Below are 121,896 nucleotides of genomic sequence, written 5' to 3'. Positions count from 1 at the left end.
TGTCTGGCAGGGTTCATCTTACCCTTGTCCTCATTTTCATGGTTCATTGGTCAACATCAATTTTTCATGGTCTTTTCAGTGTATCAGGTACACTAAGCCAGAGGTCAACTAAATTTGGTGTATCGAATTATTGCAAGGTAGACGTATCTGTCTGGCAGATTTCATTTGACCTTGAACTAATCATTATTTTTCAATATGACTTTTTTTTAACAATTTTCAGCATGTGCACTCTTGTGGGATGATTGTAATGTATACATGTCTTTCTCCCATGGTTGATCTGAATGTCAAGGTTTGTGAATTGTCTACACATCACATGGATCATTGGTAATGTTAAGTTTATGGGATATTTTACATGTATAAGAACCTTCATATTACAGACTTTTAAGTGTCCAATACTGTACCATGGAAGACAATTATAGTACTAGTGGAGAAATATCAGACATACTATTATTTTTTTCTAATGATGATGAATTTCTGTTTAACATCAAGTGGAAAATTTAAAGAGAACACTTTAATGAGATTTGAATATGAACCCTGCTTTGTACTAGATCAACACCCTGAGCCAGGTTTTCAATATGCTTGTAACAGTCTGTGGAAAGACAGGTAACCCTACCAAAACACATTAACCTGGCTAGTCTGCAATATTAATAAAAAGGATTTGGAAATGGATTGAGTATAAACACTAGATCAGCATCACATTAGTTTCCAGAAGGAAGGCATAAGCAAGAAGACCAAAAAATACATGGAGACATACTGTAGAAGGAGAACTGAAGACCATAAATAACACATTAGCAACAGTAGAAAAGATGGCTAAAGACAGACAGAAATGGAGAAAAGTTGTTGCTGCGCTACATGCCAATGGCATTCCAGGAAAATAAGTATGTAAGTAGCTCCTAAATACTGCATGCTTAGTTGAGTCTTTGGTTTGGCTGGGGAACGACCCAAAGACATCCCACATTAGCAGACCCACACTCAAGTCAAGGCCAACACCCTACCATGTGACCATCCAGGCAGTTCATTTGTTTCACTCGATAATTTGGATAAGTAGACACAAGATTTAAAACATTACATGTTAAAATGTTTAAACCTGCTGCACTAAGTCAGGAGCCTTTTGTTCAGTTGTTGTTTGTAAGTTTGTTTCTCGTTTCTCAATTTTTATATACCAGGTTGATTAGACGGTTGGTTTGCGTGTTTGAATTGTTTTACACTAGTCACTTTTTGGGCCTTTATAGCTTGCTTTTAGATGTGAGCCAAGGCTCTGTGGTGAAGGCTATACTTTGACCTATAACTGTTTGCTTTTCATATATTGTGACTTTGGTGGAGAGTTGTCTCATTAGCACTCATACCACATATCATTTATATGACATACAATATATGAAAACCTTGCCAAGTGAAAACACAAAACAAAGTGAATGTAACAAATGTTTAAAAATGATATTTTAACATGATATATAAGGCTTATTTCATAAGCACTGTTTTTAAATCTGTTATAAAAATGAAATTCCAATTCCATACTGAAAACCTCTGTCAACACTGAAAAAGAAATAAAATAATGTTATTACATACTTAACTTTATGCTGAAATTATCTAAAAAGATAAATAACCTAAATATTGAACTCCAATAAATATCAAATCGGAAAGTCCCTTATAATCAAATGGTAAAATCAAAAGCTCAAACACATAAAATGAAAAGAATACAACTGTCATATTCCTGACTTGGTACAGGCATTTCCTGAAGTAGAAAATGAAAGATTAAACCAGGTTTTATAGCTGGCTTGTTCTCTCACTTAATTTCACCATGCCTCTCATTTATTCATATAAATAATTTTCAGTGAAATTGATGTTTTAACTAGGATACATATACTGTTTATAAACTTAAATAGTTTTTGGGTTGCTATCATGTTTTCATATAGATACAAAAATGAAAACAGAAAACTATCTTGTTGTTCTCTTAATTTTTAATTAATAAGGATCGAAAGGCCTCTTTTTGTACATATACATGAAGAACTAAGTAAATTGTTATTACATTGTAAAAAAGTAAAAAGAAAGAAAATATATACATACTTATCTCCATTTTGAGATCGCACTGGTATCACATAATTTATTTCTAATCTAGCTATTCCACCTAATCGCAACACAACACCAAGTCCATATGATAAACGAAATGTTTCTGTGAGATTTTTAAAATTTTCTTTTGCAGTTTCCACTGAAAATTAAAAAAACATGAATAAACTTAAATAGTTTAGCAATGTTTGAATAAAATAAAATAATTAATACTTAAATCTCTATTATCTGAGAATATTGTAGAAATTGTACTGATATATGTTACTAAGTCACAAAAAAATTATCATTGAATATCAGTGCTAAAGAATTGCAGATTCAAGTAATTTCCACATTTGTTCCCCCTAAGTTCATGCTGTTTTAAAATGTAACAGAAAACATGTATAAATACACTAATTTATTACGCATCTACATATGTTTTTTTTTTTTTTTTTATCAAATTTATATTCACAACAGTGCAACTGCTAATGGCTTCCCTAATGTCTTGCAGGCAAGGTAAAGACTTATACATTTGATTTTAACTTCTTTTTAAAAAGTTTTTTTTTCTTTCACATATCAATTTTATCCATTTTTTTAAATAATAAATTTAATTGCTATTTTGTGCATTTCTCCTTTTTGTGATAATTTTTCATATCATGCAACTTGCTCATAAAGTTATCGCTAGAAACAAAGAGAGCAAGTGCTTTTGTCAATGTAAGAATCAACAAAGTCATATATAGTTAAAATAGAAGAGGGGAATTAATTATTGATTTCTTCTTGCAATTATAGGAAAACAATCTCAAAGCAGTACAGAACAGATTGTAAAAGAAAACAAGACCAACCATGATCTGGACTATATAAAAAAGAAGATGTGGTTTGATTGCCAATGAGACAACTATCCACAAAAGACCAAAATTACACAGACATTAACAACTATAGGTCACCGTATGGCCTTCAACAATGAGCAAAGTCCATACTGCATAGTGAGCTATAAAAGGCATAGCATTACTACATGCAATTGATTGAGGTAACAAGTGTACTGAAACATAACTGATGAAAATGATTTCTAAAAATTCACTTCCATAAAAGCCAAGAAACAATTTTCAAGGTAGAAAGATTTCATAAAATTAAATAACTAGAGGCTCTAAAGAGCCTGTGTTGCTCACCTTGGTCTATGTGCATATCACAAACGAATAAAAATTTACAAAATTTACAAAATTTATGAAAATTGTTAAAAATTTACTATATAGGGCAATAACTCCTTAAGGGGTTAATTGAACATTTTGATCATGTTGACTTCTTTGTAGGTCTTACTTTGCTGTACATTATTGCTGTTTACAATTTATCTCTATCTATAATAATATTCAAGATAATAACCAAAAGCTGCAAAATTTTCTGAAAATTACTAATTCCAGGGCAGCAACCCAACAACAGGTTGCCTGATTGGTCTTAAAAATTCAGGGCAGATAGACTTTGACCTAACAAACAAATTTATCTGCGTCAAATTTGCTTTAAATGCTTTGGTTTCTGAGATTATAGCCAAAAACTGCACTTTACCCTATGTACTATTTTTAGCCATGTCAGCCATCTTTGTTTGCAGGCAGGGTCATCGGACATGATACCATCATGATGATTGTGGACAAGTTCGGTTAAATTTGTCTTAGTAGTTTCAGAGGGGAATTTTTTTGTACAAGATAATAAAAATTTACGAAAAATTTACTATAAAGTACAATAACTCCTTAAGGGGTCAACTGACCATTTTGGTCATGTTGGTTTTTTTGTAGATCTTTCTTTGATGAACATTATTGCTGTTTACAGTTTATCTCTATCAATAATAATATTCAAGATAATAACCAAAAACGGCAAATTTCCTTAAAATTACCAATTCTGGGGATTCATCTGAATTTTCAGGGCAGATAGATTTTGACCTGATAAACAATTTTACCTCCTCGTCAGATTTGCTCTAAATGCTTTGGTTTCAGAGATATTATAAGCCAAAATCTACATTTAACCCCTACGTTCTATTTTTAGCCATGGCGGCCATCTTGATTGGTTGGTCGGGTCACCGGCACATTTTTAAAAATAGATAACCAAATGATGATTGTGGCCAAGTTTAGTTAAATTTGGCTTAGTAGTTTCAGAGGAGAAGATTTAGAAAAGTTAAAGACAATGACGTCGGACGCCGGACGCCAAGTGATGAGAAAAGCTCACTTAAGCCAAAAATCTATTTGCAAAAAAAAGTGGCTACATGGCAGATGTAAAAATTGCTTACATGTACAACTCAACATTATCAAGCTGCAATTCAAATATAAAATCATTTACTTTTATAAAACCCAGGAAAACTTTGATGAGATTTTTTTTACTCAATTTGAATTTCAGGACATTTGGAGACACCTTTGATTAATTTATTATCTTGTGATCTCAAGTCTTGGAAACCTGATTTATTTATCAATTGTTATTAGTTTTAAGTAATTGCGAGTACAATACGTCTTTAGTTTGTTATTTCTGCTTTGAGCTGATCTGATAAGTAAAACCATTGTCCAATGTTGGGAGCAGGTTGAGCACACACACCTGTCCTAATACATGAGTCAGTAATTCAGTGATTGTCATGGGTTGCGGTCTATCATAAGTTTTTTTTTTATAATGGTTTTGTAAAGAAGGCAGGATGTTAGTTTTCTCATTTCGGGACCTTTTATAACTTTCTATACTGTATGACTTTCGGTCATTGTTAAAGGCCTCACAGTGACCAATAGTTGCTTTCCTCTAAATCATTCTGTCTATAGTGTAGAGTTGTCTTAATGAAAATCATACCACATCTTTTTATAAAAAGTATGAAAGATTAAATATTATATACATCATTTAACACACACTTAATCTATCACATGACATGCTTTAAAAACAGTGATTTGAACCTATTAACTTACTTAGATTTACATTCCCTAAGTTGCCTGCTGTAACAAAAAAGTGAGATCTAAACATTTCCCCAAATCCTCCTTTTCCTGGTCTGAATGGTAATGGAGTATATAGATGTAGACCACTCAACCAGTAGGCATCTGCTCCTAAGGCATTACCTGAAATAAAAAAATTATATAAGAGAAAATAATATGGAAAAAAAATCAGTTATCATAGCAAGGCATTGACCACAAAAGTTACAGAGATCAAACAACACCACCATTTCTCCTCATAACTGTTAAGGAGGCTCGAGGGTATAAAAAATTCAGAAAAAAATCAAACATTTGTTTTTCATTACAAATTTTATTTATTTTCTTTTGTAGTTGTTACTTTATCATATGGTACAAAAATCATTCAAAACAATCAGTTCGTGTTGGCCCCAGATGACTTTCAAAATGTATACATCATTGAAAAAGTTCCAAATTATCTCCCTTTGGTGGAAAAATGACATTTTTTGGCTTTAAAATTGAAATATCTTTTTCAACTCATCGGTGACCTATCTTTTTTAATATAATTTCCATATAAGCTGTACTTAAGCTAAATTAATGTAAAATTTTAGCGATTTCTGTAATAAATTTCTTTTTTTTCTTTCGATATTACCTTTATTTCTCCTATTTCTTCAACAGAAAAAAACCGCCTTTACACAAATGTATGCTTCTTTCGAAGGCAGATTGTGAGCGCAAATGAACGGTGACGCTACTTTTTTATTTTATTTTTCTATTAACTATAAGATAAAGTTAATTTATAGAAAAATATAGAGAAATCCTATATAAATGATTTAGACCCGCGAACCCCCTTAAGGATTTTATTTGAATGTTAGTCTGAAAAATAGACTTTTTTTTTTCAAATGATTTATAATTTTATTTGAATTTTACATTAACAAAACCCAGACTTTCATAAATAATAATATGTTAAACTAAAATGAAAAAAAAAAACAATAAAACATTTAAAACCTGTCATTGTCTTATCCCAAATGTCAGGTTTAAGACCTCATTCAGCTCTTAAAAATGCTCATTTATTACATTTTTATCATTAAAGTTTAAAGCACCAAACAAAACCAAAGTGACAGAATTGTTTGTTTTAAGAAAGGCAAATTTGAAATCACATCTAAAACTTTTATCAGATATTTTTTCCCCATAACAGGGATCTCCATGGATGAAAATTGAACGATGGAGGAACTTTCACCATTACAAACCGTGTCTACGCTGTACAGTGTAGCGCGATCGGAAGTATTTTATCCCTCCATACAAGGAATGGTGAACATGCTAATTCATTGCTTATTTAAATTATATTTATTTGAATTTTCATTATAGAATTAGAAGTATCAATATTTTCATTTATTGCCGTTTTTAACCATTCAAATGGCAAGTCTTCATGGTCACCCCTTAGTCGAGAATGACCAAAAGCTGTCATGAAGGTCCCCATGTAGATTTCTTGTATTTTTGGTAATTGTTATGGGGGTTAAAAATCATATGATGTGGAGCTTTTTTTTCATGGACACTGTCAAATTCAGGTATGGCTGATTTGCAGCAACAACAAAACGATTCGTACGGGTTATGTAAAAGGTTAAAGAGATTTGTAAAGCAAACGTTGACAAATGAAAAGGTTTTTAATGACTTTATCTGGCAAATTGATACTGTGCAACATGCATCTTTCGAGTCTGAATAGAAACCGGAAACGCGGATGTATCAATTTGATTGTAATATACGAAATGAATTCGGAATTACGATACGATATTTCTTTACAGGAAATATTTAAGTTTTTAAACTTTTAAAGTAATTCTAAATTATCGTTACAGCAGTAATCGAGTTATTTGCGATGAAATAATATTTACTGTTTTGCGTCTTATTTTGTACTTCTTAAAAAAGGGGGATGCTGATTGCGGAAGTCAAAATAAAGCACGTGTTCGACTTGTTAAACTGTTTTCTTTGTAACTGGATTATTAATTTATTTATTTAATCTAAATTATCATAATCATTTGCTGAAACTTAGTTGATTAATTCGACAAATGGATCGTCTATCCTCAGATAGTATTCTCCTGTCTGGTTTGTTGATCTACCTGTACAAGCTCATGCAGGTACAAGTGATTAATTAGCGATCTTAATCCAGATATCCCTCAGGCGTTAGAACTGTATTGGATTATAACATAAAAAGCCTAAGGGTTATGCAATTACATGCATTTGATTATAATTAATAAAAAAAATGGCGTTGGGCTACAAAAAACGATGAAGTTTTGAACGATGGCGGAAGACAATTTAACGATGGCGCAAGACAATTTAACGATGGCGCGAGTCATTTTACGATGGCGCAAGACATTTGAACGATGGCGGGCCGCCATCGTTAAACAGGCCATGGAGATCCCTGCATAATATGCATAATCTAACATTTAATGAATATATAAAACTTACCATCAGAATGGGGACCAACACCATTTACAGTGAAGCCTCTCAGTGTCAGGGGGCCTCCAAGGAAGTATCTATCATTAATTTTGATGTCTTTGTTTTGATCTATTTTTGTTAAAATTCCACCGGCTAATGATAACTGTATAATCTGTAATTAAAAATATCTTCATGAATAAATCTTAAAACTGTGTAACTCTTTATTCTGTGATTTGAATTTTGAAGAAAGTATGTTGTACTGTTCCACCACTGTCCCAGGATAGGGGGAAGTGTGCCATCACAAACATCTTAAACCCTGCCACATTCTTTATGTGCCTGTCCAATCAGGAGCCTGTAGTTCGGTTTTTGTTGTAGGTTCATGTGTCATATTTGTTTATCATAAATTATTTGTTATAAATTAGGCTGTTAGGTTTTTCAATTGAATCGTTTCATATTTTTCAAGTAGAGGCCTTTCATAGCTATCTATAATCTATGCAGCATAGGTTTTTCTCATTGTTAAAAGACTGTGCAGTAGTTCACCTTATTCTTTTATATTATGGTGGTAATAAGTACTATATGAATCATACAATAAAGAACAATCAACTATAAATGACCTACGACCCATGTCTAAATTTCAAACTTTGCTTCCTACTCTTCCACTTTCATTTTAATGGACAATGATTCGTGTTCTGAGTAAATATTCAATTTAACATAAATTATCCATATCTGTGTATATAAGTCAAAAGGTGAGTATCACTGGTTTCCTGTAATGCATTGTTATAGTTGTGTATTATTGAGATTGTACTGCAGTAAATTATTGCTATCTTAATGAAGAAAATAACATGATACATTCAGTACTACATGTAATCTCAATATTTTCATAAATCTTGAAAACTTCAGAAAAAGAGCTATACTTAAAGTATAAAGTAGTAAAAATTTGATCATTAGATGAAACAAAGGCCTAAAAGTTAAGTTCTGTACATATAATGTGAATTTTCCTTCTCAAGAGGAATAAAAACACTTATTTACTTACTGAATCGAACACTAATGGTAAATTATACTGAAGTTCAACATCGTTCTTGACAAATTCTACATTTCCACCAAGACCAGCATACTCCTGAAATATAGAAAAAGTATACACATAACCAGATTTTTTTTTTATCAACTCACTCTGTACAACTATTTTAAAATAACCTATATTTATTTCTAACATTATACTGTTGTCTTTACATCAGTTAGGCATTGAAACTAAGTACTGTTCAAATATAAAGTCCATAAAACATCAGTCAGAAATGTAATTCATTTTTTTATGACACCTGATCCATGAAAGTAGTACCCTGCCATTAGAAGAGCAGTAAATTGCAAACATTTTGGACACAACGCCACTGAATGCAAGTTTTTAAACTTCAAATGTTTATTTTCACAGGGTTCTCACTAAGGATTTTTGAAGGCGAGTCCAGGGACTCATCATTTTTAGGTATGATGAGTCCAACAGCAAGAAGAAAATATTTTATTGCAATATAAAGTAATATTTTAGTCTCCATTTCCTAACAGAGCAATGAAATGAAATCAAATCCAGATCACTTTTAAACTTTGCTATAAAATGATGATATTTGTGTTTAACTGTGTTTAGTTTATACAAAATATTTCAATCTTGATGCATCTGTGGACTCATCAGTTTTGAAAATGGTGAGTCCAGACAGATTTTGATGAGTCCAGGACTCATGGACTGGCCTTAGTGAGAACCCAGTGTTATATCATTTATTGTAGCATAACGCTTCCTGTGTGATACTGAAATATCCCAATCAAGAAAAGGGCAACTACTGCAATTCATATTAGACTCATTTAAAGTCAGTTTGCTGGGGTTGATTTCTAAAGTATAATAAGAGAACTCTGGAATATTTAAAGCAAAACATGATCAAGTTAAAGGTAAGTGTTATTGAGTTTTGTCTGAAATGGATTATAGATTGATCTGTTTGGTCATAAATTGTGATTCAAAAGTATCCAAAGGGGTATAAGTGTTGCCCATTGGAATATCTACCTATGTTGGTTTAACTGATGAATAACCACTGTGTCAACAGAAACATTTCTTAATATTCAATCAAAAATATTCTTACCTGTGTTAACTTGACTAAATATCCTTTGGTAGGTAATATCTTATCATCTCTTCTATCTCTCATTAATACATGCTAAAACAATAAACATAATATAGTCATCTCTTTTTAATTCCATTTTGTTTTGCAAACAATTCCTTTAACAATGGACAACTACTGGGAGAATGAGGCAAAACTTACAGAAAAATTTCAGCTGTTGCAACATCAGATGTATCAATGCTAATGCAACTAAATACCAAATGTCCACATCTTAATTAACAAATACAAATCAAGTTTATCTGACCGTATCACAACTTGCTCTATTTCTTGTATCTTGTCCCGCTGATTATTTTTGCCATTTACAATTTCTCATTTTTTGCTACAGGTTTAAATTCAATAACCAAATCAGAAAAAAAATGGAAAAATCGTCAGAATAGGGCTTAAACTCCTATAAGGAATCATCTGTCAGTGTTGGTCCTTAAGATATCAATAATTTAAGAAACATAAACTAAAATACCTGTATACTTGACTTTAATGTATGTCCTGATTGCTCCCTGACAGCAAATGATGTGTTTCTGTTGAGAGCTCTCATTTCTCTCCACACTCCTTCCCACTTTAAACAATGGGAACCTAATATAGTTGGAAACTGTAATATAAATTAGAAAAACATATTTTTTTATTTTTGGCCATTTCTGATATGTTCATTTACAACTTGTATGATTTAGAACATGATATAAGGTTTAGGGAAGGATCAATGTCGAGGACAGCAGGTTTCATCTGTCTTTTTTATTTTTGTTTACCTTATGTTTTTTTCTCATTTAAACATATATCATATAGAGATATTTTTTCCAATATCAGTGAGTTATTTATAATGAAAGATCACATCGAAGAATGTGTTTTGTTTTTAAATAGTTTTTTCGTAAAAACATGTAGCTGTAGATCATAACTGACAAATTAATTAGGTGTTATGTGTGTGGTTTTTTACCTTTTCTAAACTTTTCTTTTCAGTACATTTGGAAAGTTTTATCCATTGATCATCTGATATATGTTACAATATTTTTAAATGACATAAAATTGAGAATGGAAATGGGGAATGTGTCCAAGAGACAACAACCCGACCATAGAACAGACAACAGCAGAAGGTCACCAATAGGTCTTCACTGCAGCCAGAAACTCCCGCACCAGGAGGCGTCCTTCAGCTGGCCCCTAAACAAATATCTATACTAGTACAGTGATAATGGACGCCATACTTAACTCGGAATTATACACAAGAAACTAAATTTAAAAATACATGTATAACAGCAATAGAGATTAATTTACCATTAAATGTAAGGCAGTTCCTCTGCTGATTTCTTTAAAACTACTCCATGGAAATTCTGCATAGCCTTTATATACATTAGCACCAATTCTAAAAATAATCAAATATAATATAAGTATTTATATTGGAAATCATATATCTCTTTCACTTTACATATAATGATTTATACCTCCATATTTTATTCGTGGGTATCAAATTTCATGGTTTGAGCAAAAGTTGCCTGTTCATGGGTTCTTAAATTTGTGGATTTCAGTTTTTGAAAGAATTTTTGTTTAAATGTTTAATGAATTACAATTTTTTTAATATTTCCTTGTACGGGTATGCCGACTTTGGCAATACCATAAAATTAAATATTTACAAAAATGTAACTTTTCCTCATGCAATCCATGAATATTAGTATCTACAAAAATAAATAAGTCCACAGTAACATGTTTCCATTTGGGATTTCAAAAAATTGTGTGTGTGTGTCTGTTTAGTGGTTGGGCTTCATGTTGTATACTTCACTGTGACTTTGAGATGAAGAACAGCAATAACAGCACTATTCCTTGGCTTTTTGTGTGTTTTTCGTTGTGCATGTACTGATTGTGTGTCATGGATGGATATGCCATATACTTTGTATTTCTATAATATAGTGTGTTTAAGTTTTTATCTTGGAAAAATTAAAATAATTACCTTATATCAGGATCCCCATTGATGGGTTTTGAAAACTGAAAGCCATACCCTCCATCATCTTTGAAAACTCTGCTGTAATCCAGAGTACATAATTCACCACGCCCAAACAAATTGGGAGATTTCATTCTGACCACCTAAAAATATATTTTAATAACTTATCAGGACATACCAAATCCATGTTAATGTTTTTTGCACAAACATTTTATGGTTGAGAGTGCTAATCATTAAATTTTGTAAATAATAAATATTTCAAACGGGTATACGGCTTTTGAAAATAGTTCATTGGCACTGATTTTCAAACTTGTTCAACCATTGTTTATAAAACTCTCTGATATAAAACTGATAAAAATCTAGGAAGAATGATACCAGTGAGAGGGCTGACAGAAAGATGGGATTTTATGTCCCCTCTAAACGTCTTGTGGGGAACAAATAAGTTTAATAGAACCTATGTGACATTAAATGATTACAGACATTTCACTCCCTGCATATTTAAATATTTTTTATAAGAAAACAAGCCAGTGACATTTTATCTTACCACATCACTTTCATTGGCTGAATGAGCTCCTAATTCCATTTTTACATTTAAAATAGGATATTTCCTTTCCTCAACATGATATTGCACTTCATATCCATTGGTTGATGCATTTTTTCCTATAAAAAATAGAATCTTATATAAATTTTGTGCCTTGTGCAGTTTACTTATTATTTAACATATCAAAACAATATAAAGGTTAATTGCATTAAGATAAAATTCAATAATTTCACCTCTCTGACATCATACAGCGATGGGTACTACCCCGGTATTCTTAAGACATTTTCTTTGAAGTTTAATAAAAAATAATTGAGAATGCTAAAAAAAGATATAGTTCCTTGTATTTTCTATTTTATTACCATAAAGGAAGTTCATGCTTAATGTAATAAATAGAATAACTAATCCATAAATTCAAATATCTAAATCAAATATCAAGAAAAATATATATGTTGATTGAACACAGATAATTAAGGCAAGCACTCATGTATGTGCAATCATGAATTAATGTTAATTTCCATCAAATATTGAGTATTTTTCTATGTTTGAATTCTTAGATTTTCAGTCATTTATATCTTTATATATTGTTTATATTCTGCAAAAGTACAAGTAGTGTGGTATCAATTACCATCTTTACCATGGCTCAATAGCTATTGAGACAGAGTCAGAGCCCAATACTACTCTTACTTTATACCTGTTGCAACCAGTCCAACCAATTTTGCTTAATATAGTTTTTATACAGCATAATTTGTATGTTCAAAAGGCATCTGATGCTTACAGGGCAAATCTGTTCACAGAACATGTCAATTTTCCTTTTTAATCCACCAATAAAAATCTCAATGACAATTAAATCTTTGATAATTGTTTAATGTAAAAGATATAAAACTTGAGCACAAAAATCAACCCATAAATAAATGAACTGTTCAAAACATGTATATATATATATATATATATATATAAGAGTTAGTCTAATTTCATTTGCAGGCATAATACTAACCTTTACTTGTATCTATTAAAATATCAACTTTTTTAAACAATTCTAATTTTTCCAATACTATTTTGGCCTGTGTACTTTTTTCAACCATCTGCAATGAAAATTATATTGAATATATTAAAGGAGGGGGTAGGAGGGGTCCTGATCCCAAAATCCCGGGCTTAAAAACATGAAATCCCGAGGTCCAGAATTTAAAGAAATCAAAATCCAGACATCCTGAAATTTGAAAAAAAGAATTCCAGATCCCAAAAGGAACAATCCCAAAATCCTGAGCTTAAAAACACCCGAACTCGGAGTCCCGATAAAGTTCCAACCCCCTCATTAAACTCTATACATGCTATATGGCCTAGGATATAACATAATTCTAGAGAAATTTTATGTTAATAAAATACATGGTACATAAGTACAAAATAAATTTGTTAATAATTAGAGAATCATAGCAACTTCATCTTAATAATATATAAGTAGGAATGTCAAACTCTCTTAAATAAATGTTACCAAATTAAAACATTTAGATAGTCTAGCATAAATATAAAGACCAAGTTGTTTGATACACTACCTCTTTGAAATTTGTTGCTAACAAAACTGGCTTAAGTGTCTTTTCCAGGATATCATTTTTGGTTTTCCCTACTCCATCAATTACAACTCTGTCAACCTTCACCTGAAAGCAAAAAGATTTTAAGTTTTTTCTCATTCATTTGTATATTATATCTAATAGTTTTCTATAGATTTTAGAAACATGAATAAGAAGATGTGGTGTGAGTGCCAATGAGACAACTCTCCATCAAAATAACAATTTATAAAAATAAACCATTATAGGTCAAGGTATTAACTGTTTTATCCATACATTTTTTTTCTTTGGGATTTTCATTTATCTCATGCCAAACTTCAGTAAATAAAAAAACTCTTCTGGACCCTGCTTGCAATGTTTTACCAACGCCAATTTCATTCCAGAATCTTTTTTCAGCTTCATGTCTTTTAAGATTTTCCAAATATTCAAATTGGTACTAAAATTAAGAAATAGGTCCATAGCATGAATGTTAAAAGGAATGAATGAACCCTCATTCCGACAAAAAAAAACCAACTTACTGGCACTGTTCTGATGTCAAAATTAAAATTTGGATCTGTGTCATTTGATGGTCCCTCAAACTGTGTTCTGTGTGATTCCATTGTGGTCTCAGGGGCCTGAAATAATACAGAAAATAACTTGACTCTTAGTTAAACAAACCATATATTCTTTCCATTTTCATTAATTATATTCAAGTTACTACTAGTAATATATATGTCATGTATGTAGTTCTCTATTGAACAATCTTAGATGTATTTCTATTTGTATCCATTTAATGAGTTAAACCTTTATCCACTGATTTTCATAGTTTGTTCTTATGTTGTACTGTTACACCACAGTCCCAGGAGGGTTTGGCACCAGCTAACATGTTTAACCCTGCCGCATTCTGAATGTGCCTGTTCTAAGTCAGGGGCCTGTAATTCAGTAGTTTTCTTTTGTTGCTGTTTTACATATTTGTTTTCATTCATTATTTTGAACATAAATTAGGCCATTTAATATTTTCTAGTTTGAATGGTTTTACATTTGTCATTTTAGGGCCTTACATGTATATAGCTCACTATCCAGTATGTGTTTGGCTCATTGTTGAAGGCCATACAGCAGTCTTCACGACGAACTGCTAAATCTACAGGCCCAGAGCTCAATTTTTGAAGTTTTTTAGTTAGATTCTGTTGGCCTGTAGATATGATTTTTACAGACCCGAGAGCAATTTTACAAGCCTGGGCTGCCACACGGCGTGAAGACTGCATACAGTGACCTATAGTTGTTAATTTCTGTGACATTTCGTCTTTTCTGAAGATTTGTCTCAATGGCAATCATGCCACATCTTTTTTTATATATATTTTAGCTAGAATCTAATTGACACAAGATTAAAAAAGCAACCTTGGTCTGCTATTTTCACCCAGGCAAAACTTCCCTCTTTGAAAGATGTACCATATCATTCAACTTAAAATGATTATCACATTCCTTTTTGCCATAATCAATAGGTGGCCTTGAATTTTGAGTACACATTTATAAAAAATAAGTTGGAATTTTCCTGACGAAATCTTTTTTGAAGGTCAGTGCAGTCATTAGGACTTGTCTACAGGACATGCAGGACATATTGTTAGATATTTAGATACATATGTATTATATATATATACAATGTATGTGTCATTCAGTTTATTTTAATATGTTTACTATACAGAAAGTGTACAAGTGATGTCCAGAAACACCTTTTGTTTATTTCTCTCTGGCTTTAAAGTGTTGTTAACATAAGACTTGTGTTTATTCATGAGCTAAATGTAGTTCCCAAACCAAAATAAGTTAAAAAGACAAAGCCCATGTTGTCACAAAGGTCCATAGGCATAGCCCATTATCATTCATGTGTGTTTCAAAAAAGTAAGTGTACCCATAATATGAGGTTGGATAGTGGCATGTACACATCGAGTTGAAATGTCTATTAACATTTCAACTCGATGTGTACTGGACTATATAGCTGCCAAATCCATATGATCACAGTCCTAGATATAAACATTTCAACTCAATGTGTACATGACTGTATAGCTGCCAATTCCATATGATCGCAGTCCTAGATAAAAAAATAAATATTCAGGCACATGCTCACATCGACACATGGCATGCATGGATGAAACACTTCTCATAGTAAATAGTAAAATGATTTTTGCAGTGCTCTGCTACAAATCAGATAACAGTCTTCAGGCTAAGTGGCAGCCCAGGCTTGTAAAATTGCTCTTGGGCCTGTAAAAATCATATCTACAGGCCAACAGAATCTAACTAAAAAATTTCAAAAATTGAGCTCTGGGCCTGTAGATTTAACAGTTCATCGTAAAGACTGGATAACCATTTTATATAATTCTAATAAGTAAATAATATGGGGACAAAGTCCCCAATTATGGTAGAAAAATTCAAAAAAATTAAAAAATCGGGAAAATTTCCTGAATTCTTCATTCTACTAATGAACTCAAAATCGTTAACTTTTTTTTCAGATCTACTTCCTGTTCAGGTCTTCCCCGCATACACGCAGAAAACTTCTTCCTTTTCCGGTCTTGTTTGCATGAGACTTTGAATAAAATATATATTTATCAGTTTAGTAAAATATAAGATTGGAACTCAATACAAATTCATTTTTAATAATTGTTTGATATGAAAAAAACGTTACCTGATGAAAGCGTTTCTTTTGTTTACATTGAATATGACGTCATAACTTATTAAAAAGAACGTCACAGCTAAATCCCTTACAACAGAACCAAAATCGGGAACGTTACGGTATTTCTGTTTCTTTTATCAATATGTTTGAATTAAAAAAAAAAATGCATACAGACTTTGTCCCCATTCACAGGTTATACCTGCCTTATATTAAGTACTAAAAATCAAGTCTACTTAATGATTATGAAACATTGTCATTGAAAATTAGTAAATTAGTGAGATTAAGTGACCCCCCCCCCCTTTTTTTTAATCGTTCATCAGTCACGGAACGACACTTTGTAGTGCCAATAGACCTTATCTTTTCTTGAGGGGGAATATTGTAGCTACCTTTGCGTGAACTGTTCCCATGAAAGCACGCTATGTTGTAAACAGACGTCAAAATTTCTGTGAAAGTCAAACCGGCATTCCAACCGGAAATATCAATAGGAATACTAAATGCTTGGCCGTTCTCGGAACTAAACTCGCACAGTGCACTTGAGTCAGCTGGTCTTCTTCTTCTTTATATACAGAAAAACATCAACTGGTTGATGATTACTTTCCGGCGCATGCCTGGTTTAACAATATTGTTAATGATTAAAAATATATATTTTTGGTTTCTTAATAATTTTTCAATTTTTATGATACAAATGTATATGTAAGTAATATTTTTCAATTTTTATTTTTTAATTTTTGGTATAAGATAAAAACAAGATACATATTATACATGTAGGTGTTTGTAAGTGTCAAGGAGCATCTCTCTAGTGAGTTTCTCCTTGAAGCACTCAGTAGTGGTGCTGCAGGCTATTGGTTCTGGTAATTTGTTCCAGTCTTTTATAGTTTGGCAGAAAAATGAAAATTTGTAACTGTCTTTGCTGCATCGAATTTGTCGGTATGTTTGTTCGTGGCTAGACCTGGTGTTTGATTGGCTTTTAATTAATATGTCAGTATGTGGTATGGCAATTTTGTTGTTTGTTATTCTATGGAACATATTTAATCTGCTTTTGAGTCTCCTTTCTTGTAATGTTGGCCAGTGGAGTGTGTTAATCATGTTTGTTACACTTTCAGTATATTTGTAGTTTGAGCATACATATCTCGCTGCACGTCTTTGAACCTTTTCTATGGAGTTAATGTTCTCTGTTGTGTAGGGGTCCCAGACAGTGCAGCAGTATTCAAGTTTTGGTCTAATAAGGGCTTGGTATGCTCGGTCTTTGATGGTTACTGAGTTTATTTTTAAGTTTCTTCTGATGAATCCAAGGGTCTTATTTGCTTTAGATGTCATGTTCTGAATGTGTTTGTTCCATTTTAAATTTGATGAAATAGTTATACCTAAATATTTTGCATTTTCAACTGACTCAAGAATGTGACCGTGCATGTTGTAATAAAAATGGATAGGTGTTTTCTTTGTGGTCACTCTAAGTATGTTGCATTTATCAGGGTGGAACTGCATTAGCCAGTCTTGTTCCCATTTGATTGCTCCTTCTAGGTCTTCCTGGAGTTTAAGGCAATCTGATGGTGATTTTATCTGTCGGTAAATGATGCTATCGTCAGCAAAGAGCCTGATTTGACTATGATGTAAGTAGTCAGGTAAGTCATTGATATATATAAAAAATAGTATTGGACCTAATACAGTGCCCTGAGGAACACCTGATGTAACTGGTATTCTTAAACTCAGCTACATTCAGTAATTCGCATCACATGCGTTTTGGTATGGATACCCTAGACATTTCTGTGTTTTGTGTTTATTAAATAATATTTTTATAAAAGTCTTGACTTATTTATTTAGATTACAATAAGCAATATTACATCAGAAAGGGGAAGGGGGGCAATAGGAGGGAATTTTCAAAATGAAACGCAGGTTTCTTGCAAAAAGCAGGAAATACTAGCTTTTAATGCAAAAAGTTTACTCAAGTTTGGTATTTTAATGAATCATTCACGGTGAAATCCTATCCCAGCACACAAGTCAGTGGCGGATCCAAAGGGGGGTTCCGGGGGTTGGACCCCCCTTTTTTTTTGGACGATTAATGCATTTGAATGGGGACATATAGTTGGAACCCCCCCCCTTTTATCCTTGGTTGGGAACACCCCTTTTTAAAATGGCTTGATCCGCCCCTGCAAGCTCCATATAGACACTGAGCAAGGCGTTTTAAACACCTATTTAGCGGACCAATTAGAAGAGCTATGTCCACCGTCAGGGGTATCATACCAGTCATTGCGTGGTGACACTTTATCTTAAAATAGTGTATTTTTTTAATGGGCCTCGACACCATACGATCTGCTTGACTAATTTTCAAGGCGTTTCCATAATTATTGAAAATTTAAATGATTTTAACAATTGCAAATCTACATATATAACTGCAAATGGTAACTGAATTAGTGCAAATGGTATTTTAATTAGTGCAAATGCTTTATTAAATAGTGCAAATGCTATAACTATAAGTCCGAATGCTACATTTATGATGGCAAATGCACCATTATATACTTTTGAGTCTTTTGATACGTAAGTATACAGCATTTGCTACAAATAAAGGTAAAATACCTTTTATTATAACAATTACAGCATTTGCAGTATTTATTATAGCATTTGCACTAATATAGCATTTGCAGTATTTAATATAGCATTTGCACTAATTATATATATAGCATTTACAATTGAAGATATAGCATTTGCAACAAAATATAATTTTGACCCTTATAATACGCCATAACTGCAACAATACAATCAGATATTTGGATGATCACCATAGTGTTCTCTTTGTTGATATTTTTCACTATAAAATATACAAATAATTTGTATCAACCAGAGACCTCAATCTTTACAATTTTAGAATACAGATAGTATTACATGAAAATCTCCATACCGAAATTAAAATAATGATAAAAGAGTCAACTTGTCGTTCCTATTAATTGTTAGTATTATTTTTTCTTGGTGATCAGACGATATCTTGGTTCCACAGTGTAGATACTATTCTGTACGCTATCCGGAAGTCGCGATTTTCGAAGCGATGACTACCAACTGGCTAACAGGACGGTTTTGCCTACGGTGACTTTTCTCACCATTTGTTTACACCTATACTTATAAAGTGCTTTGAACATCTTCAAGGTATGTAAAGCATCATAAATATGTGTAACTTTAACAAAAACATGCATTAGAATATAAAATATACGTGTGCATCATACCAACTTGATAGAAAAAAGAGAAATCGATGGACAATTTTGCTCTCGTAGTACAAAACAAATAACCTTTTATTGCAAATATTTGCATCAGTTTAAAGTTCAATATATACTGTTTCAATATTCGTTTCGTATTTAAGTAGAACATTCGTATTTCCCATAAAAAATATGTTTTCCTTGAGGATCCCAAAATAAATTACTGTACGATCAGTCCATAACTGACTGTATTCTAGTAGCGATTTCAAATTTTTTTACTGTATGACCAGTCGTGATTTTGAAGAAAAAACAAAGGCAATTTGAAGGTATCTACGTATTTATATGATATTATGAACTGTCAAGGGAACTTTACAGTGTAATATCGTTCATCAGACAATATAAATATAGATATGATGATTTTTGTAGACTGCAAAATAATTGTATTTTTGTTCCGTCAGTCTTGTTTAAAATCAAACGCCTAAAAAGCAATACTTGATTTGATTGTGGACTTTGTAATAGTGTATAGTTACAATTATCTATTTAACTATAACATTTTAAAAAAAACTATTTACATCGTCCGCCGAAACATTCAGATTAAAAGTTGATATTAGTCGACCCTGAGAATAACTTTGGGATGGGGTGAAAAGGAGGCACATTATAAATATCTACTGACTTTGTTATTTGAAAATTGTTAATGAAATGAACATGTTAAATTCAAATCAATATAGAATCATATTCAAAACAGTGTGGTCCTGGCCATTGATTGACGACCTAAATTATCCCATTGACTGGGACAGATTAAGTGAACGTTTGTCGGTAACGACCATTGCTCACTTCTTACTTATTATAGAATTTAAACTGTGGGGTCACCATAGGTTCTTAACGCCTTTAATAATAAAATAATTCGAAAAATTATTCAGGAATAACCTTTATGTTTTGATTTATGTTATTGATATAAATCAACACATCGTATTATTCCGGATTAGTTTTTCGAATTACTTTATTTAGGTGTTGAGAACCTTATGTGACCCCACAGATTCAGTGTCTTTAACAAGTACATAGTGAGCAGTGATTGATACCGACAAACGTTCACCTAATCTGTCCCAGTCAATGGGATAATTTAGGTCGTCAATCAATGGCCAGGACCACACTGTTTTGAATATGATTCTAAATGCTGTAATGCATTCAAGTATACGAAAGATATATTTCTTTTTCATGATAATCCAATGACAGAGTTTCGCTGTTTTTATTCATCTTTTTACGGTCAAGAGATTTTGCAGAACTGGTAGATCATTGCATAATTCGTCATGATTCAGAAGAATTAAAGTTGAAAGTGGCAATGCATAGTCCGTATCTTATACAAAGAACCCCCATAAAAGATGTTTACTTAAATTCGAAATAGACGGTGCACAATACAGTCATTATAATTTATGATAAGGAATCCGGAGAGATTAATTAAGTCATATAAGTAACGGATAAAAAAGGAGATCCGGCGGATTGAAACCCTTTTTAACTATCAATGCATTTGTATGGGAACATATATTTGGAATCCCCTTTTATCCTGGATTGGACCCTCTCTCCATTTAAAAATGGCTGGAAACCCCATTGTATATTAAGTGGTAAATGAGGAGATGCACTTACAAAACCGGCCAAACATAGTATAACTGTCCAACGAACGAACGGAAAGACGGCCTTCATTATCATTATAAACCCCCGCAAAGTGTTGTACAATTGGGTGTCACAGAAATAGCTCTACTCCCAAAACAAAGTGAAGTAACTGTGATCAATTATAGGCTACAGTGCGGCCTCGAATGTGTGTAAATACATGCATTTTTGTATTACAATTAAATCTGTGCGTTTGTACAATTTAAGTATAACGGAGGACAATTCTGAAACTTATACATACAACAAACCTTCCTCTTGTTTTAACAACATTTAAACATCCTTATACTGAATGTAGTAAGTCGAGTACACCCTATTAAGCTAAACATGTTTCATATAAGTTTTCAGGATGTTAATTTATTGAAATATATTTGTGTTATTTCGAAAAATGACACCTTCTAAATGTATCGTAAATAACTTTGCAATCACTACTAGAATACAGTGAAATAAAGATTTTAACAACATTTAACATCCTTATACTGAATGTAGTAAGTCGAGTACACCCTATTAAGCTAAACATGTTTCATATAAGTTTTCAGGATGTGAATTTATTGAAATATATTTGTGTTATTTAGAAAAATGACACCTTCTAAATGTATCGTAAATAACTTTGAAATCACTACTAGAATACAGTGAAATAACGACTGATCATACAGTTTCAAAATATACAAGCGAGACTGATCGTACAGTGAGAAATTCAAACAAGTGTTATTTTCTTATTTCTGACTTCAAAGATCTGGTTGAAACTTTGACCACCACTTGAAATATATTTCATTTAGTTAATTAAGTCTGGTATTTACGTTAATTTGTACACTAAGAGGGTAAAAAGATTGTTTTTAGGTTCACAGACTGATTGTCCTTAGTGATGCACTTGAAAATCTATTGATTAAGACAGAGATACGAATAATGAATGTGCTAAATTTAATTCTAAACCATTTGAGAATATCGATGTCAGCTGAATTAATCATTCAGCAATGTACAGATGATCCACTTACCGTTTAATTCAGTATATCCATCAAATTTCACATGCTATCCAAAAAGTTCTCGCTTCGAAAATCGCGACTTCCGGATAGCGTACAGAATAGTATCTACACTGTGGGTTCCATCTTACCTAGTGAATATTTTTGTATTTGATTAACTCGGCGCGGTGAGGTCTCAATTCAACATGTTTTTTTTCTTTACTAACATTTACAACAGGGAGATCGCATGTTTGTTAAAACCATTTCTAGATTTTATCACAACTATATATAGAGAGAGTACTTAGAGATTTATTAAGGACGTGAGACTCGAACTGCATAAATTTAATAAAAAATCAGTGATATTTTGCATTTAGCTTTTACTTAAGTATTTTTTTTAAGTTACAAATTTTGTAAATGCTTTTCAAATAATTATGTGTCCCTTTAGAATCGTTTTTGTGGTGTGTTGCTGTTTATAAACCTACCGAAACTAATGTCTGAAAGGGACTTGTGTGGTGCATGGTACAATATATCGCTATCTTTGTATATTTTTTCAACAGTATTCAACATTCGTAGGCCCATGCAGCATTTGAGTAGGGAATCTGTAGGGTGCTTTTAGTTTACGAAAAAATCGACAGCACGCATTCTGCTCAATACCGTACATGTATAGATGTCTTCTAGGAGTTAGCATATGTATATATGTTTGCATCCAAAAGCTGCGATAATAGGAGATATGGGTTGGATACTAGTTTTTTATGTTCCCAATTATGAAATTTTGACTGAATGCCGATAATGTATGTATATATAGCACGTACAATTTACTCTGTCGATGAACCTGGTCTTGTCTCTTTTGTAATTAATGCAATTCTTTTAGTATATATTTGTATGTTACCTTGACTTGTATCTTCTTGGCAATTTAGTGAGAATTTGACAAACTATTGTTGTCTATAAATTTCATACCAAGCGGATATAATGTGAGATGAAATTCTTGTTATATACTGGTGTAGACCGTCGCAATTAAGTTACGACAGAATAAAAAGTAAAGTGTTGATATAATTGTATACCTATAGTTTTTATAGACTTTGGTAATAAAGATATATAGATAGTCTGAGACCATGAACCAGGAACACAAGTGCAACAAAAGGGATTTTGAGGTGAAGCAAATAGTTTGCTGAGTTCCAATTGAACTTTTGTTTAGGGTATACACTTAGGTTTGGAATCTGACGTTTAGAAAAAAGTAAATGCTAACACATTTTGAAGTAAAGCAACAAATAACAAAGAGATATTCAAACTAAGCCACTGGTCTTTGTTAGTCTTGTATGATTTGGAATTTTTAGTTAATTTCTTGTGTATAATTCAAGTATGACGTCCATTATCACTGAACTAGTAATGTATTTGTTGAGGGGCCAGATGAAGGACTCCTATGGGTGCGGGAGTTTATCGCTGCATTGAAGACCCATTGGTGGCCTTCGGCTGTTGTCTGTTCTAATATGGTCGGGTTGTTGTCTCTATGGCACATTCCCCATTTCCATTCTCAATTTTATTAATAAGTTAAAAATAATCTGACAATGCAATGACAAGTAATGAAAAATGACGAAAAGAAAAACAACAGTACACAAAATATAAAACTAAAGACTGCATGAGCAACACTAATCCACCAAAAAACGGGTTTGATCTCAGGTTTGAAAATCCTGTTCCACATGTCGCACCCGTCGTGTCTGTCATGTTAGTACAAACCTGGTTATAAGTCTACTTCGGGTCTTCGGTATGTCACATTCAAGGAAACGAGGACGGAATTGTGCATGGTTATACAAATTTGAACTTATCCGTCGTCTGTTAAACAATTATTTCATAACAGTAAAAAAAAAAACTGATTGTGAACATAAAATTCTTGCAGGGATGATTTCAACTTCACCACTTGGAATTCTTGGTTCAATAGTTTCCTCATAAGTAGCAACCCTCAACCAAGATCAAGGAGATCTTAATAGGAAATACAATCTCCGAAATATGCAGGTGCTGTTGGAATGTTGTTACATAAAAATGGAAAGTTCACAATCGGGAAGCGGAAATCATCTCTTTTGTAGTCAAGTTTGCACCCAAACTACCATTTAATATTGTTAATTTCAAGATGTAATTCAAGATATGAGACAGACTTAACTGTATCTATTATTACAGTTAAGTTCGATTGGAAAGATGCATTCAGAGTTTAGTATGACGTCCATTATCACTGTTCAACTAGTATACATTATTGTTTAGGGGCCACTGAGCTGAAGCACGCCTCCGAGTGCGAGAGTTTCTTGCTGCATTGAAGACCCATTCGATTGGTGGTCTTCGGCTGTTTTCTGCTCTTAAGTCGGGTTGTTTTCTCTTTGACACATTCCTCATTTCCATTCTCAATTTTATTCAACATAGTCACGGCCTAACTTTGAATAATCTAGTGATAGTTCTAAGCGGAACCATTTAATTAAACTAAAAATCTCTGATTTCTATATTTTAATTAGATTGGAAGCGGAACGTCGAGTTAACGGATAACGCTTGTTCCTTTTCATTCTTCATATACGAAGCTCTTGTATAAGTAAAGAAACAAATCAGCAAGAAGAGGAGCACTATTTGTTGCCATTGGAAGAGATAGGTTGTCAATCAAGAAATCAAGTGTCTTGATATTGACAGTTTAATAGAATTTTCAATTTTTTAATTAATCAGAGTTTATATACAAAGTACGAATTATCCCTAGAGCTTGACTCTCGAAATAGAAAAACTAGTGTCAACAAAACTTCTTCCAGTACTACTATAGAGGAGAAAAATAAGCTGCGTACATCGTCTCTTTTATCGAGAGACTTTTGTATAAATCGTTTCTGTATTAGGTTAGAAGTCCATTACTAGTAATGGCCTGCTACTAATGTATACTGTATTTTTAAAACACAAAGTGAGAAGCCACGATCATTCATTAAATATTTAGGCAGTGACTACTATGCCGGTGCCGGCAAAATAGAAAAAATATATATTTTATCGTGCGATCGGCTCCGACTAAAATATATAAATTAAAGCAAGCAAACATTTAAAGGGCACATTTCTATTGAAATCGCTATTTGCCTGCGCCACCAACAATCAAATTATTACTCAAATAGTAAAATAAGATAACAGTTTCGTGTCGGTCAGTGCATATTGACGGAGCAAGCCGAAGTGCCCATAGAGAACCATGCAACGACTGGTTTTAGGTAGGAAAGCTGCCAATTCGGCCTAGTCAATAAAGATTGCATTCTAGTGCACCTGATTCATGCGGAATCCGAACCCACAACATCAATATTAACAGGCTACAAATGTAGTAGTTCGACTACTGTGACCAAGGAGGCACCGAGCACTGTTTAATGCAAATAAAAAAATTCTCAAATGTTGTATAAAAATAAGAGTTCAAAATCGCATTGCATATAAATTTGATAAAACCGTTATACAATCTAACAAAATCCATCACATATTTTAGTAGCTTCAAAATAATAATAAAAAAAAACTATCATCAGCTTGAATTGATTCGATTTGTACTTTATTTTCTTCTACTCTTAGCATTCTCTTAATTTGCCACTTTGACTCTATTATCTATAATGTATTAGTCCCAGGTCCCAGTTTTTATGATTTAAACGTTTTTTGATTGTCTATGACACCAATAGATAGTACAGTTTAACACTAAACAGCTAAAGGAGGGCCTTAAAACATATCTATGCAGTCACAATAGTTTCTGGCTATGTGGCCCAGTTACCTAGCTAGCTCAGGCTATTTATGTTAGTATAAGATATTTTCGAGATCTGGCTGCCTTACCGCATTTTAATTTGGGTAAATCGAAGGGAACAAGGATATTTTAAAATGGTAATGCGATAATAGACCGGGAATTTATCAAATGCGCGTAACATCTCGTTATCATTTTTTTTTTTTTTGCACCCAGGTAATAGTTCAAGAGTTGATATTTTATATATAAATCTTTAATGAATGTGCACACAAATCAAGTTAATTTAGAAAATTATTGAAGAAAGAAAAAGACCTGCGCAATGATGCCGAAGTCAAAAGGCGTCTTTGACCAGTATGTGAAACAAAAATCTTTATATAGTACGTTTTCCCCCTCTAAACTGCTAAAATAAGTGTATAGCTTTCTTTTTATTCAAGGTGTCTGTTATCGGCTTCATAAATTTATAAACGGCTGTTGTTTAATAATAAATTTCTAATTAGTTGATACTATCCCGACGCTTAATTACATAATTCGTGACTCATTAATAAAGATTTTTATTAAAAACAATAAACAGTAGGCAACTGGCTATTATTCACAATCAAGGTCACTCCTTTCCTTTTATGGAATGCCTCTTGTTTCAAGGGCTCAAATTACGGAAATGAATTTAAATCATTCAATACTTGTCATATTGTTGAGAGAATAAAGAAAAGGCTTTATAAAAGCTTAAATTTAAAGCTAAAGTGGAAAAGCACACTTTAGAAAAAAGTAAATGGGTTTTTTCCACGTAAAGGAATACGAAACTACCGTAAAAATTTTACTGCTGACTTCCGGAAACAACTTCGGAGCAGAACAGATTTGTCATCAATATCGGACCAAGAATATTGTTGATTATTACAGGAGGAACAGCGTAAATAAGTGAAACAGGCAAAATGCCGGTGTTTCACACAAAGACAATTGAAAGCATTCTTGAACCAGTTGCACAACAGGTAATTACAAGAAAATAACCGGCTGAAATATGAGGCGTCCGTATCTGGTTGCAGACGCAAAAATATTATTTGAGAAATCAGCTACCGGGATCTCAAGAAGTTTTAATTGGGGACTTATGTTTCATCTCAAGTATATACTTGTATACAAATACAAACATTATTATTTTTCTCTTTTTTAATGTTCTTCTTTTCTAAAAACTAGATCGGATTTTCCAGTGTGAAAAGTAACGTAGTAATCCTTAACATTATTCAACTGTCTGCTGCCAGTTGGATATAGGACTGTCTGTTTCTAGTGTTGAATGGGGGTCTTATCCGGAAATCAATTTGTTGTTTTTATCAGATTACCCTATCCCATTTATTATTGTTATGCTAACGCTTGTAATTTCATGTGTCCCGCCCAACTTCATTACCCATTTTCATTCACAATAATTTGATTTTCATAAGTCACACAAACTAAAAAAAGACTAATCCCACATCACGCTTATAGACCTAAATGAGACCCACTTGGACAAATCCTCTTGGAATATTTTCAATTCCCCCTTCATTACAAGATGAATGCATTTATTGAGATTAAAAAATATCAAATTTTTAAGTAAACTTTAGTCTTTAGTCTTTAGTATGCATCATCTTGACACTGATTTTCTCATATGTACTTTGGTCACTTGCGCGTTTGAATACATTAATCACGTTTGTATTTTCTCTTTGTACTTTCACTTTAATTTAGGTAGGCGCTGTTGATACTGATTTATAAAAACAAATGATCAAATCTTCTAGTATCGTCTATAAACTCGGAAACTGCATATTGTATGTCTGCACTGGCTTCTGTGTTAAGTAATTCTTCTAGATCTAGATTAAGTGTTCCTGTTTTGAAATATATTGACTGGCGGAGTTTTTCTCTATCCAAACTGTAATTGTCACAAGATAATAAAAAATGTTCTACAGATTCTATTTCTCCGCAAGTACATTTGTTGTCTTCTACATGTCTGTTAATGAAATGTTGATACCCCTTTAGTTTGGAGTATCCTGATCTGAGACTGTTTAGTATATTGAAGTGTTTTTTTGATGGGAAGTCGAGTTTGATTCTTTTTGATGCATCTGGGTGATGATTAAAAAATCTTCTCCCAACCTCACTAGATTCCCCTTGTGTCTTCCATTTTTTAATGACTGATGTTCTCGCCGCTTGTTTGATGTCTTGTTTTGTCGTGATTGAAGACATTTCCTCCCTATTATCTGCCTCTTTTGCCGCTGCTTTTGCCAGACGGTCAGCCTGTTCATTTCCCTCTATATCAGAGTGCCCCGGTGTCCAAATGATGTTGATACTAAAACCCTTTTGTTCCAATTTTATTTTCCTGTTTTTGATTTCTTGTATGGTTTTGTGATAGTTTTCTGATTTCCCATTTAAGGTTATAATGCCTATGGCGGATTGGCTGTCAGAGTATATGTTAAGTTGTTTAACATTGCGGTAATTATAATTGTCTATTTTTTCCACCACAAGTTTAATGGCTACTAGCTCTGCTAGTAGTATTGATCCTCTGTTTGATACAGGGTACTGTATTGTTTCCTCCTCTTCATTATTGTATATAATGGCTGCTGCACCACAAGGCCCAGGATTTCCCATGCATGAGCCATCTGTGAATGCCACTGTTGTATTTGGAGGAAGTTCTTCTAATTGTTGTTTTATAAGTCTTTGTCCTTCAATGGCTTGTTCACTGGTTCTTGTTTTGGAACTTCCCAATGTGGTCCAGTACTCCGGTGCCCTTCTAATTGCACACATGCCACGACATTCATATTGCTGTTCAATATTATTTACTTCAATTGATTTTTCCTTCTTCATATCATCTGCCTGTAGTATCATTTTTCCAATTGGAGAGATGTAAGTTTCCGGATTAGATTCTGTTTTCCAGTTTTCTAGCTTTTTCTTAATTGGGACTGTTGTAAAAGATGAGGTAATTTTTGCCAATTCTCTAATTGCTATTTCTTCTCTTCTCAGTTCTAAAGGTAAGACTCCACCAATTATCTGAAGAACTTCAAGGCTGGAAGTTGAAGGCATATTAAGGCATAAGGCAAGGCCATGTCTTTGAACCTCATCCAACTTGTGTAGGTTTGTTGAATTTCCAATCTGCCAAACACAGCTTGCATATGTGATGGTTGAACAAACAAGACTTTGGTAAATTTCTATTAGTCTTTTTGTTGGAATATTAGCTATACCCTTAATTTCTCTAATTATTCCTAATGATCTTTTTGCTGTTTTCAGTACATTATCTATATGAGTATTGAAAGTCAGTTTTTGGTCAAGTGTAACTCCAAGTAAACTAAATTGGCTGGTTTGTTCAGAAGTCTTCATTTACTTTGGGTACCCAAAACCGTATAGACCAATCTTGTGGGTTTTTGTTATGATTGAGTTGCACCAGTTTACACTAGGTAAATGAGCATTAATGACGTCATAGTTCCTTCTGTGACATTATAACAGAAAATTTATGGGAAAATGCACACAACTTTGAAAGCTGTTTATATAAATAGTTATTATGAATTTAGGCTAACACTAGCATTTTAAAGTGATGGAAAGAAATTTAGTGATCAATCCTCATTTATACGCAATCAAATAAAAAATGATTAATAATTTGCACAATGTGCATGATGTTGGAAAACTCGTCCTCATGTTTTGACAAATGTTTGAAGATTATATGATTATTGGTTTTTATGCCCCATTTATAGACATTATGTTTTCTGTTCTGAACGTCCATTCGTGTGTCTGTTTGTCATGCTGTTTTTCTGTCTACATGTCCGTCAGTCTGTCCTGCTTCAGGTTAAAGATTTTGGTCAAGGTAGTTTTTGATGAAGTTGAAGTCCAATTAACTTGAAACTTTGTTCACATGTTCCTTATGATATGATCTTTCTTATTTTAATGCCAAATAAGAGTTTTGAATGACCCCAATTTCACAGTCAACTGAAAATAGAAAATGAATTGTGCGAGTGGGGCATTCGTGAACTAAGGACACATTCTTGTTCATATTATGTTTGAATTAATTTTCCTATGGCAGGTATCAATATATAGGGTCCAAACTTCTAAATATTATCATGATTATCTTGCAATTGGTGGCAAATGATAATTGTTAAAGTGATTTAAATACATTAGTTAAAAATGTAAGACTATGCATGATATTCAGTTGGAGAGTTTTTTTATTTTCAAAATTAAAGCCTGTCTTTTAGACATGGTATTCGGTTTTGTCTAAAGACTTAAAGGCAAATGATGCATGTCAAACATTATATTACAGGCTAGTTCTGAGCAGCAAGTAAAATAATTTATGATTAGTTTTGAGCAGTTTTGATGATATTTGGGATTTACCTACTTTTGCTTGGAGTTTTTGAAGAATTCCAAATCTGCTGAAGTACTTCTGTGCTCCTAAAAGTGCAAGAAGCAGCTTGAAGTATAAAGTGTTTTTCTTTCGGTTCATTTACATTGTACCCTATTTGAAGTTAGAACTCCATGATATTTTACTTATTTTCTTTAGTGTTTAAAGTAGTGTGTAGGTTTTTCATGATACAGTGCAGTTGATTTGGCGAATGAATGCTACATTATGTATCTCATGTTGATTTATATGCCTGTATATTGACCTTTGATGAAGAATTAAAAAGATGAATTTTCATCCAAAAAATAAATTAAGAATTATATGCAACGGATAATATGCTGAGTTAATTTGCCCCTCTACCTTCTCACAGCCTTCACATTATCACAATCACTTGCCTCTTGAGATTACTTTTATAATACATGTAACCCACCCCAATCCCATGAAACTGGTCCATCAACCCTCTTTTGCAATTTAATTTGGCTAGGTTTTCCCATTTGAAAAAACAAAACACAGTAATGTATTTAAGAAAAACTTAATAAATGTAGAGTTATTTTGAAAAACAACTGTTGTAATGATGAACCAATAGATCCTCAAGGTTGAACTACATGTATGATATATAATAAATGGACATTGTATTTTTGCTGTTGAAATTTAGATTAAGTCTTGGATAAATATTTTAGACATCAATAGTTTATACTGTGGCAAACTTTTATGGAGTGTAATGAAACTTGACAGATGGTTCTTCAACAATGATCATCAAGAAATAACATTGAAGAACAAAGATTGAATTTCATTTATTTATTAATGTAACAGTATTTTACTGGTAAATGACCTTAGTTTTTGGTGGGAAACAATACACTTTTAGTCAGCTGACAGCATCAATAGCAGGTTAGATGCAGGGTTCCATGGATCTTTTAAAAAAGTTAAAATTTAGACGGTCAAGCCTAGAAATTATAAATTCAAAAAAAAATTGAATGTTACATACATGTATATTTTTAAAGTTTTTTCTACTTTTTGTATATCAGATTTGCTTCTGTTCATGCAGCTCCAAAGTTCATGCATACAATTACACATGTATACATGCCATGTAATTGTATGCATGAACTTTGGAATGATGATGCATGTATAGTTGTTCTGAAATATTTCTGAAGGCAGTTTACCAAGAATTTTGTTGAAAGTCATTTTATTGCCCCAAAATTATAAATACAAAAAAAGTAATTGTTAAATCATTGACTGTATCCCTTCATGGAGTGTTACACTGTGAATTAGGTCAGGATGATGTTTATACTGTTAAATAACCACTGACATTTGATCCTAATATTATTTTATTTGTCATTTACAAAAATAACAGATTAGAATTGTGTATGATCAAACAAACCAGTCATTAAAAAGATTTCTTATTGTCAATTTCAAAAGAAGTTTAAAAGATTAGGAACTTTTTACTCTTAAAGAATTTAAATTTATTGCTGTGTAACAGTGTTTAATATTAATTCAGGATGCATAATGATCAAATAATTGTTGGTTTTAAACATGTGTTTTTCTCACCTTATATTTTCTATTAGTGAAAGTTACGAATTAATCTTTGTAATAGAAGTACACATTTGTAACATACTAGGTCAGTCAGAAATAATGATATGGGAATTACTCCTGAGGCTATTATCCAGACTTGTTTATTTTTTTGAATAAGTTTATTGTACAGTTAAACTTGTGATATCCCCAACAGAGTTTTTTTTTTCACTAAATCTGTAGGAGACTTTCTTTATGAATAGGAAATCTGGTTATTTTACATATTTATATATATTGTATATTGATCCAAAATAGATGATAAAATAGTTTTTAAATAACTTCTTACTCCAGCTTGACCAACCTTTTTTTTAGCCAAATAAAGCTTTACTCAGTTCTTAAATGTGTTATAGATAATTTTTTGTATGTGTTTGTATATATAACATTTAGATCTTTACATATACCTATATATATAGTCATTAACTTGAATAGACTAGGACCAATACATGCAATATAGATACATATACATGTACTCGTGAACATTAGAAAACGTTTTAAAAACTCTTAGGTATAGAGATATACATCACATGGTTTCTTCTTTTTAAACTCTGAATAAAACAAGATTTAGATAAAAAAATTAAATAGTTAGATTTAATTAAAAAATATATATTTGAATTTAAAACTCCAAATAAAACAAATAAATGTATATTCATCCATCCAATTCTTGCAATTAATTGAGTGAAAATAGAAAATTATTATAAACATAAAGTTCCATGGCAGGATTTTTTGTGTATAAATAGAACAATTGTTCTTGTGCTGAATGTTAAATAATACAACAAAATATTTCTTTTTAGAATATATAAGAAAATATTTTTTTGTTCTTCTTGACTATTCATGCTAAGAATTTTGGTGGTATACAGATAAATATTTCAGAAGGAAACACTTAGGAAGTCTACTTTCAACATTTTAAAAAACCACTAAATAATTTATATTTTTGTGGTGTGCCTGTACTATGTGCATCCTATTCATAATTAGTCCACACGCAAAATGGAAAAGATAAATACATAAATAATATCCTTGTAGCTTACATGTTAATATAAATAAGAAGGTGGGGCCAATAAAACAGCTCTGCATTCAAGTCACACTAAAACTTATTTATCTATTTTTTTGTTTGCATTTAAACCTGCTTATATATGAATTTTTATGGTAATTGTACAATGTAGTATTTTTTTATTATTTTTTGTATTTTGAAAATGAACTGTTTATATAAAAATCAGTATACATGTATGTAGTGTGTAAAATATACTGGAAACTAGAAAATACAACATTTTTTTAATTTCAATACTTAGATTATGAAGCTGATGATGTACATGTAGGACAATTCATTTTTATATAAGATTAAAGATTATATAACTGTAAATATTGAGGTAATTTTGAAAAAAAAGTAATGCTATTTCAAGTAGCTTCTTATACAAGACTCCTTCCTCTTTTATATATATAACCTCATATATGTACCATGTAGTAGTACAAATTTAGCATATTCAAAATTTACTAAAATTTTAAAGGAGGTAGTTTGATAGGAGTAAATTATTTGACCCCTTGATACTGTAAAGAATTAACCTTTTGTAGGTTCTTGGATTAGTCCCTATAATAGATAATGAATAATTCAACATTGTTTGGTAACCTTAAGCACAGTTGTCATTAGAACTGTCACTGTGAAATCCTTATAATGTTGTTTCCAAATATTCAACTAAAATTGTTGTGCCCTATGTGAAGCAGGATCTGCTTACCCTTCTTTCTCTTGAAGTTCTATTGCAACTAAGATCACTCCCTGTTTTTTTTGTAATCTGACTCTGTTTTTCTCAATCTTTATTTTTTTCTGCTTTTGTAACTGTTGTCTTTTTCTTCTCTTTTTTATGCCCCACCTACGATAGTAGAGGGGCATTATGTTTTCTGGTCTGTACCTCCGTTCGTCCGTCGGTCCGTCTGTGCCTCCGTTCGTCCATCTGGTTAAAGTTTTTGGTCAAGGTAGTTTTAGATGAAGCTGAAGTCCAATCAACTTGAAACTTTATACACATGTTCCCCATAAGATGATCTTTCTAATTTTAATGCCAAATTATAGTTTTGACCCCAATTTCATGGTCCTCTGAACATAGAAAATGATAGTGCAAAGTTCAGGTTAAAGATTTTGGTCAAGGTAGTTTTTGATGAAGTTAAGGTTACATCAACTTGAAACTTAGTACACATGTTCCCTATGATATGATCTTTCTAATTTTAATTCCAAATTAAAGTTTTGACCACGGTCCACTGATCATAGAAAATGATAGTGGGAGTGGGGCATCCATGTACTATGGACACATTCTTGTTTTAATATTTTTTTGCCATGATGTTTTATTTATGCATTTGAATATCTCTTTGGTATCATCTGCCTCTCTCCTTCAGAAAATGAGGAGTTCCAACAGTTTCTAAACGTCAGGCATGGTCTTAAGGAAAACACTGGAAAAAAGTTTAACATCTTTTAACTTGTTTAACTCAAATTTGTGTTACCAATATTCAAGTTTTAAGAACCATAAATAAACATGGTAACTACTGTGGATTCAGTATTATTATTTGTTCAATACTAATTTTCGTGGATTTCGGGGGTAAGGAGAAACATGAAATTACATGTAAAATGAATAACAAATTTCCTATAGGCTTGTATTTAGACTTCGGCAAAACCAGGAAATCAAATATCAACAAATACATAAGTTTTCCTTAATCCATGAACATTGGTACCCACCAAAATAAATCCAAAGTATAATACATTTGTAAACAACTTATTAGTCAGTCTGTTTCATCATATCTTTATTTATAGGTTTCAAGACTGGTTATTTTACATGAGGAAGCAGAAGATGGGAATGCCATGCCAGACCTCGGTCAGCCTGTTATGACAGTAAAGACTGCAGTAGAAAATCTAGTTCGAGTAAGTTGGATATTTTATATAGAAAAACATATGAACCTACGCTGCTGAAGGAAAACATGAAAATTTAGCAGTGCAAGAAGGTCAATTTATTGGCTTTAATAAACAGAAAAGAAATTCTTTACATATATATTATTCTGAAGTAACTTCAGTGGAACGTTTTAAAGTTTACTGAACTACAATTGGTAATGCTTATTCAATTTATGCTTATAGACATTCAGTGGTTGTATTTTCAGGTACCGGTATGCAACATTCAAAATACAATTAAAACTAACTAGTGATTTTGTAGTTCTTCTGCACAATTTTGTAATGTAGTTAAATGTAGGACTATAATATCAGTGTAATATTTTACATCTACGCTCAATTAAACTGTTTAAAAAAAGTTTGCATTTCACATGTTCTATTGACAGGTTGGTTATGATACATGTAATAGCAGTGATGACCAGATTCTCAAACAAGACATGCCACCATGCCTCAATCGTGTGGATGAAGCCTCCTTGTTTTTACTTCAAGCTTCAGATATGCTTAGGTCAGACCCTTTCTCTGCTGCTGCCAGGAAAAAGCTGATTGAAGGATCAAGAGGTCAGTATTATTATATACATTTGATAGGTTAAGAAACTCTTTTCAAAATTGCTAGAAGGTATGAGAAAGTTTTCGGCTGTTTTCGGATCTTTGGTCGAGTTGTCTCTTTGACACATTCCCCATTTCCATTCTCAATTTTATCTTAACTGTCAAGAAAACAGGCAGCTTCTAAGGAATCACAAATTTAAAATATTTTTTAAATGTTTTAGATTCGATAGAGATATTGGATTTTGTAAAGAATACTAGACTAATGTTCCATGATATCCTTCAAATAACTTATTATTTTAACATTTATCTGCCTGGTTATATAGATGTAAATATTTTTGTAATTATAGAAGGCACACATTGGTAATAATGAGTACTTTAAAATTTAAACATAAGAAAAAGTTATTTACAATAAAAGGTATCCAAACAAAAAGGGGGCTTTATGTTTTGATGAATGCTGTATCTGTGGTTTAGCAGATAGGAATAGAGAGTTGGAATTGGTACCATAAATGATGGAACAAACTTGTGGTTTCGAAACCGGGTATGAATAAATGTTTCTACCAAAAAAGTTCTGTTTCTGAATAATGATAATACAAAGCTCAAAGATTAATTATACACACGCTGACTAAGAATAAGTTTCAGTTTATATAATAAAATAAAGCGTTACATGTACTACAAGAGATATTGTGTGGAAACAATTGGAGAGGAACAAATATATAAGAAAAAGAAAATGGAACAAGAGTTTGAAAGTATCTTTAACAGTTCAAAAAGGCTCTAGAATTAGGTATTTTACAAAAATATACTTCATTTTAATAACATTTAATATTATTTTTGTTGTATGAATTACAGGTATATTACAAGGTACTTCTCAGCTTTTATTTTGTTTTGATGAATCTGAAGTAAGGAAGATAATTCGTACTTGTAAAGGTGTACTGGAATACCTGGCTATTACAGAAGTCGTGGATAGTATGGAGGACTTAGTTACATTTGTAAAGGTATACTTCAGTTATGTACAATTTGAAATGGTGATGAGATAAGTTAAAAATAATTGAATGATCTAAACAGATTTAAATATGATGGTAGTAATGTAAGTTTGTTACTGAATTAACTTAGGGTGGTGCTGTTAATTTTATAAATCAAGCAAGTGATTAAAATATGGCATAATGGCACACACATGGGGTTTGTATAAAAAATCACTTTTGCTGTTGTTTATTGAACCACTGTGAAACTGGAGGTTTGCTGGTGATTGAGTGTAAAAACACTCTAATTTACATCTTTAGTTTTAAATTTAAATGTATAATATTATAACAGAGATACAAAATTTTCTTCAAAGTGAATCGCTAACAATAACCAGTATCTTTGTGAAGAGTTACCAGCACATTATTTTTTACTGAATAACCATGTTTGGATATTTTATCAATTGTTTAAGATAATACATAGAGTCATAGACTCAGAATGCCTTTATCATGTTTATTGGTAAGGTCAAAATTGAAATTATGTTGAATAGAAAAGTACCCTATTCTTTTTTACAATTTTCGTTTAGTATGTTTAGGCAGTAGATATGAAAGTGACTATGTTTTCCCAATTCATGTAAAGTCATGTAGACTTGAGGTAAAAAAAAATCCTGATTCATGTACCCTGATTTTTCCATCACTAAACAAATTTGTTGTTTTTAGGCCTAAACTTTACTATTTGGTAATCTATAACTGCATTTTTCCCCACTGTTGTTGATATTGTGTTATTTTTGTTTTTTTCAGAATTTAAGTCCAGTCTTAACTAACATGACAAAACTTGTGGATGGTAGAGAAAAGGAACTAACACATCAAGTCCATCGTATGATGCTGATCCGTTCTTTGGATGAAGTCAAGAATCTAACACCAGTCCTAATCAGTGCTGTTAAGATGTTTATTACTGCCAAACACACAAGTAAGTTTAAATATGATACAGATTAGGAACCTGTTTTAAATAAATCTAGTGCAGACCTTTCTGAACTTGACATAGAAAAACATTTTATACTTTTAGTTTTCATAGATGAACTCCATTCAGGATGCCAATCCTAAATTTCCTTATTTCAGTAGTTTATTTCACAGTACAGTTTTATAAATCTTAAGAAAATCTCTATACTTTTACATGTGAAAGCAGTTCAACTTGAAAATAAATGAACTATCATGGTTATTTATTTTTGTTTTTAAATATTTTATCATTATAACAATATTGATAGTGCCAGTCATTGATGAATTTTCTCTTGGTAAGTAGCATGGAGTTAATAAGCATAAAACATCTGGTCCATCTTTTAGAATAGCCCATACAAGTGGTCAAATTGCCCCCAACTTAGGCTCATATATGATAAGGCAACTAGTACATTGTATATAAATAATATAAAATTAGTATCAAATAATGTTAGTTTGAATAATATGTTCTGACTCTTGAGTAGTTCCCTGTATTAAGAAAATGGACATTCCTTGATAGATATGAATAAATATATTAATATTTGTTCATCTGGTACAACAAGTTTAAAAAAAAAATTATACTAAGTATTATGTCTAAATAATACATTCAATTTTATAAGCTGCAAAGCATTCAGGAAGACTTTAAAGTAAGAAAGTGGGATTTGTGGAAGTATTTGAAATTTAATATCTTGCAAGTTTTACTCAGCTCAGATTGAGTTGTCCCTCTTTGTTTAGAGATTAATGAATTTGATTTCATATTCCTTAAGATAAGATACATATTTCTCTTCATTATGATTTGATATGTATTTACTGAATTAACGTTAAGCTTGCCTTATAAAAGAAGAAAAATATAAGTCTTCAAATCTTTAAATCATCTGACAGCCTAACTACAGACCACTTTCATATTCATGCATTTTCCTGTTCATTTCCTTTGTCACAATGCTTATGTTATTACATCAAATTAAAAATTATTTGTTTACAGCTGCCATCATTTATGCTGATTGTCCTTGACCCACCCTGTGTACCTTAAGTTAATCATAAAAAGAACTTGAAATTTATAAAATTTTGTGAATTATGATGTGTTCTACACCATCAACATTATGATCTTATGTTGATATGAACAATGTGTCATACTGCCATAGCTAATATGCCAAGATAGACTAATGACTTGGGGTATAGAACATATAATTCAACAAATGATCAAAATCCTTTAATACCCTTAAGTAAGAATTTATCCCTTCTAATGGAGATTGATGAAGTATATTCCTTTATTGAAGTCGTACAAAAACAAGTCATTCTCATGTAAAATTTGCTAATTTCAATTAGAATCTTTACAGAATCATATAAAGCATGAATGAATTTTTAGTAGCCAGATTTAGTTGTTTTCTTTATAGATGAACCTTGTTTTGTTAATCAGAAAATGATATTTTAAAGTTTTAAATAGTTTTTGACCCTTCTTAATAAACAAGAGTATTTTTAGTTAATCTTCTTTCTATTATCTTGTTAATAAAAATTGGAGGTGCTGAACCTAGCCTGTTTGTATTATGTAAACCACACATCAAAATGTTTCAATACACAAAATGAGCTTAAGTTTTTGAATGGCTGTTTTAATGTTAAACTAACAATATTTACAAGAAAACATGAACTAAGTTTATAAAATATCTTCCAGAAAATATCTGATCTAATTTTGTACATAATTTTCATACTGAACAGTTAACACTGCTAATTGTTTTTTTCTAAATCAATAATTAGCAGCACAAGTCTGATATAGATATGTGTCATTTAAAATGAACAAAATAAGGAACATAAATATTTTAGATGCATATGAGTGTTTATCTGTTTGATTTGTTTGATTTAGTTAATTTTGTTACACATCCTATTTATAGTTTTTTTATTATTTTTTTGTTTTTATTGTTTCATTTATCTATTTCTTCTATTCTTATTTTATTCATATATTATTTATACACTTATTTACCTAAGTTTCAGTCAGTAGTGATTACTGTATCTTCTTTTGTTTAAATTAAAATGCATTTTTTTGTTACTTTCGGTAGCATTGTTGATCAGTCTTATGTTTTAAGAAGCATAATTTTTATTTTCAATTTTTGATAATAGATGCTGGTGCCCCAGAAGCTCAGTCGAACAGAGATTACATTGTCCGTAAGATGTCGGATGAGGTACAGGAGATAATCCGTGTCCTACAGCTGACAACGTACGATGAAGATGAATGGGATGCTGATGATGTCACTGTCATGAAGAAATCAGTGGTTAGTATAATGTCTTGTTCATTTCCTTTCCCAGTCCATGATTTAAATTTTTTTTTTTTTAAACATACAAGTAATTGGATTTGAAGTCAATGATAAAAGACTGCCTCTTTTGTGAAATCTTAATTGTGAAGACATGCCTAAATACAAAAATAACACATATCTTGTTCAAAAAGTGAAACATTTTAAGCATTTAAAAAGGATGCAACATTTTGAACAAGCAATGCCATATCATCAACCATTAATATGTGACAATTACTGGTCTAATATTTGTATTTCAGTGATTTGCTAGCGCTCATCATTTTCGCAATTTACAAAACAGTTTTAAAAAAAGACGAAAGTATTTCAAACCAGTTTCGTCAATTTCATCACTAAAATTTTCAAAATACAGTATTTCATTGTGAAAAGTTATTTCCAGTACCATACTTTGATAAAAGCTTGTCAAGGTTTTTCAGATATTTTGCTTAAAACTCTTGGATCTTGCAAATATGTCTTACTGTGACATTTTTCTAATATTGGAAATTCTGCTAAAAGAAGTTACCATTCATGAATATGACCTTATAGATTGTGGAATATATGCTCCATTGATAAAAAATTTTAAGGGTTCCGTGGAACCCAGTGTCTCACCTACTTTATGAATTTTATAAATGTTTAAAGAAATTTAACTGCAGACTGTATGTAATTTTTACTGGAAGTCCATATATAAGTAACATACCGAAAAACAGGAAATAATATTTTCACAAAATTTTCTTCTAGACTAGCTTTTGATCATAAACAAGTTTGGTAGAAATCCAGAATAGTTTAAGAAAGTTATTCTAATTTTAAAACTTTAACCACAAAGTGAATGTAATGTTAACTGGCAGAAAGTCCATTTATAAGTAAAATACAGTTAAACTTTAACCACAGAGTGAATATTTTTGGACACCGTCAACAACTATGACAATGCTGACGACAGAATGAAGCATCGCTTAGTCTCGCTTTTTTTTTTACAAAAGTGGAAGGCTCTACAACAGTCGCATAAGTTTTTAGGTCTTATCTAGGATTATTTCTTATGAATGCTTGAGTGTATTTGATATTTCATCTTTTTAAAAGATTCAAATATAAATCAAAGATTGTTATAATTAATGAATATTTATATTTAGAATGCAATAGAACAAAAGATGAAGCCAGCATTTGATTGGTTAGCTGATCCAGCAGCTTTAGTTGGTAGCTCAGGTATGGAAAAAATATATGCTTAGGTTTCTTCTTACTCTTAGGGTTATTTTAGTGGGTGGTGTTTATTAAAAGTGTCGTTCCCTACCATACTTTTTCCCCTGGAATAGCGCTATCAGAAATGATTCTACTTTTGGTGCATAGTGCAAGTTTAATATGACCATTGTTTATTAAGCACTGTATAAGTTGAGATTGATAAAGTGTAGGGACTTTGATAATAATAAGAAATAAACTAAAAAACTAACTACCTATCTGCCTGTCATCTCAATTATTTCAAACATGGCAGTGGAAACACATTTTTTTTTAGCTGATTAATAAATATAGAAATTTGTTTTGTTATCTTGCCTAAGAAATTATTAAACATCTGTTCAGACCTTTTTGAAAACCTGAACATTTTAATCTTTTGAAATAGGTGACAAAGCTCTGAGTCAGATTTTGGAAGATGCTCGTAAAGTTGCAGAGAGATGTACAGACCCTGCTGATAGGGATCGAATTCTCAAAACTGTAGGAGACATTGATTCTATGAAAAATGCCTTGTCAGAACTCAGAGTTCAAGGAAAGGTAAGAGAATATATTAGTGCAATTTCAAGTTGTCATATATTCTTTCCACAAGGTACAGTTTTAATGATATGACAATAAAGTCATGTGTATTCCTTTTATATATATTTCAAAATTAGGCAGACATTTAAAAAAAATATTTTCTTGTGTCTTTATTTTGAAAAATGAAAAAAGTAAGATGTGGGGTTATAGTTAATTACTGGTAGACATCAACGCAACAACATAAGTGGTCAATGTATGGTCTTTAACAATAAACAAGTTTCTATACAAATATATAAAAGGTAGTTTCAAATCTCATTTCATATCCATATTTTTTATAATTTTATTTATTTTAAACAACCCAGTACATTGACAGTTAACATTGCTTATATTTTCTTTCTCTTTTGCATATAACTTTAAACTTGCTATGTGACTTCTATCAATAAATTTGCATAGTATGAAGTTTATAATTTTTCAAAATTTATTTTGCTTATAGGGAAGTAGTCCTCAAGCCATGTCTCTTGCCAGAGAAATACAGAACAAATTGAAGGATCTTCAGAATCTAACACAAGCAGGAACCATGAAAACAGAAAGGTCTGGCATTCGTAAACCTGCACCAACAGTAGAAGGCAAGGTAGAACAGGCAAGGCAATGGTTGGCAAATCCTGCCTTGGATGATAGAGGTCTAGGTTAGTTTACTTCTTTAATATTGGCCAATTACTGGTCAATTATCATATGGGTCACCAAGATAAGACTAGGAGCTTTATTAAAAAACCTCTATCAAAACAAAGTCATTATTAAATGCCAATAAGGAATTTGGTTCAGGTCTTAAATCAATTTTAGAATTAAATGTTGAAAATGATTACTTTTATAAAACGGTTTCATGGGTTGTAAAGCAATAAATGACAATAAAAACATTGAAATAATATTTTATTCCACAGGTGAACAAGCAACTAAACTAGTTGTAGCTGAAGGTCGCAAGGTTGCAGACTCCTGTACTGGGCCCCAGAGATCTGAATTATTGAGACTTTGTGATGAGACAGAGATACTGACTAATCAGTTATCAGATTTAATCAGAAGAGGACAGGTATTTTCCTGATGAGCGTTGCGGCTTACAACTATTAGAGATATACATGTAGCTCTTGTCTAGATAAAACCTTTCTGCACAAAGCAATCATCAGTAAAGTCAGTGTTTATTGACCCAAACCTTCCATTGATTGATTTTAAAGTTTGTCATTTTTTGTTTATCAAAAATTTTCCAGAAAAGTTCAATCCATAGAGTATTTCCCAAAAACATAGAATTTAAACCATTCATCTTCAGTGGTATCCTTTATGACTGTAATTCATTGGTAAGATGTAGAGAAGGTAAATTGAGGTTGGAGTGTCAACTTTCAAGGCACTTGCTGTCATAATTTTTCATTAACTAATTACATGCATACTATTTTCCTGCATGCATATTAGCAAGGATAATGTACCTTTCTTAAAGTTTCTTCTTCAGTATTGTGAAACACCTTTAAATCAAAACTTTTCTTTGAAATATGTAACACACCTTATTACTATTCTCGTATCATTTATAATTATGTATATAAGTAATAGTATGCTTACATTATAAAGTGTTGAAAGATAATATCTTTAAATAGAAATGTTTCATGTAATAAGTAATGTATAATTGTTTTCAGGGTGACTCTCCTCAAGCTAAAGCCATAGCTAGACAACTTACTGAGAAACTTCACAACCTACAGGCTAAAATACAGGAGGCACTTGTTAATCAGGTATGGCAAATTTTTTTTCCAATGTAAATTTGAATTGACAGAAACATTGTGAAAAAAAGCAAAGCAGAATAATTTTTTGATATTTAAGGTCCAAACTGTTGCAGTATTTTACTATTGCTATTTTCATGCCCCATCTTTGATAGTAGAGGGGCATTATGGTCAGTGGGTTTGTTCGTCCATTTGTCTGTCTGTCCCTCTTCAGGTTAAAGAGTTTGGTCAAGGTAGTTTTTGTATGAAATTGAAGTCCAAGCAACTTGAAACTTAGTACAGATATTCCCTATGATAGGATCTTTCTAATTTTGATGCCATATTAGAGTTTTGAACATAATTTCACGTCCACTGAACATAGAAAATATTTGACTTAAAGTTCTTTAAAATAATTTATAAATATAAGACTTTTTACACAGAAACATATAATGATACAGCCTGTATTTATCCTGACAGGTTGCAGAAGACTTTATAGATATAACAGGACCACTGAAACAACTTCATGATGCTTCTCTGACACCACTAGGTAAGATAGAGCGATAAATGTATGCTTGGACAAAGACTTTAGACTTGTTTAGGGCTATTCATTGAATAAATATGTAAGAGGGTTGAACATCAAATGATTTTTTTTTGTTGAGGAAAAAAGGATGGAAGCAAATGAAATTCTGTTACAATTTACAAATGAAAATAAGAATTATGGACAATAGTTTATACAAAAAAATGTTTCCTTGTACTTTTTTCCAGGGAAAGGCCTTGTTTAGTATATATATTTAAAGAAATAACCAAGCTGGGATTTCTTAACCAAATAATATTTCTTTGTTGCATTCTTTATATTCAGGCTTAATGTAAGTGGAGACTTTCAAACAAATATCAAGTATAACAAAAAAAGTAGACATTTTACTAATCACAAAAACTGCCAACACTTGATTCCACAAAGAATATAGAGGCCATACAAACAGAAAAACAACAAGAACCATCACATTGTCCAGATACACTACAGCTCGGGTGGATTTTGCTTTGTCCACTCCCCCACAGTGGGAGTGGGCACTGGGTGGGCAAAATTTCTAGCTTGTCCACCCTGCCCACCCATAGAAGTGGGCATGCAATTTTTATCGATGAATCAAAAGACTTGCAAGTACAATCAATTGAAAAAAAGGGGATAAACATTTGTTATCAATTTAAAAAAGAGAGAGTTTATAGCTAGGTTTGGCATGGTTAGGCTGCCCACAGTGGGCATGTGGAAAAATCAAAGTCCACATGGGCTGTTGTGTAGTCTGACTTTGTAAAGGTACATAATGAGGCAAGGTTAATGCCAAACAAATGCTATGTCGCTTTAATTAGTTACATACAAATTGAACCAACCAGTGTAAGGACTATGGTTGACAGTTGTTAGATTTTGGAATGTAATAAACAAATTTGCTTGTGTTTTCAGGTGTTCCAGGAAGGGAGGAGAAATTTGATGATAGAGCCAGGAACTTTGAATCTCATGCTTCTAAACTGGCTGACACTGCCAACATGGTTGCCACAGCGGGTGGTTGTAATAACAAGCATACAGTTCAGGAAATCTTCAAAACTTCTAATCAGGTAGAGTAAACTGGTTCAAATTGTCTTTGCTGTAGTTTATTATTTTTAACATGGCCATTAAATGTAAAAAAAAATCGAAATGATTTAAGTAAGCATACTTAGAATAATAAAGTTAAAAATTATCTTTCAGTTGATAAATATTTACTTGACAAGCTTGTGAAATAAGTTTGAAATACATATTTTTATGATATCTATAAGTTTGAAATACATATTTTTATGATATCTACAGACACATCATTCAAACAAAGTACTATAGAGTTTTACAAGTTCCAACAGCTGTTTGAGCCTTAGAATTATCTATCAAAACGGATGATTTTGTTTCAACCAAAGTTAAAAGCATGTTTTATAACAATAATTCCAAACTTGAATTTTGAATTTTATATTTCTTATGATAATAGGTAAATGATCTGACACCACAAGTAATCACTGCAGCCAGAGTACTATTTGCTAATCCTAACAATCAGGCTGCTATAGAACATTTTGATCAGATGAAGAATCGCTGGGCTGGTAATGTTGAGAGACTCAGAGCACTTGTTGATGAGGCTGTGGATACTCCTGCCCTCATTAAGGCTGAAGGTAAGTTATATATACCTTATGGTATTTATTGTTGTGTTTAATTTATTTGAAAGATCTCTTTGTGTTGCTGACAGATTATTTTTTTGTCTTGGATAAGAATTGAAATGATGGTGACATTGGGTCATATCTTTGTTTATTTTTGATCTTTGAAAGAAGTCAAAGTGTTATTGTTATTACAAACCATTCAATAATGTGGTTTAATTTAAATTAGTTGATATCCATTTTTGTGGATTGATGATAAATTGTATTTTTGTGGATTTTAATTTCATTGATTTACAAGGTGTACTTCATTATACATATAAATTTTCATGACTAATAATGAATACGGCCATATGTTTTTAATATCATCTTAATTTTAAAACATAAATTATATTCAAAATGAAAACATTTTATCTGTTATAATAGCATTGTATACTTTTGTTTTACAGAGGAAGGTATATTAAGAGACACTGATCGGGTTGAAGAAGGTATCAGAGGAAAAGATCCACCAAAGATTGTGGCAAATGCTTCAAACATTGCACGACGAGCTTACAGAGTATTACAAGTAGGAGAAAAGGAAGTAGAAAACAGTGAAGATCCTGCCTACATTGACAGGGTCAGAGACTCTGCAAATACACTGAGAGATAGTAAGTTTTATCACATTATTTTCAAACATTAAGGTTGAGGGGATATGACTAAGCTAACTTGGCACAGTTAAATATTAATGCTTGTAAAAGATAGCTTTTTATGAACAGGTTTTGTTACCTGAACAGTTGGATTTCATGCTAAATACAGGTCTGTTACTATAACAGTTAAATGTCATGCTAATTAAGGTCCAGTTACCTGATCAGTTGGATTTTATGTTAAGTTACCTGATTCCATGTTTAAGACTGGTGAAATAAGTAATTGTCTTTGCAGTAGGATTACAACACTCCTACACATGTTTAAATCACTGTTGAATAGTATAAAAAATGAGGTTTTTAAAATGTTTTCAGCCATAACACCAATGGTACAACATGCAAAGAACTTGTCCATGAACCCTGGTGATAGTAATGCAGCCACAAACTGGAGGAAAGCTAACCAAGCTGTGAGTATTGCTTATCATATGGTATGGTAATCAAAAAGAGGAAGTGGAGAAATATAAAAACTTATTATATTCAAAACAATGGTTGTTATTTTCTGCTTTTTTTAAATTCCATATTCCTATTGATTAGTTAGAATTCTGCACCTTTGAAAAGTAAATCATATGTAAAGTTATCCATGAATGAATTGTAACATCTACATTTCATTGATCAAATTGATAAGATTTTTCTCAAAAGTTATTATCAGCTATTCATCAGACAGGTTGGAAAGTCATCACTGTTTGATTGTATTTGAAAAAGTTGTTACCATTTAAAGTACTCTAGTATGTTCTTTTCTTGTTGTAGTTTAATATACAGTCGACTCTCGTTATGTCGAAGTCAGCCGGACCAGAGAAATATTTCGAGATACACGTAGTTCGACTCAAACGAACACCGGAAGTTCGACAATCTAAGGGACACAACTCTTGCTTAGCTTTGTAAAGCTAAAATAAATCCGGGTGAATATGACAAGGGGATCGATATTCTAGTATCAGATCGATGTATTTGTATGTCACAGTCTTTTATTATATTATTATAATGACTGTTATTTTTACTTATTCAATTGTTTCAATTAAAAAAAAAATCCTATGGCTTTTCCAAGAGAGTAATTTCCAATCGACAGTTTCGTAATTCAGGTCGCTAATAGCTGGCAAAATTGTTTATTCTCGGATACAAGAGATTTAAGAAAATTTTGATTTCTATTCATTTTGTTTTATCTCACTCTTTGTTTTCAAAAGAACATATAATAAGATTAAAGACGCCGTTTGAGTAGTTTTTAGGTGATCATCAACGGAAGCCATAATCCTCACTTTATACACACCCAAGCTCATTAGTGTAAATCACAAATTAATTGTTTTGTAAACAATTTAAATACTTGTTCATGAACATTAACAATTTATCACTAATTATTTATAAAAATTCTATAAAAGATAATCTTAGGTAAACACTCATGGAAATAGCATGTCATAAATCAATACAGTGGTCAGTGACCGGAAATTTAATTACACGTGTATTGTCAGATTAACTCTGCAATCCATTTAAATCCCGGAGGTCATGTTTTGACATATGTGTATTAGTTCGAGATAAAAAATGAATTTTGAATGCTTTTGTTAACGTTGGGACCGTAAATTTAGTTCGACTCAACCGAAATTTCGACTCATCCAATTTCGACTCATCAGGAGTCGAATTACATACTTTTGTATGGAATAAAGTTCGGGACCACGTGAAAACTTCGACTCACCCGAAATTTCGAGTCAACCGAGTTCGAGACAACGAGAGTTAACTGTAATTAAACTGATTAAAATAAATTTAGGATTAAAGCTTTGCATCAGGAATATCTCAAATAATTTAAAATTAGGGATTATGAATTTGTTTTTGAGAGTAATATCCCAACAAATCTGATGGCAAATTCCATTATATAGACAGGGAACATTGGCTTATGTGTAACTATCTTGTTAATGAGAAATATCAGAAAGACAACTTTTCAGAAATCATGTGACACACAGTTAAATAATATTGAATGATTGAAAGGCTAGCAAGTTTGAAAATTTTCATAAGGTCAGCAAAATTTCTTGTTTGTTTGACACCCAGTGAAACTTTGAATTGATAATATCATGAATATGTTAATAGTCATATTTACACTTGTATGCAAATTTGTCCGCCATTACATATAATCACACAGGTTCCCGTAAACTTTGACATCATAATTCAAAACATTTGACGTCATAACTAAAAGTGATTGTTGCTTGACGTCAAAAGGTTATTCGGAGGTGATATAAGGTCATTCAGAGGCAAAATACATCTAAATACCAAAATTGTAAATATGTTTACTCAACCCATGATATCTTGACACCAAAATCTTTGTAACTGTCAAAATAAAATTTTTAGTTTGGAAAATGAGATAATTGATATACAATGGAAAGTACTTAGTACTTTAAAAGTAATAAGAACAGAAAATAAACATCTGGCAGATTGATTAGAATAAGGTGTTAAGGATTTGAACTAAATTATTCTGATATTTTTGAAAATAGTCCCACTCCTTATTAATACCTTTATTAAAGTTCCTTGTATAAGAAGAAATGACTTTCCCTTATCCTTGTGCAACACAACATAGTATATATAATGACTATTGTACATCCTTTATAGATCAGACATATTATAATATACCATTTTACTGTCCATTGGTCTGTTCACAAGTTTTATACATGATAAAGAATGCACGTAATGAAATTTGTAAAGAATATTGGTTGAAGAAAGATTCCTTTTGATATGGAAATTTTATTTAAGGTGGTCATTCCAGAGTTATGTGACTTTAACTGTTAGAAAATAATTTTTTTTATGCCCCATTTATTATGCCCCAGTTATGGGCATTATGTTGTCCGGTCTGTGTGTCATTTATGCCAAATTAGAGTTTTGACCCCAATTTCAAGGTCCACTGATCATAGAAAATGATAGTGTGATTGGGGCATCTGTGTACTATGGACACATTCTTGTTGCAGTTAAATTTATTTGTATTTGTTATGTGCATAGCATGTATGGAATATCTTGCTAGTCAATACAGGAAGATGTAAGAATTAAACAAAGAGTTTTGGAAATGTATAATTAATTTTTCCTTTCAGTTAATAAATGGTGTTGCAGGTGTAAGGGATGCAGTGACTGTGAGTAGGGGAGAAGATATGTTCCCTCCACCTCCCCCTCCAGACATGTCTCAACTCAATATCAATGGTAAGTCTAAATTAAGTATAACCAATCCCTTCTCTCAACTCAATACTAATGGTGTAAGTCTGAATTAAGTATAACAGATCCCTTCCTGAACTCAATATCAATGGTAAGTCTAAATTAAGTATAACAAATCCCTTCTCTCAATTCAATTTCAATGGTAAGTCTAAATTAAGTATAACAAATCCCTTCTCTTCATCATATCTCCTTATATCAAGTGTTCTCTCAACTCCATATATCTGTATCTTATATAATTTCAACTCAATCTCAATAGCAAGTCTAAATTCCATATTAGAAATTCCCTTTCTTCTTCCAGACTTTTCTTAACACATTCAGTCAGGTATGTCTATATCTTCTATAATTTCCAACTCAATTTCAATGGCAAGTCTAAATTCAGTATTTGAAATCCTTTTTCTTCTTCCATCCTTCTCTCAACCTGTTTAGTGTTTTGTGGCTGAATCTTCAATAATCTATCAACTCAATAGCAGTGTTAAGTCTAGATAGTAAGATCTTTTTGTAGCATAATGTAAAACAAATATGGTAAGTCAAAAATATCAGTCAGACATTGTAATTAAATACATCGCTTTATGGGTAAATATGGAGTGTTACAAATATTAGCGGAATTTGATGTTGTAAAAAGTTGAAACATTTCAATTATGTATGGAAAGTAAAATTCACCTTAAACACATTACCTATTAACTTCTTTTACAATCATAAATTAATTGATGTATTCCAAATCAACTAAAATGTATCTGATGTTTACAAAGAAAGCTTTTTTTGTCTAAAATTTGTCATCTATATTTAAATGTGAATACCATCCTTATCACTGAAAAACTAGATAATAACTAAAAATGGCAATACTGTGAAATGGACACATGAATTTTAGATATTTTAATACTTGGGAATTTTCATTCCATTTAGCTGCTTCAAACTTTTATGTTTCCCTGTAACAATAATTGAATGTTGTCATCCTGTTTAAGTAATGGATTTAAAATTGTTGTGAAACATGTTCAGAAAGCTTGACAAAATGTACAGTCTTATGTTGTAAATCTGTTTGTATTCATATTAATATTATTGCTCATAGATGGCTTTACAGGAGCAGCAAGGATGACAATTTCTCCAATTTCTATTTCTGGTAACAATACTATAACTTTTTTATTGCACAAATTACCTATTGGGCAGCTATATAAATCCTGCTGAAATATTTGATATTTTGCCTTCCCAGAAGTCTTTGCAATTTTCAGCCATTGATGTATATTTTTATGTATTTAAATATTTTAGTTTATGTATAGTTTATGTTTATTATATATTTAATGTATAAATGTAGATAGTTATTTTGTTTTGATGTTGTAAACGTAGACTTGCAAGAATTTGGTGACATATGGAACCGCCAGAAACCAGTACAAGCTTCAGCAGTGCCTAGCACAGCATATAGTCCAAAACCCCCACCGGTAGCCCCCAAATCACCGAGGGTGATAGCTAGAGGTAGAATCCAAGCATGTGTACACTGAGTGCCACACCCCTTTTTTGTCTTAACAAACCCACATTGTGTTTTTTAATTTATGTGTTGTTCACAGTATAAGACATATTGTCCACATTGTAATTTTCTGTACATTCATGTATATATATGTTAGAGTCAAATCTATGTCTGGTCTCAAAATGATTTCCTTTCCTTAGATCTGTGTCATGTGACTTTATGACACTCAAATCTATAGCCTTTTGTTTTTTAAAATCCTTTTCCTTTATAAAGAAGATTTTTTGTAATATGACTTGACCTTGAACAGGCAAAATAGAATGTCTTAGGGTTAAAAAGCTCAATTTTACTATAATCTGGCACTGTTGTTTAACAACACATTATTACAAACTGTTAAAAACCAATTGGAAAGAGCTAAACTCATCAAAAATGAAGGACAAAACTATTTTTACTGTTCGGCCTTGAAGATGTTATTGACAAAATTCATTTCCTGGAAGATACAAGACTGCATGACTTGATGAAATGGACACAGATTTTAGAAAAGAAAGGACATAGATTTTGGATATCTATGATGCAATGTAGACTAGAAAGAAAAGAAAAAGACAAATGTTACTTTTACTGTTTGGCCTTCAAGATGTTATTGACAAATCATATTTCCTGTTAGATGGTTTGAAAATTGTGACCTCATCAAAAAATACAGAGCAAGACTTGTTGAAGAGGATATATATAGTTTTGTGACGTCTTTAACACAAAATAGAAATGAAAAAAAATAAATAAACCAGACAAATTTATTTCACTGTTTGACCTTGAAGATGTTATTGAAAAAAAATATTTTGGGAGAGGTTTTGAACATTGTGACCTCAACACATACTACAGTTCATAACTTTTTGAAAAGGATATAGATTTGAGAAAATAAAGGACATAGATTTGTGACGTCTATGACGTAATAAAATAAGACACAGATTTAAGACTACATTGGCTAGAGGTATAGGGGGAGGGTTGAGATCTCACAAAAATGTTTAACCCCACCGCATTTTTGCGCCTGTCCCAAGTCAGGAGCCTCTGGCCTATGTTAGTCTTGTATTATTTTAATTTTAGTTTCTTGTGTACAATTTGGAAATTAGTATGGCGTTCATTATCACTGAACTAGTATATATTTGTTTAGGGGCCAGTTGAAGGACGACTCCGGGTGCGGGAATTTCTCGCTACATTGAAGACCTGTTGGTGACCTTCTGCTGTTGTTTTTTTCTATGGTCAGGTTGTTGTCTCTTTGGCACATTCCCCATTTCCATTCTCAATTCTAACATAGATCTGAGGCTAACATATACATGTGAAGTGTATTACTTTGTCATTTCATATAAATATTCATGAATGACAAATTGATTTGCAAAGAAAACTTGAAAAAAAAAGATATTTGTTTAAAACTCATTTTAAGAAACATGAATTTCATTTCTTTTCTTTTTTTTTACATATAAAGAAATTGATGGTAAATTTTCAACAACCAGTCAATATTGCAACAATATGAATTCTGTTTTCTATCAAAATGAAAATCAGTTAACCTATCCCATTTCAACCAGCAAATGATATTCTACATTAAAGCATTGTTTGATGGCATGCCTTTATTTTTCATTAGGTGTTTTTGCATGTTTAGGTTTTGTTACCATTTTAATTTTAAAAGACAGAAAATTATCACTGTTTCTGTCTAAAGGTGTAAACAATATCAATATTATGATTATATATTTATTGATTATCGCTATTTTGTGCATTTTTCTTTTGATCTTTTTTTGTGATAATTTTCATATCATGCTTCTCGCTCGAGATGGAAAAATTATCGCTAGAAACTAAGGAGGCCACGTGGCGTTGCTAACGAAATTGACAATGTCGTCATAGGAAAAATAGCGATAAACAGATTATCATTGGTCATCTCAACTCGATTGCTTTTCTCACTTTCGCTGTACCAGCTCAAGCGAGAAAATCAATCTTGTTGAGATGATCAACGATAATCTATAATTATTGTTGTTCATATTAACGAGATCAATTTTCTCCCTTGAGCCGAATCATCGAAAGTGAGAAAAGCAATAGAGTTGAGATGATCAATGATAATCTGTTTATTGCTATTTTACATATGACGATGTTGATAATTGGATTGACAACAGGGCATGTGCTTCATTACTTTCTAGCAATAATGTTTCATATCCCTCTACTGAGCTGAGAAAGGAAATTATCAGTCAGTAAGATCAAAGGAAAGTTTTGTAAAATAGCGATAATAAGCTACACATTCTATTATATGTTGTAAACTTATATCCTAGTACATAAAATTCTATTACATTTTATTTTGTTGAATTTCTCTCACAAAGATTGAGTGATTTTTCAAACCTTTCTTTACAAATTTGATTATTAAATACTTTGTAATTGTCATATATCTTAAAATATATAGGTTTATTTCAGTATAATATCCTTTTTTGCATGTGTATTTTACAGAATTCTATTTTCACATATCTGGGAAATAAAGCTTACCAAAGCTTCATGTTTGCCAAAGGATGTGATAATCATCTTCTCAGACAGGAGTAGTATCAGTTTGCCATAAACATTGTTAAACTATTTAAGACTCAATCACAAATAATCTTACAACACAAGGTCTCACAACAGAAGCAGCTTGAACCTGAGTTTATATTTTTGTAGACAGTTTTTGATCAAGATAAAAATAAATTGGACTGGTCGCGAAATTTTTTTTATCAGATGATTGCTTTATAATGAAACAAGTTTTGAACTGAAATATTCTACCTGACCCATTCCATATTTCCATATTCATAACAGATTTTGATATGCAAAAGTGTTGCAGAACTTTTTATTTTACATTTTAAACCTTAAATTCCATGCAGAATTAGACTCATTAAGTTTTGATGATTATACACAATCTTTCTTGGCTACGCAAAAAGATAGATGCAAGATTTGATAAAAGTACCGGACATAGTGTGGATCAAGATAGCCTTAAGGATGTACCTAAGTGAAATTAAATAAATAAAGAATCTAAAATTCAGTCAAAATATTTCACCCTGTATCGTATGGAAAAACACCAAGGAGTACGAATATCCGACATAAATTTGTAAAACCTCACCATAGTACATCCTTAAACTTGAAAATTTATTTTAGTTGATAAATATTAAAGTTTTTATATAAACAATAGGGAATGATCAACTTGATTTGAAAAATATGCATGTGTCAGTTCCTTCTTGGTTCAATGCAGTGTAAATGTTTTTTGTTTTTTATGGCTGTCAAATAACCAATCACATTTGACAAAGACAATTGTAATTTGTTTGTAAATGCACATTGAGAATTCAGTATTGTTAGTTGTTGTGTTTTATTGTATAATCATTTCAACTTTACATCATACAGTTCCAGATCAGTTTGCTGATAGCCATTACACCATGGTTCCTCCAGAAGGTATTACCTCCCTTTATAGACACCCATTTATTTTACTTAGGTTCAGCTTCTTGATACAATTTATATTAAGTTACACTTATATTTTCCATATTTTAGTTTCACATTATTTTAGTTTATAACATTTAGGTTTATTTATATGTAACATCAGCATGAAACTTATTTTAAATTTATTTTAATTTATTTAAAAAAAAAGTAAAAGATTTTTGTTTAGTTCGCCAAATCCAGTTTAACTTTTTTTTTATTTCAAAAGTTTTGCATGTCAGATTATTAACAAATCAATAACAGCAACAGAGTAATTAATTTAGCCATTTTAGAAATGAAATACTCAAGGAAATTAATTGAATTTTAATGACTAAAGGACACTTAATAACAGCTGAGCACATAAATATTGTATCGTAAAACATGTACAAAAAGTGAATTGTCTTAGTACATAAATAGATTATTATAGTTCAGCTTTATATATGGAATCATTTATTTATATTGTAACTTGTCCAAATTTTTGTAGAGCATTGTATTTGTTTTAAAATGCACAACTCCATGTAATTATATGTTCAATAATATTGAAATGTTTCTAGGCAACTTATACTGCTTTCAATGTAAAGATTAGCACAATGTAATTGTATGTGTGTATTGTCAATTTTTTGCAGCTACAATGAGGCAAGAGAAGGGATATCAGGGGCAACATGCTGCCCCTCCTGTCCCCCCACCACCAGTTCCCCCACCCCCAAGGGATCCATATTATGGCTATTATGATGGTAGATATGGTTTTAGAGTAGGACATCTTGTGCATCTTGACCTTTTAACATTTCCATGTTCAAGAATTGTTTGTTATTCCACTAATAATAAAATTTCTTTTGAATTCAATTATAGAATATGTTAAGTATATAAGTAGTCAGTTGGAAAAAAAAGTTGCTACCAACTGAACACAATTTTAAAAATGATACGTTTTTGTTATTTTTGTCATTTATAATTTCTTTGATATTTGAGTGACCTTTAAAAGTGCAATTACAAAAGTAAACTCGTTATTTATCTAAAGGTTATAAAGAGTTTTACGGTGAGAGTATGTGGGATGTTTTATATAATACTGAAGGCGACAAAAAAATAGGTTAGCTTGTTAAATCTTTTTATAAACAATGTCATTTAAAGAAAAAAGAAGAGCTAGCAAATCCTTTTTTAGCTCACCTGGCCCAAAGGGCCAAGTGAGCTTTTCTCATCACTTGGTGTCCGTCGTCCGTCGTCATCATCGTCCGTCGTTAGCTTTTACAAAAATCTTCTCCTCTGAAACTACTGGGCCAACTTTAATCAAACTTGGCCACAATCATTATTAGGATATCTAGTTTAAAAACTGTGTCTGGTGACCCGGCCAACCAACCAAGATGGCCACCATGGCTAAAAATAGAACATAGGGGTAAAATGCAGTTTTTGGCTTATAACTCAAAAACCAAAGCATTTAGAGTAAATCTGACAGGGGTAAAAATGTTAATCAGGTCAAGATCTATTTGCCCTGAAATTTTGAGATGAATCGGACAACCCGTTGATAGGTTGCTGCCCCTGAATTGGTAATTTTAAGTAATTTTTGCTGTTTTTGGTTATTATCTTGAATATTATCATAGACAGATTTAAACTGTAAACAGCAAAAATGTTCAGTAAAGTAAGATCTACAAATAAGTCAACAGGACCAAAATGGTCTGTTGACCCCTTTAGGAGTTATTGCCCTTTATAGTCAATTTTTAACCATTTTTTGTAAATCTTAGTCATCGTTTAGAAAAACCTGGCCAACCAACCAAGATGGCCGCCATGGCTTAAAATAGAACATAGGGGTAAAATGCAGTTTTTGGCCTATCACTCAAAAACCAAAGCATTTAGAGCAAATCTGACATCGGGTAAAATTGTTTATCAGGTCAAGATCTATCTGCCCTGAAATTTTGAGATGAATTGGACAACCCGTTGATAGGTTGCTGCCCCTGAATTGGTAATTTTAAGGACATTTTGCTGTTTTTGGTGATTATCTTGAATATTATTATAGATAGAGATAAACTGTAAACAGCAAAAATGTTCAGCAAAGTAAGATCTACATATAAGTCAACAAGACCAAAATGGTCTCTTGATTTCTTTAGGAGTTATTGCCCTTTATAGTCAATTTTTAACCATTTTTCGTAAATCTTAGTTATCTTTTACAAAAATCTTCTCCTCTGAAACTACTGGGACAAATTAAACCAAACTTGGCCACAATCATCATTAGGGAATGTAGTTTAAAAATTGTGTCCCGTGACCTGGCCAACCAACCAAGATGGCCACCATGGCTAAAAATAGAACATAGGGGGTGAAATGTAGATTTTGGCTTATAACTCTGAAACCACAGCCTTTCGAGCAATCTGACATGGGGTAAAATTGTTTATCAGGTCAAGATCTATCTGCACTGAAATTTTCAGATGAATTGGACTACCTGTTGTTGGGTTACTGCCCCTAAATTGGTAATTTTAAGGAAATTTTGCTGTTTTTGGTTATTATCTTGAATATTATTATAGATAGAGATAAACTGTAAACATCAATAATGTTAAGCAAAGTAAGATTTACAAATAAGTCAACATGACGGAAATGGTCAATTGACCCCTAAGGAGTTATTGTCCTTTATAGTCAATTTTTAACAATTTTCATAAAATTTGTAAATTTCAACTAACATTTTCCACTGAAACTACTGGGCCAAGTTCATTATAGATAGAGATAATTGTAAGTAGCAAGAATGTTCAGTAAAGTAAGATGTACAAACACATCACCATCACCAAAACACAATTTTGTCATGAATCCATCTGCTTCCTTTGTTTAATATTCACATAGACCAAGGTGAGCGACACAGGCTCTTTAGAGCCTCTAGTTGGTAGATAGAACGCTCTGATTTGATTTTTTTACCTGATTTAATCATTATCCAGGGACCTCAATGGTTTAATAAAGTTGAATCAATATTTATTTTGATGAAAAGATACTAATTGTATAACTATAGATATTATATAACAGTAGTTGGTCAATAGACTAATAAGTTATAAATGGCCAAAACACGAACTACAATAAAAAAAAAAAAAAAGGGATTCTATAAGTCGAGGAACAAAAAGGTAAACATATGTTTAAATTTGATCTACTATTGTAAATGGTTAAGGGTTAGGACCTGATACTGTACTGTCTTAAAAGCAAATTCTAGGCTACCTATACAATAGTTAAGCACGTAAATTCTAGCTACAACTAGTCAATTATTATTTTTACATGAGCAGGTACTGACCAATTGTTGATCCCACGAATATAACTTAAACATGTTTATACTTTAACCTCATGTGCTGTTACTCAGTTAGTAAAAAAATGCATGTTTTTCTGAGTTCCATTCATAAATATATTTATAAATTGTGCAGGTGGTTGAACATTTTTGTTTTTCTACCAGTGTTAATTTATAGGCGTTGAAAATCTTTGACATTTTATAAATTGGCTAATTATGTGTGAAATTGTAGGTGATGTGACAATTGATTTATTTTGAAAGTGTTCAATAATACTGTTGCTGAGATTGCAGAAAACTTACATTGCACTTGAAACATTCAGCAAACTTGAAAAATTGATTTGACTGAGATTTACAGTATATGAAATATTTTTGAGTTAAAGTTGAATTAATGAAGCACAATAATTTCTACTTTTAAATGATTTAATAAGGATAATTTAGCATGCTGATGATTTTTACTTTACTGTTGTTTGTTTTTTGAGAGAAACTTCTTGAAAATATTTATGTTATATATTGGGTTTGAAGATTTTAAGTTAAAGGCATATATTTTAATGAATGATGCATTTAATTCTTCTGAAACCTCATGGTATCTTTTGTAATTTTATCTACTACCTTGTCCTGAATATAGACAATAACTGTTTAGTGCCTGTAAATATCAACTATTTGTGTATGAGGCTACGAAATAAGTGTAGCTACCAAATAAGTGTAATCACTAATGTTAGCTTCAGTGAGCTATTATGCCTGTTTCAAGCCTAGTACAAAGACCGCTAATATTTAAAGACACTTAAAATTTATTGTCTCTATCCTGCAATTAAATTTGTCCTTTTTTGTCGAGCCTTCCACTTTAATCGAAAAAGCCAGACTAAGCGATCCTACATTCCGTTGTCATCGGTGGCGGCGTCCACAAATATTCACTCAGCTGACTCTGTGGTTATAAGTTTTTGAAATTTTAATAACTTTCTTAAACCATACTGGATTTCTACCAATCTAATACACAAGCTTGTTGATGATCATAAGATAGTACCCAGAAGTAAATTTTGTAAAAATAAAATTCCATTTTTTCCATATTTAATTTATAAATGGACTTAGTTTTTCTGCAGGGAAACATTACATTCATTCTGTGGTTAAAGTTTATAGAATTTTAAATACTTTCATAAACTATCCTGGATTTCTACCAAACTTGAACAGAAGCTTGTTTACGATCATAAGATAATATCCAGAAGTAAATTTTGTAAAATTAAAATTCCATTTTTTCCGTATTTTACTTATAAATGGACTTAGATTTTCTGCGTGAAAACATTACATTCACTCTGTGGTTAAAGTTTTTAAAATTTTAATAACTATCTTTAACTATCCTGGATTTCTACCAAACTTGAACAGAAGCTTGTTTACTATCATAAGATAATATCCGGAAGTAAATTTTGTAAAAGGAAAATTCCATTTTTTCCGTATTTTACTTTAAATGGACTTAGATTTTCTGCCAGGAATCAACACATCCACTCTGTGGTTACATTTTTAAAAAATTTGATTATTTTCTTATACTATTTATTTAATTTGTACCAAACTTGGACAGAAGCTTGTTTATGATCAAAAGCTAGTATCTAGAAGAAAATTTTGTTAATACTTTGTACCTGTGTATCTGTATTTTACTTTTAAATGGACTTCGTTTTTCTTCCAGTTAACATTACATCCAGTCTGCATTTAATTATTAAATTATTTATTAGATTCATAAACTATCATGGATTTTTACCAAACTTGGACAGAAGCTTCTTACAATCAAAAGATAGTATCAAGCGGAATATTTTTATTGATTTTTTCCCTCATTTTAGTTGCCTGCAATTATTGGGAACCCTATCGTAGTTTTCCATAGATTCACCTGCAAGTTACCTGTCCATTTAAACTTTTGGCAGTTCTATTGTCCCATCTAACAAATACAACAGGTATTGTTCTCTGTGTAGTTTATTCACTCAGACCTTTAAATTTCTTCTAGGAGAAATATATCACTCATTGATTAATCTACCTGAGTAAAAAATTGAACTGTCAATGAAGAAAAAATACTTATACCAATACTAAGTAACGACTCACAAAACTGCATGTGGTGTTGTATTTATTCGATACCTGGAGTAACTCGTTTTTAATGTGTTCAATATTACATTTGTAATACTGATTCAAAAATTAAAAGTTGATTTCTGATCAAATATTCAATATTTTTGTGTGTTTGATAAATAAAAAATTGAATATAATATTATTTTTAAATTAAGGTCTTCATAAACATAAGTCTACAAATGAACAACAACAAAAACATGTAAATTCATTGGAAAATACTAAAAAATGTGTCTGAAATAAACTTTTTAGTATTAAACCAGATTTTATATTGAACAGATTGAAAATATATTAATGATAATATTGAATAAATACAATATTGCATACAGTTTATGTGAGTTATTAGAAGTATTTCAATAAAAAAGAAGATAATTTTTTGGTCAGGTAAATTAATCAATGAGTGATATATTTCTCCTAGAAGAAATTTAAAGGTCCCAGTGAATAAACTACACAGAGAACAATACCTGTTGTATTTGCTAGATGGGATAATAGAACTTACAAAAGTTTAAATGGACAGGTAACTTGCAGGTGAATCTATGGAAAACTAAGATAGGGTTCGCAATAACAGCAAAAGTAGGCGAGACACTGGGTTCCTCAACCCTTACAATTTTTTTCCCCATTGATCCCAATCGTTGAATTTCTATTTGAAAGAAATCGACATGACTTAAAGGTGGACCCCAATGAGGACCCCAAATTGAAATGTGACTTTAACAGTAATTTGACATATCCGTTCACTCCCAACAAAAATAGGATTCCAGGAGACTTTAGTAGAGTATAGTAGAAAGGTCCATTGAAGTATAAATGTGTAAACTACAAGAAATTTTTGTTAAAAGCATGTCATGTTATTTGGGCTTTTTAATGTAAACATAAGTGGGACCAAGGGGAAAAATTGTGCAGGTTGTTCAACCATAATAGCAATTCCTTATCAATAATGAAGTGAAGTTAGAAATACACATGATTTTGTTGTTTTGCCAAAGTCTGCGTACAAGCCTGTAAAAAAATTGCCATTAGTTGAACATTTAAATTTGTGGTTAACCTGTATTCATGAAACTCACGAAAATTGGTATCTAACAAATAATATCTTATGTTTTATTTACACCAATATCAACAAACTATAGTGGTTTTTTTTTTTTTACATAAATAAGGCTGTTAGTTTTCTCGTTTGAATTGTTTTACATTATCTTATTGGAGCCTTTTATAGCTGACTATGCGGTATGGGCTTTGCTCATTGTTGAAGGCCGTATGGTGACCTATAGTTGTTAATGTCTGTGTCATTTTGGTCTTTTGTGGATAGTTGTCTCATTGGCAATCATACCACATCTTCTTTTTTATATGATAGTAGAATGCAATTTAGTATGGGATGTCCTGGGTTTAAACTCAGGCTCAGTAAACTAAAGACTTTAAATTTGCTGCTTCTTGATATATATGTTGTTCATAACAACTTTGCATGATGTTAAAAGAAGGTGTTTGGTTGAAATTAATTTTTGTTTAAATTTTGTGAATGTTTTGTTTTATACTTGAAGGCAAATATTGACACTTACTTATTATTTTTAACAGTAGAACATGTTGTAGTGCATATAATGAATTCTTCCTATCTCCCTCCCATATCGTAATGCTTCCATATTGCTAACCTTTCAGTTTAATGTAGTATTAATTTTGTTTGTTGATACAGAAGAGTCAAATACATCATATTATAATGAAAATGCCTGGATCATATTCATGATGGAGCATTACATTATATAGTATGAGATATAACATTACCTTCGTTACAGTTGAAGGTTCAGCACATGTGTTTCTGCTATTCTTTTCAAGAAAGATTAAATCATGAATGATTCTAATATGTTGTATGTTATAGGGTATTAAAGAAAACTTAGTCCTCATGTAATTATCTGAAATCTTTTACTTAGCCTAGTGGATCAGTTTTTAAATGTAATTTTTTACTGATTATTTAAAAAGTATTTTAGCCATTGATATTCTGAAAAGGCATAAATTCTGGATAAGCACAGTAATACCCATGTTTTTATGGTTATCCTAGACTCACTGTTTTAGATAAGCACATTGAAGGGACAACAGCTGCCAAATTCACGCCCACCTAATCAATCAAAACTCAATCCAAACTCAAATTTTATTTATTCAGAATAGCAAATGTTCCATAGAAAACAATACCACAATGTATGGTAACCTATAAACAATATGTATGTATATCTGGCTAAATGTTTTCTAATAACAACCAACATTACCCATCAAAACTGTTGATGTACATTTCTGATTATAAATATATACAAACAGGTAAGTCTGGTAAATAAAGAAATACAGACAAACATGTCCATCAGTATAAGGTAAATTTTCTTAGTTCTGTTTGATCTTATTACAGAAAAAAAAATAACAGTGTTTAACTTAAATGTAAACATTTCCTCAAAATTGTATAATGGTAAGATAAATTAAAAAAAATGATCAAATCAACAAAAATGGTTGTCCTGCTGCTACATTCCCTTGGCTTTTTGTTTAACTTTTGTTAGTTGACCTTTGTTTCTGTCATTGGATGTGCTGAACAAATGTGCAACCAGTTTCAGTGAAGGTTGCATGAATACAGATCCAAATGAGGTTGAATTATTGTCTTGTGATGTCTCAGTGATGTTTTTAAGCATACATCTTCAAAATAAAACCAAAGCGGCTGAAAATAGCGAATCATTATTTTCAAATAAATATATATTATTTATTTTCATGTTAAATTTTATTTGTTGTAAATTTTTGTGATTTTGAAATATAAAATTTAACAAATATATGTGATAGAATTGTTGTCAGTATTGCCAAAAAAATGCTTATAGGAATTACTTATGTTTTTGATTATAATGTTTTGTCTTTATTTTTTATTATGATTGGGGATAAGTCGTGACTTCATATACCCCATCAGCCAGTGTATACTTTTTACAATTTCATTATTTGATTAATCAGCATTTAATTGAAATATGATTGTTTATTTAATGTTAATTCCAGATGGGGATATACCACCTCGTCCACCACTGCCTCATGAGACTGCTCCTGCCAGACCCCCACCCCCTGATACAGATGATGAAGAAGATTTCCCTGTCCCACAGGCTAATCAACCCATCATGGTGAGTATTGCAATATATCTTACCTCTTTTTGAAAATAAAACAGCAACAATCTAATAATGGCTGCTTTGATGTGATTTTATCCAAATTTGAACGGCAAAAGTAACAAATTTACCTTCAGTTTGTAAGTTGTATGACATCATGTTTAGCAATGACGTCTATGCCCCAAACTCATTCATGAGGTTTCACAGAATTTGTTTTATTTCAAATTTATACATTTTCTCAAACTCTAAGGTATTATTTCTTTTTTTAATGCATTAAAATCCGAATAATAATACTGTAGTTGAAGAGTTGCCACAGTTAATTTTGATTTGACGGTCGTAAATTTTCGTTTAACGGTTCCGCTACCCGTCGCCATTAAAACTGTATTTGCGACCATTGACGGTGGCAGCTCTTCAACAACAATACTGTTTTTCAATAATTGTTTCTTTACAGAAACTACATTTACTAATTTGCAAGTGTGAAAGGAACACATTTATTTCACAAATTCTAAAATTTTAGATTGAAAAAAAAAACAGAAAAATCATGAAGCTTCTTTAATCATTATGTAATGATCATATATTGTTTTATGTTGTAGATGGCAGCACATGCCCTCCATATGGAGACAAAGCAGTGGTCAAGTAAAGATAATGAGATAATAGCTGCAGCCAAAAGAATGGCTCTCCTTATGGCCAAACTTAGTCAGTTGGTCAGGTAATACTTTATAGATCATGATTCAGGGATGAAGGGTTAAGGGTGTACCTTGGGATATTCAAAATCATTGCCTTTCATCATTATACTGTATGTACATATTGATTTTATCAAATCTATAGCAAAAAAAAAAGTTTATGTTATAAAAGTTAAGGTTAAAAATAGATTTACTTCCAAAAATGTGTATTATAAAGTGAAGAAGATTTAGTTTGAGGTGATTAACGACCTACACAATAACTTGTAATGCTCTAAGTAGTACAGGATCAAAGAAGTTTCCACTGAAGCATACTAATGTATATGCTCAGATGACATTGGAAAATCATGTTCAGTACAAATCCAAGTAAACGAGGAGAAATTGGGGCTCTCACATTCAAAAACAATTGCTAGATTGATATTTAATGATTCTCTATGATATATATCACACCATTTTAGTATGTACATGTACTTATAGTCAATTATATATGTATATATGTCTTTCAGTTGGGAAAGGTAAAGGTTAAATTAATAATCTTTTGCCTTCTTTAGTTCAGGCATTTGTCTTTCATTAACATTTCTATTTGAAATGTCTCATTTAACATATATGCATTGAAACATCATAATTTCTTTGTTTCTTAGCTGTGGCACACATATCTTCTTCACTCAGATGAAAAATCATGATGCTTATCAAAGCCTGTTGTACTTCTATCGGTAAAACAAGAGTTTAAACCCAGACTGTTTGATCCTTCCAGACAAAAATCCAACAGATTTTCTACAAATTTAGCATTCACTAGGTGCCATTTCTTCTGATAAAATCAATATGCAGTGATTTGTTTACTTTTATATTCAAGAATCAATAGTTTTTATGAGTCATCTCAGAATATTGCATAAAATTAAAAAAAAAATTCCATTTAAATACCGCTTTATTTATGTTGTAAGAAAATTTAAAATTCTATTTTACTATTAGTAGATAGTAAATCCAGAAAAGAGCTTTTTTTTATCAAAGTGTTAATATAATTTTTTCAATAAGAAATTAGCAAATGCATATATTGATGATAACAATACATGTCCATTGATTCATTATTGGTTAAATATTTTTTGTTCAACCCTGCTAAGGTGATCTATAAATACATTTTGTAATATTCTGTGGTGGTTTAAGGAATTAAAAATCCACCACCTTTCACATTTCAGCTAGACAGAAGTTTAAAAAATTAGATTATTAAAAAAAGTGTTTTCTCTTAGTCTTTCCCTTTGATTCTGATTTTCCTTCCAGTCACAAACATTTTTCCAGGAAACAGCACAAGTTGATACTCCTTATGAGCATGAAAACAAATACCCTGTAATTTACATTTTCTGAAGGCAATATTTTAGACAGTATATGTCTTGATTAGTGTAAACAATGTATAAAAGGCACACAACAATAGCATCGTGTAAAATCAGGTGCACATTCAGTATGTATATCTTACATGATAATGTCTGATTACTCAACCAATAATGGTAGACACCAGTCAACAGTTCTGGACAACAAATCTGAAAATTATTTCATCAACTATTAAATAATGCAGCAAAAATAACAAGTCATTGCAAAATTCTATCATCTTACTTATGCATGAAACACAATACTTGTTAAAACCCTAAATCAGTTGATCTGAGGATCTGTAAATAACTAAATACATGAAAAATGTAAACAAAATCTTTGCATGCTTGAGATGCAGAAAAAGTTTGTCAAATCTTAAAAATAATCAAATATAGTCTTGTTCATAATGTTAAGACATTTTACATGCTTTAAAATGAATGGCATAATGAAAATCTTTCATCTTAATATGTTGTATCGATTATTACATGATTGGCTATTTTCTTGAAATGTACATTAAACTTTCATTCTGTCATAGTCTGTTCTCAACTCTGGCTTTGCATACAATAAAAATACAGTTAAAACATGCTAAAACATAAAGGCTATAAATATGAAATATAGAAATCTTAGAATACATTTACTGCTAAAAAGTAATGTCACAGAAAAAATATGTAAACAAGAAAAGATTCATAAAACTTATTATGTGGGCAATGTCCACTTTTATTTTGTACATTATCGTATATTTTATTTGAATCATGTTATAGAGTAGTGCTATTTTTTTTGGTAATCATTTACATTTATCATAGTGTAGCACATATCATAATATATATATACCAATTTGAAAAATTGCTCAGTGCCTAATATATTGTGTGATTATTATTGAAAAAGCGTCTAAGGAAAGTTTGGCATTATATAATTAATTGACTGTATTTCTGTAGAGGTGAAGGTGGTTCTAAGAAAGATCTGATAGCCACAGCTAAGAATATAGCTGAGTCATCAACAGAGGTGGCCAAACTGGCACAGAAGTTAGCTGCTGAATGTACAGATAAAAGGATGAGACTGGTAATATTTTGTCGGCCATATTTTGTAAAAGCAAAATCGTATACTGTGGATTCATTTATTTTCGTGGATACCAATTTTCGTGGATTGACTAAATATTGTAATTTGTTGGATATTTGATTTCGTGGTTTTACCAAAGTCTTTATACAAGCCTTAAGAGAATTTCTACTTCGTTGAACATTTAATTTCGTGGTTCAACTCAGACCACGAAATCCACGAAAATTGGTAACCCATAAAAATTTACTGTATCATGGTTGTTAATCAAGGGGATAAAAAGGAAGTGTTCCTGTGAAATTACATTATTTCTGTTTCTAATGGTGACAGAAATATAGAAGAGCAATATGTCGAAATGTGAGAAAGGCCCCTTTTTGACCTAAATTTGCATAAAAACAATAAAGAATGATAAATTAGTCAAATAATGTCCTTTGGAATGTCTAGCCATGTTAAATTTTGTTTGATGGAGTTTAAAATACCATTACCTAATTTGTACACTAAATCCAAAAAGAATCTCTCAGTTGAGTAAATATTGCTGGTAAGTTAATCAATGTTTTTGATATCAGTAATCATATTAAGATTGTTTTAAGCTTTGATAAATATTTAAATATATATTTTCTTTTAAACAGAACTTATTGCAAGTTTGTGAGAGAATTCCGACAATTGGTACCCAGCTAAAGATTTTATCAACAGTGAAGGCAACCATGTTGGGAGCACAAGGTATACACTTATTTATCAACATTGTACTTTTCAATATTTTTACATTAATTTTAAATCTTTGCTAAGTTCTAATATATACAACAGTGCAAAATTTATATTTGTTTTGTTAGTATTACTTTTAAAATATTAGAAGTTTTGTAGGTATTATTAAGTTAAGCTGTGATTGGATAGAGCTTTTATTTTACCATGTTTTATTTATTGTCAGTATTGATGATGCTCCCATAAAATTCTGTGTATCAGGTTACATAATAAATCTAGAAAATTAAAAAGGCAGTCGCTGAAGATAAAAAGAATTGTATATAAAAGAATAATTTACCATACAAACTTATAACCAAGATAAAAAAAAAAAAAAAAAAGTAATCATCAGAATTTTGTTTTTGTAAATTGCATGTACTGAAGTAATGAATCAGTCTCCTTAAGTATACTTTTAATGAAAGAAAATAATTAATTGTGGATAGTTGTCTCAATGGCAATCATACCACATCTTCTTTTTTTATATAAACCCAGTTATATTTAAGATTTAAGGAAATGCCAATATGGAGCAGGCATATCCCATTACAACATCAGGATTCGGTTTAACAAAAAAATTTACCACTAGGATTGAACGTAAGTCATGAACAATGCATTATACTTACAATCAATCTTAGTTGTAAGTTTATTTGTGAAATGGACTCCAGGACCTTTACTGTATTTCAAGGAAACTTTTAAAGTTGTTTAACCAATGAAAATATCATAATGATTTATTTATACCATAGAACCTGTACCAGCCCCAGACGGTGGTGAAATATCTTGCGGTAAAGTTAATTTAGCATGGGATGACCCTGACTTGTAGTTGATGACTAATAATTGAGATTTTCCTAAAGTTTGTCAGTAGTGATGATTTAGAGTTGACCAATGAATGCAATTTTGACCAGTGATTTTCCTCCCAGCACGTTATAATGACCACCACTAATCCTTGTGATGTGATGTTTTTTCAAATATGTTCCTACTGTTCAAATTTTGTATTTAGGGGTACCTCAAGATGATATGTTGACTTGATTATTGCTATAATTTGCTATAATCTGAACATGCCCTTTGTTGTTATGCTTTCTGGAATACATTCAGTACCATTCCTATCAATTAGGTATTGAATCACTTGGCAATTTCTCTCCAAAGCTATGAAGTTTATTTTAGTTTGTTAAATGTAAGGTAAATTCAACAGAAGTATTTAGTTTCCTCCCAGCAATAATGATTTTTATGCCTTACAAATGTTTAAATAGCTCTAGTTAAGTTGAGCAAAAAAAATGGTGAATTATTGAATGCGTTTTAGGTTAATATAAGTAGTCCTCTTTTTAGAGTTGATCTTAAGTTTTGATGCAGGCTTTTGATATGACCTTTAATTGTTTGTTTTCATATAAAGAAATCTTAAAACAAATCAAATAAATCTTGTGGGTGTCATTTCCTTTTACATTATCTCCCCTCCTCCAAGTTTAACAAAGACAGCAGGCGATCAGGTAAACAACTAAGTTGTGTGATTTCTCCTACATATTCAGCTAATTCAATATTCACATGATTTGACTTTATTGATGTGATAGCACTGATTTAATTACTATAACCAACATGAGTTAGGAACTTATAAACAAAAGAACCATCTGTTCCATACAAATATATACTTCCAACTTCCTGAGTTTTTCTTCCCCTATAGAATCATGCCCTTATCAAGGTCATTGACTACAATGGAATACAAAAAAGAAATTGATCTTTATCAGGAATGTTCAGATCCAATACCGTCATGGCAAAAATGTATAATTCTTGAATGCATGGGCTAAAATGTTTCAAAATGTTTGGGAATCAAACGCTTTGATAAGCCTTTTCAATTCCACTTATTGAACACACCTTGCATGATAGTATAAATCATAAAGAAATAAGAGTGTTGAGTCACATAAAGTTGTCATAAAGTAAATCTTAATGATATAACTTTTGCTTGCTCAAATTTTGTTTTAAAAACAAGAAATATTAAGTTCACTATGTACAGGTACTATCAGGTTATCTGCTTACACAAGTAATGTAACTTATTTATCATGCATACAGGTCTAGTTATATCCCTTGGTTGCTTTTTAATAAGACAAACAAAATTAGTTAAGTTAAATACATGGTTGAAGTGGCCCTATATTCGATGACAAAGCTCTGATTTTCTATTGATATCAACTATACTGTACTTTAAGTATTCTGTATATCCCTGTCCCAAGTCTAGAGCCTATAATTCAGTGGTTGTCGTTTGTTGCTGTGCAACATATTTGTTTTTGTTCATTGTTTTGTACATTAATAGTCAGTTTTCTTGTTTGAATTGATTTACATTTGTCATTATAACTGACTATATAGTCTGGGCTTTGCTCATTGTTGAAGGCAATATGGTAACCTATAGCTGTTAATTTGTGTGTGATTTGGTCTCTAGTGGAGAGTTGTTTGATTGGCAGTCATACCACTTCTAATATTTATATTCAATCCCAGCAAAATAAACTGATATAAATGTTGCAGTGTTTTACTACACACAAAAGTTAAAACAAGATAGAAAATCTACCAGGGAAATTGGAATGAAGAGATTTCTGAATAGTTAATTGAAATAAACAGTTGGTGTGGATCCAAAAAAAAATATAGTAACTGACCAATTTTATGTGTCAGTTGTAAGTTGTAAGTTTTATGTTTTTCGTCTCTGTGGAGTAATTGTCTCTTTGGCAATTATTCCATATCATATTCTTATTTGTATATACCGGTAATAAGTAATATTTTATGTCTTTTATTTATGAACAGAGCAGGAGTGTATGAATTTTATATTTTAATGCTTTTTTAATTCTTTACTGAAACCCTCTGACCCGAATGTTGACCCAGGACAATACAAATGTTACTAACCAACATTGCATATTAAGCATCATGATGACTTCTTTCTTTCAACAAGCTCTACAATTTTAATGACACAATGCCTTTGCTTTGTTAAATGCATGATGAATATTTTGCCAATTCTTTTAATGATAAACCTACTATCAAGCCTTTATGCAAATTGTTTTTATCATTGAACTAAAAATTGTCAAACTTGAAAAAATAACAAGACATTTTACATGAATTTTAGCAAAAATTTAAGCAAAAGAAGATTAATTTATGATTTCAAAGTTTTAGATATAAGTTTTAATAAATGCATACTAATTCCATTGCATTAATTAAATTAATTTGAAATAGTAAAATTATTGAAATTTTATTAAAGTATTTCAGAATTTCAAAACAAAAAATATATACAGCTGGGTTTATCATTTTAAAGTACATAGCTTTGTATTGATTGACAACTAATATATGCTTTTTTGTTTTGTTTTTATTTCTGCCTGCTTCTGTAACCTGTTGCCATGGAAACAGAATCCAGTAAGTTTAAGCCACAAGTGATGTCTTTAATATTTAATGAAAGGAGAATATCAAGAACTCAGGCTTCTACAATAACTTGACTAATTTTACTTATCTCTGCTTGTTGGGATCAGATGATAACAAATTTCATTAATCAAATGCATTCTTATCATTTAAAAAATTACTTACTTCATATTTCATGCAAATACCTTTACAACAGTGTGGGACTGTTGTACAGTTTAATTCTAAATTGGTATGCAGGAAAAAGGAGTAAAATTTATTGTGGTTATGGTTTATAGTAAATGTTTTACACTTTAAATGATGCAATTTGCCAAAAGAAAAAAGTGAATTAATATTGATATGCATATTGTAGAACCCTGAATCATTATCATTACATATTGTGGTTATTGTTATATGTTAAGTTTTAAATGTATTGTCTGCTGAGACTGTTGTTTATTTAAAAAAAAATATGATTTAAACAAGCTAAGGTGGCATCAAACACCTTGACTAAAATTAATTTGCCTCGTTTCATTTTTCATAATATTTTGACAAAATATTTACTTTGGCCCTTTGACAAAAATATAAAAATTTCAAAAAAATTAAACTACATACTTGGTCAGAAAAATATCATTTGATATATAGCAATTTGACAAACATTAATTTTTGTTCGTTGAGAAGCTTGATATTTCCCTAGCCAAAGAACGTGATTAAAATGTTTAGCGGATTTTTACAGAGTTATCTCCCTATAGTGTTATGTACCACCTTAAGCACCAATCATACACATTAAAGATCTCTAGCAGGGACATATATCAATGTATATGTTTAAAACTGCAGTTTCTCGGCCCAGCATGCTATGTCATATGTCTTGTTGTTGAGCATGATGCATTGTTTTGACTTGGACGTGGTACTTGAATATTTCTATATTTTGACTAACAAAAATAAGTCTTCATCAAGACTATACATGCATTGTTTGAAATGAATGATTTTAAAAAATTGCCCATTTCTATATCTCTCCATACACCATTACATATAAGAATGAGTATTATATAGATTGGGCTTGGTTAATAATGGTATAATGATTGCAAATATGGAACAATTTTGCAAGTGGTTTATTGTTTACAGTGAATGTATGTAAAAAGCTTTAAATTTTCAATGATAAAATAGCTTATTTGGACCAAAAGGATTTAAATCTTTTATCTTTTCAGCTTTGAAATTACCTTGATACACATATTATTCAGCTTTGTATAATATTAAGTAAACAATTTCACATTTTGATTTGTGAAACCAGTTCCTTAAAAAACCATTTCCTTTACAGTAGGTTTCTGCCTTTCTTACGGTGAAAAAAAATGAAGGGTTTCACATTCAGTACACAATGCTTACACCTAAACAGAACCAAGCTTTTATATGAAATAAAACTTAGACATGTAGTTCATTACAACCTACAATAAATCTCAAGTGGAAAATTCTGAAGCAGTTTTAAGTTTATCAATTTATATTAAAGGTTTCTTAGATTAGAATGCTTTGATATTTTCTTGATTCAATAAATATAAAAACAAAAATTCAGAAATATCAGGTTCAAAATTCTAAAATTCCATTAAGAAAACCATCCTTTTACAAGTGAAATAAAAGAACAGAGTCCATGTGCCCCTGTGTTGCTCTAATTTCATCTGTCCAAGGGCAATAGTTAAGAAAAACAGATTTTCGAACTTGTTTAATAAATTGCTGATATAAACCTTTGATATAAGTTTGATTAAAAATCAAAATATAAATAAAAGGGAATCAATCTTGATTTCTTGTTCTTCAAAATAGTTCAAAAATTTAGTTTAAAGTATTGAAATATCCAGTTTAAATACCTCAGAATTGAACTGATTTATGCTAAGTTATTTACCATGGATAATGTATTCTTTCAGTCACAAAATTGTCAATAATTTTACAAATATTTCTTAAACCAATAACTTTAAAGTTTTATTTTGTGCATTTCAAAGAAAATACATGTACTAATTAATTCTCAGTTATATTTAATGTTTGACAACTTGAAGAACATGTGATAAATACTTATAGACAAGCAACACCTCTTGATGTCAGTCAGTGAGTTCTTAGCTTATTGCTTGGAGATTGTTTATCAGCTATAGGACAGGTGTATTTTACTGTTGTTTTCACATATTTAGCATGAAGTGTTAGACTTGAGCACTTTTTAAACTTGAATCACTCAAGCAATATAATATGACCTTAAAATGATGATCAATATTCTCTTATTTATTTTTGACCAACATTTGTAAATGTAGCAATTTGCTTTGATGTAAAATATTTTTTTAACTATAGTAAATATTCTTGTTTCTAATCATCATACCAAGTTTTCTTTGATTATAGGTTCAGAAGAGGATCAAGAAGCCACTGAAATGTTGGTTGGTAATGCCCAGAATCTGATGCAAGCTGTGAAGGAAACAGTTCGTGCTGCTGAAGCTGCCTCCATCAAGATCCGTGTAGACTCTGGGTACCAGATTCGTTGGCATCGTAGAAGACCATGGTACACCACTACTTCTTAAGAAAACCAATGCTAGGATTTTTAAATTGATAGACATTACAACTGAAGATCAGCGATATATTTTGCAATAATTTTTACATATTCTTAGAAGAAGTATTTAAGACATTGTTTTAGATTTGTTAACAGAAAAGTTGAATATACAAGGAAGAATGTGTTTTTTTGTCAAGCATTTTTATTATATTTGTAGTGATAAAAAAATTTGATAAATGTTATCATGGAATAATACATCTAATTTGATGTAAAATTAGTGCTTTTTTAGATATAGCAAAATATGCACACCTAGTGACTGCTGATATTTTTTCCACATTTTTAGATGTGTAAATGTTTTGCATGGTACATATATTGTATATTTATTCACACTTTTCATTCATTATAAATATAACACATGTATTTGGGTTTATTGTCAGCATTAATATACAGCTGTCTGTTCGTGGGATTTCTTTATGAAATATTAACTTTAACACCAATTGTCCTTAAATATTGGTGATTGTATAACTGCAATATGTTGGATAACGTGACTATGAGCATGATACCATGAGGCTAAACTTTGTTCTCAATCTTGAGAACAAATAGGTTTTTACCAAATTTATCTACACTTAAAAGTTGTTTTCAGTTGCTGGAACTAGATTTCTGAAGAAAAATTTGATAAAATTATTATTCCTTTTTTTAAGACAAAGTACTTTAACTATTTTTCAGATAGTGTCTGTAAAGTAAACAAGTTAAGTTAATACTCTTGATAGAGCAAGATACCATCATTCATATTAGTTACCAATTTGTTTTGAATGTCAGTCCACCTGTGAAATAGTTTCATTTTGAATTTTGAACATGCTTTATTTTGGAAAGTTTGGTATGTTTATTTAATAGTATATAGAGTTTTTAGTTCATTTAAACATGTGAAAATATATGGTGCTATGTATATAGAATATGCAAATAAATATGTAGTTTTACATAGATTTCTATCAATATCAAATTTGATGAATTTTATATATTAATGAGAATGAATGATGATACATGTTTGTAAAATGATAATGATAAAATCTGAAGCCACTTTTGCGTAAACTCTTACAGAAATCTTTGCAGGCCATGAATTACTTTAAATTTAAGTTACAAGTATGGTATTTGTAAAAGGTGATACAGATCCTAACAGTTTTGAAAACTAATGTCAATTCTGTCTGAAATGGTTTTTTTCAAATTGAATGAAAAGAGTCCATGTAAATCTGTATTGCCATAATGGGAAGTAAAGCAAAGATAACCAACAGAGTTTTATTTTTATTAACATAGGATTGTATAAACTAGGCATTCTGGTGTTAGAAACAACTTTAAAAAAAATCTGATTAATTTTTTTTCTAGTTTTGTCAGACATTTATCACTGAAATAGACATTATACATTATTTCTTTACCAGAAATACATAGCAACTTTTCCTCTCCTTGAGGTTTGGATAATTAAAAAAAAAAGACTTAATCTGCAATGATAATGTAAGGTTGGTTGGGATGAATTGTATTACTGAGATAAAGTGTACATTTTGAGACAAAACATGTTGAGATGTTATTATTTTTAGTTTTATTTAATATATTGCTTGTTTGGTTTTATTATTAATTATAATTTGTTTTGTTTTTGATTGGATATATCTTGATAGGATTTTTTTTTAGTTAATAATAGATATTATGCACTTTTTTTTTACTAAATAATTGAAATAATGATCTGTCTTGGTATCAAGAATCTGCCTGCAGAGTATAAGATTGTTTGTTTTTGTGTCCAGAAAAATTCTTTTCTAAGCAATATCAATTAAAAAACTTGAGTCCTGTAAAATGTAGTACTAAAATTTGAAAATATCTAAAGTTCTCTTTTATATTTGATTTAATGCTTGTATGTTAAGTGATGGTTTATAAAAAAGATTGAAAATATTTAATTAAAAGAATATTATATTGAATAAAAGATTGCATTTTTAAATGTTATGTCAAATAAAAATGATTTTTTTAGAGTATGTGTCAGTCAAAAGTGAAATATTTCAGCTGTAATGGGCATGTCCCCTGGATGTGCCTCTGTTTTTATTTTTTTGTTTGTTTACCTCTTGAGATCCATTTGATATTATTGCAAACTTTAAGCAAGAAAGAGTTTACATTTAAGAAGTATTTTTATGTGTTAATAAAGCTAAAATATAAATATCATAATGAACATGATAAAGAAAAATATTCTCATATAGTCAGTGGTATTAAAATCCTTTATAAAGAATGTAATTCACAGTTTAAAAAAAGTGTTCATGCGTAAATTTATAAGTTGTTTTGAATACAGTTTGACCTATTGTCTCACAAAAGCAAATTAAGTGGCACAATTTAATTTTATAATATATATAGAGTGTTTTGGAATATATTAAAATATCATATATTAAGCATATGTAGATGCTAGTACCACCTAACTATGATGTTGTTAACCTTACCTAAGCGAAAAGAAATTCTCCTTTGATATAACTTTTGATATAACTATAGTAAATATTGTGTTATCCTCCTTTCAATTTAAAAAAAAAATTGAATATAATATGATGTCATAAGCAATCTGCTGATTTTTTAAAGTTAAAAAAAAAACCAAAATGAATTGAAATTTAAAAGTCAATAATATAAATTGTACACTAGCAACGACTTGCAATACCATAGACAGTCTTTCATATTTACCCAGTTGTTAGTTTATATATAGCTATTGGCTTATTTGTACAAGATATACAACTTTACAACCAATAAACATTTTATAGAAATAGAATGCTTTTACATTTTCATGTTTTAATTATACCCAATGCCTTTACATCTAGATGATAAACAACTGATGGTTAGTATGCTCCATGTACATATAGATTCTATCAATGCATCAAGTTTAATACCATATATATCCACTGCAAGGCTTGGAAATTAATCAACAGGCCAGGAAAAGGATTAATCGTGTTAAAATAAGGGAAAATTCAACAATAGCTTTTACTTACGTCTTACATTACTTCAATAAATGCTGTCAATAAGACAATAAGACTACATGTTCAGGAAATGTTCTAAAAAAAGCTATAGAGAATTTTATCTGAAAAATGAAGGCAAGAGTGTCTACTTTGCTTCTTGGTAGTGTGGACAATATTGGTAATATGAAAATCACACATTTTAGGCTGACCTTTGAATGATTGAGAATTTGCTTGACGATTGATGATTAAATAGTAGACAATGCTTGTCTTATGGACGCTACCGGGCCTGCTTTATGAGATCATGTGAGTCCCTCAGTGTTTGTTTGTTATCTAGATTTGTCACTTTCCAATCGATTTACAAGATTTGGAAATAGGTAAACACCTTACACTTTCATTTAATGAAAAGAAACTCCCAAACGACTGTCATACAAGTGAGAGGTTTAGCTAGCTATAAAACCAGGTTTATTCCACTATTTTCTACATGAGAAAATGCCTATATCAAGGCTGGAATATGACAGTTGTCCATTCGTTTGATGTGTTTGAGGTTTTGTTTTTGACATTTCATTAGGGACTTTCCTGTTTGAATTTTCCTCAGAGTCCAGTATTTTTGTGATTATACTTTTTGCCTTTGATTTTGATATGTTCAACTTGTTTTATCATAGCAGTTACTCTTATTCTATTTATAATGAAATGGAGGGAACAAGTGATCTTTTGAACCCACAATTTGTTGCATCGAAATTCTGGTACTATTGGTCATGGTTACTCTTTTCGTTTTTTGCCTGTCTTTCCTTTTAGTGCCCAAAATAATAGGTAAACTTATATTTTGAGACTAAAATAGAAATGATAATTTAGGTTTTTAAATGTGTTTTATAGTTGTTGTCACGCCTTCGACGAAAATCGCAGTATGTGAGAAGTAGATATAAATACATTTTGGCGGTGGCGTAAACAATTTGTGTAAAGCTTTATATTTATATCTCAGAAGGAAAAATACCTGGACGCTTCATACCTTGTATGCAGATCCCTCATGTGACGAAGTTTCCGGCTGCCAATTGTCCTTGACCTCATTTTCACGGTTCAGTTTTTGTTTTTGTAATGTGAATTTCTCACTTACTATGCGTTGTTGTATAACTATATTTTGTATATAGGTCCCTTGCAACTTCAATATGTCTGTCAGACAGAGTTCACTTGACCTCGACCTCGTTTCATGGATCAATGATCAAGGTTAAAGTAACTGAATAGCTATCAAAGGTACCAGGATTATGATTTAGTACGCCAGACGCGCGTTTCGTCTACATATGACTCATCACTGACGCTCATATCGAAATAGTTATAATGCCAAACAAGTACAAAGTTGAAGAGCAATGAGGATCCAATATCCAAAAAGTTGTGCCAAATACGGCTAAGGTAATCTATGCCGGGGATAAGAAAATCCTTAGTTTTTCGAAAAATTCAAATCCAGTTTTGTAAACAAAATTTATAAAAATGACCACATTATTGATATTCATGTCAACACCGAAGTGCCGACTACTGAGCTGGTGATACCCTTGGGGACGAAACGTCCACCAGCAGTTGCATCGACCCAGTGGTGTAAATAGGTATCAAAGGTACCAGGATTATTATTTAGTACGTTTCGTCTAGATAAGACTCACCAGTGAACCAACTCCTTTGTAGAACTGTATAGTACAGAAGGATGCCTCTATAAAAACCATAAATTAGAAACTTAGTCTATTTATTGACTAATTATAAGTGAAAACACTGTCACAACATGTTTAATTTTATACCCTGAAGGTCCAAAGTTGAATGAGAAGATAGGTGTTGACTAAAAAAAATGTTAAAGCTTACTTTATTGAATAGATTATTGTAATAACAGTTAATAAATAAGTGTAAAAACAAATGTAGAATGTCTTAGTTTGCATAACAGTTCTAATGTACTTCACAGCAAGCAACGCCAATCAATCTTTTCAAATAATAGAAAGTATGTCGGCAATGGACGAAGGTCTTTGCATCAGTGATGGAAATGACGCTGGACGTTGAATTTCTGTGGAGATGGATCGTCCTCTTCGCTGATCGAAAGATACTTGCATCCCAGGTATCGGAATATTTCCCTGTATGCTAGAAATATCTGAGAATGACCCAAAAAAACTTGTTTCAGATTGGTAACTGATAACGCTCATATCGGTTGATTGCTTCTTTTTAATGTACCTTTTTAAAGAATATGCCATTGGAGGACCATTCTTCATGTTAATATCTGTGAAATATTGTCTACCTTGATACTGTCGTTTAATATCTCTCCCCTGTATTTTAGTATCTGTCACGATGGTGGTAACATCCAATGGTAGTTCAGTTGATTGTGCCAAGTTACTTGCTATCTCAGGGAGTTGAATCGTTCTGCAATTCCACTGCCCTGGTGTTTCTCCTATATTTTGTGTATTTCTTCTCTCAGTAGACACATTAGTTACGCCTTCAGAAGATTTTCTCATACAAAACAGTTCTAAAAGGTAGCCTCTCCTTGGTTCTGCGAGAATTCCGAATGCGCAAGGCGTAAACAAAACAAGCAATATTTCGGAAAATGAATATAACACATTGGAGTCCGTCTTCAAAGCACAATCAAGATGAATAAATTCAGACGTGATGCGTAAGATACCAGGAACTGTGTAAAAAATGGCTTGAAAAATCAATGATAACATGCATTGTCGTAGTAAAATAGAACTCTTTGGATCATTTGGAAATGTCGATGTCCTGGCTAAAGGTCTGATTGAATTATATCTCCTACTTCGGACTTTGTATAAACCAGCAATTGTAACGATGTTTAAAATGATAGATATCATAAAAGCGGCGTCTTTTCCTAGAAAGTTTAAGACCCGAATTATAGTATTTGTCGAATCAGAAAATTTGTTTACCCATAGATTCACAGCATACGCAATGGAGAAAACACTCATGACTACCATTGAAACAAGGAGGTTAATTTTGGAAGAGTTCTTGTCATTCGTTTGGTCATTAGATGAACTGAGTTTTTCCAATAGCTTGTAACGATATACATTTAGTATCAAAATACTACTCGTGTGCATGCCATCGAAAAAGAAATTCGTTGTCTCTGAAATAGAAAAAAATACAAATGTTTTAAATAGAAGTCATTTAAACATGTAAACATGTTCTTCTACGGGATAAAACTATATTTGAGATTTTACTTATTATATGACCATGAAAAAATGTATGATTTTGCTATACACATACTTATATAGCTAGCGAAGAAATTAAATGATTTGCTGTCTTGTGTATTATTATGATACTTATATTCATTAATTAAGTATACAATAGGTTGTCTTTTATACTTCCTCTTATAATTTTCATTTCCATATTCTGTCTGCATGACCTTTTTACACCCCTATAAATTTCCTGATAGTTTTCCTTTTTCTTAAATCACATTCTATGGTGCAAACCTGTTCTGAATAATTAGTTATACAAATTGTAAAAACAATTACATACAAAACAAGTTTCTGCTTAAAATTTCTCCTTTACATGTTTGTTTTACGTTGTTTGTCCGCGAGTCAGTAAATTTATTTCCATGCTTACCTGTGCCGTTGAGGAAATCTATATTGTTCGATATATCTTCATGTTGTCCAATAACAGAAGAAACAAGGATACAGAAGCCCTTCAATGTGTTTGCTAAACAAGTAACAACAATGGTTAAATCAGTCAACTTGCGACGTGCTGAATTTTTTGTTGAGATCCACAGAAAAATGCTGTTAAATAATATACCTAGAAATAGTAAGATCAAGTTAACCCAGAAGTATACCGGCTTATCAAAAGGGATATACATCATTGAAAAGTTAGGTAAAATCTAATACAGATTATTTCCTCGCGACTTTATATCACCAAGGCGATAATTGATGCTGTGAATTTTGTTTTCAGTGGTAGTTGGTGTAGCAAAAGGTCAATGAGAAATTGTGTAAGCAACACATTTAGGAATGATTTTACCAAACTAGTCTGCAATAACAACATAAACGGTACAAATTTTCCTGCACCAGATGCGCATTTCGACAATTTATGTCTCTTCAGTGATGCTCGTGGCCAAAATATTTGAAATCCAAAGCTTATATAAAAGATGAAGAGCTAAAATCCAAAAGGTCCAAAACGTATAGCCAAATCCGTGAAAGGAATCAGAGCTTTGCATGAGGGAGATACATTCCTTAATTTATAATAATTTCTAACATTTTGTAACAGCAAATTTTAATAACACAAAAAAAATCCGTATTTTCATGCCAGTACCGAAGTACTGGCTACTGGGCTGGTGATACCCTCGGGGACTAACAGTCAACCAGCAGAGGCATCGACCCAGTGGTAGAAATAACATAAACGGTACAAATTTTCCTGCACCAGATGCGCATTTCGACAATACATGTCTCTTCAGTTATGCTCGTGGCCAAAATATTTGAAATCAAAGCTTATATAAAAGATGAAGAGCCATAATCCAAAAGGTCCAAAAAGTATAACCAAATCCGTGAAAGGAATCAGAGTTTTGCATGAGGGAGATACATTCCTTAATTTATAATAATTTCTAACATTTTGTAACAGCAAATTTTAATAACACAAACAAATCCGTATTTTCATGCCAGTACCGAAGTACTGGCTACTGGGCTGGTGATACCCTCGGGGACTAACAGTCCACCAGCAGAGTCATCGACCCAGAGGTAGTAATAACATAAACGGTACAAATTTTCCTGTACAAGATGCGCATTTCGACAATACATGTCTCTTCAGTGATGCTCGTGGCCAAAATATTTGAAATCAAAGCTTATATAAAAGATGAAGAGCTATAATCATAAAGGTCATAAAAGTATAGCTAAATCCGTGAAAGAAATCAGAGCTTTGCATGAGGGAGATAGATTCCTTAATTTATAATAATTTCTTACATTTTGTAACAGCAAATTTTAATAACACAAAAAAATCCGTATTTTCTTGCCATTACAGAAGTTCTGGCTACTGGGCTGGTGATACCCTTGGGGACTAACAGTCCACCAGCAGAGGCATCGACCCAGTGGTAGTAATAACATAAACGGTACAAATTTTCCTGCACCAGATGCGCATTTCGACAATACATGTCTCTTCAGTGATGCTCGTGGCCAAAATATTTGAAATCCAAAGCTTATATAAAAGTTGAAGAGCTGCAACAGTACAGCCTTCATATTGACATTTGAATTCATTCCCACGCAAGTTTGAAGTGAGAATAACAATATCAATTTTTTGCATCTGTAGCAATTTTCTGTTGTTACTTATATCATTAACAATTGAATCTTTTATAAGCAGAATATGTACAAAAACCTAAATACACTAGGGTCAAGAATGAATAGCCAAATCCACATAAAGTCAAATTAACCTGCTGGAGATTTGACCTTAGTTTCTTATTGTTTTTAAAACTTATCTATAAACTGAGATAATAAGAATGGTATGTTGTAAATCATGATAGTACCGAAGCACTGCCCACTGAACTGATACTCTTTCGGATAAGCTGTCTATCAGCAGAAATATCGACCGAGTGCTGGTATATGGAAATAATAGGAAGCATACACTTCTGAGAGTTATTCATGTTTAACCCCGCCACTTTCTGTATGTATTGGCCTGTCCGAAGTCAATTGCCTGTAATTCAGTGGTTGTCGTCTGTTTATGTGTTACATATCTGTTTTTCGTTCATTTTTTGTACATAATTTAAGCCGTTAGTTTTATCGTTTGACTTGTTTTATAATGTCTTATAGCTGACTATGAGCTTAGCTTGTTGTTGAAGGCCGTACGGTGACCTATATTTGTTAATTTATGTGTTATTTGGTCTCTTGTGGAAAGTTGTCTTATTGACAATCATGCCACATCTTCCTTTTGTTTTTTAAATAAAGATCTCCAAATGTTATATTCAAAACGTGCCATACTTAAACTATCTCAAAAACCATGACTTGGTTTTTGACCTAATGTTGCCTAATCATAAAAAAGAAGATGTGGTATGATTGCAAATGAGACAACTCTCCACAATAATGCATATGATAATGGTTGGATCTTTATATCTTTATAACGACCTTAAACATTGCGAATTTTCAAAGTAGAAAACGGTTTCACTTATAATAAAGATCGTAGGCACATTTTTGTATCTATAGATTTTCTTTTAAGCAGCGGTATGCTACTGTTGCCTTTATTTTTGAAGTACTACAGTATTGTATGCACTATCACCTACACTCAGATTCCTATTCAGATTCAAAATTAACCTACAATAACATGTTGATGGCGTCTGTATCAAATTTATTTGTGTTTGTATGAAATTTTTAATCAGTTGTGTTTTATGTTTGTTATGTATGTTTACACAGTTTTAGCTGCTGGGTCCCAAGTATAGTTACATTAGCCAATTATGTCTGCATGAGTCGGAAGTAATACTAAATAAATGAATAATAAAACCATGTTAACCCATCATTTTCTTCAGAAAAAGACTGAACCATGTCAGCATTATGATAGTTGTCTTCCATTCATCCGTTTGTTTATATTAAAAGAGGGACGAAAGCTACCAAAGGGACAGTCAAACTCATAAATCTAAAATAAACTGACAACGCCATGGCTAAAAATAAAAAAGACAAACAGACAAACAATAGATCACATGACACAACATAGAAAACTAAAGAATAAACAACACGAAATCCACCAAAAACTAGGGGTGATCTCAGGTGCTCCGGAAGGGTAAGCAAATCCCGCTCCACATGTGGCACCCGTCGTGTTGCTTATGTGATAACAAATCCGGTAAATAGTCTAATTCGGTAGGTCACATTCATGAAAGGGAATTCGAAGGGGATTGTAGTTACGACGTAAGGAACATATCCGATATCATTTGTGAAACGGTTATACCGTAACGGTCAACCAACTAGTGATGGCGTCCGTAAAATTTACGAAGGGATGATATCAACTTCACCATTTGGAACTCTTGGTTTAATAGCTTATTAACGTTTGAATATGTCAGGTTTATGGACGCCTACCTTTTTGAATTTTCCTTGGACTTCGATATTTTTTGTACAATCAATTTCATCGATTTGAAGAAGCACATGAATGCAATTTTGAATACTATTACAGAGAACCATATTATGAGTGACATCAGCTCTTACACAATCAGGATGACAACAGCACATACAGACAACCAGGATTAGAATCAGGATGACATCATTACATACAGACAACCAGGAGTCGAATCAGGATGACAACAGCACATACAGACAACCAGGAGTAGAATCAGGATGACATCATTACATACAGACAACCAGGAGTCGAATCAGGATGACAACAGCACATACAGACAACCAGGAGTAGAATCAGGATGACAACAGCACATACAGACAACCAGGAGTAGAATCAGGATGAAAACATCACATACAGGCAACCAGGAGTAGAATCATGATGACAACATCACATACAGACAACCAGGAGTAGAATCAGGATGACAACAGCACATACAGACAACCAGGAGTAGAATCATGATGACAACATCACATACAGCCAACCAGGAGTAGAATCAGGATGACAACAGCACATACAGACAACCAGGAGTAGAATTAGGTTCCCACACAAAACAACAAATCAAGAGCTACTAGTGTTACAGGCAAACTCCATAAAAAACGTTAAATATTGTTTCATCCTTTCTAGTAAGTGATCTTTAAGAAATATTTTTTTTCCTTTTAAGTTTCTTAAACACTTGTTAAGAACTATTATAAAACTTTGTAGTAAAACATATAAAAATCATGGAATCATTTTCATTGTTTGGAGATTATAAAAAGCGCCTTTGGTGTATTAGATAGATTATGTGTTTTTAATGATTTTGTTCAATTCGGTTGAAAGCCATGAATTTTAAGGACAACTTTTAAAGGGACACACATATGAATACAAAACACTTGTTGATGTAAATTAATACGTAAAATAAATTTAATCAACAAGCTGCAGGGGTTCATTCCCTCTATTCCCACTTTTTATAAATCTGGTAAGAAAAGGTAAAATTTCATGTGGGAGTAGGAGGAAAACTTGTGCAAACAAAGGATTATACTGTACAAACATTTTTTTAATCAACTGTTAATTGACCGGTGTTTTTTTTTATTATGATGAGAACAGGTAATAAGTTATTTTTGCATCTGTATGAATTCTGTTTTTTTTTAAACAAAATAAATATGAAAGAAATTAATTTAACACATATAAGTAAATTATTTTATTACTTTTATAACACAAATTCAACTGCAGATTCAAGCAAGCATAATATAAAACCAATTAAACAACAGCACTAACTTAAAATCAAATCACACATTGTAGCAGAAGTATACAAATTTATTAAAGTTAATCAAGCTATTCCACTTAAAGAAGGCGGAAGGCTGCATCACCAAACTCTACTGTTGTGACTTCCTGGTCGCGGTGTCTAACCTCAAGTTCGTCTAATCTGCAGTTGTTGATTTCTTCATACTTCTTTTTGGGGGCCACTCTCTTCCCACTGGCTGTATACTGGATCATGGTCAGGGTGTTTCAGAAGTTTAATTAGTTGAAAGATGTTCAGATGTGGATGCATGACATGCTTCTTCAGGTTGCTGTGTCATCCCTCTAGATGATTTATTGTCCTTGCTCCTTGTGTTAAGTAGTGGTTCAAACGGTGACTGTTCTGTTTTACCAAGTATGTTGTTACATAGTCTGTACATTGTGTTCTTGAAAGATGGAAAAGTTGGAATGTTCTCTACAAGTTCTTGTGTATTGTCGTTCCAGTAGTCGGTTCTGAGTTTATCTAGTTCTTCCTGATTGCTCATGCTTTGAAGAAAAGTTTACAGTTTTCACCCATGCCATTATTTTAAATCGTATATTATTTCTCCAAGTATTTATATTTTTAGAGTATACTTTTATTCCATATCTTAAGATTATACTTGGTTATAATATTATTTATATTATGATTTATTAGTACAGCAGACATTTTAGGTTACAAATTCAAAAAATTAAAAATAAATCTAACCCCAATCTATTTATCATATTTTTTCTTTATTTTTAAGAACAAATTCAAAAAATTAAAAATAAATCTAGTAACCCCAATCTATTTATCATATTTTTTCTTTATTTTTAGGTTACATATTCAAAAAATTAAAAATAAATCTAACCCCAATCTATTTATCATATTTTTTCTTTATTTTTAGGTTACATATTCAAAAAATTAAAAATAAATCTAACCCCAATCTATTTATCATATTTTTTCTTTATTTTTAAGAACAAATTCAAAAAATTAAAAATAAATCTAGTAACCCCAATCTATTTATCATATTTTTCTTTATTTTTAGGTTACATATTCAAAAAAATAAAAATAAATCTAACCCCAATCTATTTATCATATTTTTATTTATTTTTAGGTTACAAATTCAAAAAATTAAAAATAAATCTCACCCCAATCTATTTATCATATACTTTTTTCTTAATTTTAAGTATTTCTTTGATGATTTTTTTTACAAATAAACAAGGTGTTATACATAAACAGTGTACCAAATATGTTATGCTTTAAAAAAATACATGCAAATCTTAGGTGAAATTCTAATTAACCTTGATTGTTATAAAAACAAATTATTTATCAAAACATCCATTGTTATTTGCAAGTGGGAATAGAAGGAATAGTATTTTTAAAAAGTGGGAATAGGAGGAAGACACCGCTGCAGGTTTTAAAATGCAAATCAGTCGAAAAATAAAACAAATGAAAACCCACTATTACATACAGTTCAGTTTTAAACTGAAATTTCTATACTAACAATTCCTCTTTTCCTTGTTTGAACTGTTTTGTCTTTTATTAATTCCAAGAGGATTAATAAACTGAGCTTTCAACTCACTCAGACACAGTTGACCTAAGATGGAGTAAGTTATTATAAGGTCATTTTTGTTCGTAAAGCTCTTCAACTGTTTTGGTCCTTATACATTTTTTCAAGATTTTTGGTTTAGGGTACTTTGGATGAAGGAAATCCAGAAAAGCGCTTTAGATACACAAAATTCATAAATGTTTAAAAATTTTACAACACTATTGAATTGACATCTTTTTGAGAAGACATACAGTTTCCAAGTAAGTTTAACTTTGACACAATAATTTAGAAACCAAATAATAAACAAACATCGTTATAATTAAATTTTTAATCATCTCCAATTTAACGCCATATGTACCTTTTTGACATTTGTCAATGTATCCACGAAAAAAACCCCTTCATATTGTGACTGCTGTTGTTTAGAAATAGAGGAATATGCAGAACAGCTCAATTGAAAATTCATCAAATGTTAATTTCATTTTAAAGAATAGAAATTGAGTTCTGAAAAGGGTTTTTAACAGTTTGAAATTATTAAAATGGATAAATATTTGACATATGGAGATAACAAAGATAACAAACGCCTGTTAGTTTGTTAAAAAAAAGACAAAAAAAAAAAAAAAACACAAAAAACACAACACAATTTTTTTTTGTCAGAATACTGTTGTTTATGCCCGCGTCACAATGTCCCGATTTTTACGCCGATGGCAACACGATTATGGAAATTTTCAAAATCGGGACTGATCGTATCCAGATCGGGCTATTCGTAGTGCCATCTTTAACCATCGTAGAACCATCGGCCACTTTTTATAGCCTTCGGGGACAACTTCGTGAAGGGTTCTAAATTTTTTAACATGTTAAAAAATCCCCGAAGGTGCGTCCGATGTTGAGGGTTCGTATTGAGTTCGTATCACTATCCTCACCATCTTAATGTCACCGGGAATGCATCTTTGAACATCGTATTGCATTCGTACTTCCATCGTTTCCATCGGGCAGTTTTGACATTACGATGTCTACACGAATGAATCACGAAGCTACCCGAAGGTCTTACGATGGCAACACGACTTCGTGAAGACCTCGTGATCCCGTCGTGTTGCCATCGAATAAAAGTACGAAGGCGACAAGATGGAACTACGACGGCAATAAATCCAGTTAAATGTAAGTTAATTTTCGCGCTAAAATACATTTAAAGTGCCATTCGCGATATGTACTGGTCAGTCTAATACGACAGTTAAGAAAGACGTTCACAAAACATTGAGCTCATATCATATTCTATGAGAACAAGAAAGGCGACAGCGTTGTTTCTATTAATTCAAATGGAACACGAAGAGCAGCTATTACAGGCTCAGGATTTACTTTTACAAGTAAAATATTATCTTTTGTCAATTTTTCATATCAAGTAACGTATTGAAAATCATAAACGCGCCTCGTACACCAACACTGCAGATACACGTATATATACGGAAACCAACTTTTTCTTCATTATTATGATTTTTTTATGTATCGTTTGAGTTGTTGTCACACGAATGTTTACTCCATAACCATTTTGTTTTCTATATGTCATATTTTTTCCGCATTTGTTGCTTTCCCCACATCCTTCCTTTTGTCTATATGATTATGATATTCTCTTTTAAGATAGATAATTAAACATGGGCATAATTATGAGTGATTATTCAGACTAGTGCACACATTTTACAGTTCAAACAAGGCAATGCCGAGCGTGGCATCCCCTCGTATGTAACATATTTGGGACAAATATGGACACTATATTTGTATATGACACATGCAGAAAATGGTACATTTAATATGCATATTTGATACATAATCTATTTTTTTAGAAATCAACCAAAACATTCAATAACTGGAAATACCTTTAATATTGTCTTTAGAACCAGCAGGTAAAAAAATGATTCCTGTGTATTATGCTATGTCAATGAGAAAAAAACAAGTCCATCTGCATGACCTTGACCTTTGGCATTGAACGTAAAAAATGTCATATCATTACAAGGAGGAACAATATACCAAATGTGGTTAAAATCTTTTGAAGCATATTGGTTTTAGAGTGTCCACAAGGGTGATATTGCCTTGTATTACAACTGCCACTGTGACCTTGACCTTTGAACTTTAAAGTCAATAGCGCTTAAGATATTCTAAACGAGTAACACCATACCAAGTTTTGAGCATTTTGGTTCTAGAGTGTCCATAACAATTTTTGCTACACGCAACTTACATGTAGTTGGCGAGGGGATAATCAACTAAGTTTTATAAGAATTAGACAAAAAGATCGATTTCAATCGTGTAGCCTTCGTAATTCATCGTGTAGCCTTCGTGATCCATCGTGTATGCTTCGGCTGAGATATGAAGCTTAAATACCCGTCTTCGGTTAATCTTCGTAATTCCATCTTTTGCTATCGTATATAATTTCGGCACCATCGTATAGACTTCGCATTCGGGTGTCCATCGTATATAAAAATCGGGACAGTGTGACGCGGGCATGACAGATGTCCAAATCTTACCATCAATTAAAACATACAATTAATATAAAGACTTTAAAAAACCTGAGGGAATCTCGTTTAGTCTTTGTTTACTGTTTGGTTTTGATTGTTAGTGTCTTTGACATGCTAGTGAGACACAGAATAATTGTCATTCTGTTAGTCAACAATTTTGTAATGTTTATCGTAGAACTTATGCGTCGATTTCAGTAGAACTCTTTCATATTTCTGTCAGGAGAATACACGTGTTGATAAAGTCAATAAAAAGAGACACGAGATGCAGAAATAAGCATGGAATGATTAAAAGATAGAACATTCTAAAATGCACGAGATGTTATATTTGTTATTTTCGTGGGATTTTGTCTGATGCTTGGTCCGTCTCTGTGTGTGTTAGTTACATTGTAGTGTTGTGTCGTTGTTCTGCTCTTATATTTATGCATTTCCGTCAGTTTTAGTTTGTTACCCCGATTTTGTTTTTTGTCCATGGATTTATGAGTTTGAACAGCGGTATACTACTGTTGCCTTTATTTATTCAACTATGTGATTTTTGTTGCAGTTGAAAAATTAATTTTACACTTTGAGGTAACACATAGTCATAAAACTTATTTTCATGTGATACATTCTTGTTTTTCAGTTCAAACGAGTAAATATGATAATATATATAACACATTCAAACAATGTGTGATTCTAATTGTCTGGCATGCTACACAAATCTTACTAACTGTTAAAATCAAAATGAAGTGTCAGTATAGTTATTAAGAAATTTATTACATGGTATCACGAGGTAATAAGAAAACAAATGTTAAAATTGATTTGAACAAGGTGTCAAGTATTAAACCAAGAGGTTCTGATATTTGCAAAATATTCCCATGTCTTATTGGAATGTCAAGATATAATACTAAGATGAACAAATTACCACTTCCGAATATGTTATAAAGAACATAAAACCAAGCGTCAAGCAAACAAACAACTTTGCTGACCATACGAAAGTTTTAGAAATCAGTATGTCCAATGGGTTTGGAAAATTTGTATTTTGTAATGGTTCTGTATTAACACAGTAGCCAATGTCACTGTAATTTTCTAGATCAGTAACATATAGTGACGTGACTTTCGGAAAAATAATCCATCACCGCCAATATCAGTATATATATTGATGATGCTTTTTTACATGAACAATCCAAAATTTTTGATTGGGTTCCATTAGCATATTCTTCAGAACTTGAAATCTAAGAAACAACAGACACGTATTCGTCTGTCTCATTTTTAGACTTATCACTCGAATTAGACATAAGAGGTTATCACAGTACCAGAATCTCTAACAAACGAGGCGATTTTAATTTTTAAATTATCAATTACCCCTACCTTAGTAAGATTATACCCGCTTTACCTGCATATGAGATATACATTTCCAAATCCGTCAGTATTTAAGAACTTGCAGCCGATTACAGCTACCCGGGCATTATAAATCGTCACAAGTGTCTGAGAAGAAAGTTAACGAATCAAGGTTATGTCTTGTTCATTTTTTCAATAATGTTCGTAGGAAGATACCAAAATCCTTGTTGTTAATATTCCATATCAACTTCACTAATGATACATGATGGTAATTTAGTCTTAAATGCATGATTGTTTTTATTAGTTGTAAGTGGCTTTGAACTAGCTGTCAATCAACTCCGAGTATTCTCAGATCTGTACCTAGTGTCTTTTTGTCTATCTGATGAGTTAAGCCTTTTTCAACATATTACGGAGCGCACAAAGTGTCAGTTGGATATTTAAAATGTAAAGTGAAAACCTACGTACCTCAGGTTAAACTGTATAGAAGAGGGACGAAAGATACCAGAGGGACACAGTCAAACTCATAAATCGAAAATAAACTTTATAGAATGGTTGGTATGCTATTTTTAGACGAGAAAGTTCAAGAGAGAAGTTGGAATTGATGATTAATTTTTAAGGGGAATGTTCTTGATCTGAAACAATCTAATATAGGAGTTAGTGCCCCTGAAATGTTTAATTATCAGGTTTATTGATTATTACTTTTACTTGGTTCATTATATAGCCATATACCTTTACCATTGTTTACCAAAATGTTGGGTGACATATGACCTTGAAAAATGCCAACCGGAAGTGACCTTGAGAAAACCGGAAATAGCCATTTTTGCACATTTTTCATGAAAATCGGAATCTACATATTTTGTAATCTTAATACATTTACTTATCACTGTAGCCTAAACGTGACTTTTGATAAACCGGAAGTGGCCAATTATCTTCTTGCCAAACGGTAAAAGTATATAGAAACTTTATATTTTTGGAATCACTGTTAAAGAAGCTTTCATATGAGACTAGAAGTGACATTTACTTCACCGGAAGTAGCACATTATTTAACTCAAAAGTATATGAAAACCATTCATTTATTGAATCAGTAGGAAGAAACTTGCTTCTTTTCATAATTTCTTTGATGTGGAAAGACTTTCAATTGTTCTCTGAATTGTTGTAAATATTCCTTCTTTCAAGTTTCAAAATCATTGTGAGATATTCATTTTGGGATTTATTCACCTTTTCAATGTAAATAGAATTCCAGTATATTGGTCACTGTGTAGCAATCTTATTAATGCAAAAGCAGACAATTTTTCAGAAATTATGGGACAAAGAGTATAAAAATGTTGAATGATTGAATGAATTCTGAGGACTTGCATTTTGTTTTTGTTTAATACCTGACACAAATGTTTATATATATATCCACTGACATCTTTTCAAGTGAAAATTAGTTCATTCGAAGTGTTATATTTTACACTGAAATCTTTATTTTCGACTTATGTCCTTTTGATATCTTTCGCCTCTCTTTATGAAAACTCTAGAATTGTCAAGATCAAATTTACTGTTTAGTGTTCGAGATATTGATATGCAATAGCATAGTACTTAAAACGTTGAAGCAATATTAACTAAAATTTATATTTGTCAATATGTTTTGACCAAGGTATCGCGTTTTTTTCACTTAGCTGTTTCCGAATTACTTGTCTTTCTTATTTCAATAATCTAACTATGCCCAAAAAAAAGAAGAAAAAGACAACAATAAGTAAATAGATACTCTCAATATTAAATCTTAAATGCGTTTTCAATTATTAAAAAAAGATTGATCGTTAAAAAGTGAACTTTAATCAAATGTAAATGTCAGTGTATCCTGATATTTTGTTACAGTGGATTAAATAAACTCATCATACATACCAGGACTAAATTTTTTTATATACGCCAGACACGCGTTACGTCTACAAAAGACTCATCTCTGACGCTCGAATCCAAAAAAGTTCAAATTATTCTAGTGAGAAACATTTTTTTGTGGATTCAGAGAAACAATATTTAGTTGTTGGTATTGACAATTGACGTTTTTTATTTCAAATTTTGCTTATTGGCTTTCATGAAATATATATATTCTTAAAAGTTAAAATAGATCCAAAATCAGCTATGACTTATATTTCTTAATCTTAGATGTCAATAAAATGCAATCTTACCATTGTAGTCATCATGCATAGTAACTTAGTACGCGAAAAAAAGTAAGTTATATGAAAATAAGAAGGAAACTTTATGCAACTAGATTGTAGAAGTGAGTTAAAATACTTATCAAAGATACCTGACTTAAGATTTAATACACCATACGAGCGTACCAATACCTGCTAATGGGTCAGTAACACACCAGTGTTGGACACGAGTCACACAATTAAGTGTGACAAATTCTAAATTGCACTAGGTCAACAATGTCTCTTCTTGTAATAGTATGCAAATTAAATTTACACTTAGAAGTGAGACAAACTTATCAAACTGTTTTTCTGTGATAAAATCTGCACTCAAAGTTTTAATAAACCAATACGCACAGTTATTAAACACTCAAAAGTATGATTATATCGCTTAAAATTAAAGTCTTGCTAACGCACTGTTCGGTTTAATGTTAAAAACGCTTATAAAATATGCATTAGCAAAATGTCAAAAACTTCGAGGTACTTTTGAATTTAAAACAATTTGCGAGTATGAAATCATAGTTATTGATCTTTTACCTTGTTAATAGAAATATGTAGGTTCATGTAATGATAAACTGATTAATTTAGAATGAAACTTATTATATATTAGAAACAGTTAGATTTTCAACCTTCATTAAAGGACGTCAAACCTGTCACGGTCAATCAAATAGTAAAGGCTCCCGGCATTTTGTTTAAAAAAATAACCATGAATAGGAATCGTTCCGAGGAGAACATCATAGACGGCATAGAAAAAACGACAGCAATAGCTCAGTCACCAGCATTTTGTTTCGAAAATACCAAAGAGAGGTTGAACATCATGAGTCGAAAAAAAAACTGAAAAATCCTTGGCAATAAAAACATATATAACAACATAAAAAGCAAAGACTGGGAAACACGAGCTACCAATTGGAATTGTCCAAAGGTGAACATAGAAACCACATAATCGGCATAATAGTTCACTTAACAGATAATGAGAGAGTTGAAGATTCTGAAGGTGTGTCATAACTCTAGGAAACATGAACCTCGTAGTTGATTTCAGGCGCTCCCGTTGTGACGAGCTGATCATGCCAATGGAAATTTCAAGCTAAGCTGGGACAATAAAAACAAAACAGACATACCAGATTTTGTCCTTTTCTGACTACAACATCACCGTTCCAGAGATAGGGTATGCAAGAAAATGTTTCCGGAACACTATTTCATCCAAAAAAAGATTGGAATTGAGTATGTGGAAAATTCCAACAATTCAGATTCAGAATGGCAGTTCCAACAGTTATCAACGCCGACCGTCGCAATGTGTGATATTTCTGCGGCCTACACAAGTGTCCAACCTAAGATAGATGGAGTTGCAAATGCAAATGCAAATCCTAATTCACAACAGAATTGATATTCTAAACTTAGTGTAAATTCACATTACAAAGCAGTAATACAGGATATTGTTTTTGGAATAGTAGGCGAAAGTGACCATATCCTGTTCTAAATGAAACAGAAAAAGTGGACCACGAATATTTGATTTTAATGTTTGACTAAAGACTGCAAAGATAATAAAGAAGTAGAAGCTGGACTTCTTTTGAACGGTTATTTTGCAGATTTCAGTGAACAAAAACAACACACAAACACTGGGTACATTTTCAATAAATTTATTGACATATGTCTTCGTCAATCATATATATGGTTTTAAAAGAGAGAACATGCTTAATGATAAAAAGAAATCCTAGAACATGCATTATGTTCGGTAAGTATTAACTGGAGAACAAAGTTTTATGCTGATAGATATATTATGTACAAATAAGCCTGCGTAAGCTAGATATACACAATTGTCTCGGACATACATTTATATAGAGTTGGGGGTATGGTATTTTTTTACACTCCAACGTGGTGAAGTTGAAATCATCATTCTAAAATGTTACGGACGAAATCACGAATATAATTTTCTATCACAGATGACGATCGACATTTTCTAATACTTGACTTAGAGCATTCCTTATAAAGGTTAATTTGGAAAAGCGCTTCGAAAACATAGAATAAAACCACTTTTATTTTCATTTTTAATGCAAGTACTATATACGTATTTTTGTTTTGCATACATCGTGTGTGATACGATTTTATGACAAAACCATTGAAATAATCAGGTAATTTATTTTATCATTGTATTTTAGGAAATGTATTTGTTTGGCCTTTTTAACATTTTTTAAACGAGCGTTACTAATGAGTCTTTTGTAGACGAAACGCGAGTCTGGCGTGGAAATAAAAATTTCGGTCCTGGTATCTAAGAAGAGTTTATTTGATTTGTATCTGTAAATTAATTTATGATAAATAATCGCTTTAACAAAGTACATTTGCTGTTTAGAATAAAAAAAAATCACACTTTTCATGTTGGTTCCTTGTATAGCCGACTAAAAATATGGATTTTTCTCATTGTTAAAGGTCGTATGATAACCTTTTTTCAGTTCTTTTATTTTTAATCTCTTCATTTTGACTTTGGTGGATAGTTGTCAGATGTGCAATCATATCACATCTCCATATTTGTACTTCAAATGTTCTAATCGCAAATTAATTGACCATAAAACATGACATATGAAGACGGAATCGCTCAAGAAAGTGAATTCATCGGAAAAATAATATCTGAGTTTCAAGGGTTATGAACGGATGCGAGCATATCTGCGTCGCACTTTCACAGAAAATAGAAATCAAGTTGACAAACATTTAAGACGCTATGAACGTACATATAATGCATCAATAAGGAACAAAATTAACATGCTAAATAGTTCGAATCCGGAAGAAAAGTGAAATTAACAAGCTAGGTCCGAAAAAGGCAAATCCAAATATTGGCAGTGTTATAAAAGAGGATGGTGATATCAGCTACGACCAAGAACCTAAACGTGAACGATGGAAAGAGGAATACTCAAGGCTCTTCAAATCAGATACAACGCTAATTGACGATGCTTTCATTAACAATTTACAAGAAATGAACCCCAAGTTGGAGAGTGAATACGAAAATTTAACGACTCATATTGATGAAATATTAATACCGGACGATATGAACAGTAACATCTCCTTAGAAGAAATCGAATCAGCTATGAAACGCGCCAAAATAGGAAAAGCTGTAGGTATTGACAACTTGCCAAATGAATTATTGCGAAACACAAGCTTATTAAGCGTGCTACAAAAGTTTTTCAATGTGTGCTTCACAAACGGTATAGTACCATCAATGTGGTGCAGTAGTAAAATTCACCCAATATTAAAGACGGAAAAGATTTACAGAGATCCGTTGTATAAGTTTGATGTCGACAGTTGCAAAACTGTTCAGCTTTATCCTTAACAAAAGACTTGTAACATTTTTTTACCGTAGCAACACTCTTTGTGAAGAACAGAACGGATTCAGAAAACTTCGTTTGTGTCTGGAACATATATACACGCTTTGTACTATTCTAAGAAATAGAAAAACTATGAAACTAGATACTTACCTTTGTTTTGTGGACTTTAGTAAGGCATTTGACTCTGTCAATCACACCTTTTTATTGCACAAGCTCCTTTGCACAGGGATACATTGGAATATGATTAAGACTATCAAAAGTAAGTATGCAAACTTGCAGAATTGCATACGATTGAACGGAAATATGACAGATTGGTTCTCCGTAGATTCGGGGGTACGACAAGGGGACAATATAACACCTACACTGTTTGCCCTGTTTATAAATGACTTATCGCTTGATATTAACCCCTTACATTGCGGCGTCAAACTTAATGAAAACTTAGAGATCAGTATATTAATGTATGTGGATGATATTGTCTTGATTTCTGACACAGAGGAAAGTCTACAGTGTCAATTGTCGAAGCTTATGGAATGGTCCGCTTAATGGAATCTATTTGTGAACTGCGATAAAACGAAAATACTGCACGCTCGAAAGCCTTCAAATGAACGGTCAAATTACAAGTTTGTCCTTGGCAATACGACTACACATCGCGATACAGGTACCTAGGACTATGCAGACAGTGCAAACGAATTGGTTACTGCAAGTAGCAGAGATCTTGGCGCCCTAACATCAAAATATTACCAGATTGATGGACTAGATTATGACACGTTTACTAAGCTTTTCAGTAGTATTGTTGACCCCAGTCATGGGCTATTCATCGGGAATGTGGGGCTACAAAATATATGATAATCTAGAGACCCTTCAGAACAGGGCTATTAGAACTTTTCTTGGTGTCGGAAAAAGTGCACCGAATCCAGCAATTTGTGGTGACATGGGTTGGACACCTCCCTTTTATTCGTAGGCGGTGTAATATCATTATACTTTGGCACCGAATCATAAGTATGAATTCCAATAAATTGCCACACCAAATTTTTGTATGGGACTCCGTTTTTTCCAAAACACATAAAAACACTTGGTATAACGATCTAAAACAGTTGATGGCAAATTGTGAACTAAATAACCTGTTTGATACTAGTACAACTGATGGACTAAGCGCAAAGTTCTTAGCTAATTTTTCCGAAAATGTGATGATGGATAATTACTTCGAAAATTGGAAAAGAGATGTCAACAATATGCCAAAATTGAGAACATTTAAACTTTTACACTCAAACACCCAATCGTATGTCAGGTCAGTGTTGTCAAGACAACAACGTTCTGCAATTTCTAGAATGAGAAGTGGAACATATTCATTGGAGATTGAAAAAGGACGATACCGTGGAACCCCGGCTAGCAGACGTTTTTGTAAAGCATGCAAATCTTTCTCGGCGGTTGAAGAGGAAAAACATTTTCTTATTCAGTGCCCTCAGTACTTATCAAAACGGAACACTTTTTTGCTGACTTTCATATTCGCACATTTATCAATTTATCAATATTAAATGACGATGAAATACTCATTCTACTACTTACAACTAACAGTAAATTTGTATCGAATTATATAATTGATAAAACACAATTTAGGGAACAATTAATTTGAATTTGAACTTATAGAACTGAGAAATTATGTTAAATATATTTTTTATTTTTTTTTAATATATTTTGCATTCGTAATTATTATGTTAGAGTTTAATAGCAGTGCATCATAAGTCTTGAAGGCTGGCTGATATGTAAATAATGTACTTAAATATGTTGAATTATTATGTAATATCAGGTTGCTCTATAAAATAAAACATATCTATATGAAGACTTCGTGTTATTTTATATCGTATCAAAGGTTCGATTTGTCTGGGTTTTTTTTTAATTGTTTTTTTTATCGTATTACAAAAATGTAACATCGTAAGGACATGTCCCAAATCATCACCCTGTATTACAATGAATGTCATTGGTTTCCGTCGATCAATAAGGCCGTTCTTTTTAAAAGAGGGGAAAAGATAAATAATAGTACACAAGACACAACAGAGAAAATTAAAGACTAAGCAAAACAAACCCAACAAAGAACTGGGGGTGGTCTCAGGAGCTTCGGACGGGTAAGCAGATTCTGACCCACATTTGGCAACCGTCGTGTTGCTTATGTTATTACAAGCTCGGTAAATAGTCTAATTCTGTAGGTCACATTCATTTTATTTCTTCAAATTGTTTTATGTCAGAGCCTTTAATGGCTGAACGTGTAAATTTCCTATTTGATCTCTCAAGTTTGTAAAAACCGAAAGGATTGTATTATTCATTGCCTTCCAACGAAGCACTTATTTGCCAAAATAATGATTTAGGACTTTTTGCAAAGTTTGATAACAAAAAGATATAATGATGATTTTGACCCTAAAAAGTAAATACGATAATGTTAAGGCCGGATTCGTGTTACTCATCAAATGTCTTAAGACAATGTAATTTTTTATTTTTATTTAAAAAAAACAAGGCAAAAACAACTTTATAGTTTCGAGCGTCACTGCTGAGTATTTTGTACACGAAACGCGTGTTTAGTGTACACATATTGTTAATCATGGTATTTATTAATTTAATGTGTATTATTATTCATTGATGACGACTTACGATCAAACATCCTGTTTATAAATTTGTTTTTATATTTTGACATTATATAAAATCATGATTGTTTTAGACGGCTATTGACGGGTTTACACGTACTTATTTGAATCTGTACTAACTGATCTTTTTTTTGTCTGGGAAAACATGATTGTTTGTAGGTGATATTGGCCTTGAAAAGTAAGAAAATAAAAATATCAAACCCTAAGGTAAATTCATAAGGGGGGTATAGTCCATATAAACTGATGAGATCAATCGTTAACCACCAACGGAAAGTATACCCTTTGATTTGTACTTAGTATACTTTGACCTTTATAAGTTATTGGATTTTTGTATACTTGTTTTCTTTTTTTTATGCATGTCGCAAGCAACGAACTTGTAATCATGTGACATTTTGTTTCGATTATTGTTTTGTTATTAATTTTGTTTGAGCTCTCTATTTTGCAATGAATTTTTCATACCAACGAAGATCATGCTAACCAATATAACCATTTGACAGTTTGTACCTTCATCTTGTCTTGTTTTGTCTGCATTCCAAAATCATATTATGGCCTTATCCTTCCATAATAAATAATATTTTTTAAAATGACTTTCTTTTTTATTTGCAAACGAACATAATAAGCTGTAAACACTGTTATGCACAATAGTTATATACAATAAACAGAAGATATATAATATATTTGAAAGACACAGCTGTTATAGTTAGTACATTGCAGAATATGATTGCAAGACAAAGGCTGTTTGTATATGAAATATATATACAATATATGTGGTGTATGTTGTTTTTATGGTGTTTTTTTTTTTAAACTCCAGGGACTCCAGCAGTTCTCTGCCCTACTGAATACTTTCATGAAAACTTTTTTTTTATATTACTAACTTTTCTTTTAAATATTTTTTAGTGCTATCATATTGGTTTGTTCCATTAATAATTGTCTTCTATAAATGTAGAATTTTGTTAACAGAAGTATTAAGTTTCTTATGTCATTTTTATCTGTTTTTATTATAATACCATATAAAACCAAATCAATTTTTAAAGTTAGTTCTATTCTGTCTTCTGAAATATCCAAGAGTTAAAGTCTTCCCATAATTTTGATATATATGTTTTATGTGTATATCCGCCCCCAATAGTTATCAAAAGTACCATGATTATAATTGAATTCGCCAGACGCGCGTTTCATGTACATAAGACTCATCAGTGACGCTCAGATCAAAATAGTTATAAAGCCAATCAAGTGCAAAGTTGAAGAGCATTGAGGACCCAAAATTCCAAACAGTTGTGCAACATAAGCCTAAGGTAATCTATATATGGGATAAGACAATCCTTATTTCTTCGAAAAAGTTTTGTAAACAGGTAACTTATAAAAATGACCCTATAATTGATATTCATGTAAACACCGAAGTGCCGACTACTGGGCTAGTGATACCGAAACGTCCACCAGCAGTGGCAGCAACCCAGTGGAGTAAATAATACACTTATTTGTATCTTTTTTTATTTTTATTTCAAAGAGCAGTTCATTTGTACCTAAAATTCGATGTACTATTTTGTGTTGAAACCACTGCAATTTTGAATTCTCTGTGATATAAAAAGGCAATACAAGGATATTTGTCCAGTTGCAGTTTGTATTGAAAATTACTGACCATTTTTGTTCACATTTATGTTTAGGATTTCACTTTTTTACCATTCAAAATATTATGCATGTCTTTTGAACCTCTCTCTGATTTAAAAAAAAATCCTTTAACACTGAGGGAAAAACTGGACTGTTTTCTCTCTCTAAATATAACATGTATAAGTCATTAGGCCATATTTTATATTCTTTTAAATACTTTGTTTATTGCAGCAATTAGGCCTTGATATGTGGGAACATTAATTTTAGTATTGTATAAAGTTTTAAATTTATTAAAAGTCATAAAATTTCCACCTTCCTCCATAATAAATGTCGTTTGTTTTGAAACTAAATCAAACAATGTGTGAATGGTAAATTGTAAATATACTAAATATGGACCATGATGGCCGTATATGATACATCGGCATGATAGTAAAGAACTTAAGACATGATTTATCTTAATCAAGTCGGCCAGAAAGGAATGAATAATTATGATCCACAATTGGAATACAGATTTTCTATTGAAATATCTGTAGGACTCTAAAGTGCAATGGTACTCTAAAGTGCGATGGTCATACTAAAGTGCGATGGTCTACGCTAAAGTACGATGGTGTATCACGCTAAAGTGCGATGACTGTTTGTTCGCTAAAGTACGGTGGTGTATCACGCTAATAAAAGTGTGATGGACCAACAGGATAATGTAAAGAACACGGATGTAATAAATAGTATTTTTGCAAAAGCTAGTATGATAAGGTTTTATAACATATGTGATAGGCTTTATAATTACCATTAGGCTTAAAAGTGATTGTTTCTAAATGAAGAAGAACGACTACGTAATAATTGCTAAAATGGTAAGTTAGGTGTGACAAAAATCTTTATATCCTATATATATGATTTTTTTTTAATTCGTGCCGGTATCAAATATTTGGATAATTGGTGTAGCTTGCCGTTCACAGTCACTAACGTGAACATCTCCCCTAAAGTCGCCATTGTAAAACATTTATTTGTTTAAAACATTCTTTATTTAAATGAGAGAGAAATGCAATGTTCTCCGAGCTTTCTCCTTTTTCGCAGCGAGTTTAAATACATGTTGTATTTTTCTGCATGGTACAAAATATTTTTTTAGTAGACAATTTATGATTTAAGCATGAATACATGTACCTTTATTTTACCGACTTTAATTTTCAATAAAATCGACACTATTTTCAAGGGGACCACATTTTTTGTAAACTGCAAGATAAACAATGATTTCAATGTATCCGTTAGCTTCAAATGAAAACAGGATAAAGGATAAATATACGTATACTTTTGTATCTGTATAGTAAGATAGTCGACTGCAGGACACAAGTCCTTCTTCCAGCACCCGAAAAAAAACCACATTTGCCTCAGCCGACAAAGCACGGTTATGTTTAAATTGAGTAAGTCATGGACATTTCGTTTAAAGTTGTTAATCGAATATTCTATATTTATCTTTCGGGATGTTCATTTTTTGTTTGTATAAACGACTGTTTACGTCATAATCCATGGTACGTTTATTATGTCTTTTCTTTCGCAAAACCATCGCACTTTAGTGTGTAAAGGCATCGCACTTTAGCGTAGACCATCGCACTTTAGCGTGACCATCGTACTTTAGCGTCCCCATCGCACTTTAGAGTCCTACATATCAATTGCAAAAAATCGTTAATTTCAATGTGCCGACTATTTCATATGGAAGTCAAAATGACTATCTTGAAAAGACAAAGATGTTTGGATCTTGATGATGACATATTTTTAAAGCATAAAAAACCTAATTCACTAAAATTTGTTATTGTCACAATATTAGTTTGATTATTTAGATTTTTCTAATTTTTATAGACATTAAGGTCAAAATTCTGAATAGAATTAAATTTCCCACATATAATAATACTCTACTGATTTGAAAACATAAATTATGATTTCTTTATAGAACCTTGCTTTCAAAGCAATATTTGACTCATTAACATTATTACAGCAAACCTTATGCATTCAACATAAACCACTCATCCCAACATATGCCAAACCTCATCATTTTAAATTGGAGTATTATTTGTTCAATTTTCTATACAGCAAAGCAGATTCTGTCAATAAAATATAAATAAACGTCAAAACGGCTGCTGCAAAAGAGAACAACTCAACTCGTACTTTATTTGGCCCTTTAAACATGTTTTGATTCGAGCGTCACTGATGAGTCTTTTGTAGCCGAAACGCGCGTTTGGCGTAAATATAAAATTTTAATTCTGGTATCTATAATGAGTTTATTATCAGTAAAGTCGTAATGAATTTGATGTTCTTTTTGTAATTTGTCGAGCTTTGAATCTTTCTTCTCAAACCAAAGAGTTTGTAATAACATTAACGGTACCAATTTTCCTGCACCAGATGCGCATTTCGACAATACATGTCTCTTCAGTGATGCTCGTGGCCAAAATATTTGAAATCCAAAGCTTATATAAAAGATGAAGAGCTATTATCCAAAAGGTCCAAAAAGTATAGCCAAATCCGTGAAAGGAATCAGAGCTTTGCATGAGGGAGATACATTCCTTAATTTATAACAATTTCTAACATTTTGTAACAGCAAATTTTAAGAACACAAAAAAATCCGTATTTTCATGCCAGTACCGAAGTACTGGCTACTTGGCTGGTGATACTCTCGGTGACTAACAGTCCACCAGCAGAGGCATCGACCCAGTGGTAGTAATAACATTAACGCTACCAATTTCCTGCACCAGATGCGCATTTCGACAATACATGTCTCTTCAGTGATGCTCGTAATTGTTTCGAGTAATCCAGTAAGGCATAACAGAAAGGAGAGACACCAACGATTCAACAAAACTGCATTTATTTACAAATAAACAAAAACGTTAAATCAACCAACAAAATGGAAAGATCATCATTTTCTTTCGCCATAAAAAAGAAAGTTCAAGATTACAATGAACTTCTGCTATGAGCTAAATCTTGAATGTTCGAATATAAAACACATAGATACACCAGAATAAATCAGAGCTATTAACATTGCTCATATTTTAGCAAGACCAATGACAACATGTTTTGTTAAAAGTTTGATAGAAAAAAACAAGAATATGAGTAAAAGTACTCAGCTTAAAGGGAAATTTCAAACGGAAAAGTTCTTTATAAAAGGCTAAATCAAAACCATAGTTTGACAGTCACATGGAATTCAATGATATTAACGACAATGTGTGAGCAAAAAACACACATAATAGGTAAAACGTCAAAAATTAGGGTACATCAATCATCATTGTAATATCATCTTAATCTGATCGATATGAGAAAAAAAACCTAACTGTACCAAAAAAGCACAAAATGGCATATAGACAAAACACAGAAGCAAAAATGACAGACAATAATTAAAAATTAACACAGTAACACAATGGCGTGTCGTTTCAGTACCGATTCCCGTCATTTGTATATAATCAAAAATGTACCTAACAGTAAAGGTTAAAAATATACAAGGACAAACCAATCAATCTTTAACACGTAATTCAGAAAAACACCAAGGTCAGTACCCATAATCTATACTTCAAGACCTTCCAGTATTGTTTGTCAAGTTGATATGGAAAATTAATCAACTATTGGTAACTTTCTATGAATATTTTTAGAAAAAGGACGAGACGTTCTTTGACATAACCTTGACTCAGCAATTTTCTGGCCAGACACTGTTGACGTTTTATTAAATCTGAATACAGCTGCATCCTGGTATCTTTGATGAGTTTATATGAATACCGAAGGCGTGGGGAAATGTATATCCCATTTCCAGGTGAAATTAAAAATCGTCTAGATGGAGGGTGACAATAAAATAGAAACAATGGAATAACAATAAACCAATAGCTTTACTCTAAACGACTATTCATATATGACAGTTATTTTTCTTTGTTTTATAAATGTTTCACAGTGCCTCTTGATGCTAATGTATATTATTTACAATAAGCAGTTATCTATGATAGAATAGAGGAAACTTGGATTCATTGAACCTTTGGAGTTTCAACACATACTTTTTGGAATTAGATACAAAATACGAAGTTGGAGTGCATTAAGGTCCAAACATTCCTAAAAGTTTTGCCAAATACAGCTAATGTAATCTCTTTCTCAGTCAGGAGTCTACTTCGTCAAAATTATCTCCCCATTACGCCAGTTCATTTCCACAATCGTAGAAATGGAAGCCATTGTAGGGATGACGCGCTACCAATATTGCTCTTGGAAACCGATAAATTTATCCACATTGCACCATTACGATCCTTATATTTCAGTTGTATTTTAAAAGACAAATGTATTAACTAGCTAATGAGTATCAGTTAATAATCTTGTCTGCGTTGATTCAACTTAAAACTATTGTCTGATCGGTTGTCAGGTGGAATTTTCGAAAATTCATAAACATTTAAAAAAATTCTAATTAAATATTTCGTGGAAGGGCAGACTAGATTTTTTTAGTGTATGAAGACTATAAACCCTAGTAATCACACAAAAAAAAAATAGAATTTTTCGAAGATATGCATTTTCATCATCCAACTTGAAAGACTGTCGTCAAGTACTTTCAGTAAAAAATAGCTATTCGAACTAACCTTCTCTGTTTTTGTGACTCATTAGATAGGTATTTCACTTGACCCATATATTTCATCTTTTAGTTCTGTGATTTTCTTGTGTTATAAAGTCAACCTGTAGCTTTAATATATAAAAATGATAGAATCTGAAGCGAGACGATGTATTAAATATTCTTACTTTTTACGATATCAAGACAAAACACTCAACTCAAACACGCCCTAACATAAAAAGGTGCACTCGATTTTCTCTTTTCGATACAATTGTTACCCATTTTTTGGAATTTTTTCTTCAGTCACATAATGGAAGGGCAGACACGAAAATTACTGAACTAATAGATTAATATGTTTTCAGTCCGTGGTAATTTTTTCATAAAAATCGGAGGTTATGCATTTTCTTCATCCAACTTGAAAGATACTCATGTCGTCGACTTGATATCTAATTGTTCTGATTAACTATGTACTAGATATATTGAAAACTTATGCAAATGGTATTTTTAAAATAAAACACCTCGTAATTGAGAAGAAAATTGCAATTTTGTTTGTTTCTATTAACTTTTAAAATTTTTGTCACTATAGTAAACAATACAGTAAACATTTATCGCCTTCTCTAACAAAGAGCTTCGATTCTTTTGTTCTATTTCAACCTGGTTTCCGACTGTTTCTGAGGATAAAAAAACATAAAATTTTGTAGTCAGTGTGTTTATGATTATGACCATATCAATGATATTTCATTTTAACACAAAATTGATGACTGATTGTCATTATTTATCGGTGAAGGTTAAATCTAATACAAAACAGGATGAACCTTTAACATTTCCGAATGTCACACTTTAATTATTTATACCTTTATCTTGTTGTTCATAAACATAATTCGTTTTAAATCTTAACCTTCATTACATGACATCGTACCTTCGTCAATGAAATACGAAATGCTGCTCTCATTCTTGGCTAAAAATTAGTCTCCAATTGGAATCCTAGCAATGAGAACAATGATACCACATAATCGACAAATACAAAAAGGAAGTAATATATCTGCCATCAGATTAATAAACCAAAAGAATGTTCAAGATAAAAAGTCCAAGTTAAAACTGACAAATCCATAAAAAAACATAAAAAATATATCGAAAAAACGACGAAGAAACATAATTTATCATGTACTTAGCATTGATATGATAGCTTTTGCATATGTGTAATGAGCGGAAGTACACAAGTGATAATTTCCCACCCGGCCTGATAACCCATATCAGCCTGGGCTGATAACCCATATCAGGGGCGTCTCGTGCAAAAACCCATAACAGTCCTTCTCGTGCAAGTTACTTCCGGTGTTTCTGGTATCGATTGTTTACTTTTCCATTGTGACGTCAGATATTTTTTATGACGACGTCAAAATTTACGGGATCCTTTGTCCCCAGTTTAGTACTTGCTAACAAATGCCATTGACAATTTTAAAAGAATCATTTAATAGAACAACAAACATGGAGTAATAATGATCATAAAACTCTTCCAAATTTTCAATGTTTCAAAATGCCTCTATAGGAAATGTTATCATACATATATATTGAGGTAGTGATGCTGTTGTTGGACAGTTATAGTATATTTGATTCATAATTTTACTTCTTTGTAAAGTTTTTGACTGTTTTAGTTATTGCATTTGTTTATTTGCCTTATTTATTCCTGGTATCTATGATGAGTTTTTTTTTACACAAAACTATTGTCGGAAGTATATGATAAAGCGACTAATACATGGCCTTTTCCATATCAGCCTGGGTATCTCCCTCGAGGCTGATATGGAAAAGGACATGTATTAATCTATAAAATACTAAGAAACCATAAAATCAATTTAAAAGTGGTTAATCTCTGGTGCTTTGGAATTTATGATTATATTTTGACGTAGAAAATGTTGAACAGAGACACCAAATCAAAACGACTGATCAACAGCTGATTGGTGATAATCTCAAATACCATGTAGCTTTGTCATTATCAACAGAAACTCGGATATTTTAAACTAAATCGTTACTAAGATTTATTTTGTAATGTTAAAAATAAACGATTATTTCTTTCTGTCATTTTACATAATTATTGAATTGTTCACATGTCAAAATCTATCAATGAAAGAGGGACGAAAGATACCAAAGGGACAGTCAAACTCATAAATCTAAAACAAACTGACAACGCCATGGCTAAAAATAAAAAAGACAAACAGAAAAACAATAGTACACACGACACAACATAGAAAACTAAAGAATAAACAACACGAACCCCACCAAAAACTAGGGGTGATCTCAGGTGCTCCGGAAGGGTAAGCAGATCCTGCTCCACATGTGGCACCCATCGTGTTGCTTAAGTGATTACAAATCCGGTAAATAGTCTAATTCGGTAGGTCATATTCATGAAAGGGAAGGGGATTGTAGTTACGACGTAAGGAACATATCCGATATCATTTGTGAAACGGTTATTCCATAACGGTCAACCAACTCGTGATGGCGTCCGTAAAATTTACGAAGGGATGATTTCAACTTCACCATTTGGAACTCTTGGTTTAATAGCTTCCTTGTGAGCAGCAATGAAGATGTGAAAGAGAAAAGGTTTCCAGCATTTGTGACTTTCAATATGTGTTTTTCCTTTAAATCTAAGAATGGTTCAAAGGATATGTACAGAAAAGTGAATTACAAAAATGTTAGTATTGCAACGAAAGTAAAATGGCATAACAAATTAAATATGTTTGGCATAAACTGAAAAAAACCCACCTCACTCTGTCCGTACAAGATACACAAGAAACCAAAAAACATGTGCTAGCTCTAATATATAAGGATCCATAGACTATACATACATGACAGTTATTTTTCTTTGTTTTATAAATGTTTCACAGTGCCTCTTGATGCTAATGTATATTATTTACAATAAGCAGTTATTTATGATAGAATAGAGGAAACTTGGATGCATTGAACCTTTGGCGTTTCAACACATACTTAGATTGTTGCTCGAACACAGGCAGATGAATAAACTCATTTTGAATGCCAGGATTGGAATTAGATACAAAATACGAAGTTGGAGTGCATTAATGTCCAAACATTCCTAAAATGTTTGCCAAATACAGCTAATGTAATATCTTTCTGAGAATGACAAAACTTAAAATTTTGTAGACAGTGTGTTTATAATTATGACCATATCAATGATATTTCATTTCAACACAAAATTGATGACTGATTGTCATAATTTATCGGTGAAGGTTAAATCTAATACAAAACAGGATGAACCTTTAACATTTCCGAATGAAACACTTTAATTATTTATACCTTTATCTTGTTCATAAACATAATTCGTTTTAAATCTTAACCTTCATTATATGACATCGTACCTTCGACAATGAAATACGAAATGCTGCTCTCATTCTTGGCTAAAAATTAGTCTCCAATTGGAATCCTAGCAATGAGAACAATGATACCACATAATCGACAAATACAAAAAGGAAGTAATATATCTGCCATCAGATTAATAAACCAAAGGAATGTTCAAGATAAAAAGTCCAAGTTAAAACTGACAAATCCATAAAAAACATAAAAATAAATCGAAAAAACGACGAAGAAACATAATTTATCATGTACTTAGCATTGATATGATAGCTTTTGCATATGTGTAATGAGCGGAAGTACACAAGTGATAATTTCCCACCCGGCCTGATAACCCATATCAGCCTGGGCTGATAACCCATATCAGGGGCGTCTCGTGCAAAAACCCATAACAGTGCTTCTCGTGCAAGTTACTTCCGGTGTTTCTGGTATCGATTGTTTACTTTTCCATTGTGACGTCAGATATTTTTTTATGACGACGTCAAAATTTACGGGATCCTTTGTCCCCAGTTTAGTACTTGCTAACAAATGCCATTGACAATTTTAAAAGAATCATTTAATAGAACAACAAACATAGAGTAATAATGATCATAAAACTCTTCCAAATTTTCAATGTTTCAAAATGCCTCTATAGGAAATGTTATCATACATATATATTGAGGTAGTGATGCTGTTGTTGGACAGTTATAGTATATTTGATTCATAATTTTACTTCTTTGTAAAGTTTTTGACTGTTTTAGTTATTGCATTTGTTTATTTGCCTTATTTATTCCTGGTATCTATGATGAGTTTTTTTTTACACAAAACTATTGTCGGAAGTATATGATAAAGCGACTAATACATGGCCTTTTCCATATCAGCCTGGGTATCTCCCTCGAGGCTGATATGGAAAAGGACATGTATTAATCTATAAAATACTAAGAAACCATAAAATCAATTTAAAAGTGGTTAATCTCTGGTGCTTTGGAATTTATGATTATATTTTGACGTAGAAAATGTTGAACAGAGACACCAAATCAAAACGACTGATCAACAGCTGATTGGTGATAATCTCAAATACCATGTAGCTTTGTCATTATCAACAGAAACTCGGATATTTTAAACTAAATCGTTACTAAGATTTATTTTGTAATGTTAAAAATAAACGATTATTTCTTTCTGTCATTTTACATAATTATTGAATTGTTCACATGTCAAAATCTATCAATGAAAGAGGGACGAAAGATACCAAAGGGACAGTCAAACTCATAAATCTAAAACAAACTGACAACGCCATGGCTAAAAATAAAAAAGACAAACAGAAAAACAATAGTACACACGACACAACATAGAAAACTAAAGAATAAACAACACGAACCCCACCAAAAACTAGGGGTGATCTCAGGTGCTCCGGAAGGGTAAGCAGATCCTGCTCCACATGTGGCACCCGTCGTGTTGCTTAAGTGATTACAAATCCGGTAAATAGTCTAATTCGGTAGGTCATATTCATGAAAGGGAAGGGGATTGTAGTTACGACGTAAGGAACATATCCGATATCATTTGTGAAACGGTTATTCCATAACGGTCAACCAACTCGTGATGGCGTCCGTAAAATTTACGAAGGGATGATTTCAACTTCACCATTTGGAACTCTTGGTTTAATAGCTTCCTTGTGAGCAGCAATGAAGATGTGAAAGAGAAAAGGTTTCCAGCATTTGTGACTTTCAATATGTGTTTTTCCTTTAAATCTAAGAATGGTTCAAAGGATATGTACAGAAAAGTGAATTACAAAAATGTTAGTATTGCAACGAAAGTAAAATGGCATAACAAATTAAATATGTTTGGCATAAACTGAAAAAAACCCACCTCACTCTGTCCGTACAAGATACACAAGAAACCAAAAAACATGTGCTAGCTCTAATATATAAGGATCCATAGACTATACATACATGACAGTTATTTTTCTTTGTTTTATAAATGTTTCACAGTGCCTCTTGATGCTAATGTATATTATTTACAATAAGCAGTTATTTATGATAGAATAGAGGAAACTTGGATGCATTGAACCTTTGGCGTTTCAACACATACTTAGATTGTTGCTCGAACACAGGCAGATGAATAAACTCATTTTGAATGCCAGGATTGGAATTAGATACAAAATACGAAGTTGGAGTGCATTAATGTCCAAACATTCCTAAAATGTTTGCCAAATACAGCTAATGTAATATCTTTCTGAGAATGACAAAACTTAAAATTTTGTAGACAGTGTGTTTATAATTATGACCATATCAATGATATTTCATTTCAACACAAAATTGATGACTGATTGTCATAATTTATCGGTGAAGGTTAAATCTAATACAAAACAGGATGAACCTTTAACATTTCCGAATGAAACACTTTAATTATTTATACCTTTATCTTGTTCATAAACATAATTCGTTTTAAATCTTAACCTTCATTATATGACATCGTACCTTCGACAATGAAATACGAAATGCTGCTCTCATTCTTGGCTAAAAATTAGTCTCCAATTGGAATCCTAGCAATGAGAACAATGATACCACATAATCGACAAATACAAAAAGGAAGTAATATATCTGCCATCAGATTAATAAACCAAAGGAATGTTCAAGATAAAAAGTCCAAGTTAAAACTGACAAATCCATAAAAAAACATAAAAAATATATCGAAAAAACGACGAAGAAACATAATTTATCATGTACTTAGCATTGATATGATAGCTTTTGCATATGTGTAATGAGCGGAAGTACACAAGTGATAATTTCCCACCCGGCCTGATAACCCATATCAGCCTGGGCTGATAACCCATATCAGGGGCGTCTCGTGCAAAAACCCATAACAGTGCTTCTCGTGCAAGTTACTTCCGGTGTTTCTGGTATCGATTGTTTACTTTTCCATTGTGACGTCAGATATTTTTTTATGACGACGTCAAAATTTACGGGATCCTTTGTCCCCAGTTTAGTACTTGCTAACAAATGCCATTGACAATTTTAAAAGAATCATTTAATAGAACAACAAACATAGAGTAATAATGATCATAAAACTCTTCCAAATTTTCAATGTTTCAAAATGCCTCTATAGGAAATGTTATCATACATATATATTGAGGTAGTGATGCTGTTGTTGGACAGTTATAGTATATTTGATTCATAATTTTACTTCTTTGTAAAGTTTTTGACTGTTTTAGTTATTGCATTTGTTTATTTGCCTTATTTATTCCTGGTATCTATGATGAGTTTTTTTTTACACAAAACTATTGTCGGAAGTATATGATAAAGCGACTAATACATGGCCTTTTCCATATCAGCCTGGGTATCTCCCTCGAGGCTGATATGGAAAAGGACATGTATTAATCTATAAAATACTAAGAAACCATAAAATCAATTTAAAAGTGGTTAATCTCTGGTGCTTTGGAATTTATGATTATATTTTGACGTAGAAAATGTTGAACAGAGACACCAAATCAAAACGACTGATCAACAGCTGATTGGTGATAATCTCAAATACCATGTAGCTTTGTCATTATCAACAGAAACTCGGATATTTTAAACTAAATCGTTACTAAGATTTATTTTGTAATGTTAAAAATAAACGATTATTTCTTTCTGTCATTTTACATAATTATTGAATTGTTCACATGTCAAAATCTATCAATGAAAGAGGGACGAAAGATACCAAAGGGACAGTCAAACTCATAAATCTAAAACAAACTGACAACGCCATGGCTAAAAATAAAAAAGACAAACAGAAAAACAATAGTACACACGACACAACATAGAAAACTAAAGAATAAACAACACGAACCCCACCAAAAACTAGGGGTGATCTCAGGTGCTCCGGAAGGGTAAGCAGATCCTGCTCCACATGTGGCACCCGTCGTGTTGCTTAAGTGATTACAAATCCGGTAAATAGTCTAATTCGGTAGGTCATATTCATGAAAGGGAAGGGGATTGTAGTTACGACGTAAGGAACATATCCGATATCATTTGTGAAACGGTTATTCCATAACGGTCAACCAACTCGTGATGGCGTCCGTAAAATTTACGAAGGGATGATTTCAACTTCACCATTTGGAACTCTTGGTTTAATAGCTTCCTTGTGAGCAGCAATGAAGATGTGAAAGAGAAAAGGTTTCCAGCATTTGTGACTTTCAATATGTGTTTTTCCTTTAAATCTAAGAATGGTTCAAAGGATATGTACAGAAAAGTGAATTACAAAAATGTTAGTATTGCAACGAAAGTAAAATGGCATAACAAATTAAATATGTTTGGCATAAACTGAAAAAAACCCACCTCACTCTGTCCGTACAAGATACACAAGAAACCAAAAAACATGTGCTAGCTCTAATATATAAGGATCCATAGACTATACATACATGACAGTTATTTTTCTTTGTTTTATAAATGTTTCACAGTGCCTCTTGATGCTAATGTATATTATTTACAATAAGCAGTTATTTATGATAGAATAGAGGAAACTTGGATGCATTGAACCTTTGGCGTTTCAACACATACTTAGATTGTTGCTCGAACACAGGCAGATGAATAAACTCATTTTGAATGCCAGGATTGGAATTAGATACAAAATACGAAGTTGGAGAGCATTAATGTCCAAACATTCCTAAAAGTTTTGCCAAATACAGCTAATGTAATCTCTTTCGGAGGATGAAACTACTTAGCATTTTAAAATTTTAAAGTTTTGTAGACACTATGTTTATAATTATGACCATATCAATGATATTTCATTTAAACACAAAATTGATGACTAATGGTCATAATTTATCAGTGAAGGTTAAAATTAATACAAAACAGGATGAACCTTTAACATTTCCGAATGTCACACTATAATTATTTATACCTTTATCTTGTTCATAAACATAATTCGTTTTAAATCTTAACCTTCATTATATGACATCGTACCTTCGTCAATGAAATACGAAATGCTGCTCGCATTCTTGGCTAAAAAATAGTCTTTAATCGGAATCCTAGCAATGAGAACAATGATAGCACTTAATCGACAAATAAAAAAAGGAAGTAATATATCTGCCAACATATTAAGGTGGTACCAAACACTTTAACTAAAATTAATTTGGCTCGTTTAATTTTCTTAAAATTTTAACAAAGTATTTACTTTGACCCTTTTACAAAAATGTCAAAATTTCAAAAAAATTGAACCAACTGTTTTATCAGAAAAATTACACTGGTTATATAGCAGTTTGACAAACACTTATCTTGATCATTGAGAAGATTAATATTCCCTTAACAATACAACGTAATTAAAACGTTTAGCTGATTTTACAGAGTTCTCTCCCTGTAGTGTTAGGTAGTGTTAGGAAAGTAAAATGGCATAACAAATTAAATATGTTTGGTATAAACTGAAAAAAAAACCCACCTCACTCTGTCTGTACAAGATACACAAGAAACCAAAAAGCATGTGCTAGCTCTAATATATAATGAGAACTACACACTCATCAGATGAAGATTAATTGTAGTATATGTACATTCTGCAACAAGATCCAGGGACTTTTGTAGTGGAGCTGCTTATGATAGGCAGTCTCTGACATGCACTAAACAATTATGTTTTGAATAACAAACATAAAAACTGCCGTTGAATATTAAGATAGTTGTATATGTTATTTGAAAAAAACCCATTTAAACAAGATTTATTTAATTAAGAGTATTATGCTTACTCGTTTAAAATGTACTGGTAAATTTGAGTGCTTGAATAAACATGCAAAAGAACAAGATAACTTTCGCCTCTATGCGGTATTGTTTACAGCGTGACATGTGTTGGCTCTTTTTGGCGGATAGATCATTAAAAGCAAAGAATAAAAAATTGCATTGGTAATATATCAACTTAAAGCCTTTTCTAGATCTGTTACTCTAAAAACGGTCATGTTAAAATATGTGTTAAATGTGGTGATTTATTCTTACAAAACAACAGAAAGTTAACCTTTGTTTCTTAAACACCACCCAGTCTTATTTCTAATATGTACACATAATGTATTGTCAATTTTAATAATTAAGTTTATTCCATATTGAATAGTGTTTTTTGTTTAAATGAATGGGATTCTGTATAAATAAGTTTATTCGATATTGGTATTATTTTTGTAGGTTTCTCTATATGAATTGGATTTTGAATAAAAAAAACATATTCACCTGAGAAAGTGTTATTCACCGCGCTAAACGTCACGCGCTTTTACATGCAACGTTATGGTAAAATGTTTCATGTAAAAAAATAAATTGTATATGTTTGTCATTAGATACATTTTCTTCTCTCGGACTATGGAATAAAACAATTACTGTCTTTTGTTACGGTAAATATGGGGTTTTATTGACTTTTGAAAAACTGATATTCACTTCGGCCGTCGGCCTCAGTGAATATCCTTTTTTCAAAAGTCAATAAAACCGCATATTTACCTCATCAAAAGACAGTAATTGTATAATATTCACATTCAAACATAACATATTAACATTGCAAAACGTTTTAGCGTATACAATTATGTTAAAATCGTTTGATGTGCAGTTTATTTTGATGAATAATTTCTAAAGGCAGATATTACTTCTAAAACAACTAAAAAACACCAAAAGTATATTATTAAAATATTTAAACGTTACATTTTCTAATCCGGATATTTCACCCGAACCTTTAAAATCTACAAGGGTTCATACAGAAGAAATAAAAAAAAATATTTCCATTTTCCCATTTAGGAAAATATCAAAACTATGCATTCTACCGGTTTAGAACGAAGAATATCTTCATGGAGTTAGATAATTGGGATTTTTGTTTAGAAAGAATTATGTCAGAACAATCTAGCTTAAGAACTGTCACTGCAAGTCATCACTATTTTTTGCCCGATCACAACAAAATTATACACTCAGATAAAAAAAAAAAGTGCTCTAAAACTATGAGTAAGTAAGAAAGTAAAAGTAAGTAAATATGTAAGTAAGTAAGTTAGTAAAGTAAGTAAGTAAGTAAGTAAGTAAGTAAGTAAGTAAGTAAGTAAGTAAGTAAGTAAGTAAGTAAGTAAGTAAGTAAGTAAGTAAGTAAGTAAGTAAGTAAGTAAGTAAGTAAGTAAGTAAGTAAGTAAGTAAGTAAGTAAGTAAGTAAGTAAGTAAGTAAGTAGGTAAGTAAGTAAGTAAGTAAGTAAATAAGTAAGTAAGTAAGTAAGTAAGCAGGTAAGTAAGAAAGTAAGTTAGTATGAATTAAGCAAGTAAGTTAGCGAGTGAGTAAGTAAGTGTATAAAGGTCTTTTGGATAAAAAATATATTGATATCGAATCTGCTTAAGTCAGCTTTAATCTTTATGTTTAACTTATCTGTTATTTCTTTTATTATCATACAGTGAACATACTCTGTCTTTGTAATCACATGATATGTTAACAAAATTTGATTGAGTAAGCGATCAACTTAACAAACTGGGATCAATGTGTTTGTTATATTTAAGGTGAAAATCAGCGGTTTATTCGAGAAAGAAATATTAACATGAATCATTATTTAATGAATTTTCTTTATTTAAAAGATATCATGAATGTCTATTGGAAAAATGAAGACGTTTCTACATATATAGTTTGCGGCTTGTTGCTTGTAATTTAACAGGTTCATGGTAGAGCTAAATATATTTTACATCTTTCAATTTGTTAAAGACGATTTCTATAATTTTATTACTGCGACTGTCATACAAGTGAGAGCTTTAGCTAGCTATAAAACTAGATTTAATCCACCTTTTGTGCAGACACAATTGCCTGTACCAAGTCAGGAATATGACAGTGGTTTTAAGTTCATTAGATGTGTAAATGTATTTGAGCAAGAGAATTTGAGAATTTTCAAAGGACTTATCTTTTTATATATTCCTTGAAGTCCAGTATTTTTGTAATTTTACTTTTAGTTATCGACATCATTCCTATTCTGACTCATTCTAGCTTACTTTCATGTTTATCTTCTTGTATTCAAATGTGTATATTTGTAACAAATCACCCTAAGAAATGCATAAGAACAATGTGACTATTATTTGTCTTACATCGAATTTAGGAAAAGTGTTCACCTCTATACTTAACGCAAGACTTAATGCTCTGTCAGACGAGATCGGGATTATAACTGATGCCTAGGGTGGTTTTCGTACGGGTTATTCTGTCCAAGATAGTATGTTTATCATGCATGCTTTATTTCAGTATATTTGAGTTCGGAAAAGAAATTATTTTGCGCTTTTGTAGATTTTAGAAAAGCGTTTGACACCGTGTGGAAGGTGGGACTATGACAAAAACTATTGAAATATAACATTTGTGGGGAAATGTTTAAAGTTATATTGAGCATGTACAGTCAAACCTGAGTAAACCGGACCCTGAATAAACAGGTTTCTTGTCCATTCCGGTCGAAAATGAAAGTCCCATTTCCCCCCTAAAAGTGTTTGTTAAAATACCCTTTGTAAACCGGATCCTGTGTATTCCGAATTCCTGTCTAATTATGCAGTCCCTATACTCGTAACTACATTAATTATTACCTGTCAAAACTGATTTGTCTAATTAATTTCAAATGACCGATAAGTAATCAAAACATATTTGTATAAAATGGCTTTTCATGACAATTAATTAGCCAGGTGTTAAACTGTGAACTTACAATCGTACACTAGTGAGCTGTATTATTTATTAAAACATCATTCACGTGTCAATTAAACGAATAGACACACCGAATATATATCTCAGATTGAACTTACGTTGGAACTTGAATAAACAAATTTAAACCGCTGAGTAAGAAATTTACATCGTGATTTCGAAATCCCGGGTTCCCTGTTGTGAACCCCTAAACAAATGACCTTGATAATGAAAAACACCCAGATGACAACAATCAATGGGAATTGTACACTGTACGTCAATGTTTCGAAAGTGCTGAAAATACGTTTTATAATATTCTGGCTTTTTAATCCGCAATTCCAACGTTTCAAATTAACGATCATGGAAGTAGATTTATCAGCTATAATTTACAATCATAGAAAACTTTTACAGGCAAAATATCGAACGTAACAAGTCATTAACTTTCGGTCAAAACAGAAACCGGAATAAACCGGCTCACTGTCCAAACCGGACCTTTTTCATAGTCCCGTCGCCGGACGGTTTATACAGGTTTTACTGTATACAGATATTAAGTCTTGTGTTAAAAAAAGAGAACTAAAAACAGATTTTTTTCCCCGTGTGAGGTAGGTGTAAGACAGGGAGAAAAATGCCACCTTTTCTCTTTTCCTTATTCCTTAATGACTAAAGGAATATCTGGATTAAAACTCTGTGGATGGTCTAAAATTTATGAATGGAAAATTTACTGAGAATCTTGATTTGTATATCAAGTTATTTATTCTTCTGTACGCCGATGACACAATTATTTTTGCGGAGTCGGCAGAATGGTAACAATAGGCTCTGGATGTTTTTGAGCAATATTGTTTTGAGTGAAAACTCACCGTTAATGTAACAAAACAAAGATTGTAATTTTTTCAAAGAGAAAGTTTAATAAGAATATTACCTTTAAACTATGTAATGAAACTATTGAAATTAAAGATTCATATGTTTATCTTGGTCTGCTGTTTAATTACAACGGGAATTTCTTTCAAGCTAGTAAAAAATTGGAAGACAAAGCTCAAAAAGCACTTTATGCTCTTTACAAGAAGATACAAAATATCTCACTTCCGATTGATCTCCAGCTAAAATTATTTGATGCATTGGTGGTTCCTAATTTGACCTATTCCTCGGAAATGTGGGGGTTTGAAAATAAAAATAATACTGAAAAGTTACATCTACAGTTTTGTAATCGCAGTTTGGTGTGCGATCATCTACGCCAAATTGTATGGTGTATGGGGAACTTGGAAGATTTTTTACTTGAACTGCAAATCAAGTTAAAAATGGTATGTTTTTGGCACAAGCTGGCAACAAATGATACAAAACTATCGGGTAAACTTTATAAGTTACTTTGGTACATGCATGAGCATGAAGGTTATAATTTTAAGTGGTCTAACTATGTAAAATCTGTGTTTAATGACTGTGCCTCTTGTGAACTATATAATTTTCCGGAGCAAGTTGATTATAATTATATTAAAATTAATGTAAGGCAGCGTCTCCAGGACCAATTTATTAAAAAATGGTTCTCAGATATAAACAACTCATCAAGGGGGGAATTTTATCTACACTTTAAAGAAGAGTTTTGCTTAGAACCATATCTGTTAAAATTAAGGCGTGGTCATAGAGTAAACATATGTAAATTAAGGGTATGTAATACAAAGTTTCCCATCGAAACAGGAAGATGGAGAAATGTACCACGAAATGAGATAATTTGTCTTTTGTGTAAAGCTGGTCTTGGGGATGTATACCACTATATATGTAAATGTCCCAATTGTGAAGTTAATAATTTAAGGGGGAAGTTCATACCTCCATATTATTTAAAATATCCAAATGAAAAAAAAAGTACTTTGCATGCTTAAATATAGTTATAGTAATGTGCTGTCTAAGCTGTCAATTTTTATTCAAAAGGTAGAAAAGATGCTTGTCTAATTTAAAACTGTAATAAACACAAACTTATTTCTGAGCGATCCATCTGTATACCAATAATACATTTGCTATACTCAAAGTTCATTCTATATGTTTGAATGATTTAAACTTGATAATCCAAATTAATTTATTATCATTGTGTCAAAAGAATTGATTTTTTGTGTTCAGTCTAAAGCTTTTTATGCTGTTGTTTTTACAGTCGTTTGTCTTTTTGTCTTTTTTCGGATTTTTTTTTTTTTGTCATGCTATTGTAGTTTATTTTACATTTTACAAGTTTTTATATCCCTTTGGTATATATCTTTCGCGGCTTTCCTTTTTGATTTTTCTCAGAGCTCAGTTTTTTTTGTGATTTTACTTTCTACACCCTTCGTCTACTCTTTCTAATCAACATTGAATTAATTACTCATTATTTTAATGTACAACTGCTGATGAACTTGAAAAATTAAGTTTATTTCAGTTAAAATAAAACATACACAAATATATAAAACAAAACAGATGTTGTTTCAAAAAACAGTACAGCATTTAAACCTGTTCACATTATCGAAAGTACATCAGAAACGGATATGTATGTTATTGTTGTTTTGCGTTGTATAATAGTCGAAATGGATCGTCCCTTTTGCTGGTTGATTTCTATGCAACATTCTTGCCTCCCCTGTCTTGAAATTGGTCTCTGTATAGTGCTGCAAATATCTGAAAACGAACCAAAGACGCTTGTATCGGATTCACAACTGATGTTGCTCATTTCGGTTGATTTTTTCGGTTTGATGTAACGTTGTATAGAATATTTCTTTGGGGTACCATTTTTAATGGTCAAATCAGTAAAGTACTGCCTACTTGGAGAATGTTTTCAAAATCTGTTTTAATATCTTTTTCCTGTATTTTAGTATCTGTCATAATGCTGGTCACATTCATTGGTAATTCATTGGAAAGGCAAAAGTTAATTGATGAATCAGGGATAGTTTTCGTTCTGTTATCGCGCTGTATTGTTGATTCTGTTCTTCCCTGTGGAGTATTTCTTTCGGCAGTCAATTTAGCTATATCGTGTTCTGAAGATTTTCTCAAACAAAGAAATTCTAGAAGGAAGCCTCTTCTTGGTTTAGCTAGTATTCCGAATGCGCAGGGCGTTAACAGGACAAGCGTCATTTCTACAATGTAATGCAATTCTTTTTGCGTAATGAATTGAGATACGTGGAGTAAAATGCACGGAATAACGTAAAAAACAATTTGAAAAATAAATGCTAAAATAAATTGTAGAAGTAAAATAGAACTTCTTTGGGCATCATGCCACGCCGAGGGTCTAGAGGAAGGTCTGATAGAATTGATTCGCCCACTACGTACTTTATAAACACCAAAGATTGTTATAATGTTTAAAAGAGTTGATATCATAAAACCGGCGTCTTTTGTAAGAACATCTAAAACATGAATTATAATGTTTTTGGACGTACTAGAATTGTTAAACTGTAGATTTACAGCATATCCAGCAGAAATAAGAAATAAAACTAACGTTAAGAATAAAATGCACTTTTTGGAGGTTTTCTTGTGACAGGTTTGATTTTGAGAAGAATTGAGCTTTCCCAGAAGTTTGTAACGAAATACGTTAAGTATCAACACACTCCAGGTGTACATGCCATCTAGAAAAAAGTTCGTTGTATCTGAAATAATGAAATAAATACTTAGGTTTATATAGATAAATACACAATATAAATTATAGCAGTAAGCTGAAAGTTCTACCTTATTTTTCAAGTCATATATTTAGAGCGATTGCATGGCCTGAAATGATCTTTTTTCATTTAAATTGTTCATATTTGTTTGGGTTTTTCTGAACGATCAACATGTAACTTCTAATTAGGAAATGTTGTCATTGTTAAATAATATGAAGTAAACTAAATAATATCCATGATTTTAATTTTTCTTGCATACTAATAGTAAAAAATAATAATAATAAAATATTGACACTCTGTTTATGCCTAAAGATAACGTTCAAACCTAAATCAAATCATTGCGCAGTGAAAATGAAAGCAATTGTTCTTTTTGAAGATCAAAAGTGAATAAAACCTCTCTATGTTCGTTCCGTATACGTATGTGTTTTATCATTGTTTTTCTATATATGACTTTGCTTCTCCCTAAATTGTTGAATTATTTTTAATGAGCCATTAACAATCTTAAATAATATCATGTGAGTATTGATTTTAACTTTAACTGATTCAAATTTAGTGTTTGTATGACACAGGTTTTTGAACAAACATGAATGAATTTATGCTTACCCGTGCCGTTGAAGACATTTTTGTTGCTCGTCGTATCTTCATGTTGTCCAACTAAAAAGTTTACAAGGAGACTGAAGCCCTTAAGCGTACTTGCTGTACAAGCGACACTTATGGTAAAATCAGTCAACTTGCGACGTGTTGAACTTTTTGTTGAGATCCACAGAAAAATGCTGTTAAATAATATACCTAAAAATAGTAAAGCAAAACTAACCCAGAAATAGCCCGGATAATGAAAATGGATGTACATTATTCAAACAATAGGAAAACTTTAACTAAATTTTATTTCAACAACAATTTTAAACAGCAATGTGATAATTGATTTCGTAGAAGTTGTTTTGTGTGAAAGTTATTTAAGTCAATTTCATCTACGCAAAGGTTGAAAAAAATTGAATAATACCACGGATGTTCTTAAAATGGATCGGACGTTCCAAATCTTAGTAGAAGAAAGGTGAAATATAATAAAAGTTACATACAATTTCATAAGTCTAAAATAAACTGACAGCGAATGGAAAAAAAAGGACAGAAAAACAAAACAAAAACAAGTATACAAAAGACAACATAGAAAACTAAAAACTGAGCAACACTAACCCCATCAAAAACCGGGGTCATCTCAGGTAAGAAGCGAAAGCAGATCTGTCTTCAAATATGGAACCCGTGTTGCTCGTGTAGGTACAAACCAATGATAGGTCGTATTTAGTTAATCTTATTAGAGACAAAGGTAGACCGGATTTTGGTAACGGCAATTGAAACATATCCGTAAACGTTAAATGGAAAACAATCCCAAAATTACGCATCAGTGATAATATGATGTTAATACCTTTATAGAGTGATATTTTTCTAAAATAATTCTATGTTGATCTATCATATCTTTAAAATGCTAACACGATTACTATATATATAAGTGTACTTTTAAGTAATTATATACAATGTCTTGAATTGTTACAGAGAGTTTTAGGGGATTTAACAGCAATGAATCTGTTTTTTGCCAAAAGCAGAAAAAAGCAACATTATGGTGTCACAAGCCGGATACCAAAAAGTAAGAAATCGGAAGATTTTAAAATTTTGTATTAAATAAAATTAAGTAAATATATAATAATCAAGCGACTACTATTTATTGCTTTTAACAATGGATAAAGATAATCATATCAAAATCTCTCAGGAAGTATGAATACTATAAAAATATGGATAAAATAAAACGTAATGGAAAACCCAGTTAATCAAAGATATGTATAAGAAGTCAGCAAACTCTAAAAAAATCTAAATTTAAAATAGAATTTACAATGTCGAAAAGGCAGAATGTATATGTTGATTAATGAATATGTATTTGAGTTCTAAGACTTAAAATAAATAATTACAGAGATACGATGACAGTTCTGATTAAAATTCGAGAAGAATGAGATGACGATCGACCTTTTATATATCTAAGTTTTATCTGTACAATGTACCCCCATCCCTAGATGTTTAGGGTTGTAAATGTTTATCAATGCATCCTTGTTTTTGATCAGCGGGGAAAAACTAATTGTTTATAAGTAATTATAACAGGAAAGAAATAATTTTCTCAAAATTACTAATAAAAAGTAATATAAGCAAAAATGGTAAACTCCATGTTTCGAATTTCGGTATAAGAAACCCCCAAAATAGATTGATCAAAAAAGATAAATGAAAAACAAGGAGCACAAAGTCGTATGGTTAATGTCCTATAGAAACATTATGTGTTTGTTGGAATTGCGTTCGAGCTGTTTCCAAGGAGTTGAAAAGGAGTATCTTAGTGTGACGTTAGAAGTAACATCGTAACCTTGATGTGTCGCTACATGGACATATATTATTATTTTATTACTTTGACCTTTTGCGTATCAAACCCAGGTGAATTGAGAGGTTTAATATGCTTTTCAACCAGGTTTCATCCAACATTTTCTACATAAAAAAATGCGTATACAAAGTCAGGAAATTTATAGTTGTTTTTCTTTTGACTGATGTGTTTGAGCTTTGATTTTCCGGGTTGAATTTTGCTAGCAGTTCGTTTTTTGTTATTTTTTCCTTTTTTATTTTGGTCGCCATGGTTGGACGCATGAGTATAATATATACTCTATTAAGCATGAGAAACTGCAGATAGTATATTTACAATAAAAGTTTTGATATGCATGTACGTGTGTTTAAGAGTGCTTTAAAAATGATGTTAAAAGACGGTTGCCAGCTCATTAGATGGAGGATGGTCACGCCACCATTTAAATTCAACTGATTTTCGTATTCTAGTGATCTCACCACAAATATTTTATTTAATTTTTTAATAGATATAATGTCTGTCTAAAAATACGTCGTTATTAAATCGATTTCTAAAAACAATTTTAGTTTAAGAGTTCCCGATGATGGTAGATAAAGAATATAGCTTTGGACGCAACAAATGCATTAAGTCTTTTTCACAAAAGTATGTTTGGTAGACATATTTATTAATTCAACCAAATACATCGACCATGTTACCTTAAAATATATTCCCTGGGACCACATCAGCAACTGATAGTCCCGTTTTGTATCGGTCAAAAAATTCATTTTGTTATTTACCAACATTGTTGGTTATGATTTCTAATGAAAGCGTTATTGAATATTTCCAAAAAGTGTGAAACATGTGAAATAAATTCGTTATTTTCTCTCTTCTGGCGTCAAACAACCATGGGTTTGACAAGACATTGACAATAAATCTACATCAATACGAATTGAAAACATGTGGCAAAAATCTGTTCTTTTTTATAACAAAAATTCATGTCCAAATGCAATTACAATAATAACCGAAAAATCTCTCATGATAAACTCAAGCGCTACTCACTTTGTAAAGTATGTGTTGTTTAGTTACTTCTGGAAGAATTTTTAATTTCCGATTTCTTTCTTCTATTAATTACGATTAAGTGTTACGAACATATGAGTTCCAGGAGTTGTTTACTTATCATAAACATCAACTACTAGTAACTACCAGTCAGACCTTGAAGAAATACTGA

The 121,896-nt window shown here is 31.5% G+C and overlaps 2 protein-coding genes across 16 annotated transcripts; one reads left to right on the top strand and one right to left on the bottom strand.

Moving 5' to 3' along the window:
- Window positions 1-1,409: 1,409 nt before the first annotated feature.
- On the bottom strand, window positions 1,410-16,697 carry LOC139481090 (sorting and assembly machinery component 50 homolog). Of its 2 annotated transcripts, none has more exons than XM_071264179.1 (14): window positions 16,578-16,697; window positions 14,066-14,161; window positions 13,536-13,637; window positions 12,980-13,067; window positions 11,989-12,104; window positions 11,454-11,587; window positions 10,784-10,871; window positions 9,981-10,109; window positions 9,488-9,559; window positions 8,404-8,487; window positions 7,401-7,542; window positions 4,965-5,111; window positions 2,065-2,206; window positions 1,410-1,533 (listed from the first exon to the last, which is right to left on the bottom strand). In XM_071264179.1, exons 1-14 carry the CDS (start codon window positions 16,596-16,598, stop codon window positions 1,488-1,490), a joined length of 1,407 nt encoding a protein of 468 aa, XP_071120280.1. In that variant the 5' UTR covers window positions 16,599-16,697; the 3' UTR covers window positions 1,410-1,487. The 2 variants fall into 2 exon arrangements, with proteins under 2 accessions (XP_071120280.1, XP_071120282.1); XM_071264181.1 differs by lacking the exon at window positions 1,410-1,533 and adding an exon at window positions 4,313-4,335 and having other exon boundaries at window positions 2,089-2,206.
- Window positions 16,698-26,284: 9,587 nt separating this feature from the next.
- LOC139481041 (vinculin-like) lies at window positions 26,285-74,633 on the top strand. 14 transcript variants are annotated; one of them, XM_071264079.1, is made up of 26 exons: window positions 26,285-26,698; window positions 34,406-34,513; window positions 34,921-35,092; window positions 35,927-36,072; window positions 36,835-37,003; window positions 39,139-39,290; window positions 40,430-40,502; window positions 40,912-41,060; window positions 41,533-41,725; window positions 41,978-42,123; window positions 42,716-42,808; window positions 43,253-43,322; window positions 44,229-44,380; window positions 44,779-44,956; window positions 45,385-45,582; window positions 45,931-46,022; window positions 48,675-48,780; window positions 50,134-50,259; window positions 53,645-53,692; window positions 54,340-54,447; window positions 62,055-62,173; window positions 62,749-62,864; window positions 65,130-65,253; window positions 65,874-65,964; window positions 68,755-68,763; window positions 71,704-74,633. In XM_071264079.1, the coding sequence occupies exons 1-26, from the start codon at window positions 26,642-26,644 to the stop codon at window positions 71,877-71,879; spliced, it is 3,171 nt and encodes a 1,056-aa protein (XP_071120180.1). In that variant the 5' UTR covers window positions 26,285-26,641; the 3' UTR covers window positions 71,880-74,633. The 14 variants fall into 14 exon arrangements, with proteins under 14 accessions (XP_071120180.1, XP_071120178.1, XP_071120183.1 ...); XM_071264077.1 differs by lacking the exon at window positions 68,755-68,763 and adding an exon at window positions 66,720-66,758; XM_071264082.1 differs by lacking the exons at window positions 50,134-50,259; window positions 68,755-68,763 and adding exons at window positions 49,859-49,909; window positions 66,720-66,758.
- Window positions 74,634-121,896: the final 47,263 nt, after the last annotated feature.

This window comes from Mytilus edulis, chromosome 7 (genome assembly GCF_963676685.1).
Source record: "Mytilus edulis chromosome 7, xbMytEdul2.2, whole genome shotgun sequence".
NCBI classification, from domain to species: Eukaryota; Metazoa; Mollusca; class Bivalvia; order Mytilida; family Mytilidae; genus Mytilus; species Mytilus edulis.
This window is presented reverse-complemented; position numbering and strand designations above follow the sequence as displayed.

Excerpts from the sequence above, each read along its gene's own strand:
- LOC139481090 (XM_071264179.1), bottom strand. The coding sequence starts at position 16,598 with ATGGGAACAGTTCACGCAAAG. Across the intron at positions 13,068-13,535 it reads TAGCAACAAATTTCAAAGAG|ATGGTTGAAAAAAGTACACA; the intron begins GTAGTGTATCAA and ends TTTTCATTGCAG. Across the intron at positions 7,543-8,403 it reads TACCATTAGTGTTCGATTCA|ATTATACAGTTATCATTAGC; the intron begins GTAAGTAAATAA and ends TTTTAATTACAG.
- LOC139481041 (XM_071264077.1), top strand. The coding sequence starts at position 26,642 with ATGCCGGTGTTTCACACAAAGACAATTGAAAGCATTCTTGAACCAGTT. Across the intron at positions 45,583-45,930 it reads TGCAAATACACTGAGAGATA|CCATAACACCAATGGTACAA; the intron begins GTAAGTTTTATC and ends AAATGTTTTCAG. Across the intron at positions 53,693-54,339 it reads CACCATGGTTCCTCCAGAAG|CTACAATGAGGCAAGAGAAG; the intron begins GTATTACCTCCC and ends AATTTTTTGCAG.